The sequence below is a fragment of the Tursiops truncatus genome, chromosome 10 (assembly GCF_011762595.2).
Source record: "Tursiops truncatus isolate mTurTru1 chromosome 10, mTurTru1.mat.Y, whole genome shotgun sequence".
NCBI lineage: Eukaryota > Metazoa > Chordata > Mammalia > Artiodactyla > Delphinidae > Tursiops > Tursiops truncatus.
In genome coordinates, this window is record NC_047043.1 from 21,185,006 (window position 1) to 21,326,384 (window position 141,379).

Genomic DNA, 141,379 nt, shown 5'->3' on the forward strand with positions numbered 1-141,379 from the left:
TGAGTTTTCTCTAAGAATTCCCCTAATTTCATATTTTCTTGTTTGTTTTGTTTTTGACCATCTGGGTCTTTTTTGACCCCTTCCAGACCCAGGAAGCTCAGACCTCACACCCACAAATTCTTTTGTACATCTTGTCTCTCTAGGTGTCCCTCAACATCCTTCCCTCTTCTCCCAGGTCAATAGACCCCATAAATGTCAATTACAAATAGTGGAAAGACCTTCTTTTCACCAGGATCTCTCTGTTTGGAAAACAGGGGTGGGAGGTCCACCCTCCCACTAGCCCAAAACCATGAATGTTGAGATGGAAAGGCCAGCACAGTCCAGTACAGATCATGTTCACTCCCTCCACAGCAGGTTTTCCTTCCTTGTTGTAATACAATGACAAAGAGTATTGGTCAAAGACTGAGTCTGTGCTGTCTTCTGTGTGAAATATAAACGTATAAATTGTCATTTTTAAAGGCAATCCAATATTTCCTGGAGTTGGGTTCAGGGGAGAAGCTCTGAGGACTCAGGTGCCTGTGGAGAAGGAATGAAGGAGCAAAACTGGGGAAGATAGAATATCTTTCTCACTAGCTCCCAGTGCCACGAAGGCTTTGTAACATTCAACCTAATTCCCATGCTCTAACCCTCTTGTTGACCTGGGGTCATTCTAGACATGTGCCCTAACCAGTTGTATGGGTCTAACCTGCTGCCACAAGGTTATTTCATTGCCACCAAAGAGGACCTGAGAGAAAATATGACTTCAGCAAAAGCACAATGAAAAACTACTGTTTCTATTAAGGAGTGGGGTGGGGGGAGTGAGATCTATAGTATTTCATCATGGGAATGATCTAGCTCTGAAACCATTTCACTCTTTTGAATTGCCAGAAAGCAAGTGAAGGTCCCAGCTGGGTAGGGTGCCCAGCTGGAATTGCGGGGCTGTCTCACATGTCATGTATTTCTCTATAAAACAGAGTTGTGATTGTTAGAGATTTTGGAAATATGGCCACCTAGGAGGAGGAGAGGAGGGGTGGCTTCTGCAGTCCTCTCACCTGCACAATTAAGCCCTCCCAACGTGGCCCAGGTTGCTGGGTAGGGCTTCATCCCTCCTCTGTCTTCCAGAGAAAGATAGGATTGGCATAGTAAGACACTAGGATCCTGGACAAGGATGAGGTAGCAGAGGGAAGAGGAAGAATTTTCAAGAGAACATTGGAAACTGGAAATCAGGGCTTTTACTCAGTCTTTAATTTGAAAGAAATGAAGGAATGGTCAGGAAATATCAACACAAAATCAAGAAAAAACTGCTCAAACAAGAAAAGTTCAACAAAAAACATGGATGCTCCACAGGTCAGAATCCCTTCTCATCCTAAATATCTGTCAGATATTTTGAGTTTTCCAGTGACAATTTTAGTCAGATATAATGGTAAAGATTTTGGGGTTTGATTTTGTTTTTTTTTCATCGTGAAAGAAACAAAGTTTCTTTTGTTTGTTTCATTCCTAAGGTCAGTAGACAACAGGTCTGTTGCATTTGCCTTTCAAATTGCGGATATGAAACCAAGATTGTTTCTCTCCACCGTGGACATTCTGCTCAGATCGGCTGCTTAAGTATCCGGACATCCTGAGCCGTCACCAGTATGCTGAGACCCAGCTTGTGATCAGACTGAAAAGCATCCTGCTTTTCCCAGGGAACATTCATTTTTTCAAACTCATTTAGGGCTCTTTCCTTACCCAGGGACTAAGGGAAACCTTAGCCTGTTCTTTCCAAGAAGAGAACATTAGTGGGTTTTAATCTCAATCTGCAAATCCATTCTTCAAGCCTCTAATGAGCGCCCATAGTACAAACTCAGTGAGTAAGGACAGCACTCCACAGGCAAAAGCGGTAGCTAACGCTTGCTAATCATTTCCTATTGTTCTGACCCTGCACCAGTTGCTGTGAACCACCTAGAGAATTCTGGAGGTCTCATTTTCCACGTGAAGAAACATGTGAAGGATGTATCAGGTACCACTATTTATCCAGCGAAGTCCACCTGCCTTATGTGCAAAAAGCTCTTGTAACCCCCGCTTGCCTGGACAGGTAAAACTGACTCTACTGACAGGGTTAGAAAAATTGGGGCACAAGGATTTCAGCAAGCAAGAAGGAAGAAGAGGCTAAAACGTATCTCAAGGTGACAACTTTCCTGAAAGCTGAACCTCCACTCTCCCAGCCCCCTGATGGCCTAATGATTACCCCGCAGCAGACATCTTCTCACCTAGCTTATTATGCAGTTTTCTTATTTGCGTCTTGTCTGTGTCTCCTACGCCTCTTAACTGGGATGTAGCTCTATAAGGGAGGCAAGTTTGAGGTTTTATTCACTCTTGAATCACTGCACCTAGAGGGGTCCACTAATAAGAAATATTTGTTGCATGATTAAGAGAATAAATGATTTTACACCTCCCCATTCCTTAACTGCCAATGGCTGACCTTCCAGGCCCAAATTTGGAAGAGAACTCTCCCCTGCTTCTTCCATCAGATGGAGAGGAAGATCAAAAGTGTGATATAACTTGTGTTTTCTGGTATAATCGAAGTGTTTTCACCAATGATTTTACTGAAGTTACTGGGAAGTGCAACAAACTTGAAATCTAATTTCACCCTTTTAAGCAAAGGTTGGCTCATTTTTCAAACGACTGTGGAAAGATAACGACCTGCCTGCCCTCTCTGAGGCTCGAACTCAGGACCTTCAGATTATGAGACTGATGTGAGGGCAGATAGCTCGAGTTTTACTCATTGAGAATAAAATAGGAGACAGTACTTTCCAACCACCACTATTTTATCAGCTGCTAGCTTTTAATAAATACAATCAATGGTGCTTGAAAATCATTCCAATAAGCCAATGCCCCAAATCAGGAATGATGCAGTCTATGCCTTTCCGGTTTTCACCTACAGATAAGATCATCTGGGTTTCTTGACTGGAGACAATGTACCGTCTTTTGTTAGTCTTGTGTTCCAGTTATGCGCTTTTTCCTGCCCTCAGAGATCTCAGTCAATCTTACACCTTTCATCACCTCCTTTGTTGAAAGAAACATAGGAGCTGCCCAGTTAATATTATTTCACTGAGTGAATCACTAGTCCTCAAATTTGTCTACAGTCTGTACTTCTTTGTCTTACTCTACATCTCCATTTGTAGCTATATGACTGGAGACATTCTCCCTACAAAAACCACAAACTGAACTTAACAAAAAGCCACCTTGTTGTTTCAACCTTATGTGCTAAATCGTACTAAGAGATTTATGGAGATTATTTCATGTAGTCCAGTTGAATTTTGGCAACAAAACTCTGTACCGTATTTTGCACTTTCCAGATAAAATGGAGGCTCAGAGAAGTTAGGTAGTTTTTCTAAGGTCCCAGAGCTGCTAAACAGCAAAGTATGAATGGAGAAAAATTATTAGATTCCAAACTGTGAGCTCTTTCTCAGCTCCAGCTCACGATCTCTCTGTCTGTTCTTCTCCACGGTAGCCCATTCATCCACACACCACCTGTCTAATTCCCAATCTCTGTGCTGGACTTCTGGGCTTAGACTTCCAAGTCAACTTTGGCTTATTCTCCTCCTTCAAAACCTACATCAAATGACTTGCCAAATACTGAACATTATTCTTGTGCAGCTTTTTTGACTCCATCACCTCCTTTCCATTCATTCAGTGCATATTCGTTGGGAAGCTGCTCTGTGCCAGGCACTGCAGTAGGCTCAAGCCACTGAGAATGAATCTGACCACCCATACCTCAGGAGCAGGGAGGATAAATATGGACAAGGAATGATCCACTTCCAGTTTCACCACTTTCAGTCTCCCTGGCCTTGGTAGCTAAGTAACTCTTTCTGAAATACTAGTTTTCTGCTTCACACTGACCATTTTTGATTTCCTAATTTGGATATGATTTTGCTTTTCTCTCAACTTCTTCTACCCACATTGCAATTTTACTTAATAAGGTGATTTAGATCCAGTGGTGGTTAGTGTTTTGTCCCTTGATGTATTCCCTGATTTGTTATCTACTAGGCCCATCAGTGAAAGAGACAGGATTGTTGACATCTGCAGCAATAATTGTGGATTTTTCTACTTTTCTTTTCAGTTTCATTAGCTATTGTTTATGGGTTTTGAAGCTCTGTGGTCAGAGGCATACACTTTTAGGATAGTTATTTTGTTAGTGAGCTGACATCTTATAATTGCATACCTTCTCAAGTAATACCTGGCAATTTTCTTTGCTTTCAAAATCCACTTTGTCTTATATTAATATATCCACTTTATCTTTTTTGATTAATGCTTGTGTGGGGTCTCTTTTCCCATTCTTTTCTTTTAATCTCCTATATCTTCTTTACTCTTGAATATAGCTTTTAATCTCACATTTAACTATATTTGAAATGGGTTTCTTATAATCAGCATATTTATTTTTAATACACTGACAAACTGTGATTTTTAATTGATATATCTGGATTGCCAGAATATATTAAAAATAAATATGCTGACTATAAGAAACTCACATCATATTATTACTAATAAGTTTGCATTTACTATTTAATAATTTATTAATGGTTTGTTCCCTTTGTTTTTCATATTTCTTTGTTCCTCTTCCTTCCTACCTTCACTTGACTTATTTAAACATTGTGAGTAGCTGGTCTAGTGATTACCATACACATCCTTAATATTTCACAGTATACTTAGAATCAATAAATTACCATTCAAGTTGAGTATAGAAACCTCACCACCATTTAGTCCCTTTACCATAACCCCTTTATGTTATGTATATAATACATATAGATACAATGAAAACTCCACCAGATAATGTAATAATTTTCACTTTCAAGCATCAAATATACTTTAAGGAACTGAAGAGTAACATAAGAGTCTATTATATTTACCCAGTTATTTGCTTCTTTGTTATGGTTCTGATGACAAACTGAAATCATAATGGAGTAATCATAGTTCAGGCATATAAAAATAGGGTGATGGCCACTGAGGATGTGGTCTTAGACCAGTCCCTACATCACCGAGAATTTGAACTTTGAACTGTACCAAACCCAAGGACACCAGCAGCCATATCTGGAGCAACTTCCACAAGCTGCAAACTTATAGTCTCAAGGTCCACTTGTAACTATGTAACCATTGTAGACCCTAACCAATTCTTGCTTAATAAGCAGTCTTGCTTCTTGCCAGTTCCAATTATAATTATGGACAAACAACTTAGGTAACTAACTGTGTGGCCTCGCAGTTTTTCCCTTTAATAAGCTTCCTTCATTTTGTAGTCCAGTGGAACACGACTCATGTGCTTCTTGAATCTGTGTCTCCCAGGCTGCAGTCCCAATAAACATCATTTTATTTCAAACAGGTTTCTGTTTCTGAAATTTTGGTTAACGTTTTCCTTCATTTATGCTCTTCTGTTTCCTTCTGGTATCATTTTTTTCTTGTCTCACGACATTACTCTTTTCTAGCACTTCTGTTAGCAATGAATTCTCTCAGTTTACCTCAAATGAGAATGTGTTTCTTTCAACTTTATGTCTGAAGGGTATTTTTGTTATATTTAGCTACTGGAGTGACAGGTCTTTTCTTTCAGCATTTAATAAAAGTCATGTCATTTCTTTACGGTTCTTATGGTTTCTGATGAGAAATCCACAATCATTCAGATTGCAGTTTCCCTTTCATTTTCTTCTGGTGCTTTCAAGCATTTTTTTCCTCTTTTGTTTCCAGCAGTTTAATTGTCATATGTCTGGGTGTAGATTTATTTGGTTTTATGCTGCTATAGCGTTGCTGAATGTTTTTATTCTGGTTTATATCTTTTGCCAAATTTGGGGAGTTTTCAACCATTAATATTTCCAGTGTTCCCCCCACCGCCTCTTTTCAAAGACCTCTTTCCCTTCCTCTGTTGGGTTTCCAATGATGTGAATGTAAGAACTTTGCTATTTTCCTATTTGTCCCTAAGGCTCCGTCCATCTTTTAAAATACACTTTTCTCTATGTCATTTTGATTGAGTAGTTACTATTGTTCTATGTATACATTCACTGACTTTTTCCAGTCATCTCCTTCTCCTATTGAGACAATCCAGTGAGATGTTCTTTATAATTTTGGTTAATATATTTTTTCAGTTCTGAAGTTGCAATTTGGATGTATATCTTCCTATCTTTTGCTAAGACTTCCTAACATTACATTCATTTCAAAGAGTTCTCACCCCTAGTTCTCACAGCATTGAAAATATTTGTCAGAGGATTCCAATATTTGTGTCATCTCAGTATTGGTATCTGTTGATTCTCTTTTCAAGCGAATTAAGATTTTTCTTGGTTCTTCATATGCTGAATAATTTTGGATTATAACTTGGCCATTTTTGTATTACATTATAAGGCTTTATGTCTTGTTCAAAGCTTATGGGGAATACTGCCGATCTTGCTTTTGCAGGCACCTGACTGCCTTGTGCTCAAATTCCAGGTACCGAACAGCCTTCTGTGTGTTGTGGTTTCATAGTCCAATCCATTCCCAAAGCCTTTCTGATGCTATTTGGAGATCTCTGGAGTGTGTGCAATCCAGTGACCAGTGTGGACTTGGGCAGTGCGCTATCACTTCAGTTCTCAAAGTCCATGGTAGGTTGTTTAGGATCAGAGCCACTTAGTCACAGCTCGCAGGTGCAACCAGAAGTTCACTAATAACTTCACGTGTTTGCTTTCTACGGTGTCTTTCCTGATATTTTCTGGTTACTTGGGGTACTCGGTTTCAGTCCCTGACAAGAAAGCTGGGGCTTTATTGACCCAGCTCTGCCCTGTGCTTCTCAGGACTGTGCCACCTTGCAGCTAAGTAGCAGGAAGAAACAGGAATAAAAAGGAATTGGGCATATCCCTTGAGATGACCAGCTATTCTGAAAAAACAGAGAATAAATTATAGGCTGATAGTAAAGGTACATACCAAAGGCCAGTGAGCCAGCGCTGCTCTGTCATGTCCTTGCCCAGAGCTGGGTGCAAAGTGTCTAATTTTCTCATTTCTTTCTACAGGTTAGAAGATCTGCAGTTATCAGTCAGAGCTCCTCGACTGAGAGCAAAAGCTGGAGAATGTGGGCATCGATCCCACTACCTCTCACATGCTATGCGAGCGCTCTACCACTTGAGCTAATCCCCCACACTTCACTTTCCTTTTTCTCCGAGTTTTTCAGAGTCCCATCCCCATCATTCACTTGAAACCCTGACTCTGCTAAGGACAAGTCTTCTCAAAGATGCCCTGAGGCAAGAGCACGGTTGGTACCCATTCCTCTTCTAAGGAAAAGGAGGCGGGGAGTAGCCATGGGAAAAGCTTGGCGTCCCCAAATTTCACTTTTCAGATTTTCCGAGATAGAAGGGAAAACTTCCCAGTTGGGAGGAGTCACCCAGAACGGCCGGCTAACTCAACAGGTCTATCTCAGGATGTTTATCTGTTTCTTAAAAACGAAATGAAAACGACAAACCAACAGGAGTGGGATGACCACTGGTTCCCTTTAAGGGAGGCGGAGGGCTGATTTTCCCCGCATGATGGAAGGCAAAAAAAGCATCAGTTGTTTCCGCTCGGTTTCGAACCGAGGACCTCTCGCGTGTTAGGCGAGTGTGATGACCACTACACTACGGAAACTCACATTTCATGCCGTCTTAAGATATTTCTCTGGTGTTACTGAGGCAGGTCATGAGGATTTACATATCTACACAGTAGGATAAAACAATAAAAAAAACAAGATATTACAGACAAGAGCCATCGGAAATAAGACGCGAGAGCATATCATAGTGAAGGAAAAAATACGGACATTTAGGGGTGAAGATGGAGGGAACAGCGTGCACAGGGTGGAAGGAACAGGCTTGGAGGAATTCCTGTGTTCAGAAATATACCTGTTCAATTGGAGTGCTTGTGTGTGTGTGTGTGTAAAATAGACATGGAGGGAAAGTGATTGAAAAGCCTGTACACATGAAGATACACTGGGGAGAAAACCGTGGATGGTTAAAAACCTTTGAAAAATATCCAGGCACAAGGCTTACATAATCAAGGTAACATTTTATGAAGGGTGGGGGAAACCAGAATTGAAGAGAACGAAAAAGAAGTTATAAAATATTAAGGGATTGAGGTTTATTCTTTCAGCTCCTGGGATTAGCAGTAGCATGAGTCTTTCTGCATCTCCAGCCCAGTACACTGTCTGGTACAGAATACATTTTCCATAAACATAGAACGGATAAAGGCATAGATGCATGGGTTAGCTGCAATGCTAAATCAAACAAGTTGCATAAATTAATAAAATTTTAGTACAATTTCTAGCACATGGTTCTGAAAGAGGATTTATTTCATTCCTTTTTAATCTTTCTTCACCTGTATCCCAAGTTCCCATTCCCTAAGAGAAAAACACGGAGAAATAGTTGGGATCCTACAAACTATAATCATATATGTCATCATTTTGTCATTGGTCCCACAAAAAATAAACTGTTTTCAAGACACTTGATTACCCTGAAAAGTCTGCTACACTGTCTACATTGTCATCATTCTGAACATGACTACCGTCTCCTCTTCTTCCCTGCAGCCTCTAAGCTGCGCAATGTCAAAGATTTGTGGTCTACCTGTATAAGAATTCTCAGAAGCCTCCAAATCCTCAAGCTCTCTTCATCCTGACACCTAGAAGAAGAGATGAGGGAACATTTTTGGGCTTCACTGTTGAAGAGAGAAAGAAAGTGGAAATTAAGAACCTGTGTAGAAGAAAATGTTTGGAGGAAATACATGCAAAAGGAAATAGGCTTTAAATTCGGTTCTAGTTTTCACCCAACTTCAAGCTGTTATCAGTTGTGACTGTTTTATAACAGGAGTCTTAAACATCTGTGGTCCCTTACACCTTTATTTGTTATTCACTAATTAGAAGGTAGAAAATTCTGTCCGGGAAAAATTAAAATTATGCATTATAAATAAACTGCCATTCATCAATAAAATTCAAAACATCAAATAAGTCATAAAGAAAGAGCAAAATGAATTGAAAGATGCAGGGATTAACATTTTGGAAGTTAATAAAATGATTTATTAAATTATTAACTTGTATTTGATCTGCCTATTAACTCCATTTACCTATTACTTCCATTTCAAGACAGATGCCATATTTATGCCTTAACTCCAGGCACTGAGGACACAGTGATTTGAGCCTAAAGATCCTTATATTCTAGAGGAGAGACAAGAAATTTAAAAAGAAAAATTTCATAAGACACTTTCTAAAACTTCATAAGACACTTTCTAAAGCACTTCATAAGACACTTTGTGAGGAAGGTGGCATAAGTTGATATAATAGATTGAAATCACAATAAGAGTCATTAGCTATGGGGGGTGCTGTCAGTAGTAAAGTGACATGTGATTCAGGGACTGAGTACCTAGAAGTAGATACCTTATTACTAAGTCTGATTCAAAATGAGAAGATGTATTAGTCAGGAGCTGAGAGGTGAAGCAAGGTCCTCTGTGGGCAACTGGGAAACTAGCCCAGACAGAGCCTGGTTACCAAATACCTACAACAGAGTCAAAATGTAAGACATTTTCTATCTTATTGCAAGACTGTGTGCCACTGACTTAAGCAAAAGTTGGGTTTGCTGAAGGCCCACCTATTCACAGAAGTTCTCGAAGAACTTCACCCAAAGGATTCTTTGTGTCTGAAGAAGCTTAAGCTCAAGTTGAGGGAAAGGGAAGTCTCTCAGTGAAAAGCAAGTGCAAGGGCTGTTCACAGCTCAGCATGGCAGAATCATGATCCTCTCTTTTCTCAGTTTTTTTGGACCTCATCAGGATCTGATCACTAATGCTGATTAATATATTTCCTGCATTACCTCCTGGGATCCGCCCCCCCTCACACACACACATTTTAAACCATACTTAAGCTGCCTGTGCAAAGAGGAAAAATTCTATCTGGGGTTGTTTTTGTGGAAATTAAATACAACCTGATTGTTTCATTTTTTTTTTGGAGATATTTCTGAAGGTGTTGATTTGGACTGTGATGGTTGGGTTGGGACAGATGGGTAAGAAACCTTCTTAAGGAAGAGCTATCCAAAGATCCTACTCCTATTCTTCTTTCATGAGTTTTCCCAAGAATTCCTCTGGTTTCACAATTTTTTTTTTTTCTTGTTGTTGCTGTTTTTGTTGTTTGACCGTCTGGGTCTTTCTGATTCTCTCGCAGACCCAGGCTACTCAGACTTCAGAAGGACAAATTCTGCCGTATGCCTTGTCTCTCTAGGTGCCCCTCAACAGCCTTCCTTCTTTCCTCAGGCCAACTGCCCCATAAAATTCAAGTACAAAATAGTGTAAAGACCTTGTTTTCACCAGAATCTCTCTGTTCGGAAACAGAGGTGAGAGGTCCACCCTCCGCTAGCCAAAAACCATGAATGTTGAGATGGAAAGGCCAGCACTGTCCAGTACAGACCATGTTCACCCCCTCACAGCTTTTTTCAGGTTTTCCTTCCTTGTCTATAAACCAATGACACGGAGGATTCATTCCCTGAAGACTGAAACTGAGCTGAATTAGAAAAACTTCGGGCACAAGGATTTCAGCAAGCATGAAAGGAGAGACAAAAATGCATCTTCAACACAATATCTTTCCCGACTCTTCCGCTGAAAGCTGAACGTGCCACCTCCATAATCCCGAGCCCATTTACTGCCTAATGATTGCACCCCAGCACACATTTCCTCATGTGCTTATGATGCATTTTTTCTTACTTACTTCTTGTTCAGTTTTTCCCACTCCTCCCGACTGGGGTGTAGCTCCAGAGGAAGGGACTATAAGGAGATATTTGTTGTTGTTGCTTGGTAAAAGATGAAAACACCTGCCCTCTCTGAGGCTCGAACTCAGGACCTTCAGATTATGAGACTGACGCGCTGCCTACTGCGCTAAGAGGGCAGACATCTCTTGTTTTTTCCTTTGAAAATAAAATATGAAATTTTATTTTCCAGGTATGTCCATCAGTTTCCAGCATTTGAAGAATGTAATCAATGTTACTTGTAAATCGTTCCATTTAAACCAAAGCTGCACCCGAAGTGTTCCACATCCAGGAATTGTGGAGTCCACACCTTTCCAGTATACACCCAGCAATTGGACACTCTGGCTTGCTGTACCCAAGAATTGTACAGGTCTTTTGCAGCTCTTTTTCCCTCTTGGGTTCCAGTGATCTGCCTCTTCCCACCTTCAGAGATCTCAGTCACTCTTATACTTTCCTTGGTACCTTATGTTCAAAAGAAACTTTTGAACAGTGCCCAGTTAATATTAGTTCACTGACTGATTGAGTGAATGAATACTCCTCACATTTGTCTACAGTCCATATTTCTCTGTCTCACTCTAAATCTCCACTTGCATATACATGACTGGAGACATTATCCTTACAAAAAACACAAACTGAACTTAATAAAAAACCTTCTTGTTGGGCTTCCCTGGTGGCGCAGTGGTTGAGAGTCCGCCTGCCGATGCAGGGGACATGGAATCGTGCCCCGGTCCGGGAGGATCCCACATGCCACAAAAAAATCTCCTCGTTTGTTTCAGCCTTACAATTATACTAAGAAATTTATGGAGATGAGTTCATATATTCAAATTGAATTTTGGTAACAAAAGTATGTATCATGATTTGCATTTTTCAGATATAATGGAGGCTCAGAAAAGTTAAGTAATGTTTCAAAGGTCCCAGAGCTGCTAAGCAGCAAAGTATGAATTGAGAAACAGACTTTTAGATTCCAAATTGGGATCTTTTTTCCTGCTCTAGCTCGTGATCTCACTGTCTGTTCTTCTCCACAATAGCTCATTCATCCACACTCTATCTAATTCCCAACCTCCTCTGTGCTGGCCTTTTGGGCTTAGACTTGCAAGTCAATTTTGGCTCATCCTCCTCCTTCAAAGTCCACATCCACTGCCCTGCCAAATACTGAACATTATTCTTGTGACGCTCTCTTGAATTTATCCCTTCCTTTCCATTCAGTCAGTACATATTCATTGGGGAGCTGCTCTGTGCTGGGCAGTAGGCTCAGGTGATTCAGAACGAATCTGACCACACAGATCTCTGGAGCCAGAAGGATAAATATGGACAAGGAATGATCCTCTTCCAGTTTCACTACTTTCAGTCTCGCTGGCATTTGCAGCTAAATAATGCTTTTGAAAATATTTGTTTTCATAATGTCCCTCTGCTTCACTCTGACCATTTTTGATTTCTTAAGTTTTGATATGATCTTGCTTTTCTTTCAACTCTTTGGTAGAACCTCATTGTGATTTTCCTTTATAAGGTCAATTCCACCCATTGGTGCATGGTGTTACATTTTCAATGTGTTTTTTGATTTTTTTAATCTACTTGATTTATCATTAATGAGACATGTACATACCAAAGGCCAGCAGAGCCAGCATTGCCCCGTTTTGTCCTTGCCCAGAGAAGGGTCCAAAGTGTATCGTTTTTTCATTTCTTTCTGTTCTTTGGAAGATTTGCTGTTATCAACAAGAGCTCCTCAGTTGAGGCGATAAAAGGCTGGAGAATGTGGGCATCGATCCCACTACCTCTCACATGCTAAGCGAGCGCTCTACCACTTGAGCTAATTCCCCACCTCTGATGGTCTCCCTTTCCTCCCATTTTTCAGGGAACCATCTCCATCCACGTCATTCCTTCTTTTGGGGCCGGCCAGAAGGTCAGGAAAAGTCAAGGCCATTAGGCTGGAGTAAGGGCACATCCTCTCAAAGATACTCTGAGGCAAGCGCGCGGTTGGTACCTATTCCTCTGGTAAGGAAGGGAGAAAGTCGCCTTGGGAAAAGTCTGGCGGCAAAAGTACAGGTTTCAGATTTTCCGGGACGGAAGAGATCACGTCCCAGTTGAGAGGACTCACGCAGAACACCAGGCTAATGCGGGAGGAGTATCTCAGGTTGATTACCTGTCTCTTAAGCACGAAACTAAAGCAGCAAAGGAACATAAGTGGGAGGATCACTGGTTCCTTTTAGGGGAGGCGGTGGGCTGAATTTTCCCGATGGTGGAAAGCAAAAGGCAGCACTTGTTTCCGCTCGCTTTCGAGCCAAGGACTTCTCGCGTGTCAGGCGAGCGTGATAACCACTACACCACGGAAACCTCCACCTAGCATTGTTTCTGAGATAGTTATTGGATTCTTGCTGAGTTGGGTCTTGAGAAGTTACATACTTACACTATATGCAAGAACAAAAATACATACTCTTACATACAAGAGCCGTAGGAATTTAGAGGCGAGGCGTATCAGAGCGAAGGAAAAATATATGGACATTGAAGTGTACAGATGAAGAGTGAACACAGGATGGAAGGAACAGGCATGGAGGTAGGGATCCTGTGTTCAGAAATATACCAGTTCAGTTGGAGGGGGTGTATGTGCGTGTGCGTGTGTGTAAAATAGACATGGAGGGAAACAATGATTGAAAAGCCTGGACACATGAAGATACATTGGAGAAAACATTGTGGAGGCTTAAGAACCCTTGAAAAAATTCCACGCAGATGGCTTACATGATCAAGGTAACATTTTATGAAAGGTTTTTAATTTTGAATGCCAAATAGGTAGGAAATAGGGAAACCAGAACTGAAGAGAATGACAAAGGAGTTATAAGATATTAAGGGATTGAGTGAGGTTTATTTTTTTAGCTCCTGAGATTAGCAATAGCATGAGTCTTTCTGCATCTCCAGCCCAGTACACTGTCTGGCACAGAATACATTCTCCATAAACATTATAGAATGGATGAAGGCATAGATGAATGAGAAGAAAGAGAAAGACTCTGGAGAGGTTTTGCAGGAAAGATCTACAGTATTTGACAATGTCTCAAGACACTGGATGTAGAGATTTGAGGGAGAAGAAGGAGTCAAGGACAATTAGAAGTCTTGAACCTGGGTGTCAGATACAGAAGTGATTTTGAATTAATGGAAAAATGATGAATGGAAAAATGAATCCACTCATTTAAAAATATTTGTTCTATGAATGTATGAAGGAAGAAAGGAAGTGGTATGGAGAAAAACTGCTTATGAGACTATACCTTAAATTAAAAGAGAACCTCACATATTTTCATACAGAAAAAAACAACTTTTCATGTCTGGTTTTGCTCCTTGGGGCTATTAGACCTGAGAAAAATGGTTCAACTCCTCTGAAATTCAATTTCATCTTTCAAATAGAAATAATGATATTTGGGTTAGCTGCAAGGCTAAATCAAATGATTTGCATAAAATTAATAAACTTTTAGTACAATTTCTAGAATGTGTTGCAGATGTGAGGTCTACAGAAGTTACCCCACTTCCTCCTCCTATGTGTCATATTTCCAAAATCTCGTAACAACCACAGCTGTTTTTATAGAGAAATACACGATGTGTGGAAGAGCTCCAAATTTCTAACTGCACCCAGAACAGTGCATTAACAAGAAATATTTGTTACATAATTAAAAGAATAAATGATTTGTGGTTGGATGACATTTAGAGCACGAATTTAGGAAAGAAAATTCCCCTGCTTCTTCCATCGGGTGGAGAGGAAGACCAAAAATATGGTATAGATTTTGTCTTCTGGTGTAATCTAAATTTCTTATCTATTTCACTCAAACCACTGAGAGGTGCAACAAACCAGAAAGCTGATTTCATCCTCTTGAGCAAATATAGAATATTGAAACATTTATCAAATGCTTATCTGGCAGCATTTGCAAATTTTCTTTTGTGTTGATTTCTTTAAGCACAGATGACACATGCTTTGCCAGGCGGACTGTGAAAACACTTAACGCTGCCCTCTCTGAGGCTTGAACTCAGGACCTTCAGATTATGAGACTGACGCGCTGCCCACTGCGCTAAGAGGGCAGGTACCCCACGGTTTTCGCTTTGAAAGTAAAATATGAAATAGTATTTCCCAAGAACATCTGCTTTATCTGTTTCCAGCTTTTAAAGAGTGTATGTACTCAATGTTACTTGAAAATCACTCCGTTTAAACCAATGTTACCAGGGTAAGATTCCACACCTATGAAAGGTGGAGTCCATGTCTTTCCGATATTCACCCTAAGATAGGACCATCTGGACCTCAGCACTAGGGACACTTCATTGTGTCTGTCTTTTGCTGGTCTTGTGTTGGAATGACATCGTATTTCCTGCCCTCAGAGATCTCAGTAGATCTTACACCTTTCATGATCTCCTTTGTTGAAACAAAAGTAGGAGGTGCCCAGTTAACATTAGTTCACTGACTGAATGAATCAATAGCCCTCAAATTTGTCTACAGTCCATACTTCTCTGTCTTAGTCTACATCTCCACTTGCATCTACATGACTGGAGACATTCTTCCCTACAAAAACTTAAACTGAACTTAATGAAAAGTCTCCCTGCTTTTTTTTTTTTTTCAGCCGTATGTGCCATTCATCACGCTAAGAGATTTATGGAGATTATTTCATGTAGTCTAATTGAATTTTGGAAACAAAACTATTATCATAATGTTACCAAACCAAACTTGGGGCCAATGGCCCCAGTGCAGCACAGCCAGTGTGCTGACATCAGGTTGTGGTGAAGGAAAGTACAGCATTTATTGCACGGTGCCAAGCAAGCAGAACTGGCTCAAAAGACGCAAACGCCCCAAAAGCTTTCAGAGAAGGGTTTTTAAACACAGTCTGAGGGAGACATTCACAGGATATATAATCAGCCAATGCGAAATTCCCTGATTAACTGATGGTGAGGTAACAGGGTGGTATTTCGGGAAACTCAATTATCAATTTTCTGGCTCCGACAAGTCTGGGATCTACACACTACTGGTCAGCATGCAGTCAACTTTTTCCATCTGGTGGGAGTTTTAGTATCTGCAAAATAACTGAAGGATATGGCTCAGAATATTATCCATAGCCCTTAAGGAGGAACTAAATGCTCTTGAGTTTGTTTTATGGCTAAACTATCAAGATTATTATTTGTCTTGTTTGACTGCTTTTCTTTGTGTCTTCATTTTCTCACTTCTCTGATTAAATTTGCTCTTTGAACTGGGGGAAGGCCTAGGATGCTAAAGCTTTTCTACAAACAAGAGGCAGGCAGGGGATACGGGGGATGGGGGTGGGGGGAAATCTGTCCCCGGGAAGACCCTGCAGGGTCCTGTTCGGTTTCAATAATTTGCACTTTCCAGATATAATGGAAGCTCAGAGAAGTTATGTTCTTAAGGTTCTAGAGCTGCTAAATGGCAAAGCCTGAATTGAGAACCAGATTATTAGATTGCAAAACATGAGCTCTTTCTCTACTCCAGCTCACGATATCTCTGTCCGTTCTTCTCCACAGTAGTCCATTCATCCACACACCAGCTATTCAATTCCCAATCTCCTCTGTACTGGCCTTTTGGGCTTAGGCTTCCAAGTCAACTTTGACTCATTCTCCTCCTTCAAACCCATATCCAATGACTTGCCAAATATTGAATGTTATTCTTGTGCAGCTCTTTTGAACCTGGCACTTCCTTTCCATTCATTTGGTACATAATTCACTGCGGAGCTGCACTTTGTCAGACACTGCAGTAGATTCTGGGGTTCTGAAGGGATCATACTACCCTGACCTCAAGAGATAGCAGAAAAAAAAACGTGGATGTGGGATGCTCAACTTCCAGATTCTCCAATTGAATCTCCAGGTATTTACAGCTAAGAAACTCTTTCTAAAATATGAGTTTCATGATACCATTCTTTTATTCTCTAACCATTCTTGATTCCTTAATTCTAATATGATCTTGTCTCTCTCTCAATCACTGATCCTTCTTTCTACGTGCATTGTGATCTTGATCAATTAGATCCATTGGTTGATGGCATTGTTCAGTTCTTCAATCTCTTTGATGATTTTTTTTGTCTACTAGATCTATTAATTATTGAAAGAGAATGGTTTTGAAGCTCTATGGCCAGGAATTTTTAGGATTGTTGTGTCTTCTTGGTCAATTGACCCTTTATAATTGTGTAACATTCTTCATTACTGCTGGTAAATTTCTTTGCTTTGAAGTCTACTTTGGCTGATACCAATACATTCACTTAAGCTTTCTTTTGATTAGTGATTTCATGTTGTATCTTTTCCTATTCTCTCATTTTAAACCTACCTCTATCATTACATTTGAAGTGAGTTTCTTATGGCCACTGTTTATATTTAATCCATTCTGACAATTTGTGATTTTTAGTTGATGTATTTAGACCATTTACCTTTAAGGTAATTATTGCGATTTTTGAATAGAGGTCTACCATTTTATAATTTGTTTTCTGTTTGTTTCCTCTCTTTTCATTCTTCTATTTTCCTCCTCCTTCAATTCTGTACCCTGTTGGAATGGTACTGAAATGCAAATTTAGTTACCGCCCAGCCTAAATTCATTTGCCAGCAAACTTTGCTTGCAGAAAGTGTCCAAATACTTGCTCTAGGGATTTCCATATAAACACTTAAATTTTCACAGTGTATTTAGAATAAATGTTTTATAATTCAAGTGAAATGTGGAAACCTTATCATCATTTAGGCTCTTTTACCCTAACCCCTGCTCATCACACTGAGCAGATGACATCTGAACTTTCCAGCTGTAAAGTTTCATAGTGACCAAGGTTTCAAGTTGATAATAAAAAGATGATAAAGTCTTCCAATATTCCTAATGAATTTGAAGGGGGGAAAATACTGGAACGTGGTTTATTATTCACTTTTCTGGGAAACACTTGAGAGATCTGATTAGGGTGTTCGTTTACTTATGGTTCTGTTGGTTACAAGCCTGCGGTTAACAGCCATTACCTTGTCAGTAATCTGGATAACCTAAATAGCCATTACCTTGTTAGAAATCCCCGAAACAGAGTGAAGCATAACTACAAGGTGTGTGTGTGGGGGGGGGGGGGGTGTCAGTACCAATGAGTTTGAAAGTAGGAAGGGAATGAGAATGCAAATTCGTAAAGACTTGTCTCCTACACGGCACACACAATTGCTATTAATAGTTGTTGTCATTGGCTCAGCAACCCGGGCAGTGGTATTTGTGGCGTCTGCCTTTTGACTCCAGAATTGTATCTCCTATTCCAAGCTTTTAAAGAAAAGGTTTGAGCTGGATTATCCTAAAAGGCCACAACTCAGCAGGGATGAAAGGAGCTGCTCTCCTTCTTTTCTCTTCTTTCTTTTCTTTGCTTGTCGCCCGAATTCCATCAGCCGCCTCCCGCGCTCTTTCAACGTGGGTCTCAGTAGACAAGGATGGAAAAACTCTTCCATTTACTGCCCTTCTTCTGTCAGCGGACCCGGATGCTGTGCATCCTTGACCTTCACGAGAAGGTTCTTCTCGAGGGAAGAGACCACAGGGACTCCTCACCTTTGAGCCGCGAAGCTTGGGCTGCGCTTGATGCACGCTATGCGTGGCATTGGATTGATGCTCTGCAGATACCTGCGGGGCAGGTAAACTTGCTGCTAGCTCTTCCCAGCAGATCCCAAACCCATCTCAGTCACTTCATAGACACAAGATCCACATCGTTCTCGTTTACTCTGTGAAGGTCTCATCTCTTACGAGCTGCTTCTCCTCACTCGTGGTTCCTTTAACACCTGACTGCTGATTCCCTCCTTACTTAACGTTTCTCTCTGTTGTTTATGACTGTATCGCTGTAGTTTGTTTCGGTGTGAACTTGGACAGCTGAACACTGGAGAAACTTTAGCAGGATTCGTGGAGGATTCTATTCACACTAACTCTCAAGAGAGTACTGTGTTCTCAAGAGGCAAGTGTTCTGAAAAGGGAGAGTTTTTCATGCAAGACGGGTGGGTACAGAAGATTTGTGCAAGATTCTTGTCCTATTCTTTTGTATATCTTTTCTAGTCCTGCCCCGCCACAGTCCCATCTTCCCTCCATTCTTCTCGGTTGTGTGGTGATCGAAGAATAACATCACAGGTTTTATAAGGACCTCCTCATAATAAAACAGCCTGAAGTGGTTTGTAAATAACTCAGTTCACACCTTCCCCGAGAACAGGGAACAATAGCACCGAGCCAGCCAGGAGTCGAACCTGGAACCTTCTGATCCGTAGTCAGACGCGTTATCCATTGCGCCACTGGCCCTGCTTTCGCCAGTTTTCTTTAAACCATTATTAATTAGCCTTTACGAGGTTTTTTGCATTTTCATACCATCGAATTTCTGGATGTGGCTTGATGTGCACTGTCCTTCTGATTTGTCTGCCCTCTTCTCTCCCAGATGATAGAATATAAAGATTCGCGGTCTACTTTGAAGCCTCATTATAGCAATAACCTGCCAGCCTCATGTCCTTGACCTCGTGGTGAGGGACCTGGAAGTAGCAAATGATGGAGTTTTTAGGGCTTTACTAATGAAGGAAGGAAACCAGGAAACAGGGACCAGAGTAAACAAACGGAATAGGGGAAATACTCGCAAACCTAATCGAGTTATTAATTCTTCCCCAGTTTAGATGGTGTTCTTTCCTGTACTCCTAGGGTGCAGAACACACCCCTCATTTTGGCATTTATCACAGTGTTGTGAACAGCTGTTTGCTCAGCGGTCCTCCCCACTCTATTTTATATTCCTTAAGGGCAGCACGCTCGGTATCTACAATGACTAATCTTACATTAAAAGTCTGCATGCGAGAATGAAGAGTTGAGTGAGAAAAATGCCAGTGAGCAACAGGAAAACAATTTAATTTATGGTACACGTAGGCATCACGAGTCTGTGATTCCATGTTATCTCAACCCGGTGTTTAATTGGAAGAGCAGTGGAGTGCCGTATACAGCAGCAGAATCCTAGTTTCCCGAATATAGGTTTGTGGCTCACAGTGTCTGTTTATGTGCTCAGGGACTGAGGCTGGGCATGTGTCCATTAAGTCTAAAGCCAGCTACAATCAGATGGTAGGGCTGGGCTGGAGCTAGTGGCTGAGATGTAGGCTTTCTAAGTGAAGAGAATGTCTAGTCTGCTGATATAAAAGAAACAGCTTAGTGAACCAAGTGCGCACCAGACTGATATATTTAATACCACTTAGTGGTTGGCTTCGAGTTTTTCATGATACCAGTCATCAGGAGGACTTACAACACAATGCTTATAAAACTATAAGACACCTAGCCCAAAGATCCCTCCCCAATCAAGGAAACTTTCAGTAATAGCTCTACAACAATTCAAACAACAGCATGCAATTGGCTTAAACAAAGTGGATTTATTATCGCACTTAACAAGTCTGGAAGGTAGAGAGGCTACGTGCCTCGTTAACTCGGTGGCTCCATGATGTCATCAGGACCCAGTTTTTTTGAATCTTTGTGTTCTGTCATTCTCAATATATGGATCTCATACTCCAGCTGGTTTCCTCGCAGTACCTCAAACTCTCACAATATCAAGGTAAAGTCCAGAAAAAAAAACAGACTTCTTTACTGTATCTCTTATTGAGAACAATTTCTCTGATATGCTCCCCAGTGGATTTCCCCCACATTGGCTAAATTTGTGTCATATATTCTCACCTAATCCAAGTACTGCCAAGAATGTGACCGCTGTGATTAATTAGATCAATCATAATTCTGCCTCAGGAGCTGAGAATTGGGCCCACCTCCTGCAAAGCCAAGGCAGTAGAGAGAAGGTTATGTGAATAAAATCATGTTTCTGTTGGAAAGGAGGAATGGGGGCGCTGGTGTTGGTGACTGGTGGTGGAATAGGCAAGCAGTATTAGCTGCTATACCCTACACCATCCCCATGTTTGGAATAAAATGAAATACTTTTAAAAAGCATTTTTAAGAGCTCCATTCCTTACATTATTAACTCACATTAGACATATATAAATTTCCAGATCTAACCACCATAAAAGGCATTTGATATACAGCTTATATTCAGTATTTGTATTCAGAGCAAGTACATCAATTGTACATGATGACATATTGACTTATAAATCAGAACTGTGTTAAGTTTGGCCATTAATAATGCCATACATCACCTATCTTCATGACTGCATAGTAAAATGACACTACAGTTTCTGAATTTGGAGTGTCAGAGGCTAATACATGTATAATAGTGTAAATATCTGAAGCTCAACCTTAAATAGTTCCAGGACAGGGCAGGAATCTTAAGTTCCTAACTCTGGAAATCAGTAGTTTATGCTACCTAAACTTGTCTGTAAAGTATATAACACTCACTGGTCCCAGGCTTATTTTTGCTTTTTAAATAACAGTTGGCAGTTTAAGTTTATTTCTTCATCACAATCTGTTCATTTCCAGGATAAGCATAGTTTAACATTTTCTGTCTTAATGTTTACTCTCTATTCGTATCACTGTTCACGTAGAAGAAACTTGATATGGAAAAAAAAAGAGCAGACTTAGAGAGAGACTCTGCCTTTTGCTGGAATATGTGAATTTGGACAAATCACTTTACTTTTTAGTCACCCCACTACCTTATCTGCAAAATGGGATGATACTTACTTTGCAGGTTTGTGGTGAGATTAAATTACACAAAGCAGGTAAAGTCCTGGCAACTATTTAGGCTGTCAATAAAAAGTAGCCATCATTGATAGCAATGTCCAACTGCTTCCCAATCTCTTCTAAAGCTTAATCTTGATAACTCAAAAAGCATATATTGAATATTCATTTACCAAGCAAAATGTGAAAATCTAAGGATTCACAGGTAAAGCTTAATCCAAATTCCTCAAAAAACTAACATCAAGTCAGAGAGACAAATGTAAATTCATCATTACAATACAACAAGAGAAATGCTACTCCAGAAATAAGTGTGCCAGCAGCATGGAAGTACAGCAATTAATTCTGGAAGGGAAGTCAGGGGAAGCTCTTCATGACATCGCATTTCAACTTAATCTTGAAGGAGAAACAAATTTGACTTTGTGAAGAAGGAGGAAATAAAGGGCCAGAGGGTCCCGTACTTGTATGACTAAAAGTCACAAAAGAGGAGGTCGGAGTCTCCCGAGTGTCTGCACTTTTCGCGGTCGTCTTGAAAGTATCCGCCCCCGTTTCCGCAGAGCACCCTCCGCGTCTTCAGGATTGGTGGGGTCTGCAGCTGACCACAGTCCGCCTTTGTGCGCAAGATGCAGTTGCGGGACTCCGGGAAGGATGGAGGCACTTGTACCTTTGCGACCGGAGAAAAACTGAATATTCCTGCATAGGCGATGTAATGGGTGACCGAAAAGAAATATAGGAGCTCCAGTGGCGCAATTGGACAGCGCGCGGTACTTATATGGCAGTATGTGTGCGAGTGATGCCGAGGTTGTGAGTTCAATCCTCACCTGGAGCAGTATTTTCCAATCGGAGATTAGCATCCCTTGAAGAGACCCTTTCCCCTTTGCTTTCCTGTCTACTATACCATCTTCGATGTGTTTCTTTGAATTTGTCCTATAGCATTTATTCTTACCGCTCCCTTAGCGCCAATGAGCGTCAAGCAATTACCGACTGAATGAATCTTTTGTGCTGCAGTGGGTTAGCTTCTCTAATTCTTTATCCCCACCTTGTCTTGCAAGCTGATCTCAAATAAAGAACATTTCCTGACACCTCCTCCACCACCCCGTCTCACTTTGCTCTTATGACTATCATTCCTCAGGGATCCCCTGGTGCGTACTTAGAAATCGCTAAGTAACTTCCCCGAGGTGATAAGCATTGAACTCCATTAGAGGGAATCAAAAGTGGGAACTTGCATGGAGTTCCTGCTTGATTAAAGCTCTGGTTTGGGGGGAAAATAAAATACTGTTTTCTGAAAAGAGAGTCACCTGTAGTATTTTTCCCACATTTAATTTCACCCTGATGAACTAACCACCATGCAGCTTTTATCAACTGAGAAACAAAACCTGGCATCCTCAAATGATCCAACTGTCTGGGCCTGGAAAAGGACTAGTGATAATGAGGCCCAGAAACCAGAAATCTGTAGAACAACATTACAGGAAAAAGCATATTGTTGTGAGTGGTGTAGGTAGGAAGTAGGTAGTGATTTTAACTTAAAAATATGCTCCCCCTTCCACAATGACACAAGGAGTATGCCTGGTCATACGTCGTATCACATGCCTCCCTACTTCACCCCAAGAGGGTGATTTGAACTAAATAATTTAGAGTACTTTTCCTAGCTGCAAATATTATCCCATACTTGAAAGCATGTATGTCCCACCCAGGACAGGTCACAGAAGGTGCATGTAATAAAGCTGGGTCCAGAGAACTCTCTCTTGAGGTCTGGATTCCTAAATATGTCCTGCATGTACCAGGACATTGTCCAGTCACAGAGTCATCTCCCTGGGAAAGGTAGGGAGGTCCCATCCAGAAAAGCACCAGATAATAAAGTGGATACCTTATCACTTCATAGCTCCTGCTAAGCCACAAGAGTATCTTGGAAGCTGTCAAAGTATATATTTAGGTTATATGCAGTATTTTGTATCATACTAGACATTTTGTTTTATTTAATATGATTTTAATTCCTTAGATTTAAAAACTTAACCATTGCACCCATTGAAACATAAACTGAAGCACATTAAAATTTATAAGGGTTTATTTGAGCAAGCAGCCATTCAAATTAGGGAGTGCCAAACAAAAAGTGGTTAGGAGGCTCTGCAGGCAGAAGCTAGAGGCAAGACTTTTGTAGAGATGTCAGAAGCAAAGCAAAGCAATTATTTGATTGGCTATAGCTTAAGACTGCTTTATGTGGGAAAGCCTAGCTGGCTCATTGTGATAAGCTGTTCTTAAATTTCATTTTCTCAGATTCCAGTCTTGGTTTGCTTACCTAAGCTACCAAGGCATTTAGAGCCACCTCAGTCTAATGGTCCCCTTGTTTAATTACTTTAACAAAGCCCTACCAAATTGTGCTTTCCTTTTACAGAATAGTATAAAAACATACAGTAAACATACATTGTAAACTTAGTAAGATAAAATTGGGCTTTATAAAATTAGAAACTTTCATGAAAAGAGTAAATATGGTGTCTCAGTTGGTTTGGGCTGCTATAACAGAAATACATAGACTGGGTGGCTTGTAAAAAAAAACAACATTTATTTCTCACAGTGCTGGAGACTGGAAAGACCAAGATTAATACACCAGCTGATCAGGTGTCTGGTGAGAGCCTTCTGGTTTTGCTGACTTCCTACATAGTGGAAGGGGCAAGCAAGCTCTCTGGGGCCTTTAAAAAATTTTTTTTATTGGGGTGTAGTTGATTTACAGTGTTGTGTTAGTTTCTGCTGTACAGTGAAATGAATCAGTTATACTCTGGGGCCTTGTAAATGAAGGCACAAATACCATGCATGAAGGCTCTGCCCTCATTAGCTAATCATCTCCCAAAGGCCTCACCTCCTAATACCATCACCCTGACCATTAGATTTTCAAAATATAAATTTTAGGGGGGCACAAATATTCAGACTGTAGCACCTAGAAAACAAAGTAGTTCTACTAATATATATTTTCAAATGCTTTTTTTTTTGAGAAAAAAGAAAAATGTAGTCAGAGCGTAATATAGTCATAAAATAATGAAAATGAGATATCTTAAAGTTTATATGATTCTGTCAAGGCTCCACTTATGTTTCAATTCTAATCCTTAAAAGCTTCTATAATTACAGAGAATAAAATAAATATATGCACCACGGCCTTCTTTTTTTCCTCATTAAGTGCCATCACTTGCTCTGGATTTGTTCCCCACAACTGTGCCCTTGTCTTGGGTGTTGTAGAATGGTAAACAACCTCATAGAGAAAAAACATGAATGTTTTAACTACTTCCCTTTAACACATCCAATTATTCCTGGCTTTGAATCTGCCTCATAAGCCCCTGACCCAAAAACTGGAGAATGGGGGTATCGATCCCACTACCCCTCGCACGCAAAGCAAGTGCTCTTCCACTTGAGCTAATTTCCCTTCCCCTGTGAGTTGACGTCATCGATGTCATCACTATATCCATATGTCTTTCGGGCCCTCTAGGATCCATTGGTAATTTTATGCCCACCAAGGCCAAACTGTACGGAATGGAGTTGAGACAACTCATAAGCAGCCTCGTGCAGGAATCCCCGACCACCGAGCAAAGGAGAGTGAAAAACAGCTAGACCTGGAAGGTCGCTCTAGGAAAGCTCTAGCTTCGCCCTATTTTAACTTCCTGGACCTCTCCGCAGAGGAAGAGGAAGCCCTGAGCAGGACCACCAACTCATCACTTAGCTCTCTCCAAATGCTCTGCTTTCCTCTTTTGTAATAAAGGGAGGGCTATCACTGAATAGAGAAGTTTAGAGACTTCTGCAGGTGTAAAGAAGAGAAAAGCTCCAGCACAGCCTCACAGTCCAGGCTTTTCCATATGTGGCTTCCGAAAAAACATGAGCTACTCTCACACATTTTCCCCACAGAAGGTATTTTGATTTTCCCCAAATACATCGCTACCAAATACAGAATGCAGCCAGAGTGTGAGTGGAAGAGTGCAGGGGAGGCTGGTGAGAGAGGGCAGAGGTCTATCGCCAGGGTGTAGGTCATCGATAGTTATTAAAGGGTTTTAATCAGGCTTATAGTATGCTCAAGGTGCCAGTTTACTGTCTTGATGTCTGGGTAGACAGTGGGCTGGAGCTGGCATTCTGATTACTTAACCAGGAGACCGCTGACATCCACAGAGCATGGCCAGAGAGTGAGATAACTCAGTCAGGTTTTGAGAGTCAAGTCACCATGAGAATAGTTGGACTGGATGCCTAAAGAGGGGAGAGATGGATGAAGGCAATGAGTAGCAACTTTAGTCTTGATTTTAAAATGCAGGAGTGGAAGCGAGCGGCAGGGCAGACTATTAGGAAGGTAGTAGTCTTGAACTTGCAAGCTTATGTTACTCAGGCCTTGCACTTTTGTAGAAATCTACTGAGAATAATTTTGCTTCTTGTTTTACACATAGACCATCTCATTTTAAACAGTGAAATCCAGAAGCATTCCTACTTTGTAGACTCTTAATGGCAATAGAAAATAAATGGAAACACAAGTAATAGACAATAGCATCATAAACAAACAAAAACTGTTGTTCTCTCCACAGCTGTTCCTGAAAATAGTGGCAGAATTGGCTGATTGAAAACTATTTATTCAACAAATTATACTGATAACTTCTAGAATTTTGAAGATGAATGAACGCCCTCTTTATCTATTAAAGATTCTTATTGAACAGATGAAAGGAAACACAAAATAATATAATGCCTGAGATTAACCTCACAATAATATGGAAAACCAGTTTGGCAAAATGTTGATGATTGTTGAAGCATATGTGATGCGTACTTGGAGATACTTGACTCTTTCCTATTCTCGCAACAATTTCTTTTGGGACTATGATTAGATATATGGTAGAACTTCTCTCCTAGCCTTCATTTTTCCTATTCCTCTTTCCTAATTTCCAACTACCTGTATCAGTGGATAGTATTTTACATAGTTCCCTCAAATCTAACTTCCAGTTTCCTAATTCTCCCTTCTGCTCTATCTAATCTGCCATCTAATAAATCTGTTTAAGTATATGTTTTCAGTGTTTTAATTTTCAAATTCCTCTTTAATAATTTCAAATACATGAGAGTTAGTGTATTACTTTCCCAATGATTCACCGTCCCTTCCTGTGAAAGGCCTATTTTTGACAATTTTCCTGTTAATTATACTGTCCTTCCTTGTGAAAGTAATATAATTCCTTTACCCTTTGCTATCAGAACTGACAACAGAATGATTCATATGATTGCTTTGTATGCCTCCTTGCCTTTGCTCAGGCCCTTTCCTCAGTCTGGGACAAACTCATTCTTCACCACCCCTAGAAAACTTGCTCGTCAAGACTCACCTTCAATGTTACCCTCTTTTCCTGGGCATTTATTATCAAACTGATTAGTCAGAATTAGTTCCTATTCTTGTTCGTTCATCTGTTCGTTGTGTTCATGCTTATGAAACAACGAGATGGAGCTGAACACTCTTTTTTCCCCTCTTTCTTCCTTCGAATTATTTTCTCGCTGGTGTTGAGTTTCTTGACGTTTTCAGTACCAGAAGGCTTGGAAAACCTAGTGAAAGTTGGACAAACTCTCCCTAGAAAACACACAGGTATCTGGTGGAGCGCGGGGGCCGTGGAGGAATCAGAATTCGTGGTTCCTCCGATGCGGATCACCCGGGAGGAGAGCCCCACGAAGTTAAAGATTCTTCTCTATGTAATGTCACCCGAAAGTATTGTAGAAGCGGCAATAACACGGAATAGAAATTGAGCCCTATTCAGATCCGTCGTCTAATTTTCCAGACTGTCTTATTAACCACGAATTAGGAGTCCACATTCGCCAGCTCCCCTGACAGCGACTCCAGTGGAACCGGCTCTGGGAACCTCTGCCCGGCTGCGCTCTCGGGCCGTGGGCCCAGGCTCCCCTGACGAGGGACGGTGACAGCAAACTGGCTCAGCCCAGGTTGGCCGCGTCACGCCCACCGCCTGCCAGGACTTGACGCTGAGGCGTCTCCTGCCGTGGACCAGGCAGCCCGAGAAAGGGGAGTGAAAGCCCAGGCAGATGTGTTTCTACCACGTCTCAACCAATTTTATGACTCCTGGGAAAGCTAAGCCCGTTTTTTGCCCCCGTCGCAGCTTTTCCATCCCAGTTCTTTGTCCATTCGTGTGGAAGCTAGCCACCTCCACGTCTCCCAGACGTCTCTAAGCCGTCTCCTAAGCGTCTTTCTCTCCGGGATAGCCAGCGAGTTCCCTAATATAAACTCTGAAATAAAGCACGCCAAAAGGTCACTGTAAGTGGACGAGGTGGCCGAGTGGTTAAGGCGATGGATTGCTAATCCATTGTGCTCTGCACGCGTGGGTTCAAATCCCATCCTCGTCGGGTGTGTGCTTTTGGTGTGAAGAATTGGGGTGCGAGTGTTTTCGAAACTTTACTAGCATTTCCAGTTATGCTCTCTTTAAGTATTTGGTCAGTATTCTGAGTTTGGCCCAATGAGGTCTGCCTTCCTCTCCACTTTCTATGAGCTCTGTCATGTTTTCCTCCTCTCTGTAAGTGTGCACGCTCTTGCATTTAAGGTGCTGACTTCTTATAACAGGTTTTGCAGATTATTCTTCAACTCTACCATGACATATTGTTCTCTTGATATTTAACAGACTTCTTGAAGGAGCTTTTGTTTTCAAGCAACTCGTATCTAGGAGAATTAATTGTTAAGGGCTTTGAACTCTATGGATCTTTTTAACAATCGACCAATTTTGTTTCCAAATTTTTTGTTTCTTTTTCCAACACCTCCACTTATACTTGAGTAAGCCAGATTCTTCAGTACAAAGGACAATCTAGTTTCACAATGATTTTAGTATTTTATATTTATATAACAATAGAGTATAGGTTATGTATGTATAAATGTCTGAGGTCTATCCAATTAGGAGAATGACTGGAGGATTTTTTCCCTCCTCAAATTTCAATTACATTATCTTACGTAGTTTTTCCAATTACCTTATCTTCTCTTTTAAAATTATTATCTTAAAGATTATTTAGTAAAAATATTTTTCCAAACTCTTCCTTTTTGAAAAAAAAAAGTAAAAACATTTTATTTTGACAATTTTAAAACATATTGAAAATTAGACATAATGTAAAAAGTATCTGCAAACTCATCTCAGAGCTTCAGTTATCCCCTCTATTGCCTGGACTCGCCTATGAGTCTCATCCTGGTCTGCTTTTCCCAATTCCTCTCTTTGGGAAATTAACCTCTCATCAGGAAACTGAAACTTGGCAGCCCCTCTTCCACATCCCCTAGAGCAGTTACCACCTACAAACTTCATTAGGCTTGCTTGCAAACCTACTTAGAGTCTTTGGTAATTTATGAAGAAGAGAAAAAGAAACTGCATTAATGGGAAAGGAAATCTGAATATATGACTCTTTGATGAAACACTTGGCTTCACAGAAGCAAGTGCTCTATGGAAAGCCCATTTGAAGCAAACCTTTTTCTTTTAAATAAAAGTACTCCAGTGTATAGTATCATTTTTGGTGAAAATCATATCCAGGTTGTGGTTTATAGCAGTGCAATAAGGCAGTGTGTTTTTATACTTAAAGATGGTGGTTTCTGGCTGACTGCAATGCACCTTTCCAAACTTCTCATTTTTTTTTTAATCTTTCCTCCCTCATCTTCATACCCCAAATGATTCTTTATCCTTGTCATTTCTCTCTACAAACATTTTTAATGCTTGTCCCAAAGAGTAACTGGAAGAGAACTTTATCTTACATTACTTAGCAACCCTGTATGATATATATTTTAACTCATTCACTCATTCTCACATTCACTCAATAATTACTTCTTCAAGGTGGAGGATTGGGCCCTGGTGATGATGGGATGAACCAAGTGCTCCTGCCCTCACCAATCTCAAGGGCTCTAAATCTAAACCTAAAACAAATCATTGGAAGTGTTAAGGGAAAAAAAAAAAGAAAGAAAGACAAAGTGTTAGGAGGGTTTACAGAGGCATTGGAAGAGCAGAGGGATGGATAATATTGGAAAGTATCCAAGGAGAGAACAAGTTGGCTTCTTTAAGGTAAGGAGAGCAAGGGAGGAAGGGGTGGAAGTAAGATTTGCTGAAGGTCATTTGAACCCTGAGAGGAAAATATCCAACACATACGGGCTTTCTGAACATGGACCTACTGCTACCTCAGTGTCTTCCTTTACGACTCATAGACATTAATTTGAAGAACTGATTAAAACCCTCATCTTCCTGTGTTCTACATTGACCTGAGAAAAACCAGAAGCTTATAAAATATTCCCCTCTCTACAAGCCACTCGTGGTTCCTGCTTTTCACACTGCCTACACACTACGTTCTGTAACAGGAGGAGGTCAGTGTCCAACTCAGGTTCTGCTACTCACTGCTAGAAAGGCTAATATTGGAGAGACAAGTGTTGGTGGAAAAGGAAAATTTGCTTTATTCAGGAGGCCAGCAACCTGGGGAGATTGTGGACTCATGTCCTGAGACCATCTCAGGACAAAGGTTAGAGGACAAAGGTTTTAGAAGGGAGTGTCAGGGGTGCACAGGTGGGGGAACTAGGTGCCGAAGAGCACAGTCAGCTCTGATAATCATCTCGAAACTGGTCATGGGGTGGTCTGATCAGCATCCTCTGATGGTTTTATGTGCAATTAATCTTCTATTCCAAGTTCGGCCATCTTCCACCTCTTTAAGGCCAGTCCCTGGAATTCTTAAACAAGCAAGATTAATTCTCACCTAGTTAACTAGTCATTATCTAAGACATGTCAGGGTCAGCAAGAAAGGAAAACATATGTAAGTTAAAAAAATCCGTGCTGCTCAAGATAGAGCATCTTACGCTATGGCTACAGTTCTATAAAGAACCCACAACGCACCTACAAGAAGAGAAACTTTGGGGAACATGGGTATTGATCCTACTGTTTCGTGCCTGCTGGCGTCTACCATTTGAACTATTCCTCCTGAGTACCAGTTGTATCCCTTAATTTCAGAGCATTAGATGCCACGTCCCACCAGAACTTTCCAGGCAAACTCCTTCCCTTGGAAGCCTTTGCCTGACGTGGGTTCAGTCTCAGTACCATACAAACCCATCTGGACTTAAGGGGGCTTTAAATCTTTAAAAAGGAGGGCTCGGCAGGCCAAGGCGACCCTTCATTGCTCAGCACTTAGCAAAGTGAAGGTGGCGGCGAGGAAAGCTCTGATTCGCTAGTTTCAAGATCCTGAATTGTAAGGAGGAGCAGAGAGCAAACAGGTTCCAGCTACGGAAGACCTTGCTGGTTACTTCCGGGCTAAATAGTGCTGCAGACCCCAAAGGCTCTATTTACAATTTACAATAATATTTATAATATTATAATATTTACACTTGTAGTTGTAGTGTGATTATGGCCAATGTGTCCGGAGGGTGGAGGCGGTGGCTCTGTGGCTTCCTCTCGCTTCTTCTTCCAGATCCTCAGTCTCCAGGAGACTCTGCTCCCCTGCCAGGTCAGACCCAAACTCCCCTGCCAGGTCCCGGCAGGCTTGGGAGAGCTGTAGAGCCCCCTCAATCCTCAGCCTTCCAGAATGTGGCCCTTGAGCCTTTATATTTAATATAAAAAATGTGAAACATACACTCAAATACAGAAGAATGTAATGACTTACGACGACCATGGGCCCATCCCTCAGCAACCATCAGTAACATAATGGCAGTCCTTTTCAAGTATCCTGTCTCTTTTTTCCCTACCATGCTAGAATATTTTAAAGTAAATTCAGGATATTATTTTATTCCAGAGTAAACACTTCAGGATACATTGCTAATACATACTACAAAATAATACAATGCCAATATCACACCCAACAATTATACTAATTCTTTAATAACACCTAATATGAAGCAGACCTTCAGTAATCTTTGTAACTATATTGTTGTTATTAGTAGCAGTAGTCATATGATTTATTTGAAACAAGACTCCAGAAAGATCCAACACTGTGTTCTTTTCAATTGTCTCTTAAGTCTCTTCAACAAGTGTCTGTAAAATTTTCACTCCTCTTTTTAAATTTCATATCATTTACTTTTTTCTGAAACCAGGACTGTTGTGCAACAGAACTTTTGACATCTGAATATTATTCATTCCCATGGTGTCATTACATATGTTGTCATCCCCCATATTTCCTGTAACTTCAAAACTAGATGTATAAATGTGATTGGATTCAGTGTGATGTTTTGGTTTGGGTCAGGCCCAGACATGAAGGAGGCAGATTTTCCATTAGCGGCTTATGAAATAGGTGATCTAGTTATGATCAACATGACTATGGCAGTTCAGGATGCTCTTTGGAAACATGAAAATCCTGGAACAGGTTTTAGAGCAAAGCCATCTGCAATGCAGAAACTAATTCAGAAACAGTTCCCAGATTGCTCGTGATTCCAGCTAGAGATATGCACGTGGGAATGGATGTTAAGGGTGCAGGATCAAGCTGAAGGTAATATAAAGTTAGATCAGGTAAAATGTGTTGATATGGGACTACTGAGCAGAGATTATGAATTCAAAATTTTAACTTGAGGGCCTAGGAATGACTCTAAAAGTTGTCTATGTTTGTTGATTAAAAAACAGACCCACATATGGCCTACATTAAATGAAGCTGAAATCTCAGGACCTTCTTACTATACTGTAGAGGGAAGTACCCAAAGTCTTAGGGATGCTGGAGACAATGTTTGTGTTGGTTCTGTTCATCCAAACCAAGGGGTTCCAGAGGAATGCCTTTCACCATGGCTGTGACTAGTAAATTCATGAGGATAGCCCCAGCATAAAAGAAGAGCTTTATCGTGGGTCTTCCCTATTGTACTGGAATCCCTAAACATAAGGGTGATGACTGGAGCTCAAGGTGACAGGGGCCAGTGGTAGCACTTAATCATCGAAGACAAAGTGGGTACAATTACAGATGTTAATCAGAATAGGCTGACTGACATAAATCTTTGGTAATGACTGGTTGATCATGGTGTCTGTAGAGCTGAAGCATATGAGAGGTCTACTGAAGTCTTACTTGAACTGTATAAGGAGAAAAGCCTCAGATCTGGTGAACAGAAATCTGACATGTATCACTAAAACAGATCATCAATCAATTCCCAGACTTGAGCCAATTCACAGATCTGGAACGCCTGGGATGAAGAAGACTGGAACCCATCCCTGCTACACTGCCAAAATTGTATACTGTTAATCTACCTCTCAGCCTTCCCCAGAAGCACCTGCAGTCATTACTAGAGCACTATGTAATGGGAAAGGAAATGTAATCAGTATTTTCAGAGATTAATAGACACTGGCTCTGAATTGACAATAATTCCTGAAGATCCATAGTGTCATTGTGGACCACCAGTTAGAGTAAGGGATTTTATAGGATCAGGTGATCAATGGAGTTTTGTCTCAGGTCCATCATTTCTTGTAAGAAATTCACTGTCATTTGAGAATTTTTGTTCCCTTATGGGTAAAAGTATTGCTTCTCTTGGGCCATTTACAAGATTTTTTCTATGTTTTAATTTTTACAAACTTGATTATGATTGGCCTGAGTATAAACAGTTTTGAGTTCTCTGAGATTTTTTATATCTGGAGCTTTATGTCTTTCACCAAATTTGAGATTTTTCAGCCATTATTTCCTTTGATTTCATGTGCGATTTCACAGGAAAAATTGATGCAGAGTTCATCGTCTTACTTCTTTCCTACTGGTAACAAAAATTAAAAATACATGAAAGGTAAGAGGCAGTTGACATGTCCACCAGCCATAGCTGTGCGTTCTAAAATTATTATCAGTTTCTGCCTCCTACCTGACACTCCTTTAGATATGTAACAATTTACTCATGTGTTCTTCTATTTTAAATTATTTTCTTTTTAAGATTCTAGAGTTAATTTAAATTTCTAAATTCAATTTGAATTTTTAAGAGATAAGCACAGAATAGCACTTATTTGGAGAATTCAAATTTCAATTTACCATTAACCATTTTGTGCCAGCAATCACACAACATCTCCTTATTTATATAGATACTTCCTGTCTGTTCTTAGTGCTCAATAATCTTTTCTTCATGATTAAATTTTAAAATGATGCTCTTAATTTCTTCCAGGCTCTTATATCCCTTGCTTTTCCGACAATTACCAATGACCAAGTTGGAGAGTGTTTTTTCTTGTTCTCCATGCTAGATATTAGGAAAAGGTTGTGAAACTTTCACAGGAAAGCTATGAAACTAAGGTAAATAACATAGCCCTTGCCTTCAAGCAAGCCACAGTAATGTGAGGAAAATAAGCTCGTAAACAAATTTACTATAACATAATAATATAGCTGAGTTATTCAAAAACTGTGTGGACATGTTATAATGAAGGCAAAAAGTAGGCACTTACCATTGTTTAGAACAGGGATAAAAAATCTTAGTGTACAAGGACAATAATGGAATACGGTAGAGTCTTCAAAATGGAGTAAAGCCTGCTTAATTCAATTCTAAGATTTTGTACCATAAATATGTGTAACAAATTTGAAAGCATCAAATATTTTTTCCAAATGGATTCATCAGATATCTTAATGCCAGAACTATGCATTGTACCAAATACCTATATTTAATGGTTCCAATTTAAGAAATCCTTCAGTTAAATTAAGGTAGAACCGGATTACTTTGTAGCTCTTTGATAACAAAAAGGCTGATTGTATTGTAGGGAGTACCAGGGAACTATCAAATGATGTCTAAAAACCCCCCACTATGTTCAATTTATTTATTCATTAAAACAAGATACAATCATTCTCTTCAACAAGTGGTGTTGGGAAAGATGGAGAGCTGCATGTAAATCAATGAAATTAGAACACTCCCTCACACCATACACAAAAATAAACTCAAAATGATTTAAATACCTAAATATAAGACATGACACCATTGGACTCCTAGAAGAGAACATAGGCAAAATATTCTTGGACATAAATCATAGAGATATTTTCTTAAATCAGTCTCCAAAGGCAAAATAAAATAAAGGCAAAAATAAACAAATGCGACCTAATCAGACTTAAAAGCTTTTACACAGCAAAGGAAACCGTGAACAAAATGAAAAGACAACCTATGGAATGGGTGAAAATATTTGCAACCAATGTGACTGACAAGGGGTTAATATCCAAAAATATACAAACAGCTCACACAGCTCAACATCTAAAAAACAAACAACCCCGTCAAAAACTGGGCAGAAGACCTAAATAGACACTTCTCCAAAGAAGACATACAGATGGCCAACAGGCACATGAAAAAATGCTTCCTATTAATTTTGCAGCCTGCTTTATCTGTGTATGTTCTCCCAGCTGGGTGAATGGCAGTGTTTGGGTTTTTTTTTTCCTTTTTCAGTATGAGCTGAGTTTTTACTCTTTCAATCCAGACAAGCTTTACTCTTTCAAACATCAAACATTTATACAATGCTTCCTATATATTAAAATTTTAATTTCACTATCATCAATTTACTGGTGAGAAAGCACAAAGTAATTTTCCCAAGGTCTCAGAGCTAGGAATTAGTGGCATCAAACTCAGGAAAGGTAATTCTAGAGGCCATAGATCAAACCATTATTCTTTTCTGCCTGTGAATATTATATTATATCATATCATATCGTATTATATTATATTATATAAAACTAGATATTAAGTGCTTCTATTTTCCATTTTCAAGAGACCTATCCAACACATAATGAGAGATTAGATTGACAATAAAATTATGGAATAAGATATCTTGACTAATACCAAACAATAAGAATGTTGGAGAACCCATATTAATACAAGGCAAAGTAGTTAAGATAAAAGAGCATTATTGTGATCAGAGAGGGTTTCTATATAACGGCAGTAAACTTTTAATAGAAATAAACATACAAGGAAGTACATAAATCATAAGTGAACATCTCAATTAGTTGTGTGAACTGATTCATATGCATATATCCAGCACCCAGATCAAGAACCCAGCATTCCAGAAGTTTCCTCTTTTGCTGTCTTCTAGATACTACCTATCATGGGTATCCAGTATCCTTCTTCTAACACTGGATGATTTTTCATTATCAATGAAGAGGATAGTTATAAATTTTTTTTAAATGACCACTTCTGACTCTCAGATGTTTCTTCCAGATTGTTCCTGAGCTTTGGTGGTGAGTGGAGGGCATGGCAGGAGGCTGCAGTAAAGTCTAGGAAACCTGAATCTCTCAGGGAGCTGTGCAGTGGTAACTACTCATCCTCACAGTGCCTCCTACTCATTACTGTCCACTGACTATAACTGGCTTTGGAATGTTTCTGGGCTCAGCAAATTATGGAGCATTAAGGAGAAGATAGAGATGTGCCCCAGGGATCAACACTGTGCAGAAGCTCTTTACCCCTTGTGAAGGCAAAACTTATGATGTTGACATCTTGACAACAGTGAGAGTTAGGCATGAGTACTGGGACTTTGGGAAATATAAACAGGGCCTGGCTGGCGCTGCTCTGCCAGGACACCACCCAGTGCTGCACAGAGCCTCCAAGGTGAGTACACCTGACACCCGTGGATTGGGACAGCCTTTGGCTTTGGAAGAGAGACCATTGGAGCAGGGCTGGTGAGGGGCAGGCTGTAAGAGAGAAGACTCTGAGCTCTTTTGTCACTTATGGAAGAAGAAGCTGCCAGGATCCAGAGCAAAAACAGCTGATCATTTCCCAGCTGCCATCCAGAAACATCTGGGTTTTCTTTAGTCCATAAGGGAGCTGATCCATTATGTACTTCGGGATAGTATCTGAGTCTAACCCATTTTGAAAGTCTCAAATCAGAAAAATGCTTACTAGCGAGATAGATAGATAGATAGAGATATATAGATGATGATAAATGAAGACTTTAGGTCAGAATCAGAAGATAAGTTGGGGTTTATATGTACCATGGTTAAATGTTTAAAACTTCTGGAAATTCTCCTTCTTGATACTGGACCCATGTTCCTTAATTATAGGCTTGAAAAATAATCTCACTAGTGAAGCTACATCGGCAGAGATTTAAACATCACTAGGCCTCATGGCCAGATAACTCTTCATGGTTATGCTGGTCCTCACGTAGAAAGGCTCTGCCAAAAAACTCCAGGAGGAGTATACCGTGTTTGCAGATTGCCTTTAGTTGATCCTTAAATGCTGGCTGTAAATGCCTTGCAAAGGTTTTTTAGAAATTTATGTAACCTCTCACCCCTTCCAGCAGCCAGAGTAGATATAAAAGTAACACCTGCTCAGTCCATTTTTCATCCTCTTCTGAATAGCGAAGAAAAAATTCTCATTCCAAAAACTGCTCTGGGTGTCTTAGAGTGGTGTGTCTGTCAAGTAACAACTATTTAATCAGAAGCAGTGAAAGGCTAAGTGATAATTTGTCAGATTTTACTGTCCCTTGAAAGATGGCACGTGTGTCTTACTGGAGCTGATAACATTAATGGGAGCCTTGAAGTTCAAACCCACCTATTTATCTGAGGAGACACTGAGGTTCCCAATAAATGTGTCACCCAACATAGATTGACTTGAGTTCTCCAGGTCATCGACTTTTTAGATTCATAAAGAAAAAGAATCTCCTCAAGTCCCTCTCCTAATTGGCCCCTAAATTCATCTGTCATTAACATGTACTTTTACAACCATAACTCCATGCCTCATTTTGATTGTTGATTTTTTAACTGTTTATTTAATATTATTTTGCAGATACGGAGCCTGGTAATTTAGATACTAGGTGGAGAGTAAGTTAACCGTGTAGCTTAGAAGTGGAGGAAGAAAAAAGAAGCAACAGCATCGCAGTTCAATGAATTTAGTGAGGGCTTATTAGGCAAGGGAAGTCTAAGCTGGTGTCTTAGTCTGCTCAGGCTGCTATAACAAAATACTGGAGGCTGGATGGTTTAAACAATAGAAATTTATTTACCACAGTTCTGGAGGCTGGGAAGTCCAAGATCAAGGTCCAGTTGATTCAGTGTTTGGTGAAGTCCACTTCCTGGTTTGTAGGCATCATATTGCTGTTGCTCACATGATTTCTTCTTTGGGGGTGTGGGAGAGAGAGGGGGCTATGGTCTCTTCTTATAAGGGCACTAATCCCATCATGAAGGTTCCACCTTCATGACTTCATTTAGACTTAATTACCTCCCAAAGGCCCCACCTCCTAATACCATCACATTAGGGGTTAGGATTTCAACATATGAATCTGGAGGGACACAAACATTCATAATGGCTGGTTTATGATGAACGAACAGGAGTTAGCTATGAGGTTTAGGCTATGATTATGAGGTGTCATAAGGATGTGACATAAACAGGGAAAAAGAACCATCTTTCAAAGGAGCTGGCATTTCAGATTCCTCTCTCAATCCTTACTGAAAAGCCAAAACCTTCTACTAAAGCTAAAGAGATATACAAGAGGGAGCCAAACTAAGCATTCATCTGCCAGCATTGCCAGTTTTCAGAGAAGTCTTATGAGAAACTCAGCAAGCAGGGATGCCAATCTATAAAGAATTTGAAGACAACTGCTTGCCCTGAAGAGAAGGTCTTTGCAAGCTGTTTTCTAAAGTGTTAAATCTTTGAAGGATTCTGTTCTCAGTCCTAGCAGAATATAGAGACTTCAAAGTCATAAAACAGATGCAATAATAATGACCTGTACTTGGGGTACAATCCTGTTTTAGGGGACCACATGTTGAAATAATATCTTGACAAAAATGCTTACTTATGAAAAAGCAAGTTTTAGGGGACTTGTCAAAGAAAATGTCAGACAATTTCCGCTATGAAAGTAAAGTATAGAAAACTAACATGAATGTCACTCAAATTATTTGTCACACCACGAAGTATCAATACATAATGAAATTGGGAATATGTACTTCTTTAGATAAAAATATGGATCAAGCCTGAAACTAACATAATATTGTATTCAACTATATTTCAATTTAAAAATAAGGATGAAAAATAGAGTACTGCCCTAATGTAACTTTTATTATGTAATCTTGTCAATTAAATCACAGATTAGTCTACTGATGGAATTCACTTAGGAGTGGTTATTACACAACTGACCGGAGGAAGGATGAAAAATTTAGTAACTTGAGCCTAAGTTAAGAGGTCATCATAAGGTCCCAAAATGTATATTAGTTGCAATTTAAATACAGTTATATTGATTAAATAGTCAGGAAAATTGGGGCTCATCTTTCTGACTCAAAGTGTGGAAAAAGAAATCTGATTCTAATTCTCTTTATATTAAGTATGGGCGTGCTTTTTGTTTTGCAGAGGTGGCTCGTTGGTCTAGGGGTATGATTCTCGCTTCGGGTGCGAGAGGTCCCGGGTTCAAATCCCGGACGAGCCCACCTCCTTTTCGACCAATTGGAATAAGGAATCAGAAAAAGTATTTTCTCTAATACTATTGCCAGAAAGATGGGCTTTCATTACATTGACAGCAGCATTGCCTTCGGAGAAGCTGGGTGCTTAATTCCAGATCTCCTTGACTGGGAGGTATCAGGAGTGTTGATGCGAGTTTGCTGGCGCCGGCCCAGTTCCAGTTCTCCAGTGGATCCCTTGCCGAAAGTCAAGAAGGAAGGCCTTGGGCATCTAGTCTGTGCGTACGTGTGTACGTGCATACGTACGTGCGTGTGCGTACTTGACTGAGTAGGGCGGGGAAGCGTGAATTATGGTCAACCTGTACCTTCCTTCGTCTCGTAGAGACGTGAATATTCATTTCCACTGCTACGTCCAACTTGAGTGATCATTTTCGGAATCGCAGCATTTACTGCTACCGCACTGACTAAAGTAAGTCACCCCAGCTGCTGCTGCCGCGGCTCCCACTGTAATCGACCGTTTACATTTAATCCCACTGTAATCTACCTCTTTCTTTTCCTGCGTTGCGCCACGGATCTGCATTCCCTGGTCAAAGTTCATTCACTTTTTCACTCAACGAATCGATATTCAGTGAATACTGCGTGTCAGCCTCTGCTGCATGCCAGGAATGCGATGGAGGACCAGGAATTAAAAATTATAATAAAAGGTTTTGTTTCAATGGAATTTAATATCACAAGTAACTAAATGTTTACAATTATCATGCGTCCTATGAAGAAGTGTAGAATTCTCACAGAAGCACATAGCACCAGAGCCTACCTGTAGATTCCGGGGAATATTGCCGGCCAGAGTTTTTCCCCCCGGAGAGAAAAACCACGAGGAGCAATCGCTATTACTGGAAGTTCAAGGTCTTCCCCACCCCAAACGTGGAAACTTACCAGTAGCCTTATCCTTGGCCCCAGGAAAAGCTCTCACTTTGGAATTGTTGAAAACGCTCAGGTGAACTGATTAGTATGGAAATTTGGAAGATGAAAAATAGATGGACAGGAAGGTATTAATCCAGTTACTTTGCTCATGCTAGCTAAATTATTTCCTCAGAATAACCGTGTGGTTATGTGGCCCAAACTGAAAGTGGACACACACACATACACACACGCACACACACACCACCGCAGTTTCTTCCTTGCTTTATGACACCACAGAGGCTCACCTGGCCCTGCTCATCTTGGTGTTCTGAAATAGCATGGATCTTTTTACCTTTCCTTGTTCTGTTTTATCTTTCCCTGATCAGCTTTGGGAACCCATTAAGTATGAAGACACAGGTCCTTATTCAGAAGTGGTGTGTAATATATTGTCTCTTTGTATATACAAATATAAATTTATAATTTATTTGTAATTTAACTTTATAATTTGGAGTAGATGGTGTCATTCATTAAGCTTGAGATTCAAAAAGAATTTCCTCCAACTCCTGTCCTTTAAGAATTTTCTCAGAATTCAAGAAGTCAGTTTTATGCCATCTAAGCAGATTGAATGAATGATCCTTCTTCAAGGGATTTTACTATCCCAAGAAGGATGAGTTAAACATATTGTCTGATAGTAAATGGCACAGGCAGATCACTTCGTCATATAGCCCACAATCAATAAACTGGACTCATAATCTCATTTTCAGTTATTTGTAGGGCCTAATTATATCTATAGATCAGGAACCAAAGATCACTAGACATCTAAAGTTAATGTCTAATGTGAAAGACAGAGATAAAAGTGAACTAAAAAAATAGAGGAAAATATAATGCAGAGAGGAGAAAACATCTCAGGAAAGTTATTATAACTATTCTTGTTTTTTAAAGAGAATGTTGGGTAACTCTTAAGTACAGATGTCTCTTAAAATTGAAGTTGTGAGAGTAGATATGAAAAACGTAATGGAGTAATTGGAATAAAATGTAAAAGACATCCTCAAGAATGTGGAGTAAAAATATAAAGGCAACTCCAGCAGTCATGCTCCTTGGTATATACCCAAATGAGTTGAAAACTTATGTCCACAAAAAAACCTGCACATGAATATTTATAGCAGCTTTATTGATAACTGTCAATACTTGGAAACAACCAAAATGTCCTTCAGTAAATGAATGGCTAAACCGTGGTACATCGTACAATGGACTATTATTCAGTAATAAGAAGAAATTAGCTATCAAGCCACAAAAGGACATGAAGGAAACTTAAAAGCATATTACTAAGTGAAAGAAGCCAATTTGAAAGGCTCCATATTGTATGATTCCAACTATACGACATTCTGGAAAAAGTAAAAGTATAGAAACAAAATGTCAGGAGTTCTCAGGGTTATGGGGGCTGTAGGGATGAAGACGTGGAGCACAGGACAGTGTAACTATTCTGTACGATGCAGTAATGATGGGTACGTGTCATTATACATTTGTCAAAATGCATAGACTGTCTGAAGGGAAGAGTAAACCCTAACATGAATCATGTTAATAATAATATATTAATATTGGTTCATCAGTTGTAACAAATGTACCAAAATAATATAAGATGTAAATAATAGGAGAAGCTGAGAGGGATGGGAGGAGGTATGTGTGAACTCTGTACTTTTTTGAACTCTGTACTTTTGAATTAATTTTTCTGTAAACCTAAAACTACCAAAAAAAAATAGAGTCTATTTAAAAAGTATAAACAGAATGTAACTAGGAGAGAATAATAATTTTTTTTAAAAAGTAGAGGAGACATCCTGGAGGTTTAAAATCCAAGAATAAGAAACTCCAGAAAAAAGGTAAAGCAAGAAAATAGAGAACACATAAATGAGAAAATTAGAAACAAAAAATTCAAGCTAATTTCTCAAACTGAAATACATGATTTTCCAAATTTAATGACGTAATGGAGGTCCCAGAACAGTGAATGAAAATAGAAACATACAAAGGCATATCTTTCAGACATTTCAGAGCATTGAGGACAAAGAAATCATCCTGAAAGAGAGAAAAACTAATTGCAAATGAAGCATAGTAATTAGAATGACTTTGTAATTCTCAAAAGCAATACTGGAAGCTAGAAGAAAGAAAATATTCCCCAGCCTAGCATTCCATACCCAATCAAGTATTCAATCAAGTGTTAGAGAAACTTGAAAGATATTCTCCAATACCCAAATATTCCAAAGTCTTATCTCCAATAAACTCTTTCTCAGGAAGCTACTTACTTGGGAAATGGGGTCTCCAGGGGAAGAAAGTATGCAGATGATGGTGAAGAAAGACCTCAGGATGAAAACCGTATAGCAAGTATAAAAAACACCCAATTTCTTTTGTCAAAAATTTATGGTTATTTGTGGTAATTTGAGAAAAAAACTAATGTTCAGGAAACAAAACATCGTGAGAGATCAGTGAATGATATTTGCCAATCATAATATATGAACAGTGATACTAATTCAATACACATTATGATATAATTATATTTGGAAGAAACTTTGATAGGAAGAGTATCTGTATCTGTATATGGTGGTGTTTAAGGTGAGAAAAGAGAAGTGAATCTTCTTTTTGTATAAGGGGTAATCAATAGAAAATACTAAACTTAACTTAAAAAATCAAAAAGTAGAAATAAAAGCATCAGTATTAATTAGAATACAGTTTTGTCTTTGTAACAAAGACCCCAATGAACAGTAGCTTAAAGGAAGCAGAAGTTTACTGATCTCTCATGTAATAGTTTGAAGGTATAATCAAGAGCAGGGTGATACTTTGGCTCCAGGATGTTGGTTCCATTCTTCTATCTCATGGATCCCTCCTTTCTATGGGTTGCTGGGTCCAATCTCTTTATATTTCAGGACACCTTCATTCCTATGATGTTGCCTTTTCCAGCAAGCAGATACAGTAGGAAGAGAGAAATGAATGGTATTTCTTTCCTCTTCTGGACATAACCTGGAAGTTTTACATCCACTTTCTCTCTAATGCCCTAGTTTAGAAATTGGCCACATGACCATACATCAAGGAAAGTTGTGCATTGTAATCTTCCCATGGGTGGCTATGAACTCTACTAAATTTCCATTTCTTGGAAGGAAAGCACAAATATTGATGGCAACTAGCCATCTCTGCCATAGCATGATATTTGGAGACATGTTGGTAAAAACAGAAACAACAACACAAACAAAAAGCCAAATGGCTGAAAATCTTTGCCTCTACCAAAGAGGGAGAGGAACACTTTTTTACATACACATATTTCTGAATTACTTGATATTTTTAAACATGTGTGGTTAACTTTGGTTTTAAATTTTTAATTAAAAAAATAAGCTTTAGGGGCTTCCCTGGTGGCGCAGTGGTTGGGAGTCCGCCTGCTGATGCAGGGGACGCGGGTTCGTGCCCCGGTCCGGGAGGATCCCACATGCTGCGGAGCAGCTGGGCCCGTGAGCCATGGCCACTGAGCCTGCGCATCCGGAGCCTGTGCTCTGCAATGGGGGAGGCCACTGCATTGAGGGGCCCTCGTAACAAAAAAAAAAAAAAAAAAAAAAAAAAAAAAAGCTTTAAACTGAGAACCAGGTATGGATAAAAAAATTTATCCAGGTTAAAATGAAAAAGGTCGAGAGCACCCCGTGAGGGAAATAGGCTTGTCAGAAGAGACAGGAAATAAATTCTTCTTGATACAAAATCATAAATTGGACTAAGCATGGAAAGCAAGGTGGAGGGAAGTGGGTTAAATTGAGGTTGAAGATCCAGGCAGGACAATGCAACAAACACTAAAATATAAGGACTTTTCCAGGTTAAGAAGAGAGATTAATTCTTTGGGACAAGCAAAGGGTGGTCTTCACTCAAGAAGATGTTAGAGCAACCTAAGGTAGTGTCCCCACGCTTAGAGTGTGAAAATGCCGCAGGGATCCGTTCCTACAGGATTTCCCCTGTGTTTCCTGTTGTTCATCCTGTTGTGGTTGATTTGCTTGGGCTTCAAAAGAAAAATCTTCATGACCACCTTCCATTCTCAGATTTAGTGATGTTTCCTGATCAGCCACTCACGTGCTTCAACGCTCCAGCCACAGTGATTTCCAACAGTTTTCTAGATACTACTCACCTTTGATCACGTGCTTTCCTCAGTCTGGGACACCCTCATTTTTTGCACCTCTAGAAAATTTGCTCTTCAAGACTCACCTTCGATATTACCTTCTTTTGTCAGGCATTTATGATTCATTATGATTAGTCAGAATTAGTCCCTACTCCTCGTTCCTTCGTGTGCATTTTATTCATTCCATGAAACAAACCAATCAAAAACCAAAAAAAAAAAAGCAGCTAAAATAGCTTTTTTCACCCTTTCCCAGAATCATTTTCTCACTAGAAGTGAGTCTCAACATTTTTAGCATCTCATCCCTTGGAATATAGAATGAAAGTTGGGAAACATTTCCCCTAGAAAGCCACTCAATAACACATAGGAATTTGGAAGGAAAAGAGAATTCATGGTTCCTCAGATGCGGATGACCCGGGAGGAGAGCCCCACGAAGTTAAAGATTCTTCTCTATGCAATGTCACCCGAAAGTATTGTAGAAGCGGCAACAACACGGAATAGAAATTGAGCCCTATTCAGATCCGTCGTCTAATTTTCCAGACTGTCTCATTAACCACGAATTAGGAATCCACATTCGTCAGTTCCCCTGACAGCGACTCCAGTGGAACCGGCTCTGGGAACCTCTGCCCCTGCGGACAGCCGGCCGCGCTCTCGGGCCGCGGGCCCAGGCTCCCCTGACGAGGGTTGGTGACAGCAAACTGGCCCAGCCCAGGTTGGGAGTGAAAGCCCAGGCAGATGTGTTTCTACCACGTCTCAACCAATTTTATGACTCCTGGGAAAGCTAAGCCCGTTTTTTGCCCCCGTCGCAGCTTTTCCATCCCAGTTCTTTGTCCATTCGTGTGGAAGCTAGCCACCTCCACGTCTCCCAGACGTCTCTAAGCCGTCTCCTAAGCGTCTTTCTCTCCGGGATAGCCAGCGAGTTCCCTAGTATAAACTCTGAAATAAGGCACGCCAAGAGGTCACTGTCAGAGGACGAGGTGGCCGAGTGGTTAAGGCGATGGATTGCTAATCCATTGTGCTCTGCACGCGTGGGTTCGAATCCTACCCTCGTCGGCTTGGCACTTTGTTGAGGAGAAAAGAAACCCGTCTGTCCAGATCTGAACTTTGAATCCACCTAGGAGAAACGTGTCCTCCCTTCCCTACTCCCAGCTGTTATATGTGTGGATTTTCCCATTGATGGTTCCCAGTGGTAGCTGATTGGCTTCTGATATTTGATAAAATTTCTTTATGTAGGTGGAGGAGGAGAAGAAAGTGAAAGACAGATGAAGCTGGTAGAAACTGGAGTCTGATCTCTCTAGTCCCTCATTTTAGAAGTCATTACTACAATTAGCATTAAAATAAATTCATCAAAAAGATATTCAACAGGACAAACACACCAAGGTAGAATTTCAATTACTTAGATTCTCAAGAACAAATCTACTGACCAAAATTGAAGAAATGTATAGCACTGAAGAGATGAGTACACGAGTTTTTTAAACATTAAGAAATTCAGAGGTAAGTTAGTTTCAAGTGACAACCACACAAACCTCTTTCCAAGAGGCCACAGGCAGGATGCAGCTTAAGGATGGAACCAAGAACCTGTTGCTGAAGATTGATTGGGTTGGACATTCCCAGACTGTACCCCTGAGGACTTGAAAATGAAGATGCCCCATGTAATGGCCACATGGAAAGGAGAAGCATGGTTTAGAGAGATTCAGAGGAACACAGTGTCCCAGGATTTGGTAGGGGAGATGATCGGAAAGTCTGGGAAGAGTGACTTGTAGGACCCTATCTGAGCCCAACTTTAAATGAATTGAAGGTTGAATCAATAGGAAACAATAAAGCAATATTTTACCCCATTCTGAGATTAATATTTGTTCTTTTGGGTAATAGATGCTACATACATGCCCTTCACTCTACCACATTGCCACTAAAGTACCCCAAACTGAAAGAAAGGGTGTCCTCTTTCCCTGAGGTACACATATTTAATGTTCTTAGCCTGCTAGGAAGTGACATCCTTGACTATACAAAGGGTGGGACTCTCACAAGCCACCAAGTGGACACCAGACAAATTTTCCTGCGAGCACTTCGCAGGTTCTAACGCATTTCCACTTGTGAACTAGAGTTCTTGTTCCTTACTTGTAGGCTTTTCATAACTAATTTTAAGAAAGTATATTGCAAATTTTCCTTTTCCTATTATATTTTAAGTTGACCAAAGAATTGAGTTTTTGCTTTTATTTTAAAAAACAGCTTTATTAAAGTAAAATTGGCATATGATGAACTGCATATATTTAAAGAGGTCATTTTAATGAATTTTGACATATGTATACACATGAAACCATGATCCCAATCAAGATAGTGAACTTATCTATCAGCCCTAAAATCTCATTGCCCCTTTTTTTTTTTTGCGGTACATGGGCCTCTCACTGTTGTGGCCTCTCCCGTTGTGGCTCCGGACGTGCAGGCTCAGCAGCCATGGCTCACGGGCCCAGCCGCTCCGTGGCATGTGGTATCCTCCCGGACCAGGGCACAAACCCGTGTCCCCTGCATTGGCAGGTGGACTCTCAACCACTGCGCCATTGTCCCCTTCTGTAATTCTTTTCTCCTGCTCCCTCTGTCCCCAATCCCCACAGGACAACTGATCTGCATTTTGTCACTATAGATTAACTCGCTTTTTCTAAAGTTTTGTATAAATATAGTTCAGTATGTACTTTACTTTGATTGACTCCTTTCATTCAGCCTAATTATTCTGAGATTTATCCATTTTATGTGTGTGGTGGACAGACCCCTCCCATGAGCCCCACATCCAGGTGTTTGGGCTTTTGTCTATGTCCTCCCCTTGAGTGTGACTTGGACCTGGGACTTACTTTAACTAATAGAATATGGCAAAGATGATTGGATCATTCCTGTGATTATACTGAGCTATATAAGACTCATTCTTGCTAGCTGATTCACTCTAGAGAGTATCCTTGCTGGCTTCATGATGTAAATGGTCAAGGAGGGAAAGCCTACTTGGCAAGGAGCTTCAGGCACCTCTCGGAAGTGCAGGTAGCCCCTGAGAACTGAAAGATACTTCCAGCTAACAACCGGCAAGAAGTCTGTGCCCTCAGTCCTAAAGCTGCAAGGAAATAAATTCTGCCAACAACCTGAGGGGGCTTGGAAGCAGATTCTTCCCTAGCCAATTGAAGGGCAGCAGAATACGCCACCCCAAAATATGCCTCTTTGGCATAAGGATTATTTTGAGCTGATTATTTTTGAGAAGAAAACAAACACAGGAGATGCACTAAAAAACAGTAGACTTTACCCTTTTAAAAGGGAACTTAACATTTATAAGGGAAGTCTCCACTTGTAAGGGTGAATCCCTACCAGGAAGAGAAACTCTTATCAATGGAGAAAGTACCCGACTTAAACGTGCATAAGGACATTACCCTCGCGCACTGTGTTTTTCCTGATAACCTCCTGTAACTGACGTCCCCAGCCACCACCACCTTTCTTTTGTCTTTAGCTGAAGATGGCACTTAATGTAGTGGCTCGGGGCATTTCAGGGAGTAGTACTCAGTTTTCCTGGATATCTCCCATGCATATACAAGGTAAACATGCTGTAGGGGAGCCAAATTTGCCAGCCCAAGTGCATCCCTTTGGCATGAGGATTCATTTAGGCTGATTATTTTTAAGACACAAGACTCCAGGAGTTTTCCTTGTTGCCTCCTCCTTAACTGCCTAAAATAATTTAGATAAAAGGGCTGTTGCAGACTAGAGCTATCACCAGAGGTATCTACAAAAAAATCTGGGCTAGTTGTGGCAGTGGGAAACTTGGCAGGGCATAGAGATCAGAGCTTACTCTATTTCCCATTGTCTCTGCCTGGCCTAGGAACATTTGTTTACTAAGCATATGTTTTCCCACCTCCATGTTAACTGCCTCCCTCCCCGCTGAATTGCCAAACCACTACCCCAACATCCTCTTTTGTCTTTAGCTGAGAATGGTATTTAAGATGAGGATTTTGACCATTTTGTCAAGTTACTCAGTTTTCCTGGGTCTCTCCCACATATATGTGTTATTAAAGTTTGGTTTGATCTTCTCTTGTTAAGCTGTCTCAAGTCCATTTAATCCTCACACCAGCCAGAATGTTACTGACTGGAGCCGGAACAGAACTCATATTTGGCTGCTCATCGCTAAAAAGTCAATGTTCAAGACACAAGCATTGGTGGAAAAAGAAAGATGCTTTATTTAGGAAGCCGGCAACCTGGGGAGATGGCAGACTTGCCTCGCAAAAAACCATCTCCAAGTCGCCAGTTAGAGGAAAAGCGTTCTATGGGGAAAAACTGGAAAGTTTCAGGGGTGGACTTCCTTTCCGATTTAGATGACTCTTTCTCTTTCCCATTCTCTCTCTCTTCTCCTCCCTTTCCCTCTCTCTCTCTCTCTCTCTGTCTCTCTCCCCTAAATAAAACAAATGAGACAATCCAGGGCAACAGTTTTGTGGAAAGAAATGAGTATCAGGCAGTACTAGACAATGAAAAACAAAATCCTGTACAGATTCGAAGCCAACACCTTTTGCTTACCAGTAGAATGCACAAAAAACAATCCCTATATTGTATTAAAATTAATTTATTTGATATGCGTCATATGGACAACTTTTAAGAGCATGCCAGTAGAATTTTAGAATTTGTCATTAAGTCACATATTGTTTGGAGCAGGAAACATATCAAGACAAAGTTCCTTGGTAGGAAACACTGTCAAGGCCTGAACACAGGAAACTGTCAATTGTGGAAAAGGAAAGATACAAATTGTCTGTTTTTCATTTCCTATCTTGACATCTATAAAAAGTTGTTCTAAAACAACAACAAAAACAACAACAACAAAAAAAACCACAGATCTTTCCACTCTCCAGAACAAATCAACAAATACTGAAGTTTACAAGCTAGGTGTTGAAAATGTGCTAGGTTACAGTGTGATAGTTACTGCTCTTGGGGAGATGGAGATGTTCAGAAAAGAAGCCACACGCACCCCCTAAAAATATATGGTGGGAAAGTAAAAACACAAAACAAGTATAAATAAAAAAGCTGTGGGAGTTTAGAGAAAAACAATATATCAGATCAAAGGAATCAAGAATGGGCATTAAAGAATAAAACTGAGGCAAGGAAAGAGTGTAGAGGCCACAGGCATGGAAATGGGAACTTCTCTCTGAGGAAAGAAGAACTTGTTTAATTGGGTATAAAACATTCATTCCGGATAGAAATGAATTTTTAGTGAGCTCGAAAATTGTACATAATGTTGAGTAATGGTTTGAAATTCAGATTAAGGGGATGGAAGATCTTTTGAAGAACTTTGAGCAGAGGAGTTACATTTCAAACTGAGTTTTGAAGTACACTTCTTTAGCTGTGTCAAAGATTACAAGATGATGTGACTAGAGGTGAAGAAACCAGAAGCTATTCAAACACGGAAGGGCCCCAGATGCTGGGCCATGTTCCTTCCATCAGCCTCTGAAGTAAGAGGTGGCCTATATGTGACACAGCATTTCCCCTACAGTACTATGTACCACGAATGGCTGAAGGAATGAGTGAAAAGAAAAAGAATGTGCAGGAATAATCTGCAAGATCTGGGAAGCCCTCGGAGGTGGGGATATCTCTTTAACTGGTGAAGGAATCCTCAAACCTGTAAATATGTTTTAAGAGAACTTGCAAGGACACATGGAGAAGGAACATGGAGAGAACATGAGCTGAGATGGAAGAAAGAACACACATTTTAGAGTCAAAAAAATTTGCTTTCCAGTACTGGCTTTGCCACTTACCAGCCATGTGACTTGAATTAATTTTCCCCTGAGCCTCGGCTTCACGTCTAAGAAGGGGGTAATGATATATGTTCATGAATAAATTAAATTAGAATAAATAAAACAATGTGAGTAATTCGATTTTTATCTTTCTGTGGTACACAGCACTGAATAGATAGTGGCGATTATTGCTATGAGGTCCTTTTGATGGTATTTTGAAGAGGATCTCAGGCCACGTGGTTCCAAGTGCAGATTTAAAGGCGTTTAGGCTGGAGGCAAGTTTGGCAGTAATTCGTCCCTTCATTGGTTGGACTAGATAGAATACTCCATCTACTATGGCCAGAGAGGAGACGATGGGCAGTGAAACTGATTGAAATTTCGGAAGGCAAGGGAGTTTGAGAAAATCGGAGCAGGTGAAGAAAAAAGACTAGCCAAATGCGAACACAACTGTCTCCACTCAGAAGTCCACAGGCTCCTACCGCTGGATGAGCAGCGAATGGCATCGACAGCACCGCCCTCTAGTGCTCGGTCCCTCTAACTGCAGGGGTGAAATGGGAGCCTTGGTCCATGTGGAGAAGTCCTTAGACACCAGTGTTTCTCTACTGGGAGAAATGTTAATTCAGAAAACAGTACTTTGAGGGGAGGGAGATTTGTCATTTCCTGTTAACCGCTACCCCTGAAACCAACCAGGCTGCATGTCTTTCCTGACAGAATGACGCTAAGTTTGAAATTCAGAGAGGGCAGACTATCTTGATGTGACACAATGAGTCACTTGCCTTATTTGGCATATAAAAATAAAATAAAATAATGTATGTACCAATAATCATTAATGAAAAAAATTTATGAAGAAGCAGCAATCCGAGTTTTAACAAAAGCAAAGGTTTTTACAGGGGAGAGAAAACTGGGAGTCACCAGAAGGAGCCCTCAGAGAATGGCAGGAAGTGAAGACAATTTGTCTTTGATCTGCTGAATCCCAAGGAAGGATTTCTTTTTTTTTCAGCAGGTGAAACAATTTTATTTCACAGTTGTCTTTAAAACCACAAAGACAATATGTTCTTCATATAAAAACGTTAGTTCAGATAACTATACTTTCTAGAAAATGATTATAGAGACGCTCTTAAAGAAAATGCACCCCAGGGCTTTCCTGTTGGCGCAGTGTTTGAGAGTCCGCCTGCTGAGGCAGGAGACATGGGTTCGTGCCCCGGTCCGGGAATATACCACATGCCGCGGAGCGGCTGGGCTCGTGAGCCATGGCCGCTGAGCCTGCGCGTCCGGAGCCTGTGCTCCGCAACGGGAGAGGCCACAACAGTGAGAGGCCTGCGTACAGAAAAAAAAAAATGCACCCCATTATATGGTTTTGGTGAAGTTGCTTGGAAAAAACTCACATCTGGACTGATTCCTAAAACATACCATTCCACCATTCTGCATCTTTTGGTTCAAAGTATATGTTATTGTCATCAATACATGTTCCTGCATTCTTACATGTATGATAATACATATATATACTGGTTTTTCTTTACTTTCTTTACACCCAAGGAAGTAAAGAAAATTCTTTGAGGGTCTCCCATAACAGCAGTGGAGCCAAGGAATATTACTTTATCCAGATATACTTTGTGCCAGGCACCGTTCTAGAAGCTTGGGGAAACAGTAGTGATCAAAGTAGACCGAAGCAGAAAAATACATCTCTCAAGGGACTTACATTCTGGTGAAGAGGGCAGTATGGTGAAGATTATAAGCAAAAGAATAAGTAGAGTATATAGCATGCCAGATCTTGATACGTATTATGAAGAAAAATATAGTAATACGGATAGGAAATTTGCATGGGGCGGCTTAATTATTAAAGATGACAGTCAAAGAAGGCCTCACTGACAAGATGAATACTTGCATCAGGACCTCAATGTCCCTTATTACAAAGCATGGAAGTCCTATCTCAGGAAGAGAACAGGAATTCAGCCACCCCAGAGCTTTCTGTACCAGCTTCATCGAAGAGTCCCAGGCTTCCTCTCAAATAAGCATCAGGCTTATTTTCAGGGAAGATGCAGCCAGTGTAGGAAAAGGTTTGGCCTCAGGTTACCCTCCTAGCGTCACTGGCTCAGGTGCACTTGCTGAGAAGTTTCAGCCACTCTACTTACTAATAGGAAAGAGCTCCAAGCTAGATAATGAGAAAAGCAAGGGGCAGAACCGTGAGAGGAATATAGCCATTGGCCATTTATGTTAATGGGGACAGAATAGAATCCACGCTTACATATATGTGTTTGTATAAAGAAATTCCAGATGGGTACACAGGAAACTAATAAACGTGGTTCTTTGTTATTGATGGGGGAACTGGGCAGATGAGGACTGTGTTTGAAATAGGATTGTTTATTGTATTATTTATATATGCAATTATTAAACCCTAGCAATGGACTGCCTAGTAGAAACCACAAAACAATATTAGCTACATTTTCTTAAAGGGCCACAAGATGGCAATAGCGTTTCTTGTTTGTCGAGCCTGGGAGATGGGAGGAGGGGACCGCTGCTGCTATGAGCTCCTCCCTTGTGCAAATGGCCTTCTTGTTCCCTTAGTTCAGTTGCCGGAATTTCTCTTTGCCAGCACTTGATTCCTCTCATTGTCACCCCTTGTTGACTGAAAGAGAATTATCTTCGTTAATTGGGCCAGCTTTTTTGAAAACTTTTTTTTGGGGGGGGGGTAAGGGGGAGGGAAGCGGGGAAAGGATTATGGACGTCTTGAAGTATACCCCAAAGTACACGAAAACATACCTCCAGGTGTCCATCAGACATGCTTCAACAATTACCAACATCTGCTTTGTTTCATTATCCAGGTGTACATTGTGGGAGAGGGTAGCAGTGTAAAGAAATCATAAACATATTTTTTTCAATCATGAATATTTTCACAAACATCCTAACGGATACAGAGTTAAATAAAATACAAGATTTTCTCACCTAAGAAAAATTTTAAATGATTTTTAACATCATCCAATATCTAGTACTAAAAAAAAAATCCTCAATGGCCTCAAATATTTTTTTACAATGATTTTGTCTGAATGGTATTCCATTAGATCTACAAATGGTATTTGGTTACTGTGTCTTTTAAATCTATTTTAATTCATGACGTTTAACCAAATCTGAGTTTGCTATTTGGAAAAGGAGTTGAGAAACTATAATCTGGGTGATGGGAATGCTCATTGTCCATGGGTGGTCATTGCTTGCAGACCTTTTCTCTGAAAAGTGATGGGGGAAATAAGGGTTTTCTTAAAAGGAAAAAAAAAAAAGATCCTACTGATGTTTTCCATTCAAATTTAAGTCAAAAGCGTTTTTTACTTAACACTTTTAAATAGATTTTTATTAGAGTATAATTGCTTCACAATACTGTGTTAGTTACTGTTGTACAACAAACTGAATCAGCCATATGCATACACATATCCCCATATCCCCTCCCTCTTGAGCCTCCCACCCACCCTCCCTATCTCACCCCTCTAGGTCATCGCAAAGCACCGAGCTGATCTCCCTGTGCTATGCTGCCGCTTTCCACTAGCTCACTATTTTACATTTTTTAATGTATATATGTCAATGCTACTCTCACTTCGCCCCAACTTCCCCCTCCCCACTGTGTCCTCAAGTCCATTCTCTATGTCTACGTCTTTATTCCTGCCCTGCCACTAGGTTCATCAGTACCATTTTTTTTAACTTAACATCTTTAAGGTTATAATTGAAATTCTTTTATTCTGAAAATCTTAGTTTCTTATATGATAAAAAAAATGACTTGTTTTCTCTATAGACAAAATAAGAAAAGACATCTTAACACTTTAATTATTCTGAATTAGAAAGTAGAATGAAGAGAAGAAAGGTTTGAACCTACTAAAATCTGACCTTGAGTGAGGTCAAGGTCAGATTTTAGTAGAAATAGACTTTTCAACTCTTTCCTCATTTAAAATTGATATTCACTAATATTCTGTCCTTCCCAAATTAAGAAAGAACATAGAAGTCTTGATGCTGCAAAATAATTTAAAAAGAAAATGCCTCCTCTAATGAAGTGTAACATAACACTCTTATCTTCATGGTTAGAACTTTTGTTTCTTGTTTAAGAAATCCTTTGGTACTGTGAGATATTTTCTTAGCTTACCTTCTAAAAAGGCTTAATGGTTTTCCTTTTACATTTAAGGGTCTTTTTTCCTCTGTGGGTAACCAATTGTCCTGATAAATTTTTGAACAGCTTATCTTTTCCTCACTTACCTCACCATTTTCATTTCTAAAGATTCAACAAAAAATTAGATACGATCTTTGCCTCTCTATCTAATTCAGCTGGTAAATGTGTCCATTTCTGTGCAATACCACCCAGTATTATAGCTATATGACTCTTTTTTTATCACTAAATCATATTCTACCTCCTCAGGAGTTTCTTGGATTTTTTTTTACCCTTTTGATCCTCAGATAAATGTTAGAATTAACTTCCAAATTCCAAAACTAGGATTTTGACTGAAATTACCTGATTTTGTCAGTCCTCCTTTGGATACTAAAACTTCTTAAAAAAAAAAAAGTAAAATAAACACAGCAGAGATGCAAGGATGGAAAGTGAAACTTTTTCAAGTTGGTAATTAAGTAAGTGTAATAGCAGTGGTACCACTCCATTTCTACCTCTTAGTTTTGTTTTGTTTTGTTTTAAAGAAGATGTTGGGGGTAGGAGTTAATTAATTAATTAATTAAATTTGCTGTATTGCGTCTTCATTTCTGTGCGAGGGCTTTCTCTAGTTGTGGCAAGCAGGGGCCACTCTTCATCGCGGTGCGCGGGCCTCTCACTATCGCGGCCTTTTGTTGCGGAGCACAGGCTCCAGACACGCAGGCTCAGTAGTTGTGGCTCACGGGCCTAGTTGCTCCACGGCATGTGGGATCTTCCCAGACCAGGGCTCGAACCCATGTTCCCTGCATTGGCAGGCAGATTCTCGACCACTGTGCCACCAGGGAAGCCCTACCTCTTAGTTCTTTAACAAATGTGTTTTGACAAGGGGAGAAATTACACCAATTCTTTGTCACTATTCAGCACACATACAGTATCCAGTTGAACAGGACTCCAGTAAAACTGCTAGGTGCCACTTTGAGTCTCCCAATAATTGATAAGGCTGCTTCTTTATCAACGAAGGATGTGGTACACATTAAGACTGCAGTAAAATAGGAACATACATATCGATAATTACCTTAAAGGTAACTGGATTAAATGCTCCAACCAAAAGACATAGATTGGCTGAATGGATACAAAAACAAGAGCTGTATATATGCTGTCTACAAGAGACCAACTTCAGACCTAAGGACACATACAGATTGAAAGTGGGGAGATGGAAAAAGATATTCCATGCAAATGGAAATCAAAAGAAAGCTGGAGTAGCAATTCTCATATCAGACAAAATAGACTTTAAAACAAAGACTATTACAAGAGACAAAGAAGGACACTACATAATGATCAATGGATCGATCCAAGAAGGAGATATAACAATTGTAAATATTTATGGACCCAACATAAGAGCACCTCAATACATAAGGCAAATACTAACAGCCATAAAATGGGAAATCGACAGTAACACAATCATAGTAGGGGACTTTAACACCCCACTTTCACCAATGGAAAGATCATCCAAAACGAAAATAAATAAGGAAACACAAGCTTTAAATGATACATTAAACAAGATGGACTTAATTGATATTTATAGGACATTCCATCCAAAAGCAACAGAATACACATTCTTCTCAAGTGCTCATGGAACATTCTCCAGGATAGACCATACCTTGGGTCACAAATCAAGCCTTGGTAAATTTAAGAAAATTGAAATCGTATCAAGTATCTTTTCTGGCCACAACGCTATGAGACTAGACATCAATTACAGGAAAAAATCTGTAAGAAATACAAATACATGGAGGCTAAACAACACACTACTTAATAACCAACAGATCACTGAAGAAATCAAAGAGGAAATAAAAAAATACCTAGAAACAAATGACAATGAAAACACGACGACCCAAAACCTATGGGATGCAGCAAAAGCATTTTGAAGAGGGAAGTTTATAGCAATACAATCCTACCTTAACAAGAAACACCTCAAATAAACAACCTACCTTGCACCTAAAGCAATTAGAGAAAGAAGAACAAAAAAACCCCAAAGTTAGCAGAAGGAAAGAAATCATAAAGATCAGATCAGAAATAAATGAAAAAGAAATGAAGGAAATGATAGCAAAGATCAATAAAACTAAAAGCTGGTTCTTTGAGAAGATAAACAAAATTGATAAACCATTAGCCAGAGTTATCAAGAAAAAAAGGGAGAAGACTCAAATCAATAGAATTAGAAATGAAAAAGGAGAAGTAACAACTGCCACGACAGAAATACAAAGGATCATGAGAGATTACTACAAGCAAATATATGCCAATAAAATGGACAATCTGGAAGAAATGGACCAATTCTTAGAAAAGCACAACATTCCAAGACTGAACCAGGAAGAAATAGAAAATATGAACAGACCAATCACAAGCACTGAAATTGAAACTGTGATTTAAAATCTTCCAACAAACAAAAGCCCCGGACCAGATGGCTTCACAGGCGAATTCTATCAAACATTTAGAGAACAGCTAACACCTATCCTTCTCAAACTCTTCCAAAATATAGCAGAGGGAGTACCACTCCCAAACTCATTCTATGAGGCCACCATCACTCTGATATCAAAACCAGACAAAGATGTCACAAAGAAAGAAAACTACAGGCCAATATCACTGATGAACATAGATGCAAAAATCCTCAACAAAATACTAGCAAACAGAACCCAACAGCACATTAAAAGGATCATACACTATGATCAAGTGGGGTTTATCCCAGGAATGCAAGGATACTTCAATATGCACAAATCAATCAATGTGATACACCATATTAACAAACTGAAGAAGAAAAACCATATGATCATCTCAGTAGATGCAGGGAAAACTTTCGACAAAATTCAACACCTATTTATAATAAAAACTCTCCAGAAAGTAGGCACAGAGGGAAATTACCTCAACATAATAAAGGCCATATATGACAAACCCACAGCCAACATCGTCCTCAATGGTGAAAAACTGAAACCATTTCCACTAAGATCAGGAACAAGACAAGGTTGCCCACCATCACCACTATTATTCAACATAGTTTTGGAAGTTTTAGCCACAGCAATCAGAGAAGAAAAAGAAATAAAAGGAATCCAAATTGGAAAAGAAGTATAGCTGTCTCTGTTTGCAGATGACATGATACTATACATAGAGAATCCTAAAGATGCTACCAGAAAACTACTAGAGCTAATCAATGAACTTGGTAAAGTAGCAGGATACAAAATTAATGCACAGAAATCTCTTGCATTCCTATACACTAATGATGAAAAATCTGAAAGTGAAATTAAGAAAACATTCCCATTTACCATTGCAACAAAAATAATAAAATATCTAGGAATAAACCTACCTAAGGAGACAAAAGACCTGTATGCAGAAAATTATAAGACACTGATGAAAGAAATTAAAGATGATACAAATAGATGGAGAGATATACCATGTTCTTGGATTGGAAGGATCAAGACAGTATGGTACTGGCACAGAAATAGAAATATAGATCAATGGAACAGGATAGAAAGCCCAGAGATAAGCCCACGCACATATGGTCACCTTATCTGTGATAAAGGAGGCAAGAATATACAGTGGAGAAAAGACAGCCTCTTCAATAAGTGGTGCTGGGAAAACTGGACAGCTACATGTGATAGAATGAAATTAGAACACTCCCTAACACCATACACAAAAATAAACTCAAAATGGATTAAAGACCTAAATGTAAGGCCAGACACCATCAAACTCTTAGAGGAAAACATAGGCAGAACACTGTATGACATAAATCACAGCAAGATCCTTTTTGATGCACCTCCTAGAGAAATAGAAATAAAAATAAAAATAAACAAATGGGACCTAATGAAACTTAAAAGCTTTTGCACAGCAAAGGAAACCATAAACAAGCCGAAAAGACAACCTTCAGAATGGAAGAAAATATTTGCAAATGAAGCAACTGACAAAGGATTAATCTCCAAAATTTACAAGCAGCTCATGCAGCTCAACATTAAACAAACAAACAAACAAAAAAACCCAACCCAATCCAAAAATGGGCAGAAGACCTAAATAGACATTTCTCCAAAGAAGATATACAGATTGCCAACAGACACATGAAAGAATGTTCAACATCATTAATCATTAGAGATTTGCAAATCAAAAGTACAATGAGATACCATTTCATAACGGTCAGAATGGCCATCATCAAAAACTCTACAAACAATAAATGCTAGAGAGGGTGTGGAGAAAAGGGAACCCTCTTGCACTGTTGGTGAGAATGTAAATTGATACAGCCACTATGGAGAACAGTATGGACATTCCTTAAAAAACTAAAAATAGAACTACGATATGACCCAGCAATCCCACTACTGGGCATATACCCTGAGAAAACCATAATTCAAAAGAAGTCATGTACCAAAATGTTTATTACTGCTCTATTTACAATAGCCAGGACATGGAAGCAACAGAAGTGTCCATCAACAGATGAATGGATAAAGGTGATGTGGAACATATATAAAATAGAATATTACTCAGCCATAAAAAAGAACGAAACTGAGTTATTTGTAGTGAGGTGGATGGACCTAGAGACTGCCATACAGAGTGAAGTAAGTCAGAAAGAGAAAAACAAATACCGTATGCTAACACATATATATGAAATCTAAAAAAAAAAAAAAAAAAAAAGGTCATGAAGAACCTAGGGGCAAGATGGGAATAAAGATGCAGACCTACTAGAGAATGGACTTGAGGATATAAGGAGGGGGAAGTTGGGACAAAGTGAGAGTGGCATGGACATATATACACTATCAAACATAAAATAGATAGCTAGTGGGAAGCAGCCGCATAGCACAGGGAGATCAGCTGGGTGCTTTGTGACCACCTAGAGGGGTGGGATAGGGAGGGTGGGAGGGAGGGAGATGCAAGAGGGAAGAGATATGGGGACATATGTATATGTATAACTGATTCACTTTGTTATAAAGCAGAAACTAACACACCATTGTAAATCAATTATATTCCAATAAAGATGTTAAAAAAAAAAAAAAAGCCTGCAGTAAGTCTCATTGCCATTTGTACATTGCCTTACTTTTTCTCTATAATGTATTGAGATCAGTTAAAAAAATTCTGTGAGATGTGAGGTATAAAGTATTCATTAAGTCCACAGATAGTCTTGCTAGCAACAACATAAGAGAAAGTGAAGCACATCCAAATCTAGAATAAGTGTCTACCTCATTGAAGACAAATCCCTGCCTCATCCAGGACAAAATTTATTGAAATTAATGGATAGTTTGTAAATGTAGTTATTACTAATTGAGTATTTTCCATATATCATCAACAATTGAAAATAAAATTAACAGAAATTTGTATTATAATGAAATTAACTTTAACATAACAAAGATAAAGTTATAATTGAAGAACAGATATCTGCATGGCATCTACATATACAGCCACTAATCTTTTGACAGACTCTGTCAGTGTGTCTCTATTAACTTCTGAGGGAATGGGTGCCTTGATTTCAATAAGCGTTGTAGATTAGTTTAGAAAGAAATATGTGTACAGTAGAAAAGGAAATATAATCATTTAATGTACCTTGAAAAAAAGTCCTTTACAGCCAGCTGGTTCATCTAAGGCAATAGTCAAGGCGTCATCCTGATTTGTGACCTCTGGGGAAGACCTGGCAGTTAGTTCTAAGTATTGTGAGCAACAAATGTCTATTTCTTTTGTGATAAGATACACCACAACGTACATTTTTTCAAATGACATACTGTGTTAGTTTAGCCTTGAACGATGAGATAAACTGATAGCATTTGGTTTTTCAAGCAAAGGAGTAAATCCTCCCCTTACTCATAAGGGAATTCCATCAAGGTGCAAACAGGCCCAAAGATGAAGATTTGATTTATTTACCTGGTTTATATATCTCTTAGGCAGTTTAATTTTCTGCGTAATAGGAGAATTGGCTGGGACTTTTCAACTTGATAGTTTTCAAAAATTTAGTCTTTATGAATTTTCATCTGGGGATAAAGGATGACTCACCTTTTATTCCAATCCCTCTCCTTCTTCCACAGATTTTATTCTGATTGCTATATACTAAAAGACAAAGAAACAACCGAAAAAGTATTTAGCTTGGAAATTATCATCTAATTATTTGGATTAATGGAGAAGATGGGAGGCTCACGTGACACATGACACAACAAGAAACAAAAATCATTTATGTTCTGTTTATTTACAGGACTCGGTTACCATTAGTGTGGGATGGAGATGGTGAAAGAAAATAACTTTTTTTCGTTCTTCCTTTCTTTATTTTTCATGTCATGATGAGTGTACATTCTCTATATGGAAACACACAACAAGCCAGTTAGTAGCAACTCAAATAGATATATGAGACACTATGGAGGCAGTTTCCAAATTCTGGACAAGCTGTTAGAAAAAGCTCAAAAAAGGGAAGAAATTTCAGAGGGCAGGCAAGGCTGAAGTGGGCGTTGAAACATGGGTAGGCTTTGGGTCAACAAAGGGGAAGAGTACATTTGACAGTGGATTTAACAAATATTAATTGCTTTTAGACATTATTACTATGCTAAATTTAGATCCATTTTAGATAAATTAGGTAACTTATTTACGTAAATTAAATTCATTGAAAATCACAACCTAAATAAAAAATCAGCCATAGTGGAAGCTTCCAAACTTTATAGATAATGGCTTTTGACCTAAAAGAGACACGTAAGCATTGTTGAGTGCCTGGTTCTCATTTATGACAACCTGAACGACGCGGAATTTGGTTTTCTTCACTGGTTCCAGGCAAAGTTAAAATAGCATTAAAAATACCAACCAAAGCAACTTTAAAATAGAAACGGATTTTTTTTCAGAAAAAAGTTTGAGATAAACGCCCTCAAGCTTCTCGCCTTCATCGGACCCCAAATAGTCATGTTTAGTCTTGCAATGTTTCCAATTATATGGATATAGGGCAAAACGAAAGCAATATTCTAATTAGAAATAAAGCGCTGGTATTTCTCAGGCTGAAAATCACATCCACCAAGTTCCCTTCTTTCTAAAGAAAATTTTGATTTTTAATTAAATCTCATTCTCGAAAGGGAAAAAGCACTAAGAAAAAGACAAAAATGAAAAAAGCAGGAACTACCCGAAAATGTTTATTAAAGAGCTTCTGTGTGCTAGACTGAGAAGCAGGAAGTGGATTCCTCCCGCGCACCGAAAGCCCCGGCCTCTTCCTGGATGCCGGCAACCAATCAGGCCGTGGAGGGAAAGAGCACCCGGGCAAATTTAAACTGCCCGCGCAATCTCTGCACCCCGCAGGAATCCAATTCTTTGTCCCAGAGCCATGAGTATTTGGATTTACTACGAATTTAAAAATTAACTCCTCCCTCGTTACTTAACCCTAAATGGTAACAGAATTGGTATCTGAACCCTTTTAAATATACGAAGTACCTAAACGACAATGAAAAGGCCAGGGCAGGGTTACAAGGAGTTCCAGAGCTTTGCCAAGGTCAGGTAACATTTTTGAGTTTAGCGTATCTCAAGCTTACCGTGACAGTAAAGTCCTAAAGGACTGTTCAGTAATTGCTGTACTTCGCAGACTAAATACTGTAATGAGCTACGAAGGCCCAGCGCAGAAACAAAACCAGCACCAGCTCTCTCTATTGAGCATATGGTGGCTCTTAAAAGAGCCGTTAAATTATTCGCAGCCAACTCACTGTTTACTTGGCGCTGGTGTACTTGGTGACAGCCTTGGTGCCCTCGGACACGGCGTGCTTGGCCAGCTCCCCGGGCAGAAGCAAGCGCACGGCCGTCTGGATCTCCCTGGACGTGATGGTCGAACGCTTGTTGTAATGCGCCAGGCGCGACGCCTCGCCCGCGATGCGCTCGAAAATGTCGTTGACAAACGAGTTCATGATGCCCATGGCCTTAGACGAGATACCGGTGTCCGGGTGGACCTGCTTCAGCACCTTGTACACATAGATGGAATAACTCTCCTTGCGGCTGCGTTTGCGCTTCTTACCATCTTTCTTCTGCGCCTTAGTTACCGCCTTCTTGGAGCCCTTTTTCGGAGCAGGAGCAGATTTAGCTGCTTCCGGCATGATGAAAAGCAACTCTAAAGAGTTTAAGAAAAAGAGAAATAGCGTGGTAAAAGACACGATGTGTCCCTTTTATATAGAAACTCTTATGCAAATAAGGTGATAAGTTAACGTCTTGTGTCTGATTGGTGGCTGTTTAAGAAGCCGTAAGAAATTAGTTCTACCCAATCACAACGCAAGAATCCTAATGCCGCCTTTCCATTGGTTAAAATGAAGCCACAATCCTAACCAATGACATACCTCTTTTATCGCGCCCAATAAGGGTTATAAGAAGTGCTGCCCCTACGCTTTCGTTCTGAAAGACTTCTGAGGTGTTGTTGTTGGCTTCATGATGTCTGGACGAGGCAAGCAAGGCGGGAAAGCTCGCGCCAAGGCCAAGACCCGCTCTTCACGGGCGGGGCTGCAGTTTCCCGTGGGCCGAGTGCACCGCCTGCTCCGCAAGGGTAACTACGCCGAGCGTGTCGGGGCCGGCGCGCCGGTGTACCTGGCGGCAGTGCTGGAGTACCTGACCGCGGAGATCCTGGAGCTGGCGGGCAACGCGGCTCGCGACAACAAGAAGACGCGTATCATCCCGCGCCACTTGCAGCTGGCCATCCGCAACGACGAGGAGCTCAACAAGCTGCTCGGCAAAGTCACCATCGCTCAGGGTGGCGTACTGCCCAACATCCAGGCCGTGCTGCTGCCCAAAAAGACCGAGAGCCACCACAAGGCCAAGGGCAAGTAATTGCCTAGATTATAGCAGCTCGGATAAATTCAAACCAAAGGCTCTTCTCAGGGCCACCCATATTTTCTGTAAAAGAGTTTTAACATTTGTTACGTTGGACGATGAAAAGGGGTAGTGAGATTTAATAAAAGCCTGAGTCACTTTCCCATCCTCTGCTTTGTTGAAAGCAAAGTAAGAAAAACATTTTATCACGTTTTAAAGAAAGTTCGCTGCAGTGATTATCTACGGATTTAGGATTTTATCGCTAATCCTTAATAGGTGTGCGTCCACGGGTAACCATTAGCATCAGTTTCTGAGATATTTTGGTACAAAAGAAGCACCACCCTGACTCGAATTTAGCAGACGGTGCAGCAAGGGCCTGACCAGGCGGCCTGCGGCAGCGCGCCGGCCACGGGCGGCGTGAAGAAGCCGCACCGCTACCGGCCCGGCACGGTGGCCCTGCGCGAGATCCGCCGCTACCAGAAGTCCACGGAGCTGCTGATCCGCAAGCTGCCGTTCCAGCGCCTGGTGCGCGAGATCGCGCAGGACTTCAAGACCGACATGCGCTTCCAGAGCTCGGCCGTGATGGCGCTGCAGGAGGCGTGCGAGGCCTACCTGGTGGGGCTCTTCGAGGACACCAACCTGTGTGCTATCCACGCCAAGCGCGTCACCATCATGCCCAAGGACATCCAGTTCCCCTACAGATCAACGGAGAGCTTCGTGGCACGATAGTCTCCTTCACCCAAATACTGTCAGCCACATACGTTTTCCCTAACAGTACATGTGCCACGAGGCAATGTTGCTACGTTAAAATATTGGGATTACATCTGTAGATGTGACACCACTCTGGAGCACGAGAAAGGTTTCTCATATTTGGGTTGCGGCCTAAATCTCAAATGCTGTTGCCTCAGGAGAACTTGACAGGTTAGTTATTTCTAACCAACTTTAAACCTATCAAGACATTTGAGGAAATGTTTTCCATAACTATTGCTATTGAAATGTAAAGTGTTGCCAATCACGCAGACTTAAACTTCTGCCTCGTAGACTTAAAGTAAGTGTGGGGTAAGGAAAATAATATAGAGGATTATGATATGGTTCGACAAAGTAGTTGGTAAGTAGTGGAGAAATGTAGTGTGTTGTGGGCTCCTGACAGAAACCAAGTCAGCAAAGCTGATAGGGTTACCTTTGAAAGAGTTACTTGATGTGACATGACAAGTAACTTCTGTTGCTGTAACCAAATAAGGAATACCCCTGCCAATGGTTTTTACTGCCTAGGTCGCAGAATCTAGCCTCTTACTCTCCACTCACTGAACTCTTTGAATTGATGTCATCTCAAAATAAAAGACGTTAACTTTTTTTTTCTTGAATATCATGAACACCTTTGGCTGTGTGGTGACTAAGTGGAAACTTCTCAGAATAATGTTTTAAGTGTACAAAATGCAAAAGTTGAAAAAAAATTTATTACATTACAGTTATCAAAGTATTTTTAAAAGTAAATTTGATAGAGTGACATATGCACTTATATAATTAACACAGTACATAACACAATCTTTTGGGGAGCCTAACTGCCATCAGTAATAAGATAAGTATAAAAGATGGTTTAAGATAACGCAGCAATTGTTATGAAAAATGAAACATCTGTGATTTCCACTGGGTAACAAAGTAACAGGTACTGAGGTTTGAGGCCTAAATTCATAATAAAGTGAAATGCCAATGTTCAGTTAAAGGTTAATTAAAATATATATTTTTCTCCTTCTAAACTCATGGACTTCCCCCCTCACCACTACCGCCACCGCCCCATCCACATTCTGCTGATTTTTATCCTCAGAGGCATTGTGGCATATATGGATCCCAGGTGAAAAACCGTTGCTGTAAGATTTGGTCAATCTAACCCATTCTTTTGCAACTTAATTATGATTTTTCACTGAAACTGCCTCTTCATAGCTGGAATTTCTTTAGCACTTAAGTCTTCTAATATCTCATATAATTATTCATACCCTTTTATTGTCTTTGTTTTTTGTACTTAAAATAGAACTTCTTCCAATCCTAGTATAAATAAGACTTCTTGAAATAAAAAGAAATGCCAACAACAATATCTAACAATGCTAGACACTCAAATGACCCATCAAAAAACAGTAAAGTATTTGACTTTTCATAGGCTTTTTAGAAGTTATGTAACCCAAATGATTTCATTCATTATTCAATTGTTCTGTCTTTAAATATGTCTTCCAATTGTAGGGAAAAAACATACTTTTTCCTCCACCCTTCCGAGTTTTTGGCTGAGAGCCTGTAAGCAGATAGATTAGGGGGTCCCCGCACCTGACCAGGGATTGAACCCGGGCTCTTGGCAGTGAAAGCGTGGAATCCTAACCACTGGACCACCGGGTAATTCCCAGGAATGGCTTTATTTACATAAGAGAAGCCATTTTGGCCTAAGCCATTTTGTGATCTAAGCGTGATCTAATGCTTGCCCTTGAACGTGTCTCAGTAATCAATGATCTTAAGGAAAGTAAGGGAGTGCAGGAACAAAGGAAAAGCAGTCAAGAAACAATAGTTCAACAATAAAAGCCCTAGTTCCTCCTCAAGGGATATAGATAAAAATCTGATACAGTCTTTGAGTTCTGCAGGAACTAAGGCCCCCACCTAGGTGGAGAATGGAATGATAATTTTGCCCCTTAGTGACTTCAGATCAACTAAAGCTTGGACTCCGTCAACCTTTGCCCCAATTCTGTGCTGAATTATCTGCTCGAGCCCCTTCATGAATATGCATGTACCCTTAGCTTAAAACTTCCCCAGTTTTGCTGTTCAGGGAGACACTGCTTTGGGAAGATCCCCGGTGTTCTCCTTACTTGCTGCAAGTAGTAATAAATTCTTTCTTCCTTCTCCTGATCGTTGGCTTGGTTCTGTCTTTTGGTGCGACACCCACCAAGAGGCGAACCCAGTTTTCGGGTAACAAGCCCTGTAATAAAAGCCAAATTCGAAAGAGAAAAACAAGTTTCTTAACAACTATACCTCATCTATACATGGGAGAAACCCAGGGAAAAATGAGTACCTCTAGAGGTGCCTTAGAATTCCAGGGAATTCCCTGGTGGCTTTCACTGCCAAGGTCTCGAGTTCAATCCCTAGTCAGGGAATTAAGATCCCGCAAGCTGTGAGGTGCAGCCAAAAAACAAAACAAAACAAATAAAAAGAACTCCAGCTTACATACCATCTGCCGCTAAAGATGGAGATGTAGGGAGGTCAGGTACGGGGGACGTTACCAGGGAAACAAGGGTAAACTTTGTTAGGCATATTTAATTTGATGCCTTCTCCATTGATAAGGGTCTAAAGTTGTTTACTAGGATTAACCTTTGTTCTTCCTGGGAAAGAGAGGAGGAGGGACATCTCTGTAAATCTGTGTCCTGCTTTTAGGGAAACAGAAGGAAAGCAAGAAGATTTTCTTGGATCTGCTTCATCTCAAACGCCTCAGTTCAGCGAAATAATCCTTATGCTAAATGGTGTATTTTGGGGTGGCCTAGTCTGCTCCCCTTCAACACCAAATACTAATATTTTGTTGATGTATACTGTTGTCTGTATTAATATAAAAAATCTGAACTCATGCATTATATTTTAAATGATACACAGAGAATATTTCTAAACAAAAGTTTTAAAGCAAATTAAAACTCTCGCATTACAATTCTTTTAAGGGTTTTTTTTTTTTAAATTTAAATCCAATGTTGTGGGTTAATAATGTAATTGAACATTTTTTTCTTATATTTGTAGACATTTGTATATCCATTACAGTCAGTTTGGGCATCTATTCTGCCCAAACTATTTGGGCATTTGCCCATCTATTTGGGCATTTTGAGATAGAAAGTTAAAGATCAAGTTTAAGATCAAGAATATTTAAGGAAGATCAAGAGCAGAGAAAGCAAGGGTAGAAAGTGAGTTCACAGAGATAGGCAGAGGTCAGATCATGTAGGGCTTTATGATCATGTAGGGTTTTATATGCCATGCTGTAAGTTTCTGCAAATCATTCTAAGAGTTTTGAACAGAGGAATGGCATAACCTGATTTACATTTCTTGTGAAAGTTCACTAAGGCAACTGTATGGTGAATACAAAGTTTAGAAGTAATGAGATAAATTAGGAAGCTATTGCAGTGGTCTTTTTGAGAGATAATGGTGGTTTGGCTTAAATTGGGGTAATAGACAATGGTTAGGTATAGGCTATATTTCACAAGTGTAACCAATAGTTTGCTGCTGGATTTGATTTGTACTGTGTAGGAAAAAGAAATTTCCTTTTGAATTCTTGGCTGAGACTACCTAGAATAAAAGACAAATTAAAAAGAGAAAAACCACCAAAATTATATTAACATGTAAACCTCATGTATACAGGAGAGACACAGGAAAAATGAGTAAACTCCTCAAGATGGCCCAAGCCACCACCTTACACACCATCTTTAGCTAAAGACAAAAGAAAGTTGTGTAGGGGAGGGGGGACACATTATCAGAAAAACGCATAATAAACAAGGGTTTGTTATGCAGGTTAAAGTGGGTACCTTCTCCCACAAGATCTTTTTCATGATTTCGGATCATCCTTCTCTTCATAGTATACAGAGGGAGACACAAATGTAGCTTTCTTCTATAAATATGTGTCTCTAACAAAAAGGTAACTTCTGTTTTCAGAGATTCACCTGTCTATGCTGTTTCTCAAAAATAATTAGTTCAAAATAACCCTTATGACAAAGAGGCATACTTTGGGGTGACATATTCAGCTGCCCTTCAACAGTGAAAGAACATAAAGCCACAAAGAAAATATTTGATTTGAACTGTTCATCTCGACATATTAAGTCAGTTACTATGTTAGAAAACGGCCCGAAGAGCATTGTATTTTTATAAAATAATATATTGTATGTTTATAGAACAATAAACCTTTGCTTATCAATTTCAGAAATTATAAACAATCTGACAAACTTTTCAGATATCCATCCATTGCTAGTCTTATAATCACTAGTTGTTATGCAAAAACTCATGAAATCAGATAGGAAGGGAGGCTAGTAGTTGGTGGGCATTTTACCCATTTTTAAAGTAGAGAAGGGGGCCTCCCCTGTTGGTCCAGTGGTTAAGACTCCACGCTCACAATGCAAAGGGCCTGGGTTCCAGCCCTGCATGCCGCAGCTAAAGACCCCGCAGGCTGCAACGAAGGTCCGCATAAGACCTGGCTCAGCCAAATAAATAAACAAATATTTTTTTTAAAAAGTAGAGAAGGGTTTGTAAAATATATTCCAGTTAACTAATGTTGGGGAAATATAATGTAAAACAAAAGAAGAGAAAGTTTATTATTGAATAAGCTTAATGCTTATTCAAAATATTATGCTCTACACGGGCAATCTTTTAAAGAGATTGCAAAGATAGAGAAAAAAATCTCACTCTTTTATATAGGTAAGTAGATACTACCCATTACATTAGGTAGGTTTTGCAATCTGGAGTCAGGAAACTGGGAAAAAGAGTACTATTTTCCTTGATGATTAAAGAGAGGACTCTAAGCTCCTTGAGGAAACTTTCCTGAGTTAAGAGGCTGGCAAAGGACTTTTTTAGCCATTTTACGTACATTTGGAAAGGACAGAGAAAGAAATTTTGAAAGAGAAAAAGGAAAGGAAAGGGACCCTCGAGGAGAATTAAGCCTCTTATTTTCAACTTGTATTTGCCCTTAAATTAACTTGTTAAATTATGCTGGATATATACCCATCTCTGTAACATATACTGAATTTTGTTCCTGTTGGTTGAATCAGTTTCGTTTTTGCAAAGGTTTTTATTTATTTTATGAAATTTATAGTTTATAGGAGTACTTTGAAAATACTGTATTGCAACCTTGCTAAAAGTAACTCTCATTGAAATAAAGGAAAGTGAAAGAAAATCATTGAATAACAATGGGATTATATGCTAATGCTGAAAGAAGGGATTAAAATTTCTCAGAATTTAAGCAATAGTAAAATAGTATATATTTTTTAAATTAAGTATATACATCCAAGAATGTTTGAAATATATAATCATTCGTTTAATAAAGGCTTTCTTAGAAAGACAAAGATAGACTTTCTTTTCTCTGCATTTGAATTTTCTACTTGTTCACTAATGACAAATTAACTGCTCTTCTAATTAATGAAAGTTAAAAAAAATTTTAATTATATGTTACCTAGAAAAAAAATCTACTGAGACATTTAAAGACCCAGATTCAGTATTTTGCAGGTTAGGAGGACACAGTACTTCAAAAATAACAAATTTACCCTAATAAATTGTATAGATTTAATACAGTTAAGAGTACTAAAATAACTACTTTGTTGCAGCTAGATAAAATGATTTATTTTTCTATAATAGTAGAAATTAATTTGAAATAAATAATTATGAGGTATGAATTCACTGGCAAATACTTATTTTTCAACATTACAAATAATTAAATGCTAGAGCACTATACATAGACTGATCAGCAGAATAAAAACTCAAGAAATAATTTTAAGTGAAATATTCAATAAACGATCAATTAAGTTCCTCAAATAAGTGGAGAAAATATTTACTATGTTATACTGATGAGCCAGCTGGTTAATTTTTTAAAAGTTAATTCTCTATACAAGAAACCAAATCTGGATTATTATAGAGTTAAATTTTTTTAATGATTCTACCCATTATCAGTAAAATAATAATAGGAATTTATATTAAAAATGGAAATTGACACACATTTGGTGGAAGAGAATTTAGCAATATACCTGGAAGATCTTGAAATTCTCTATTTTATTAGCCCATCTTGCTCTATTTCTAGGTAGTATATTTCCCCCATATATTAGGAGAAAAACTTCACAAAATGGTATTAACCGTATGCAAATACTGGTAGAGAAAGAAGACACATGTATATAGGTAGAGATAAAAGCAGAATATTTTCTTCTCTGTGCTATTTTATGTATCATCTACAATGTTAAAGTTTTGTTGCTTAACGAGGATGAGGAGCGAAACAAATTAAATGAGAAAAGGGGAGAAAAATAGCCTAGGTCTTGAGGAATCAAAAGAATTGACTGAAAGAGAACAAACGGGAGTAGTACGGCCGGCTTGTTCCTATAGGTGTTTAGGTCCCCTCCCCCAACCCAGAGGGATTCCCGCCACAGCTCGTTTGGTTTTCACTCTGGTCCGCAGAGGTTACTTTTTAAAAGGAGCTGCGACAAGTTGAGTGCAGTTTTCTGTTCATTTCCTGAGAATGTCCGGACGTGGTAAGGGGGGGAAAGGTTTGGGGAAAGGGGGCGCCAAGCGCCACCGCAAAGTTCTGCGCGATAATATCCAGGGCATCACCAAGCCCGCCATCCGCCGCCTGGCCCGGCGTGGAGGTGTCAAGCGCATCTCTGGTCTCATCTACGAGGAGACCCGTGGGGTGCTGAAGGTGTTCTTGGAGAACGTGATCCGGGACGCCGTCACCTACACCGAGCACGCCAAGCGCAAGACGGTCACGGCCATGGACGTAGTGTACGCGCTCAAGCGCCAAGGACGCACCCTCTACGGCTTCGGCGGCTAAAAGAAAAAAGTTTGATCCTGTTTGTTTATTAAAAAGGCCCTTTTTAGGGCCCCCACGTTTTCAAGGAAAGGGCTAAAGTAATCCGTCTGTACGCTGGTGTCTTAAACCATTTAAAGTGGATCGCTCAAGGCAGTTCACATAGTTAACTCTAGGGTGTGGGAAATGGACTGAGCACAGTAGTGATCGCGGGGCAAGATTCCCCCGGGCACGGGTGGGGCCTCCAACTAGCTTCTCGGCTGCGGGTTGGATTTGTCTGGAGGCCTGAGTTTTATGAGACCAGAGGCCTGGACTCAGGCTCAACTCTAAAATCTCCCTCCAGTCCTTTATATTTCTTAATGTCGGGTGAGGGATATGACCTTATTTTTCCCCATTTTACCACCCATCTGTTACTTGTTTCTCTAGCCGTATGTTTTTTAAAAACTAGTAAATTGGCCACATAAGATCTTTTTTGTGAGCCCTCATATTACATACCTTTACTCTGAAGACAGGTTTCTCTTTGCCTTGCAGACTTTGTTCCTCCTGGCTGGGGGTGAGGGTGGGGGATGCGGGGGGGCGGGGAGGGCGGCGCAGAGTTCTAGCATTGTCCTGACCCCAAATGCGCTGGACGAGATAACTGCTGAGTTAAAAGGCTGCATTTTAGGAGGTCATTGGAGACCAAGTTTACTAACACATAAATGCACATTAGAACACTAGTGGTGGAGAAAAAAAGGACACGTGACAGAGGCTGTTAAGACTTAAACAGGAAGCCACTGCACTTCACACAGAAGACCCTCGAAACAAGAATGATTCTCTTTGTGTTCACGTGTTAACTTACCAGATCTAAGGGCCGTGTTACTGAAGCACTTGGTAGTATAATTGGTTTCCTTCTATTCAGAGACAATTTACGACCACAGTACGTGTGATTCAGTACAATGGAATTCTCAATACCTCACGTTATCGCTATAACTTTATAAATTCAGAGTTCGTATTTTCAGCTCTAATACTGACAACTTAGTGGCTCTTAAAAGAGCCTTTGGGGTTAATCTAAAAATAACTTGACAAATTTACTTGGCGCTGGTGTACTTGGTGACAGCCTTGGTACCCTCGGACACGGCGTGCTTGGCCAACTCCCCGGGCAGCAGCAGGCGCACGGCCGTCTGGATCTCCCTGGACGTGATGGTCGAGCGCTTGTTGTAGTGCGCCAGGCGCGACGCCTCGCCCGCAATGCGCTCGAAAATGTCGTTGACGAAGGAGTTCATGATGCCCATAGCCTTGGACGAGATGCCAGTGTCCGGGTGGACCTGCTTCAGCACCTTGTACACGTACACGGAGTAGCTCTCCTTGCGGCTGCGCTTCCGTTTCTTGCCATCCTTCTTCTGCGCTTTGGTCACCGCCTTCTTAGAGCCTTTCTTCGGGGCTAGAGCGGACTTCGCCAGCTCAGGCATGATCTGCAAAAACAAGCAACGTACAGCGACAAAAAATACTAAATGCGTAAAGTACCTCATTTATATAGAAACTCTTATGCAAATAAGGTAAGTCGAAGTCCTATGTCTGATTGGTGGCTGTTCAAGAAACCTTCAGAAATTAGTTCTGCCCAATCAGAACGCAAGAATCCCAATTTCACCTTTCCATTGGTTAAAATGAAGCCACATCCTAACCAATGACATACCTTCTTTTTCGCGCCCAATAAGGGTTATAAAAAGCGCTGTCCTTGCATTTTCCCTTTAGTAGCTACTTGAGGTGACATTGCTGAGGTCGTTATGTCTGGACGAGGCAAGCAAGGAGGTAAGGCTCGAGCTAAGGCTAAGACTCGCTCTTCGCGGGCCGGGCTTCAGTTCCCCGTGGGCCGAGTGCACCGCCTGCTTCGTAAGGGTAACTACGCCGAGCGGGTCGGGGCCGGCGCGCCGGTGTACCTGGCGGCGGTGCTGGAGTACCTAACGGCCGAGATCCTGGAGCTGGCAGGCAACGCGGCCCGCGACAACAAGAAGACGCGTATCATCCCGCGCCACTTGCAGTTGGCCATCCGCAACGACGAGGAGCTCAACAAGCTGCTCGGCAAAGTCACCATCGCGCAGGGCGGCGTCCTGCCCAACATCCAGGCCGTGCTGCTGCCTAAGAAGACCGAGAGCCATCATAAGACCAAATAAGTAACAAGGTGAGAAAAGCTGAAATACAAAGGCTCTTTTCAGAGCCACCTACACTGTCAAAGAGAAAGCTTGTACACACAATCTTGTGTTTTGAGTGATAAGATTATAAAGTGTTTCTGTCCTCTTGAGGGGGTGGAGCGCAACTCCCAATAGCAATTCGGCACGTGGTCTGAACTGAAAGGACTACTTGCAGATTCACATGGACTAGTATGTGCAGGAGAGGCTTGTTCAGAAGTTGGGAGATGAATCCGATAGGCAAGTACCTGAAGTCCAGTTAATAAAAACTAATGTTATCTAGAAGCAGTGTCCTTAGGCAGCCAAAATACGGATGCACTGATTACTTTTAGGAAACAGCAATTCTGAATGTACTGTATAGAAAAGTCCTTTGAAAGAGCATCCTGGTTAAGTGACCTAACTAAAGGATAGTTTCATCAGATGATGAAATTCTTAAAATTCCACTCAGCAGCCGTTTACATTTTCTTTAGGATTTAATTCTAATGGGAACTAGAGTTTGTCGATTAAAAATATTCAGAACTTATTTAATCCCATATTAGTAAATCCTTGGTCCTATTTCTTTGGGACTCATGTATTCATTTAACGCACTCTTGTAGTGACTCAGGATACAGCAGTCAATTCAAACCTAGAAAATCTACCTCCCTGGAATTTACTCTAGGTGAGGGAGCCATAAATAAACATGTGAATATATAATATGTAAGATGATACACATCCTGTGAAAAACATAGGGAGGAGATAAGCCATGGAGCATTATGGGGACTCATTTTAGATAGGGGGTAAATGGAGATTACCTCTTAAAAGTATTACTTGCTCAGAGACCTACATAAATTAAAAAAACGAGACAGTCAGATACTAGAGGAAGAGTATTTCAAGTAGAGGGAACTGAAAATGCAAAAGCCTTAGGACAGAAAATGTGTTTTTCTTGGGCACAGCCAGGAGGCCCATTAGGCGTTGAACTTAAAGGGGGGTGGGGAGGAGGACACCATAATATAGGACTTCAGGTGTGTAAATTAATGTGTATAAGTAATCAAAAGCAATAGCAACCCTGATCTCTGAGATAATAAATTTGATAATACAGATTAGCTAGATAGAAAAAGCTGTGGAATCCAACCCACTTTTTAAAAAAGACACCATAAAAACAGTATTGACTGGGTGGGGGGGTCATGAATTGGGAGATTAGGATTGACATATATACACTATTGATACTACGTATAAAATAGATAACTAATGAGAACCTACAGTATAGCTCAGGGAACTCTACTCAATGCTCTGGTGACCTAAATGGGAAGGAAATGCAAAAAAGAGTGGATATACGTATACGTACAGATGATTCACTTTGCTGTACAGTAGAAACTAACACAACATTGTAAAGCAACTACACTCCAATAAAAATTAATTTAAAAAATAATATCGAGTTTATTATGAAAGATCGAGAACATAGTTTATAATTCAATACAGGATTTATTTGCTACTCCTAGTCTTTGCTTGCAGAAGCCCTGTCGAATGAAGTGAAAATAAAATGCAAGACACCCAGGAAAAAAATTATGGTGATATAGTGATGTAGGTTGAGTTCTCTGGAAGCAGATGCTGAGATGGAGTTTGGGGTGCAAGATGTTTATTAGGAACCAACATCTGTGAAGGGAGGAAGGAACTAGGATTAGACAGAGAATGTCAAACTGTGATACAGGCCAGACAAACATGTGGGGAGCATTGGAGCCTGTATTGCCTGTCAGGGTTGCCCCACACTGGGTGAAAATGTCTCTGGATCAGGCTTTACTTCTGCCACTGATGACTGCCCTGAGGAAGGGCGTGCCTTGAGTTGGGTGGAGATCTGCAACTCTGGGGAACCCTGGAGATAAGAGCTGCTGCCTATCTACTAAGCGCACTCTGCAGTTGGGCAGCAACTCTTTCCTTGGTGGGGGATCTGGATACTGCATTTCCATGTCTATGACATACACTAACATGAATATAAATATCAGTGTTGAGTAATGTCTATGATGGTATTTGTAAAACTGACTTAGCATACATAGTTTCTTTACCTTCATCGGGGAATTTAAAAGGGATGTGTTTTCTTTTTAGAGAAATGAGAAAACTTACTTTCTAAAAACCTTTACTAATTTCATATACTCCTGTAAGAATTTTAGACGCCACAATCATTGCAAATGGAAGGTGATATAAAACAATAAGGAATAAGAGAGAATCTTCCACTGGCCTTTTCTCCGTCCTCCAGATCCAGTAATCACTTCACTTATCCAGTCCTGGGTTCCAGTTTTGTACCATAATGTGAAGGCTTCAAAGTGAATAGTTGAGGCCCCAAAAGAGAAGAGAATGAGGCTTTAAAGAAAACATGGAAGAGATATTCAGTACAGACCATTTATGGGCTACATATGTAACATGAATGCACTTGAGGTGGGTATCGTTCCAGTTACAATTTAGAAAAGAAATGCTATGGGACTGAATGTTTGAGCCCCCTGCCCCCCTTTCATATATTGAAATCCTAACCCCGCAATGTGATGGTATTTGTTGGTGGGGGCTTGGGAGGTAAATGGCTTTAGATGAGGTCATGAAGGTAGAATCCTCATGGTGGGATTAGCACTCTTGTAAGAAGAAGAAGAGACCAGAGCTCCCCACCCACTCCTAGAGCCCACAAAGAAGAAATCACATGAGCACACAAAGAGGTGGCAGCACCTGCAAACCAGGAAGCAGGTCTTCACCAGACATGGAATCTGTTGGCACCTTGCTCTTGGACTTCCCAGATTCCAGAACTATGAGAAATAAATGTTTGTTGTTTAAGCCACCCATCTTATAATATTTGTCATAGCGGCCCCAACTGAGTAAGACAAGAAAGCACAATGTAATTTATTCAATCAGATTCTCAATTTGTAAGAGATAAAGCTATAAATCAAGATATTAGCTACCTCAACACAGAACCCACACATAACTGCCTTCTCTTAACTATCTGGTCTTATACACTTTGGTCTAAGGTATGAGTAGGAATGTTAAAGAGAGATGTTGAAAAATTTGTACATGGACAATTTTGCAATCATTGATTGGTTGGGGAAAGAGATTGACTGATATCCACAGTATAGATCATCATTTCTACCCCATTCTTAAGAGCCTCCTTCATGGTGGAAGCCCTCTGGTGGTCATTTTGGGGTAACTCATATACTGACTGTGTCCTTGTACATTACACTCCACAAGACCTTCATGATAATAATTTTCTAGTCATGTTTTCCATGTCCTTGATTAGCTGGATAACTCACCAGTCACTGTCTATAAATTAGTAAAGATACATATAGACTCGCTTTTCCTGCATCAGGCCAGATTCCCTACCATAAGAAGTGGACAACCAGATGTACCACCCAATATTCTGCTGACAGGGGGATTTCTTTTCACTACTCTCTCTCAAGACCTCCCATCTCTAAGTGGAAGCATAACTTGTAGCGCACAGCTATCCAATTCTACTAGTGCTAAAATGCTCTGCAAAGCCGCTCTAACAGGGCCATGTTGTTAATCCTTTGTTAACTGGTCATGGGGGTTTACCAAGAGGTTATAAAAAAGAGTTGAAGGAGAGGTAGCAAAGCAATAGAAACAGCACAGGAGTCTGAGCATTATACATCTTGCTCAGACCATCACAGATCTGGTCTTGTCTATAGAATTTCATTTTAAAATGAAATGCTACTGTGATATCCATCTTTATAATTTGGTAGATCATAGGACACCCAGTTCCTGGTGAATATTTTGGGGCGCATATTTGCTTTATGTCCCACTGTCAGGCATTCAGTAATTAAAATGGCTCAGTAGATGCTAGAAGCTACTTTTCAAATAAATGATAGTTGCCATCAGAGTAAGACTTGGCCTTATTCTAAATCCCCAGGTGTGATACTCTTCATGTTTTGCAAGAGTCTCCTTAGAGCGTTTCTGTCTGCCATGCATAACTCCAGACCAATGACTCTTATGCATCATAAAGCCTAAGTGGCAGGAAATGGGGCCTACTGAAAACCAGCAGGCTTACAAACTATCTGATAGCTGGTGAGGGGAGCATATCCAGATACGGTACATGTCACTTTGGGGAAATAATAATGTTAGTAGCTCAAAGGGTAGCAAGAGAACATTTCAGATGAAAGAAATAAAAGCTGGTAGGAAAGATCCTACAGAGGTTATTATTATTATTACTATTACTATTATTATTTGGCCACACCACATGGCATCTTAGTTCCCCAACCAGGGATTGAACCTGGGCCCAAGGCAGTGAAAGCATGGAGTCCTAACCATTGAACCATCAGGGAACTCCCCCTACAGAGATTTTTTAAAAATAATATAGGAAAGAGAAGAAAGGGTTGCTGGAGCTATGCCCCTGAGTAAGAGAGAATTTTAAATTTATTTTTAATAGAAAATTTAGGAAAGTCGGAAGTAGAAAAGTCCATGGCATTGATAAACATAGAGCTAGCAGGTTGGATTAGGCCACCCTGTCTCTTATCCTACTCAGAATCACTGTAGTAAAAGTGTCAGGCAAAATCCGCAGAAAGGCTTTCAAAAATAAAAAGCACAAGAAGAGAGGCCATTTTCTAGGCCTGTGCCACACCGAGGACTAACACACAGGATTGGCTTTTCTCTCTTCTTATAGAGAAGCACATGCAAATCAGTCCAATTGCCAAAACACCCCAGCAGAAAATGCAGAAAAGCACTTGTGTCCATAAATAGGGTGCTTTCTAAATAGGGTGAGAGGAAGTCCCTGAGGGAAAGAAAGGAAGGAGAAGTCCAACTCAAACAGGCCTGAGACAAAAGCAGCCTGCATTCCCTGCACAGGCAGCATTTCCTCTCCTTCAGCTAGACTGAGCTCATTTCCTCGAGACAGAAAATCCCTAGCTCTCTTCCCTGATCAAATTAATACTGGGAAGCAGGTAATTCTTCAGCAAACCTGCCAGTAATTAGGGTGGCTTTGTGTGATCTAGAAGAAAGGAGATAAAGAAAACCTCAGAAAATTAAAGACATCATTTTGGCTCTGCTGAGAAGCTTTATATGGTCAGCTGCTGAGGTAATTCTGAACTCCTTTGCCTTCATTTTCTAATGATATTTCCTACCCACAGCCTCTGCACACAATAAAGCCATTTGCCTGGCCACATACTGTTGGGAGAAGTTGCCTCCATAAAGGATTGGACTGGAATCTCTGTGCATTCATTCATTCATTGTGCGCCCGAGCAATATTCATAAAGAGCTTACTAAATGTGGAAGCCTGGCGATAGACTATTGAACACAACAGTTATCTCCTCTTGGAGCACAGTTGGGGAGGGGACGGAGGGAGGGAGGAGACTGACATTAATTTAAAATAACTCCAGTAACTAATACATCATAAGAAACTGATATGGGGACACTGACAGAAAAATTAAAACAGGGTCATGGAACAGAGAAAATAAATTTGACTTAGACGGAGAGGAATGTGTTGTGTGGAGAGGGGAGCTCAGGAAAAGCTTCCCCAGTGAATTCAGTGGAGAGCTGAAGCATGAATGGAATTTAACCAGGTAAAGAGAAGAAAGGAAATCATTCTGTACCAAGGAAAGAGCATGTCCAGGACCCTGACTCTACAGTGCGCAGGCAGAGTTGTCTGTGACGGGGTGCGGGCGGCCCGTAGAGCTTCCAGGCCATACAAGAAGTACTGTTCCTTCTCCCCCTCGGGCAACTGGCAAAACTGGGAGAAACAAGTTTCAGTGAGATGTAAGCACTCTGAGACACTGAACATTTTCTCAGTTGGGCAGGCTGAGTCCAGGGGCGTGCCAGATTCACAGGCGTATGGGTCAGGATGGAGCCATATCCCTTCCTTTGAACTCACTCTTGGAACCTGATATGATGCCAGATTCTATGCCAAGCACCTGGAGATTCTGACCAGTTTGGCCAAAAATGGGACCCAGTAAGGTTCAATTCGAAGCAACACCCTCTCCATTCTATCGCTGGAGGTCTGAGGACCACGCTTTTTAAAACTAAGCAAGAGACCTGCATGGGCTGGAAGTGGAAGTGAGAATAGTCAGTCCGCAAGTGTTAGCAACCCCAGAGAGGAGCCATCATGTTTGGAAAATTCCATGTAGTGAAACTTAATTTTATTCCTTTTGGTTTGTTTGCCAGGAGCAACATACTGTATTAGCAAGTGGAGGAGCAGAATAGGGCAATAAGCTGAGAAGGCATTTCTAAATAAAGACGGAAAACAAAGTGTATGTTTCTTTAGATGACAGAAATAGACGTTCCTGAGGAAAGAGCAGAGGTAGAGCTCTAAAGCAGATGCTTCCTGGTGCTGTGCTGTGATCATATAGTGGTTAGTTCTCTGCGTTGTGGCTGCAGGAAGCTCGGTTCGAATCTGAGTCACAGCAGGATCTTTATTCCTCATATGTGCATCACCGATGTTTTTCAACACTGCCATGGAGACAGCCTCTCTAAAACCTTTGCAAAATTGAAGACAAATGTTCAGCATCCTGCCCCCACTGGCCAGCCAAACAGAAAGTATCCATGGTTTTGGGGGGTTTTTATGTTTTTTGTTTTTTGTTTTTTTTCTCCAATTCTTCTCTTCCCAACCATACCCATGTCCAACACTCCTGTTGTCATTGGCTGGAAGTCCCAATGAAGAAGTTGAGGTAATAACAATAAAAATAGAAAACTATTCCTTTTAAACACGATGAAATGACTGTTTAAATGCAGATCCGGTTTATTGTGGCAATCTTTTCTTGCACACAAAGGACTGATTATGAATCACACATTTCTATTTTTCTTCTTTTGGATGCATTTTATTGTTTTTTGATTTTTATTTTAGCATAGTTGATTTACAATGTTGTGTTAGTTTCTCCTGTACAGCAAAGTGAATCAGTTATACATATACATATATCCACTCTTTTTAAGATTCTTTTCCCATATAGGTCATTACAGAGTATTGAGTAGAGTTCCCTGTGCTGTATATACAGTAGGTCCTTATTAGTTATCTATTTTATATATGGTAGGGTGTATAAGTATCGTGGTTAGGTCAGTGCTGAGAAACTAAACTTTGATAATCTGGGAAAAATTAGAGGAACTTTTAGGGGGTGGGACCATGACTCAGAAGAATAGCCACTATCTCTAGCCTCTTCAGTTTCTTGAGTGAGTTAGAAAGAGGCAAGTGGACTGGGTAAGGTGGGAGTGGAAGAGCGTTGGTCTGAAGTGGGGAGGTGGCTGGAAAGCAGAAGCAGTAGATGCTACCTGGGGACCACAGTGAGACGACTGAAAAGAAGCAGCTCCCCAGAGGAGCGGGGACTTCACTTCTCATAGCACAGCGCTCTGAGATACACATGGCGCCTCATCTCCCTGGGCCTTATAAATTTTCAGTGCCCAAAAAAATACTGTCTTCTTTCTCATATTTTTAGCAGCTTATTAGAAGTTTCAGCATGAAGGTATCTTCTTCGATTTCCTAAAGCCTTCCCTTCATAGGGCTAAAATAGCCCCCACTTCTTACCCAAGTGTCCACCTGACACGGATTGTGAAACTCGACCCAATAAAGCTTCAGAGATATTGTAATTAAGCTGAAATGTCTTATATTTTCAGTGTCATCCCTTCAGCAGCCCAGGTTTGAGGCTGCTTCCCAGTAGTCTAACAATATTCACAATGACCATCCATGTTCATCTGGATCACATCTACTTCAATTTTCTCTTTTGTGTGTGTTATTTCTACTCAATTTTATAAGGGTGAGTTCAGGGATCAAGTATGTATTAACCCAGACTGGCTCCTATCAATTTTTTTTCCCACCAGTGAGTGAGGAAACTCAGATTTAGAACAGAGACAAACATCTTGATCTTTCAATTCTCTAGAACATACTCTCTCCAGCAGTTATTGGCCTGAGTAGCGGAAATGCATGTACTACGGCCCAGAGGCTACTTCTTGGTAAGAGGGTTAGGGTCCTAAATCTGGCACAGAATTAACTTGTAGTGCCAGGCTAGTAATGGGTTAAAGAAGACCTACACTTGGTGATTTGCTCAGAAAGTAGAGAGCTTGCTTGGCATCCACCACATGATACTTAGTGCCAATACATTTCTGCTAGACATGTCAGTTTCTCTGGTTCACAGTTATATTGTGTAGCTTTGCATGACATCACTAGCAAATCGGATATAAACTGACCAGGGGAATTATAAGATTAAAAATTTGTATTTTCCAGGTGTCCTTTTATGATTGCTTGAATATTGGTTGGGAACATCATTCACAACCTGCCAATCACATCTGCAGAGGGAAAACTGCCCTCCTCTACCTATGGCACTCCTGGTCTGCTTTTTAATTTCTCTGTGCCTCATCCTCATCTTTCAATGGAACTTAATGAGAGTTACCACTTTCTACAATTGTTCTAAAGATTTAAGGACATAATATGCATGGGGCACTAGCTCAGTGAGGTACAAACCAAAAACATGACAAAATAAGCCATTGTTGTTATTGTTAAATAAGTAAATAAATAGGATTGCTATCTGTGCCTTTGTAGTAGTAATGTAAACACTGATACTGAACTCGGCATCTACTTAAAGTGACTACAGTCCTGCTATTTTGATGGTGATAAGCTAATTCCAGCCATGGCTGGAGGAGTTTTGTCTGTCCTCAGAATTAAGGTTCACTTCAAGATTTCAGCTAGGCTATTTATTAGCCCCATGCCTGCCAAAATGTTTGCCATAGGGCTTCCCTGGTGGCGCAGTGGTTGAGAGTCCGCCTGCTGATGCAGGGGACACGGGTTCGTGTCCCGGTCCGGGAGAATCCCACATGCCGCGGAGGGGCTGGGCCCGTGAGCCATGGCTGCTGAGCCTACGCGTCCGGAGCCTGTGCTCCGCCACGCGAGAGGCCGCAACAGTGAGAGGCCCGCGTACCGCAAAAAAAAAAAAAAAAAAAAAAAAAAGTTTGCCATAGTGTTACCAAGGCTGTTTCCCCAGAATCATACCCCTGCCCCCTCCCTCGAATAGAAACCAACTACTCTTATCTAAGTTTCAGGAGGAAGCTGCAAAGAGAAAAAAATACAAGAACTGGTTAGAACCAACTACACGCAAGATGGCGGAAGATTTGACTTCCAGTAGACCTTGAGCCTCATTATATGTTTATTAGAATACATTAGTATGCTAAATGACACACCCACCAGCACCTTGACAGTTGACAGTTACCATGACAACAATGGGACAAGCTCGTACAAGCACTGAAAAGGAGGATTGCATCAGTTCTGGGCCTAAACCACACCGGTGTTCTCAGATGAGTCATGAATATTCCACCCACTCTTTCCAATTCCCTCCCTTCTACTTCCATTCTCCTATATAAGTATTTGTTTCATTATTTGCCTTGTTCTACATTGTGCTATCTATTCTGTCCCATTGGTTTATTTATCTATCTCTGCAAAAATACCACACATATTAATTACTATCCTTTAAAATACATCTGACGTTAGAAAAGAAAGCACCACTAACATTCTTTTCTTCTCTTTTAAATTAATTTAGTTTGCTAAAGCTCTCTAGTTCTTCCAAGTATTAGAATCTGTTGGAATTTTGATTGAAATCTCATTGTATATATACAATTTTAAAGAAATTTTGTATTTTTATTTTATAGAACTTTTGCTCTCATTAATATGTTGTATCACTGCATTTATTTAGGTAGTTTTTTATCTTTCCATAATATTTTATAACTTTCCCTGTGAAAGTACTGTACATAATTTGTCAGATTTATGCTTAGGTATAATTTTTAAAACCTTATTTTCTATGTATTTCTGAATTAAAATTATGACAGTTATCTAGCAAATGTGCTAAACTCATTTATTGATTTTAAACATTTATTGATTCTCCAGTTTTCTCTGTAGATATCATCTGCAACTAATGATTACTTATTTATTCCTTTTCACTCCTTATACATATTTTCTAATTTTAAACCAGCCTAATGAACTATTATTACTCCTCCCACATGGAATAAGTAATCATATTTTTATTTGCACAATTTTCAATAGGTCTTATTATTTCAGCCCCAAATCCATCCACCAGTTATTTAAATCTCTTTTCAGGGTGTTTATCCACATCCAGGTTTCTCTCAACTTCATCTCCTTGAAGAATTCTTCCCCAAACGTTTCTGAACTCTTACAGTCTGGTCTTGCTTCCCTTAACACTCCACATATATGATATTCCCATCATCCTGGACTATTCCTTCACTTATCTCCTATGTTGCACTTGCATCTCATACTTTCTGTATCCCAAGTCTTCCTACTTCTTAACCCACACTTTCATTTTGGTAGAACGTATCCTCCCATGGATCCCAAGAAAGGAAGTACTGAAGGTAAATTATACAAGGCAGTGTATATTTGAAAATATACAAATATATTTGTATATATATCTCTTTTACACTCATACTTGATGGATACTTGGGTTTCATATCGGATTCTAGGGTGGATTTCATTTTCTTTCAGATTTGAATCCATTGCTTTATTGTCATCTAGCTTCCGGTGCCAATTTTGAAAAGTCAACTACTCTGTTAATTTATCCTTTCTGTGACTTTTCAAAAATCCTTTTTACTGACTACTCAGTGATCCCTGCCTGTCTAGATTTTTTTTAGTGTTGTGATATGTACCTAATTTTTTGAGGTTTATCATCCTTGCATTTTCCCTATTCTTTATATCAGGAAGTAATACTACTTAGATATTGCACATCCTAGAATTTTCCTCTAATAAACTTATTATTTTCTCTGTATCACTAACTTTTTTGCTTGATATTCCAGGATATTATCACACTTTATGATCTATTTATTAAATTTTCATTTCTGATAATACATTTTTATCTTACAAAAGCCTCTTTCCTTGTGTAAATACACTTATCTTTATTTCAGTATTCAGTGTTGTCTCCCATCTCTCTGAGTATATTAATATTGGTTTATTCTCAGCATTGTTCTACCTATGTAGCCTTTGTCCATAAGTTGCTTTTTGTTTCTGTTTTTGTTATATTTCTTTAATACATTCTTCAGAAATATCATGATTCTGACTTTCTATTCATGGTTTAGAGCAGGATATGTGAAAGTCTATTGCCAGCTCTGACCCGTTGGACAGTGCTTGCTTATTTTGAGTGGAAGTGGAGTCAAAGAGGGTTGGGAAGATCACTGGGTAAGGTCAAGGTTTTCATAGATGTCTCTTGTCTTTAGTCTGGAACCTCAGCCATCAAACACATCAAATGCCTCTCAGGACAGCGATCTCTGTTTTATCCTTTTAGGAGCATAAATCTGGAGCCTTCTTCCTGAGACTTCCAGGCAGGAGCTAGGAGAGCTTGACTTTCTAGGAGAGAAAACCTGAGTCCTCTGAGGAATTGAGAAATGCTGGAGGGGTCAGCGTCTGTTGAGCCCCGTCCACACATTTCTCTGGCACTGTTCCCAATCTGAGGCCCAGGTTACACCCTTTTGACCTAAAATCGGATCCTCGCCCCTCCGCCCAGTTTTACAATTTTAGAAATTCTTGCTGATTAGGCTCTCTCACTCTTGAGGTGAGAAAATGTTTATTGTCCCCAGCGCTCAGGCCTCATTGAAATCTATTTCTGCTTGATTTTTATGATGACTGGAGATAACAGAAGTAACAAGACTATTTTTTGGTGACAACCCGATGCTCCACACTGCCTCAGAGAGCTAAGCAGTGTATGAAAGTGGAGCTCCCAAAGAAAAGTCGGGAGAGAATCTGCAATTCTGTTTCATAAACAGCTCTCAGAAGCCTAATCTACAAAAACAAAAACGAAAGCGAAAAGCCCACTGTGTTAGCCTTGGAGTGAGAGAAGGAAAAGGAAGAAAAAAAAAAAAAAAAAAGATGTTTACAAGTTGGTTCCACTGGGGATCGAACCCAGGACCTTCTGCGTGTAAAGCAGACGTGCTAACCACTACACTATGGAACCACAAGTGTGCAGACTTCCTGTCCCCAGACACAAAAGTTTCTAGAAAAATACATCAGAAAATATAGCTATTTGATTCAAAGATAGATGACTTGGAACACAGGAACTTTTGGAGCTTAATTACATTTCTAGTGCATCTCACTCACACACAAGCTTGAAATATGTCCTCAAGTTGCATCATCTGTGAACACATGATTCTTGATTTGTGCCCCTTTGAACACTTCTAAACTAATCTATATTTATCCAGTCACTCAAAGAGTATTTATTTTGAGCTATGTGCCAAGCACTTGTCGAAGTGCTGCAGATAGAGAAGTGTAACAATTAAAACCCCTGTGTGTACGCATCTTTTGCTGTAGTTCCTAGCAAATAACCGGGGCTGAATAAACATATCTTTATTTCAAGGGAATTATAAAAGAAGTTAGCAGCACTCACACGACCTCCCTTTTTTTGCAGCTGGGTTAGAGCTGGCCAGTTGGGGACTGCTCACTAAGTTAAACTTGGGATATTTGTGCATTAAGATGGGATGCAAAAAAAATGTTTTCAATTGTAGGGGTTCAGAGCATGCCACCCCAAAATATGCCTCTCTGGTATGTTGATTATCTTAAGCTAAAGACACTTGAAAAACAGCAGATGCAAGAAGGGCACTCTTACCTTCCTTTTTCTTTCCAAAAGCAGGAGATAAAATACCCATATGCCCTCTCTGTACCAGAGGAAGGAAGCATTCTTATCACCAGAGACTGGGGAGTCCAAGCAGAGAGAAATCTGTACCAAGAAACCTCCTTAAACTAACCCTTATCTTCCTAGTCCCTTTTCCACATAATTGCCCTAGTCCAAACCCTTTCGTCTTGGCACGTTTTCACAACGTTTGTCCAACCCAGTCCATAAGCGTTGGGCTCTGATTGCTGTTTTGAGTCTTCATTTTTCTTGTGAGGGCTCCCACGTACATGTAAAACTTACTTAATAAAATTTGTATGTTTTTCTCCTATTAATCTGTTTTATGCTACTTTACTTCTCAGGCCCAGCCAGAAACCCTAAGAATAGAGGAGAAATTTTACTTCCCGTTCACAATCTCTCTCTCTTCCCTCCCTCCTTCCTTGTGATATAATATTGGTCCAACACGTCTCCTTCAAACTCTGGGCCCTGATTTCCAGAGCTTTGTTGAAGAGTTGGGAGCCTTTTGGAAATCGAGTCACTGGTGAGGGCCACCAGACTGAGGAGGTTGTTTGCAGGTCACATAATCCTAGTTGTTCAAGGTCTTCTCAGTTTTCATTTCTCTTTAGAATCAATTTACTTAAAAACTGATGGGCTTGGAGTGGTTATACCAAACTGATGGTAGGCAAGGACCACAGTGGAAAGATTCAACCATGTAACTATTAAACACTGCCTACTTGGATTTTTTTTCTATGCTCTGGAGGTAAGGGGTAGGATTATAGGAGAGCGAAAAATAACCAAATAGCCTGAGCACAAAACAGAAACAAACGTGAGGGGTTTCCAGTTCTTATCGAAAAGGACAAATTAGAAAATAAGTTCATGTGCCAGAAGCAAGGATTGAACCCAAGCAGATATGCAATTTATAAACTTTAAGTTCAAAACTTTCCCACTCACCAATCACAGCAACATAAGATTCTTGTTCTCATATCTTTTCTTATAAGAAACCAAAAAGTATTTGTTTACAATCTGGGGAGTCTAGGATTGACCTCATAGGTCCATGAAACATTGGCCCAGGCTTACAAGAATATAAACAAAAAACAAATCTTTGGAAAGTTCTTTGATGGGAAATTCATAAAACATAATTCAAACAATTATTTTCATAAAATTTACTATTTATGTGCTATGACTTGTGCTGGGTTGTTAGACTCTCCCTGACCTTGCAGACATATATTTTAACAGAAAAAGCACACAATTTTACTAAATACATAATTTCATGAAAATGTGAGGAGGCTAAGTAAAGGAAGTGTAGGATGCTACATGACCACCAACACATCCTGGAGACCCTTACTAAACCAAAACTTAGGACACTAGAAGACACAACCCCAATAGACTATCATAGAAAAACCCAGTACACTTCTCTAGATATTTAGACAGATCATGTCTCAAACATAAAAAAGAAACTCTATACTTTTTAAAAGAGAGAATATTTTTTAACCTAGTAGCAGAGAAAGACCCTTTAAGCATAACCTCAAAAGTACAAACCAGTAGGGGAAAAAACGATAACTCCTTAATAAAATCAAGGCTCTGCCATGAAGTTCTGTCAAAGTCAACAGACAGGAAACATAACAGTAGACAATACTCCAAGGTCTAAAATTCACAATAGACTAATGACTACAATATACAATGTACCCCAGGTATATCAACATGGAAAATACACCAACCTCTATACGAATATGGACAAATGATAAGAAAAGTATCAGTGTACATAAGATGCAATTCGAATGACTAACAAACATATAGACAGATGCTCAAAATCTTTAGAAAACATAAATAAAATTTTAAAGAAAACAATGATGAGATTTATCACTCTACACATATTAGATTACAGAGTAGAAAGCTGAATAATGTTAAGCCTGGGCAGGGATAAAGGGATATGCAGTGCTGGTGGGAGTGTAGACTGACAAAAATAAGCTGGGATTAATTAGTATACATATATATATATATACACTAATCAGTGTGTATATATATATATATATATATATATACACACACAAACACATATATATACACACTCGCACAAGTACATAAAGGGAGATGGATGAGGAAGTGATGTTATATGGAGTGGGGGGACAATGGAGGCAACCTGTGAGCGCATCACTGGGACAGAAGAGAGGAAATACAGTGCCCATTATGGGATCTTACATAGCAATTAGAAGCAATGATTTAAGTGCACACAGAGCAACTTTGATGGATCTTAAAGTCATAATAATATATATCATTTATATAAATTTATAATATATGTGCACAAAACAAAAATGTCAATTTTGCAAATATATATATATGATCAAAGTGATACACAATAAACAAATTAGAAAAGTTGTTTATGTAAGGAGAGGAATGGCAGCAGGACATAGGGACAAAGGGAATGAATAAATCTTGTTGTAAGAAAGGGCAAGTAGATTAGGCACAGGCTAGACAGGCAGGGAAGAGCTGAGGGGTGCCTAGAGGAAATCGGGTGTGTAGATCTGTCACAGGATCTCCTAAGTGATTTCTGTTTTCTCCAAGGTCTTGCATTTTGTGGATGTTCAGTGAATACATAAGCCCTCGTCCTTTCCCATAAAGCACAAGGCACAAGGCGGTTATTTAAACATTTCAGAATGGTGGTCTCATCTATTCTTCCCCCACGCTAAGCTGTATTCGGCCAACATGCCACAACCCCTTCTGCAATCATCAACCTGACCTGGAAACTGAGAAGAGAGGTCATGTGACTCTGCTAAGACGCGCCCTGCATCTTGCCCAAGTTAGAGGCTCCCACGGCATCCTGCGGGAGTTATTTACCACATTGTACCCTAATTTTCTCTTTAATTCTCTGCATCCTCCACTCATTTTTACAACCTATGAAGACAAGAATCAAGTCAGTTTTAACTCAACGGTGCAATGAGCAGAATCTCCTGTGCATCAGGCTGTCCTTATCTTTGCTTGCTTTCTTATGCCAGGTTAGATAAAATAGAAGGAAGCATGATAGTCTTGCTCATGTGCAGTGAATTAGCTCAGAAAGTAGCACCGTGGGCTCTTTAACCTTGCGGTAGCGGAATTACTGCTTACATCTCTCGTTGTTTGCGGGGGGGAGGGTTGGAGGGAGAAAATTTTAAAACTTGCTTTATTTCCCTGCTTCTAGAATACAAATCCTATAGATGAAGAAGTTTTCGTTTGGTTGGTTCTCTGCTTTATCTCCAGTACCTAGAAAACTACCTGAAATACAGTAGTGACCACATTTGTTGACAAAATGAATTAACGGAGAAAAATTTTAAATGTGTTGCAATATCCAATATTTCCTCTAGAGGGCGATAGTCACCATGAAATAGGAATTTCACTCCAATTTAAAATAATTTTTAAAACCTCGCGCTGAAGAATGCATTTTTATTTTTTAATGTTGAAGTTTCTGCTTTAGTGTAGAAATATAGTTCAGAAATACAGGTGCGTTCTCTTTGTCACAAAATCAAGTACGTTTCTGGCAAAATGCTACATTTCACAGAAAATGTTACAAATGTGATATAACCGAAGCATAGTTCGAGAGGGGGCCCTGTGGCTTAGCTGGTCAAAGCGCCTGTCTAGTAAACAGGAGATCCTGGGTTCGAATCCCAGCGGGGCCTTTCCCTTTCCCTTTCCCTTTCGGTTTTTGTATTTCAACAGTGTAGTTGCCACTAAACATGCTGGAGATGCATTGAGGAATTTATATTACTGGTAAAGTCTGTATTGAATTGTTATTCCAATTGTGGAGAGTCTTCTTCCAGATAATACCTTCACAATAAGAAGAGTTGTGATGAAGGGAAAAGTGAATAAGTTTCCTGTAATTGATAGAAAGTGATGGATTTGCTAATGATTGGTATATGAATTGAGCACAAATTATCTTCCAGTACCTGATAGAGAGTAAGATTTCAAATTCTGTCTTGGAAGTTCAGTCTCAGCTCTCTTAAACTGTGACATCCAACATAGTCAGCTAAATGATGGAGTTTGGTTATCAGTGTCAGGCAAAGAATTAATAAGCCACGACATTTAGTTGGAATCAGACTCATTTTTATTTTTGAGAACAAGAGAGCAATGTCAAATGTAGACCCTCATCATTTTGGTTTTGTGCAGCCCTAGGAACTGTATTTGTTTGTGCATCAGGAGAACTTACTGAGTGCACAGGGGGAAAATTGGAGCTCAATAACATTTTGAGGAAATAAATCACAAGTAGATTACCACTTTCTTGAATCTTAAGTGACATTGTAGTTTATAGCTAAAATGTACACTGTGTAGCACTGGCCTATACATTGGGCTTTTCCCTTTTATCTAGAGAAATTTCAAAGATTATGACTGGAGTTCCACCAGAGTCACTGTCTTTTCACTTTAGTAGAAATAGTCCTGCACTATGCCTGAAATCCTGTTTATACTTCACTGGAAACCTGGTTTCATTTTCCTCAGTTTATCCATAGAGTTCTTCCCCATCTATTTCCCAAGGAATGTGAGCAAAAAAGGTAGTCATGAAGGGTAGCAGACTATGCCACCCCAAAATATACCACTTTGGCATAAGGACTATTGTGAGCTGAAGACAAAAGAGAAGAAGCAGATACAAGAAAAGCTCATTTCACTTTCCCTATTTGCCTATAAAGCGGGACATACAAAGGACATAATACATTTTAAAAGTCCCCCCCCCCACCAGGAAGGGCAAAGATTAATCCCCAGAGACAACTTTAGACCCTATCAGCCTGGAATCTAAATAACAAATTTTACTAACTAGCCTTTCTGGAGTGAAAGATCTGATGAGAGTTTATAACAAGACTAATGCCACTAACAAGGAATTTTGGAAAAAGAATAGCAAGGAATAACAGAGCCATTCCAAAATAAATTTTAGGCAAAAATCTCTGTAGACATAACAATCAACCATATTTTCAAAGAAGACAGAAAACAGTGCATCTAATTTATAAATGTGAATGAACATAATCTTTACAGAGAAAAAAATCTTGATACATAACATATAATAATTCTGAGACACAATATGCCATGAATATCCAAACCATGTAATAAGAATATATAAACAATATATCAACGATATCAAGCAGAGAGATTCAATAAGTCTGGAGTAGGTCCTACACATTTATATATTAATAAGTTTTCACAGGTAAGTAATGTAAATCCTCAACTGAAAGCCAGTTGCCTGGATGTTAGATTCAAAGTGTACCAAGTTAACATTTAGAAAGATAACTGAAATTATGGCTCATTGTATTCTACTGATGTTGTCTAATATCAGGCAAAACAACACCAGGACTCTGACAAATAGAAATATGTTATGAACAGTGGGTACTGATAAATCTCTAGGAACTTCCCATTCCTTGAAGGCTGTCAGCTAGCGGTCATTCTCAGTTTCTAGTGAATGTCCACATTCCATGGCTGGTGGCTGCCTTCATCTTCAAAGTTAGCAATAACCTGTCGAGGCCTTCTCATACTTAAAATCTGTAAGTATATTATTTAATATGCAATGAAACAGTGGATGCCCTTTATTAATTAAAAACATTTTTTCAGGCGCTGGGTTTGAGCCAGTCACAGTACTTGACATGAAGGATGCAGCACTGACCAAAGCACAGCAAGGCCTTACCTTCTTGGATTTATTGAGCACTCACTATGTCCCTGGCACTGTGCTTGAGACATTACTTATGTCATTATTTAATCAATATCGTGTATGTCATTTTCAAAGTAACCCCATACATTTAAACGAGAGAAAGAGTAAAAATATGCTGGGAGTCTGAGGGACAGTGCAAGGGTCGAGGGGAGAAACAGGAGGAGGCTCGTGCTGGGCACACGGAGACCCAGGCGCCAGACTTGAAGAAAAGGACAGACAGGGAGAGTGAGGTGCTTAGACTGACAGCAGCCCCAGGGGCTCTTGCCCTCCTATCCCCCACTGCGCACCCCGTTTTCATTTTGGATTCAAATCTTAAATCCAACGCTTTTATGATAAACGTTCGAAAAAAATTTAGACGAGTTGTAAATGGCTTCTTAACTGGCAGCACCGAGGTAACGGTCAAATATAACCCAAAGTCTCACCATTGCTCCATTTTACCGCAGAGCATTCGCGGTTGCTGGTCTGAGGCTACGCCACAAGCCTGAGATATTCCCACATTGAGAAGAAGAAAACCGAAATACCACGAGGCATATACTTCAAGAGGAATCGAATCAGCGACCTTGACATTATAAAAACAATAAATACCCTAACCAAGTGAGCAACTTGCCATGAAGAGGAATGATGTTTTTACATTTCAGAAGTATAAACTATATCAAAGCATTATTGCCTGAAGTTTTTTCCAGAATGATGCAAGACATTTCCTCATTCTCCCAGTTTCCTCTTCCCCTAAATACATCCACCTTACCTCATTCAATTTTCTTTAAAAGCTCTCCATCCTGACTCTGGTACTTTATTTCTTTAAAAAGAAATACACACAATCAAATCTTTCAGTGGTAGTGATATTAGGACTGTCTGTAATTGGATGTACGGGTGCAATTTCCACCGGTCATGTGGCCTATAGGTAGGACGGGGACGAGAAAATGAACGTGAAGGGTATTGGCCCGTACGGGGATCGAACCCGCGACCTTGGCGTTATTAGCACCACGCTCTAACCAACTGAGCTAACCGGCCGCCCCGAGGCCCAGGTCTTTACTTACATGGTTTAAAGTTATACCTAATTAAAGTCGGCGGTCTTTGTAAAATGTTTTTAAAAATGTTCTTTTTTCTATCAAAAAGGAAAAGACAAATCCCAGTTGCCTGCACGGATGAACCGTGCTTCTCCCCAGGAAAACTCAGTCTCTCAAACCGACCGAGGAAGACTCATATCAATGTCCGGGAGCAACTACCTCCTTGAAACTATTCCCAGAAGGCCTCGGGAAACGCGAAGCCCCTGCAAGCCTGAGATGGTGGCGGGCGGATCACGGAGCACAGAGCAGGGCTTGGTGGACTCGGCTTCCGCGCACGGGGTGCGGATTCTCGGCTCTTGGAGGTCATACCGGGCGGGTCATCTCTTCCCAGAGGCCTTTAGCCGCTTGGCTTCAGGGTGGTTCCGCAGTCGCCTTTAAGCTAAATCTGTAGCCGTTCGTCCGGAGCGGAGTAAGACAGGGACCTTACGCTGCAATGTCAGCCATAGGCCACTTGGTGCCGCCCGAGTGCAGGGCTGAGGACTGAGGCAAAAGGACTGTGAAGACCGCCCCCCTCCTGAACCTCTGACCCCTCCCCATGCCCCCCAAATCACCAAATCTATGACAAGGGAAGTCGAGACCACAGCGAGTCCGGAGTCAGGGCCTTGTTCCGGACCAGGGAGAAACACCGGAATCTGAGAGGAGTAGGGGAACTGAAGCCAAGGTCAGGCAACTCAGAGGAAGGAGTTGGGAAACCTTTGCCCTTTTGAGCCTGGCCTGATCTACCTGCAAGCGGGCGTCAACGATGTCAGGGACCAGTAGAGCAGCGAATTTCTGCTTGCTTTCTTTTCTCTGTTGGACCCTACAACCCTCTCTCTCTCTCTCTTTTTTTTTTTTTTTTTTGTATCTGAAGTTAATTGACTCGTTTTATATATATATAGTATATCGAGTAAGATTTGAAAGACTATTCGAAAGAGAGCTATTTCTTTTAATGAGGCAAGTTAACTATTCATTTACTTGTTTTACATTATGCAATTTATAAATTTTGTTTTTAATTGTTTAAAAAGCTGTAAGATGGTATTTCTTATCTTTAGTACATTTCTTTTACTTTGTATCAGCATCCACCATATGAACTAGTAGCTGTCTTCATTTTCTTTGTCCTCTAGTAAAAATTCGGTGGAAAGTGTGTAGAAAAACCAATTTTTAAAATTTAATTGTATGTATTTATTTATTTTTATTAAAAAATTTTTTTACTACAGTACTTTATCTGTAGTCTTTTCCCCTCCCTTTGTGTTTTACTGCCACTCTCCCGGATTTCCAAACCTTGAGAAACCTCTCTCTGCTTAACAGCCAGAATGTCAGCTGTTTGGATGACTGGGCATTCTCTTTTCTCTCCTGTCCTCCCCCAGTTTTCTTTGGCTGTGAGATCTCTCTCCATTCAGTAAGCCTTGGAGAGATTTCTCTCAGCTCTCCAGTCCTGGCTGTTGGCAGCTAAAACACAAAGTGCTGTTTGCTCTTCGTTTTCCTGCCGTGCTCCCCAACTTCAGAATGTTTTGAACTTGAGAGTGCCTCAGTGGGTATTTCCACTTTCTAGCCTTTTCCCTCACCCCCTTTTGACTTACTCTCCTCATCAGAGACAATCAGAACTGGTTTTGGCTACTTGAAATTCTGTTTGGGTCAAGCAAGCCCACAAGCAAACCTTAAAAATGTCTAAGTTTCTTCTGGTTTCTCCTAATCTGGTCTTCACAGGATTTTCCTCCTCTGTGCCGCTGCCACCTGCCAGGAATAAGGACAGCCAGAGGCTTCTTTTCTCCTATGAAGGCCTCTTTCTAGAATTTAGTTTATGTTGATTCTTTAGTATCCTCAGCTCCTGATGGGTTCAGAAAATCTACTCCCCTTAAGCTGATGGCTTTGCTTTAGTTAGTAGGTTGAGAGGGACACACACTTGCAACTTCCTACAACTTAACCAAAATGGAACTCAGTGCTTTGTATTTTTAAAATATTTCCAAATGTCTGTGCCAAAAGTACTTTTGTCATTCCTTGAAACTATTTCCTTTAAAATATATAACAACAGACTAATCTCTCTCAATAAGGAAATTAACCATGTTGCCAGTTGCTTTTCATATTGTTTCAGGTAATCCTTATATCACATGTCATTTATTCAACTGATATTTTAAAATAGCCAGTTTTGTTCTTATATTGAAGTTGGAAGAAGTGAGATATAATATCCATACGATACCATGAAAACTTCAAGAAGTGAAACGAGTGACCACCTGCAGGTATGTTGCCAGATTTTACTTAGACTTCCAGGTGATACTGCTGGGCACGTGCAGGGCAAAAGAATGTCACATGGAATTTGGATACATTTCAGAAAGCTACCTCGAATATTGTCCCCTGATTTGACAAATGTTTATTGAGAACTACCAATATAATGGTCCCAAAGCCACACATGATACCTTCCTCATCTTCCCAGAGCTTAAAATCCAATACCACCATGACTTCTGATTAGTTGTCTAACAGTGGAGATGGTCTTCTCCACAGAAGCGGTATCTTCATTTTACTTTAAGAAAGATCTTCTTCAGTCTTTTGCATCTGATGCAGGTGTATTTTCTACACAAATGATCAGGACAGATTAGCAACATTATCCAGTGAAAGCACTTATACTATGCGCCATGGAAAACTTCCATATATGGGCACGTATCTTCCATATGTCAGCACATCTGCTTAAACAGAATATCCTGTTTGGAATCCTATCTCTTGCTTTTTGTGATTTTGGAGAATAATATCACCAGCAATGTTGAAGACAGCTTGATAAAGCAGAGATTTTTAGAAGTTAAATGATGGAGAAAATTGTGAGCCTGTTGTCAGCTAGGAAATGAGGATCTTGAGGTCAGGAGATGACAGTGGGGTGTTTTGTATAGAAATGCTGAGGTGGAAGGATTCGTTCATATAAAAGACTGCATGAAAAATCACTCCCAGTGGGGCCTCAAAAGGGTACCTTAAATTCTGTCTTGGAAACTGTAGGCTGCAGAATTCTCATTCCGTAACACCAGCATATTATGGAGAGAAGTGGAGTCTGAATGCAAGCATCAGAGCTTTAAAAAACAAACAAAAAAAAGTAAAATAAATCAAACAAACAACAACAAACTCATATCCTTAATTCACCAAAAAAAAAAAAAAATTCTCCAGGATGCTGCCTTAGCTTTCCAAGCCTGAAATTTATTCAAGAATTGGGATTATGAAAGGTTTTTGTTTTTGTTTTCATAAATGGAGGAAAGGGGAGAGAAATGTTTTGCAACAATGAATATTTCTTCAAAAGGCATGAAGTGAGTAAACCCGGGCTATACAGGCAAAATCTACTCAGTTATGTATAAGGGCTGGAGCAACAGTTAGCAGGTGTTTCCGTAGTGTAGTGGTTATCACGTTCGCCTCACACGCGAGAAGTCCCCGGTTCAAAACCGACCGGAAACAAGTTTTTTTCCTGATTATCTTATGTACTTCTACTTGATTTCAACTTGCTTATATTAAAAAATAACAAACCCCACAAATCTTCGCACTTACCCTTTGTTTGAAGGAAGAAATTATCCTGAGAGTCCCGCGCCGATGCATGGTTTCGCTGTTCACACGGGGCAGTTTTTCCCTTTCTCCCTTCTCTCCTCTGCTGGGTTCCGACGAGGCCTGTGAGGGTCCCTGGGAAAATATCAGAGGAGATGAGCCGGCGCCGCGGAAATGGTTGCTCTCTTCGGAATTTGGATTTCTACGAAAAGAGGCTTCTCCAGGAACTGACCCTGACGGCAGCTTGATCTTGGACCTGATCTGTAGCAGAAAAGTCTCCCAGACTCAAGCCAGTTTTGAATGCAGAGAATTCTGTTTCCCCTTGAGAAAGTCCACCGGCACATTGCCAAAAACGTATAATGTTATTCTTCCTCCTAGCCTTTCCTAAAGGGACCTGCGCTCATGTACCAAAGTGATTGTGCATTAGGGAAAAGGAAAAAATCAGACTTTTCAGGAATTACTAGACAATGGCTCGGAACCGGCATTACTTGCTAGAGATAAAAAACATCATTGCTGTCCACCAGGCAGTAGGTACTCATGAAGGTCAGGCAACCAATGAAGTTTTGCCTCCTGTCCATTTCACTGTGGACACAGTGGATCCCTGAGCCCACCCTGTGGTTACTTTCCCAATTCCAGAGAGAATCTCTACATCATTTCCATGACTAATGGAGTGAAGGCCAATTAGAGGCCACCAGAAATTCCTCTGTGAAAATAATTACACAAAACACAATACTGTTATTCCTGGACCGATTTTAGAGGTTAGTGCCAACATCGAAAACTTGAAAGATACAGGGACAGAGATTCACCAAATTTCTATTCAACTCACTTACTCAACTGTAGAAGGTAAATGGGTTGTGGAAAATGACAGTTATTGTAGATCTAGTCAAGTGATTATTTCCATTGCATCTGCTATTCCAGATGTTCTTTTATTAATGGAGAAAATTAACACATGCCCTGGCCCTGGTATGCAGCTCCTGATATGGTTAGTGCTATTTTCTCTGTACCCAGTCAGAAAGACCATCAGAAGCAGTGAGCCTTCAGCTGGCTGATCCAACAGTACATCTTACCTACCCTACCTCAGGGGTATATCAGCTTTTCAATCATATGTTATAAATTAGTCTACAGAGACCTTCACCACCTTACCATATGTTCTAAAGTTGAAAGCTGATTTTTGTTGTTTTAAATATGAACACTGTAGGCAAATGTATATTGTGCAAACTGATCACAAGTGAATGGGCCTACCTTTCCAGAACTGGCTCAGTCCTGTGCGCCTCATTTGCATCTCTATCCCAGTTTTAGTCTATATGGGCTGCTGTAACAAAAATACCATAGACCAGGTGGCTTAAAGGACAAACATTTATTTCTCACGGTTCCGGAGACTAGTGTCGATTCTCAGTCTGGTGAAAGTTTGCTTCCTGGCTCCCTGTCTCATAGACAACAGTCTTCTCACTGTCCTCAGATGAAGGAAAGGGTGAAAGAGCTCTCTGACATCTCTTTTATGAGGACCTAATCCCACTCATGAGGACTCCATCCTCATGACCTAAAGCCCCCACCTCCAAATACCATCTCATTGGGGACTGAGATGGTCTCAATGTAATTTGGGGGAGAGAGGCATGTTCAGTCTATAGCAATCACCAAAACATCCATTTCCTTTTCTGACTTCAACTATGTTTAGTCAAGTATAAGTTGATATTGACTTTTTGTGCAGGGAGGCCAGTGGCCAATGGGTGATGTTGAAACCAATTATTAAAACATTTTGAAAGGAAATTATCCTGAACTGATCCTTCACATCCAGAAGTGCTGCCCCACCATACAGTCCTGACTGTCAGTTGAGTCTGAAAGAGTCTTCGTAGCCATCAAAGGAGGCATTTTCTAAGATATCTTTTTACCTCCCATTTCTTCCTGAAATTGAGAAAGGAAGTTGACTGAGAAAGACGCTTGGACAAATTTTAAAATCAAAGATGCTTTAAAGAAAATACCAGTCCGCAGGCGTCAATCCAGGAGGAAAGAGAAAGAACATCTCCTGGGGGAATGTTGATGTGTAGAAGAATGTGGTACCATTTAGAACTGAAAAGAATCCCTGACAAAAGTTAAACTCCCAAGGTGGACACAGGGAGGACGGGATGAACAGTGACTGCTTTTGGACGACGTTATTTTAAACAACCTCCTTTTTCTGTCCCCACCTCTACTTGGGGGTGAATTCCTTAGTAGTGTAGAAGTACTAGGAAGAAAATCAAGATCTAGCTGAGAAAAAAACACAAAAATTTCAAAAGAGCTTTTTCATTTGTAAGTGGATTTCACAGTCTTCACCCCAAGATTATTTAATTCTCCAAAGTGTTCTGTTGGAAGAGCTATAAAACCTCCAGAACTGTGCACTGTTTACATGACAAAACTGGGGACAGGAAACTGGAGATTTATAGAGTCACTTCACTCACTTATGAAGTGAGTGAAGGATTTCCCGTGAAAACAACTCCTGGGCACTGTCTGCTGTAAGAACTACACTCTGGTCAAGACAGAAAATAAAAAGAGAGCTATGCTCTTTTCTCTGCAAAAAACAAATCAACAAAACAAGACACACACAAAAACAACTTTTAAAGTTGTATTTCTAGACCCAAAGGAGGAAGTTTAAGCTATTTAAATTCTGCTAATTCTTCCACTTCCTTCAGAACATCCTAGAGCAAATCAAGGGCTTTGAAGTCAGGGTGTGAAGATGGTGGGTCTGACCTACTGAGCTGGTCCTGGTTGCTCACAAATGGAAGATCCAATTCAGTGTCTGAAGAACATTCCAGAATCGTTTGATCTTGGATCAGGTGATTCTCCTAGAGACTCCCAGGTCTCCCGTGCCCTGTGTGTCCAGGGCTAGACTTGGACAGCATTCCAGAACCTTCTTGCCTTTTTGCCTCAGGCTTCCTGAGTGGCTTCAAATCTTATTTGTGTGATTAGCTCCTTCTGAGGCTCGAAGTGAGGCCTCCTTCAGAGTGCTGACTATTGCTGAGTTCCAGAAAGGAAGGGCTAGTCACCATTCCAGAGGAGAACTCTGGTAAGAAAACTTTTCTCCTCCACTTCCTCATTTATACTGTTTTCTTGAGCCTTTATTTGATTTTTTAAATAGGTAACATCTAAAGTCTAATGTGACATGCAGTAAATTTCTTCCTCCTGCTTCCAAAGAATTCCACCTCCTTAGTCTCCAGCCCCTCAACTGGGAACTTTGTTGTGAGTTTACTGATTATCCTTGAGAGTTTTTTTTTTTTTTTTTTTTTTGCTTTGTTTTGTTTTTGTAAAATGCATATACAATCTAACACAAATATATCTCCAATAGTATCATTCTATAGAGATTGCTCTGAACCTTGCTTCTACTTTATAGCATATGTATGTACATAGTGATCTTTATCAATTTGTTTTAAATATGCACAGCATTTCACTGTGTAGTTGTGCCATAATTTATCTAATTAATAGTTCTGACTAACTAGGTTTTTCTCAATCTTACCATTACAGTTAATGCTGCAGAGAATAAGTTAGAACACAATATAATTTCTCATGTGTTCAAGTCTATGTTTTACATTTGTGGAAATGCTGTATCAAAGAGTATATGCATTTGAAATATTGGTAGATCCTGCCACATTGTCCTCCTAGCAGTAAGGCATAGTGTATTTGTGGAGAACCCAAATGAGCAGAATCGTAGACACACTTAATACAACTCTTACTTCATTCAATGCCAAGTATGAAGCTAAACCAGGCAATCCATGAAGACTGTAGAAAATTTTAGAAAATCAAGGATTCTTGTGTTGCTGGAATATTGCCTTCTCTCAAGGAGGTGAGATTTCGCAGCCTGGAGCCTGGCAGGATGGGGACAAGTTGGATGAGGCTGAGCGGAGAGATCTGATGAGGGGACTTGAGAAGTGATCTCCTTTCACGTACTGCTTAAAGTAAACATGCCAAATAAGCAAGGATGGCCAGAATTGGTAAGCAGGATTATAAATCAGGAACCTGTATGGCCGTTTTAGATTCCTAAATAGGGGCTGGGGATTTAAGCTGTGATGGCCGAGTGGTTAAGGCGTTGGACTCGAAATCCAATGGGGTTTCCCCGCGCAGGTTCAAATCCTGCTCACAGCGTTTCTCAGTGCTTTTCCGCTCAAATTACAAAATGACTTTCTCAGTGTGGTTCTCAATCTTCGTCTTATTACATAAAGAAACTGAGGAGTAAGAAGGCAGCTTTCCGTCCCGTCCCTAGTACACTCTCAGTATTTTGGCTCTTCCATCCTCCCCCAAACTGGGCGGGCACCTGTGAATCACTTGAGCGCGGGGGCGGGGCTTCCTTCAGCCCAACTATCTGCAGCTACCCCTCAGTACCCGGGAAGCCTGAGACTTAGTGAATGCTCAAAACAGCTGCTTGTTTTGTATCCATTCTGTTAAATCTAAAAGTAGCAGCAGGTCCCAAAGGCAAAGAGAAACAAGAAATTCTGTTTTAAAAAATCTGTAATAAAATTCCCCGCTCTGTTAATGGCGATGCAGGTAGCTTCCTTAAAGAGTTCTCTGGTATTTAAACAAAACAAAACAGTCTAGTGAGAACCATGAAGGTCTAGGATCATAAATATCTCTGTGTGTGTGTGTGTGTGTGTGTGTGTGTGAGCGCTCTTTAAAACATTGTACTATAGAAATGAGGAAACCGAGGCAAAGAGAAGATACACAACTTGCGCCAACGCAATAAATCTAACGAGGGAAGAGTACGGATAAAGGCTGTGGGCACCGTGACTGCACTCGGACCCAAACTATTGTACTTCTCGCTCAAAGAACTGCCCTCACTTATTAACACTTTTGTATCTCCACATACCTATTTCGCCTACATTGAGCCCTTAAATATAGCTAGCCAATTTATGTAATGATACTGGTATTCTCTAATTTTATAATTATATTAACTCTGAACTTCTAAGTTCCTATATGAATTTGGTTCTTAAAGTGTTTACCTTTATTAAATTATTACCCCCATTTCGCCTAATTTGGGAGGGTGGGTGCTTCGGAATGTTTTTCTGCTGCTTAGAGTCTGAAATTATTTCCTGTGTAAAGAGTTTCAGCTCTTTGGAGAGTGAGATTGAAAAATATGATTAATACCTCAAGAATGTGTTTTATTCCACTTTCTCTTTCACTATATCAAAATTGAAAATTAAATGGATCACTAATTTTTGACCCATACTCAACATCAGTAAGTGCCAAAGGAAAATGAAATGACTTGATGAATGGACAGATGAACCGACTGTTAAAGAAGCGTTGATAAGTAGAAACAATACAGACAATCACGCACATAAATGGGGGGAAAATGCTAACCATAGTCGTTCTATCACATACATGATGCTCCAAGGCAGAAAATTCTTTCATAATTATAAATATTTTAAGTGAATGTAACTTATACAAATTGACCCCGAGGATAACCAATCAGTTTTAGTAGAATCCATAGGTCTTTCTTGTACAACTAACTTCCATCTGTGTCATGAATCAACCGTTTTCTCAATGAGTCTAGTGAATAATGAGTAATAGACAAGGTTTATAGCAAGGGGGGCCAGTGGCGCAATGGATAACGCGTCTGACTACGGATCAGAAGATTCTAGGTTCGACTCCTGGCTGGCTCGACTTGCCCTTGTCTTTTAGGAAAAAATATGTCTCTGTGTACATTTTTCAAATTGATAACAAATTCTTAACGTCCTTCGATCTGGTTCTTCGCCTTGCATGGGGCCCGCCACACAGTGCAATTTTGGCTGTCCGTTAAGTCTGAATGGATGCGTAGGTTGTCTCTCTTCTGAAATGTCCTTTTAATCTCGTTTCTTTTAATGATACTGAGAAGGGGAGTTGACAGAAAGGTCTTTAGAAAGACAACTTTAAAAAATTAAATACGGAATATTATTTGACCATAAAAAGGAATGAATTTCTGATACATGCTACAACATGAATGAAACTTGAAGACTTCATGTTAAATGAAAGAAGCCAGACACAAAAAGCCTTATGTTGTATGATTCCATTTATATGCAATGTCCGGAATAGGCAAATCCATAGCGGCAGTAGTAGTTGCCAAGGGCTGGGGAAAGGGTACAGAGTTGGTTTGCGGGTGATGGAAATGTTTTGAAACTCGATAATGGCGATGGTTGCACAACTCTGGGAATATACTCAAAAACACTGAATTGTACACTTTTATGTGAATATTATAGACTGTGAAGTATATCTTAGTTTTTAAAGATCAAAGAAGTGTCAAAGAAAAGAAACAAAGTCTGACCAGTATTTTCTTCATTAATTTTTCCCCCGTTGGGCAGGGCTCTCACTCTTCAGGCTCTTCCCCTGCACACTTTCTGTCTCTGAGCATCGGTCCTAGAGGAAAAAGAAGGGACATCAGCTGGAGAAACTGAAGCAGGAAAGCCACTTCTGTGGACAAACGAAATCATAGCGTCCCCCTTAGGCCCTCAATTCAGCGATCTTGGCAAAGATCTGCCCTGACACCCGAGAAAGCTATTCAGACTCTTATCTCATCGCCCAGCTCCGGATCTCAACTAGAAGAGCGCGGCAGCCTCACCGCCGAAGACAGAGACTAAGAAAGTGTTCCGAGTTGTAAGCGATCCTAGACAAAAGTTAAACAGACAAGAAGAGGGCGACGGTGTCAAAGGAGAAGAGGAAAGTGGCAGTTTGGGGGTGGTGTCTCTTTCAACAGCTGGATCTCCTTGTAAGGTCTTCCTGGGGCGTGACTTCAGACGTTTGGGGCCGAGTGGAGGAGCCTGGGAAGGAAATCAAGGTGAAGCTGGGAAAGGAACAAAAACATGCAAAGGAGACTTTCATTTGTTGGTATTGATGTATTTATCTTACAAAAGTTGATTGACTCTGGACAATGTGCGTTGTGAGGGGTGCCGGCAACCGAAAGAATGAACCTGCCACGCGTCTAGACCTCGTTTGATACCTCATCTGTTGGGCTGTTACCGAATTAAAAGGGGAGCGGGGTGGGGAGAGAAGAAAGGTCCAAAGGATTTGGAACTTCCTGATGTAAATACTTCTCAAATCTTAGCGCGGAGAAGAATCGCTAAGAAAAAGTATTAAGCCCAGTTTTCTAGGCTTCACGGCCCTCCCTCCCAGAGATTCTATATTGGTACTAGGATGCAGCCCATGAATTTTTAGCAAGGTGATGCTTCTGCTGCTATTCCGCCGACCATACTTTAAGCAGTACTGGACTAGTGCGTTGTATTTTATTACTCACTTTTTCCAGCTAACATCAACAGGGAACTTCCACGGTAGAAGAAAAAAAAAATAGAACATCTATATGGAGACGCTCACAACTTTAGTATTATTCCACTAGGCTTTACCCAACAAAGATAACCGACTTTTCTACTCTCAAGATTTTTGGTTTGTTTTTCTCTTTTATAAACGTGTTTCATTGAATACTTTTTTTTTTTGGTGGTGGTGGTGGAGGCTTGTTTTAGAAAGAAGTCCGTTTCAACCTCCGTCTCAAATAAACAAAAAGACCTTTCTTTGATATAATAATCAAATCACTCTTGAACTTAAAGGAGATAAGCTAGGTTTTTTCAAAACTCTGCATATTGCGAACATTCCTGCCCCCCCAAAAAAATCTACAGAGATTATACTGTGAAGTGAGTATTTTTTCCTTTCCCCCAGAATGTTGTGGAAGTGCCCTGTCCAAAACAATAGCCATTAACACATGTTTCTAAAATTTAGTTTTTTAAAAAAAGAATGTACAATATCTCATTAATTTTTTATTGATTGCATGTTGAAATGATAATATTAGGAGTTAAAACATTAAAATTAATTCCACTTGTTTACTTCTTAAAATGTGACTACTAGAAAAATTAAACTTACTTATTATGTGATATTATTTGTTAACTCTCACACCTTCTTGCGGTTATTGATGTAGCAACATCAGTAAAGTGTAATCAGTTTGCCAAGGATGTGGTTCTTTGAAGCAGACGCCATGGCAGTGTCATATTCCAAAGAATTTGTTTGTTCTTTACTTCAAAAAATATCTGTATTCTTCTCCAAACGCAATTCTTAGTATGTGAAAATGAAAACTTTCTCACACTATATTTCTTTACTGTTTTTCTTTTTCTGTTCAAGAGGGTTCTGTGGGTTGGCTGGTTGAAGAGCGTGCTTAGTAAACAAAAGATCCTGGATTGCAATTTGGTGGAGCTGTCTCCATAGGTTTCATAATTTTGAAAAGTGTTAGCCCTCATTTTGTTGAACACAGTTTGGGGAATTGATCCTTGATCAAACCCGAGTTGTTCAATTGCTGTATTTTGTGGAGAACTAAGAGCCTGATGTTTACTTTATAGATGTGGTTTCTGAAGGTGGCAGGCACTGGAAGTTTTCAAAGAAAAGAGGGAAAGACTGGATGGAGTATGTAAAAAGTTGCATGAAAAATCATTCCACACATGGCATGAATGAAGCACTGTAAATTATTATTTGGACACCAAACAGTTCAGAATTCTCATCAGATGACAATGCCCCTCTCATATGCAATGAGATTAACAGTGATTTGCTTTGCACATCATTGAATATTTTGTCTTTAATCAATGACTTTACCATCTGAGAGTTTGCAATGAGAGCTACAGCAGTTACTGGAAACCACTGTTTTTTATTTTGTATGATCCCCACAAACAGCGTTAATTCTTTTTTGCATCCTGGAATATTTACCACACATGATGTGGTCAATAAATATTTGTGAATGGATTTGTGAATATCCAGTTTCTTTTCTCTACTATTTTGGAAGTCAGTAGAATGGAGCTGGATGCTGGAGATGCTGACGGCTGCAGGAGCTCCTGGAACCAGAAAGCAAAACTCTTTCCTCCTACTGTGTCTCTCCTGCACCCCCTACTGACAAAATTTCGGTGCCAGCTGGCACAAGAAAATAAATGTTTAAAAGGCCCAGAACCCTTTTCAAACAGTAGTCTAAAAGGGTGAATGTGTGGCTGAGAAGTGCATTAGAAAAAAAACCTGTTTTTCCTCCTGTGTGTCTCCTTCACTACTCACACAAGAACACTTTGCTTCTGACACTTCTGGCCACCAACTACATGGGAGTTTTCCCCCCACCAAGCAATTCTACAGCACTAGCTGAGTGTCCTACAGTTTAACTCAATTCTGACACTATTTATCTGGAGATAGCATCAGATCCCACAGGTTACGGGCTTAGTCCCTCAAGACCGCACCCATTTCAGATGCCAATGGAAAGTAGTAGGTCCCCACGTTACCCCAACACATAAACAGATGACATATTTCAGTAGATTGTTGCAAACTAAAAGTCCAATAAATATGTTAAATTTAAACACACACACACAGTAAGACTAACTAGTCTACTAGTTAGTCTATCAAATGCCTTTGATAGACTAACTAGTAGACTCTATAGAGCTGAGAAAAGAAGTGATAAACTTGAAGGTAGGCCTAAAAACTACCCAAGCTGAAACACCAAGAAAAAAAAGAAAAAAAGAGCATTGAAGAATTATTGATTAATATATTTGTAATCAGAATCCCAGGAGGTGAAGAGAAAAGAACAGAAAAAATATTTGAAGAGTTAATGGCCGAGTATTTTCCCAAGATAATGAAATACAGATATCCCTCACTTTTCAAAAGTTCACTTTTCTGCCACTTCATTTTTAGGAAAGACCTACGTTTGTACCTGTTTTGTAGAAAGCCATTATAGAGGCAGCGTGCATCAGGAGCAGCAAGGGTGGGACCACCAAGCTCCTCCCCCAGGAACTACAGTCAGCATCTCAGCATCAAGCCGCTATAGCTTTGAACTGTGTCTGTGAGCATCTGTGCTTTACCTACATTTATTTTGTGCATCCATGTGCAAGAAGTGTCCTAAGGTAACTGCTTCTTCACTTCACACCAATTCAGCTTGTGAAAGGTTTTATAGGAATGCTCTACTTTCCGATAGCAGAGGAAACCTGTACATCAAACCTCAGCTCCAAGGTCAGAGAATTCCAATCTATCTATCTATCTATCTATCTATCTATCTATCACCTATCTATCTATCAATCAATCTATCTATCTAAAACAGCAGACTTATCAGAAATTAGGTATACCAGAAGATAACGGAATGACATTTTAAAGTGATGAGAGGCTAAAAAAAAAAGAAATTAAAAAAAAATCTGTTAACCCAAGCAAAAAATATTTTCCAAAAGTGAAGAAATAAAGGTCTTTCCAGACAAACAAAAACTGAAGAGTGCATTACTATCAGACCTGAAAAATAGGAAATGTTATAAGATGGACTTCAGGAAAAAGGAATACAAAAGAATGAATATCCATTTCTGTACATATAATGGAGGTACATATAAGGAATACTTTTTCCCAATTTTCACTCTAAAAATGATAGACTGTATTAAGCAAAAGTAGTAGTGACGTATTGTACAGTTACAGCATATATGAAAGCAAAATCTATGACAGTAACACACACTATAGGAGGGAGTATATTATTACAAGCTTCTTACACTGCACTGGAAGCAGCATAACATTATTTGAAGGTGGACTTTGATTAATTGTAGCTGTATATAGAAAACCCTAGGGAAACAACTAATGATTTTTTTAGACATACAAATGATAAGGCAATGCTGGAGATATCATCAAATCATGTAAAATACTCATATATTTCAAAGACAGGAAGAAGATAAAAGAAAGGAACAAAGGACAAAAGGAACACATAGAAAACAACTAAGTTAGCGGATTTTGATACAAACATGTCAATATTTGCGTTATATCTAAACTATCTAAATCACCCAATTATAGATAGATCCTATCAGATTGGATAAAAGAAGTTCAGCGACATCTACATGCTGGACTATTTTCCAACTTATACAAGGAATTTTCATTTTCAGGTAAGACATCCGCTAAAACGGAGTTACCGGGAGTGGGGTTCGAACCCACGCGGACACACGTCCATTGGATCTTAAGTCCAACGCCTTAACCACTCGGCCATCCCGGTGCCCTGAGCCAAGCCTAACATGTCAAGTATTACTGGGTTAAAATTAATTAGACTTCCTAGTCCCTGGATTATGAATAATTTTACACACGTGAAATCTGGGACCAAGCTTTAAAGAGAGAAAACAAATCCTTGTAATGTTTCTTGGAAAAAACTAATGAAAACGTTTATTTTCACTAGTTTATTAGTTTATCTAATCACAAGTTTGTGCCACACTTTAACCAGCGTTAGGGAAACACTGAACCACCCCTGATCTTATGGACTTACATTAAGATGAGGAATATTATGACAAAAAAAAAAAAAAAAAAGCACATGATGCTGCAGGAATACATACTTTTCCAGACCCAACTCACTATGCTCAAGAGAAGACACTTCTTTTAGTGGATCTGGAAAGAAAAACCAAAGAGGAAAGGAAGTGGTATAACAGAGGTGGTGAGAATGCAGCCTCATGAACCATGTCTCAAGACTCTACAAAGGTGGAACGTACATGTTTTATTACTCACTACAGAACACTGTTTTGCCCCATTCCAAACCCACTGAATCTAATTGTCCAGGTAAGGGCTTCAGGTTTGGAATCAGAGGACAGTTAATATCGAAACAAGTTCCTCTTGGAGTACATTTGGAAAACCCTAGTGCAAGCATATGGAATTTGGAATTTGAATACAGGACATTGGTTTTAATAAGGAAGTATTTTAAACAGAAGTTCTAACTCTCCACTAATGAAATTTCTTTCCTGAGTACTTACTATGTGCTAAGTGCTGAGCCAGGTGTACATAATCTACCAGGTCAGTAAGACGCTGCCAGACACTTCGGGGTTGGGGTACTGGGTTGTTTAAGAACTCATTAAAACAGGTTTCAGATGGGTATTTGGGGAGTTGTGTTGAAAGTCTGTGAAGGATTCTGGAACCAGAGATGAAATTAAATCCTGAAGTAGGGTTTGGAATAGAAGTAATTTATAAACATCATAAAACATCTATTGCAAGCCACAAAAATAAATAAATACAGTCACCACTTGGTATCTGCATCTGAAGGGATTGGTGCCTGAAACCCCCTCAGATACCAAAATTTGTGGCTGATTAAGTTCCTTACAGTCGGCCCTCCCTATCTATGGGTTCTGCATCCCATACAATAATATGAGATAATATGTATATTATCTCATATATATATAATATGAGATAATATGATAATAGGATTGTGTCAGCTGTAACATACAAGCACAAAAGGTCCAAGGGCAACTCTCCTCAAGCTTAAAACCATTGATGCAGAAGGAGTCCATCCCTTGTTGGCAATGCACAATGCTTACTGAGTTCAAAAACCTATGTCCTCCATTGCTTTATAAAACCAGGAGAAACGAATATGTCACTCATTTCATTGGTCCATCCAGTGCCAGGTTCTGTCTCTGGCCTTTTAGATACTATGTGTTAATGAGCAAAGACATGGCCTGAGAGATTCTTGCCTTTGCATATTGGGAGAAATCCAGGCCTGTCAATGTCTGGGTCAGAGCTGAATTGGGAGGGGTGAGTAGTGGGTGCAAGAAAGGGCATATCAGAGAAAGGAGTCCCCATACATAGACATACACAAGAGTTTTTCTATTGTTCTGTTATTGTAATTCTTTTTTGGTCAGTATTTTTATTGAGGTATAATTGACATAAACCTTATATTAATTTCAGGTATAAAATGTAATGATTTGATATTTGTATGTACTACAAAATGATCACCACAATAAGTCTAGTTAACATCCATCACTATACATTGTTACATATTTCTTTGTGTGATGAAAACTTTTAGGATTTATTCTCTTAGCAACTTTCAAATATTCAACACAGTGCTATTAACTATTTTACCGTAGTGTACCTTACATCCCCATAACTTATTTTATAACTGGAAATTTGTACCTTTTGGCCCCTTTCATTCATTTAGCCCATCCCCCAACCCCTGCCTCTGGCAACCGCCAAACTCTTCTCTGTGTCTGTGAACTTGATTTTGATTTTGTTTTTTAGATTCCACATGTAAGTGAGATCATGCAGAATTTGTCTGTTTCTGTCTCACTTATTTTCTCTTAGCATAATGCCCTCAAGGTCATTAAAAATTAATGAAAAGTCATTAATAATAAAAATCAGTGTTTTTATTATACATTACTTGGATATTTAAACAACTAACTTTGCTTTATGCCAAAGTAAAATATTGAGAACACATACTAATCACAAACTTAGGAAAATACTGATTGTCCTGTAGCAGTGGTGACAAGTAGCCACCAGACCTGAATTTAAACCAATTCAATCTACCCATGACAATTGTTTTGTGAACATACTTTTGCATGACAACCAATCACTGTCAACCCCTGCTTTCTGAAAGTGAGCCAGTCAGGGATGCACTCACTCCAATAAACATACCTTTGAGTGCCAACCAAACAACAGCAGTTCCTCCCAATAACCATGCTTCCATAGAATATGTCAACCCGCTTAGCCTCCGAAAGCCTATCTTAAGCCCCTTCCCAGAAAACATCAGCCATAAGCTCTTTCAAAGGGACTGTGCCTTACCAACATCGCTCCCTCCTTAAATGAACTTTGGTTTTGTATTTCAAGTATTGAGTGATGAAAATGCACCTTTGTCAAACCTGAAACATCTAAATTTCACTTCTTGCTGGGACTATGTTTGCCGGGGGGGGGGGTGGGGAGGCGGGGAAAGCAGGGGGTGGTGACAAGGAAGGTAGGTGCCATTGCTGAAGAACAAATTAAGTCAACATTTAATCCCAATTTTATGTCTGCGAGGTTATTTCCAATTTGATAAGTGCCTGCAGGAAGATTATTTAGTAACTGAAGAGCCAAAAACAGGGGTTGGCCCGTACGGGGATCGAACCCGCGACCTTGGCGTTATTAGCACCACGCTCTAACCGACTGAGCTAACCGGCCATGCGGCATAGCGTGGTCGCTTTTCACATAAAATAACAGGTTTCACATTCTTGTGCCCACCTAGAACTAAATGATATGTCCACAAATTGGACAACCTAGAAGAAATAGATTCCTAGAAATATACAACCTACCGACACTGAATCGTGATGAAACAGAAAATCTGAACAGTCCTATTACTAACAAGGAGATTGAATCAGTAACCAAAAACCTCCCAACAAACAAATGTCTAGGACCAGACGGCTTCGCTGGTAAAGTCTACCAAACATTCAAAGAAGAATTAAGACCAGTCCTTCTCAAACTCGTCCAAAAAGTAGAAGAGGGGGAGGCTCTTCCAAACACATTTTACCAGGCAAGCATTACCCTGAAACCAAAGCCAGACAAGGTTGCCACCTCACATATTGCAATATGGGGAAGTCATTGTGACTTATACATGATTTGGTGTGAACTTTATGCTAACTAGAACAGCCTGTCTTGTGACCCATCAAACATACCTTGTACCTCTGCTTTAACCATTGAAAAGGGTGCATTGTCCAGAAGTAAAATATGTCCATTTTGAAGATAGAGATAAAGCTAAGAGGATTGTTGATAGTCCAAGTCAGAGATGATGGTGGCTAGAAGAAAGTGAGAGCGCTGGAGGTGGGGAGAAGTTGTTGGATTCTGGATAAATTTTTAGAGTAGAACCAGCAACATTAGTTGATGGATTAGTCATTCACTCAACAAACATTTATTGATTGCCCACTATGTACACTGTAGTAAGGACCCAACATTTAGCAATGGACAAAAGGGATGAAAATCCATAGCCCCATGGAGCTTACCTTCTAGTCTGGGAGACAGATGATGAACCATATAAATAAATAAAATATGTATACTTCTGATAGTGATGTTGCTATGAAGAAGAGTAAAGAATAAAGGAGACCTACAGGTTTGACAGTTTGTAAAGAGCTGACCATGGAAGACCTATCTGACCTTTGAATAGAGATCTGGCTGAGGTGAGGGAGCACGACATGAGGGTTTATGGAGAAAGAGGAATCCACAGTGAGAACAGCAGGAGCAAGCCTGAGATACTCAAAGTGTTCTAAGGACTCTAAGGAACGTGGTGAGATTGTGGGTCAGAGGGTTGGTGGGGGGGTTGATGATGGGCAGAAAAAGGGGGACACTGGAAAATAGACATGGCGAGACTAAACGAGAGAGAGACTGAAATAGAGAGAAGACTGAAAGAGAAGCGAGAAACAAAGAGAGGGACAGACTGAGTGTTGGGGCAACTGAGGGGGACTGAAAGTGTGCTGAGGGCAGAGAGAGGAAGAGGGGGTCCTGAGGTAGAAAGAAGTGGTGACTGAAGGAAAGAAGAGACTGAGGCACAGGCAGGGAGACTGAGGGCCTGTGGGGAGGGAGATCAGGGGGCAAGAGAGGAGAAAATCGGGAGCAGAGAGAGAAGTAATTGGATATCCAGGGGCCACACCAGCAGGTCTCTATATACAGACTCTGGCGTCCCTGCCTCGCTTTAGTGGTTCCAACAGAAGCTTGAACTGTCCCAGGACAGGAGTCTGGAAAGAAACCTGAGCTCCTGATCAAAGACTATAAATTTAAAGGCCAGCCCTGGGAACGTTAGATGAAGTCGAGTGAGCGGGGAGAACACAGCACCTAGAGCTCTTGCACAGAGGACTGGACACCATGGCCATTGGGCCTGTCCCGTGGCTGGGCCCTCTGCTCCTGGTTTTCCTCTGGGGGTCCTCAGCTCCAGGTAGGAGGATCCTGAGTGTCAGGCAGGGGGTCCTAAGGGGGCCTGGCCTGACTCTTTCCCCTCCATGTCCCACAGCTTCCCTCCTTAGGCGCCTAGGTGAGCACATTCAGCGGTTTCAGGAGAGCTCTGGCCTGGGCCTGAGCCTGGACACAGGAGGTGTGGCCCTCCCAAAAGAGGGGTGGCTGGAGCAACCACTGGACCCCTTCAATGCCTCTGACAGACGATCCTTCCTGCAGGTGAGGCCCGGAGAGGGGGAAACCACTGTGTCCCCTGCCCCCCTCCTTAGTCTCCCTACCCTGCCCCTCGGTCTCTGCTTTCCGTTCCTATCTCTACACCTCTGTCTCCCCATCCCTCTCCCCCTCAGTCTTATCCAATGCCTGCTGTCAGAATCCCTTATGACCCTTTAGTCTAGCCCCTCTGTTTTTTTGATTTGCCCTCTAACCCCTAATCTCCCCTTCTTTTCTTCAGCCTCCCACTTTTTTTGTCCCTCAGGTCCTGTCCTTCAGTCTTTCCTTTTCCCTGTCATTCACTCTCACTCCCCCACTGCCCCTCAACACTGCCCCCGCATCCTTCAGATTACACACTAAACCCACCACCAAGTCTCAGTATGGAGCAAAAATCTGGACCATCTTTGGAACCAGACCTGGCTAACAATAGGCACTTGAAGGTATCTACTGAATGAATGAACAGATTCACCATTTTTCACACCTACTCTATCCACAGTCTCCAGAGGTCATCTCACGTAGACCCTATTCCTAAATCCATCTGCATTCATTACTTATTCTACAATTATTATTTCAATATATTGCAAGTGCCTACCAAGTGCTAGCCACTATTCTTGACCCTGGGGATATAAGAGTGAAAAAGCTGACAAAAATATCTGCTCTTGTAGATCTTACATTCTAGATGAGGAGACAAAGAGGAGAGAAATGAACACGTAAATAAACAAGCCTATTTCAGATACTATAGGTATACAGAGATCCATTAGGGAGAGAGACTGGAGCGAACAGGGAATAAAGAACAGGTCAGAACTCTCACAATCCCATTTCTTCTTCCCCATCCTACCTCTTAGCGGTATTGGGTAAATGACCAACATTGGACCAGCCAGAATGGGCCTGTATTCCTGCATCTGGGGGGCGAAGGCAGCCTTGGGCCTGGCTCAGTGATGAGAGGTAAGATGCAAGGGTGAGGAAAGACATAGATGAGTAGCTGGTGGAGGCCAGGAAGGGGAGTTGCATATTGCAGTGCTATGAGGTCTGAGGGTTGCAGGAGTTGACACCCACTTCACACACACCCCCTCTGGACTCTTCACAGGGCACCCTGCAACCCTGGCCCCAGTCTGGGGGGCCCTGGTGATAGGTCTGGAACATAGATTTTATGGCCTGAGTATACCCGCTGAGGGGCTCGACGTGGCCCAGCTCCGCTTCTTGTCCAGCCGCCATGCGTGAGTAGGGGTAGAGAAAGTGTTTGGGGTCATGGGACTGAGGATGTCTGTGTTTTGGCATCTCTGCATCTGTGTCTCTCTCCTCCACTGCCCGAAGTTGACCTCTGAGTCTCTGGTCCCATGTTTTTGTCTCTGTCTTTCAGTGTCCTGTTCTTTCTTTCCCCATCTCTGGGTCTCTCTCCTTCCCTTTCCCCCAACCCCCCTTTCCACTGTATTCTTACGTTTTGCTGTCTCACTATGGCCTGTTGGTCCAGACCACCAGCATCTCTTACCTGGATGACAGAGCCTCCTCACTGGTCTCCTTGTTTCTGCCCTTGATCCCTCCAGTCTATTCTCCAGATGAAGCAGAGTGCTCATTAGAGCATAAACCAGATCACCTCTCTCCCAGCTCAAATCCTTCACATATCTCTCATCACACTCAGAGTAAAGACAAAAGCTTTGCAATGGCCACAAGGTCTGATTGGCTCTGGCTCCCCAATTAACTCTCTGATCTCTCCTACAGGCTAGATTTTCACCCAAACTGCCTTGGAGATTTTCCCTCTCCCACCTAGTCTGGAAGAGAATGGTGGAGGCTTTCCAGATGGGTCTCCCCTGACCTAGGCACTCATGAAGAAATGAGTTTGTGGGCATGCGGAGTCCTCAGAAATACCTCATGAGAAAAGAGCCCTAGCTTCTGGCCAGACTCCCTCCATTCTCCATTCCCGCCTATACAATGGGGGAATCTTCAGGGATTCCCGGTGTTGGGGACTGACCGAGCCTCCCCTCTGACCCTAGGCTGGCCGATGTGGTCTCTGCCCGCCTCGCACTCTCCCGCCTCTTCAACGTCTCCTTCTCCAGCCCCTGGCTCTGCTTCGGAGGCTCCTATGCCGGCTCCCTGGCTGCCTGGGCCAGGCTGAAGGTCCCGGGACTCCTCTGGGAGGACTGGGGGGAGGGAACTTGGACTCCGGGGTCCCCAACTCAGATAATAGAATACCTGCCCACCACACTCCCTCCTCCCACACTCTCCTTTCCGCCCAGAAGAGCTTCCTACAATCTGCCTTCACGGGAGTCCCGTGTATAGAAGGTAGGGACTTGCCTAAGATCACACAACGAGTGAGTGACACAGGGGCTGGAAGATATGGGATCCCAGTCCCTAAGCCCCCAGGCTGACAACTTCTCCTCCCTCAGTTTCCCCATCTCATTTTCGCCTCCGTCGCCTCTTCCGCTCCGGTGCGGGCCATACTGGATTTCTCCGAGTATAATGACGTAAGGATGGCAGGCGGTGGGTCCGGGTGGGGAGGAGGGCCTCAGTGGTCGGAGTCACCTGATACTCTCCGGCGGTCGGACTTTAGGTGGTGTCTAGAAGCCTAATGAACACTGCGATTGGCGGATCCCTGGAGGTAGGATGTGGGGCCCAGTCCAAGGGGGATAGGGAGAGAGAAGAGGCCTTGAGGATGGGGGCCAAAAGAAAAGGTTGAAGCTTGCAAGGTGTCGGGGTCTGAGGGACTTGGGAGCCCCGAGAGGTGGGTGGATTTGGGAAGAAGGCGGGAGCTGAAGATGGGTCCGGGTACCAAGAAAGGAGGAGACCCAACAGAGGCGGGGCCTGGGGACAGAAGACCCTATCAGGAGGCTGTTCCACTGTGGGGCGGGGCCTGGGGGGACGACCCGGAGGAGGAGCCGGAAGAGGGTGGGGCTTCGAGTCTGAGTGGCGTTCCACAGACCCCGGGATGAATCTGGCGCCGGGAAAGTGGGGAGCCCAGGGAGGATGCAGGTCGTGGAAAGGGAAAGGCCGGGGCTCGGGTCCGAGTCTTCGCCAACGCTGCCTTTCGTTCCCAACAGTGCCGGGCTGCTGCGTCCGCAGCCTTTGCGGAGGTGGAGCGACGGCTGCGCGCGGGCCGCTCGGCTCAGGCAGCGCTGCGAGCGGAGCTGGGCGCATGTGGGTCCCTGGGGCGCGCTGCGGACCAGGCAGAGCTGCTGGGGGCGCTGCAGGCACTCGTGGGAGGGGCAGTGCAGTACGACGGGCAAGCGGGAGCGCCGCTGAGTGTGCGACAGCTCTGCGGACTCCTCCTCGGGGACCGGGGCAACTGCAGCAGCCCTGCGCCCTACCGCGGGCTTCGTCGGGCAGTGCAGGTGAGCACCCCTGAGCACCGCCAGGCGTCGGCAGACAAGGGTTCCTGCTCCACCTCCGCTGTGTGATCTTCGTCAAGCGTAAAGCCTTCTGCACCTTAGTTTCCTCGTCTGTAAAATGGGTATGACATCTCATAGGGACCTCGGAGGTGAAATGAAGTAGGGGCATGGAAAACACTCAACAGGGAGCCTGGCACACCCTATGCAAATGTTAACGACTATGCTTACTATCTAGCTTGCCTACCTTGTTCTGGCCTCTTCCTGGAGCCTGCAACAGCGTCTAGCACACAGCAAGCTCTCAATTAGTATTTATAGAATGAAAAACGGTAGCCCTGGGGACACAGTTCTCCTAGAGACCGGGCTCCCAGCCTCGGAATCCACAGCTACAATCCAGCTGTCACTTTTCCAGCGTTTTCTGCACCAAGTACTGCGCAGTGTGCTTCACATTTATTATTTCATTGAATTCTCACAATAATTCGAGGTAGGCACAGCTGAGGAAACTGAGATCTAAGATATTCTCACATGTCCAAGATCTCACAGGTAAGACGTTCTTGGTCATCTAGTACCTTAATCTCTAACCCATAGGGACCTAGGTCCCCACCACCTCTGACGACTGAATCCCAGGAGAACTCAGGGACTCACTCTTCTGACTGCTGACTTTTGACTTGTAGGGATCTATGGCTCCATGCCCTGGCTTGATGGGGGGAAGGGAGGAATGTATGTATGTATGTATGTATGTATATATGTATATTGTCCCCTAGGTTGTCACACACAGCCTGGGTCAGAAGTGTTTAAGCTTTTCTCGAGCAGAGACAGTGGCACAGCTGAAGGTCACAGAAACCCAAGTGGCCGGCGTTGGCGACCGGCAGTGGTTGTACCAGACCTGTACCGAGTTTGGCTACTGTGAGTGACTGGCCTAACCCTCACCCCCAAAACATACATTCTGTGCTATGCCCAGACAAGCCATCTAACAGGTAGTCTGGACTCGTTTTCATTTCCATAGGACAACTAGCCGGACTGCTGGGCCTCGTTTAACCTGCAGGTGTGGGGTGTGGGGTGAACAGCCGTACTAGAGTGTGCACGTGTGCTTGGCCCTCACGCACCTTCTCACTCACACACTTAGCCCTCAACATGAGTGATCGTCCCTTCAATCTTCTCTTCATCTGTGTGCCTGTCCCAGGAATGGCCCTACCCTCTCCAGTTTCCAGGCTAGAAACCCTAACAGTGCTTTGCATGCCTCCTTCCCATCATCCCCATAGCTTGTCATCACTGAGTCTTGCCCACTCTTTATCCTGGACAACTCTGCAGTTCACCCAACCCCTTTCTCTTCCCACCTCTGCTGTCCTGGTAGGGACCCCCATGCTCTCCTGCCTGGATCCCGGACCCAGCCTCTTCTCTGGTCTCTAGGACTTCCCTTCACCCATACAATGCAACTTCCTCACAGGGCTTTGCATATTTTGACACCCACCCCCCCACACCTCCACCCGGCCCGATACACCAATCTTCCTAATCCTCAGACATTTTCTTGGATTACTTATCTTTCCCTCTTCACACAGTTTACTCGTTTTCAAGTCTCAACACAAGATGTCCCCTCCTCAGAAAGGGAGGCAGATCTCTCAAGATAAGTCTGCCTCCCTGCGCCCCACCCCATTAGCTCCTTGTTCTTCTCCTTAGCACTTTCCACAGTCTTACCATACATTCTTTATTGCCTATCTCCCCTCTGGACTGTGAGTCCTGTGACAGCAAAGCCTGGGGCTGTTGTGTTGTCACTGTGTTCCCAATATATTGTTCAACATATATCTGACTACATGGTAGGTGCTCAAATAAATGGTGAAGGAAGGAATGAATTAATGTGAGGCTGAGAAGTTAGATTTACCCTGAAAGCACAGAGGAGCTATGGATATTAAGCAGGGGTCCAATTTGTGCTTTCAGCACTGCAGGCTCCTTCCCACCTCTAGACCTTCGCACATGCGGTTTCCTCTTTTCTTTCTTTGTTTGCCTCACTCCGGCTAATTCCTTAAGGTCTTATCCCTTGCAGGATGCTGTCCCTGAGCCCACTGTGCTCCCTCTGAGACGGCCCCACCCCTACCCCAGGCCTTTGTCCATAACAGCCCTGATCGTTCTGGGCCATCACTGTCTGGGGCTGAGTATGTCTCTGACAGGAACCATGAACTTATTGAAAGGAGGGTCTGGAGCTGTCTTGATCATCAGTGGGGAGAGCTCTGTAAATGATTATTAAAGAGGTAGGGGGCTGGCTATGTACTCCACACTTATGGATACCTCTCTCCACAGATGTCACCTGTGAGGTCCCTGGATGCCCTTTCTCCCAGCTCCCAGCTCTGCCCTCCCAACTAGAGCTATGTGAGCAGGTGTTCGGGTTTTCAGCCTCATCCATAGCCCAGGCTGTGTCGCAGACGAACTCCTACTATGGTGGCCAGACCCCAGGGGCCACCCAAGTGCTGTTTGTTAATGGTGAGCGTGCTATCAGAACCTGACTCCTTAGTGTCTACCTGGCCCCAGCTCAACACACCATTCTCTCCTTTCTTTCCAGGGGATATAGACCCCTGGCATGTGCTAAGTGTAACACAGCCTTTGGGACCCTCAGAATCAGCCCTTCTCATCCCTAATGCTTCTCATTGCTTGGACATGGCACCTGAGAGACCCTCAGACTCCCCCAGCCTCCGCCTAGCACGCCAGGTAAGCGAGAAAAAGCTCTGGGTGATTTGCACTGTCACTTGCATACTAATTTGCATGTTCCTGCTCTCTACTAGTGCTGGAGTCTGACTGTCCAAATTCTCTCCACCTCGCCACAGAACATCTTCCAGCAGCTGCAGACCTGGCTTGGTCCAGCAAAGAAGAGCCAGGTTAGGGGTGGGGTCTGAGCCCCACATCCTCACCATTCCCCGTGTGGCCACCTCAGTCCTGGATGTATACACTTATTGGACAAGAAAAAGCTTGTTTTGAAAGAGGAAATTCCCAGGAATTCGGATTTAGCACCTGTTCTGCATAAAACTGACTTGTGTCTGCAAACGTCCTCACTCCCAACTAAAAGTGCTTTGTTACAAAGAGTTATGTGAATATAAGTGATTCTCCTCATCGTGAATATTGTTATTTTAAATGTCAAAGAAATATGGCTCTTTATGCTCATCTCCTCCCCCTGCAAATCAGCTTCTGTCTCAAATTCTGCTCAGCTCCTGGACTGGGCACCTTGCTTCATGTCTCTCTCTGGACCTCAGACCCTGACCTGTCTCTGCTTCTCACTGTTTGTCTCACTGTGCCCTCCTCCCTCAGTCTCTTCCTGTCTAACTTGTCTCTGTCTCTAATTGTCTCTCAACCTCCTCCTGTTTCTCTGGATATCTTTCTTTCTGTCTCTCTCTGTGTCTTAGTCTGTTTCTGTTTATTTCTCTGTGTCTGTGTCTCTGTCCCTGTCTCCCAGTCAGCATCTCCTCTACTCTCCTCTCTTGCTTGCTCGGTCCTTAGTTATCTCCACTGCTCTACTCCTGTCTCTCATTTCTGGTGCCTGTGTCCCTTTAGTCACTTTCTCTCTCACTCTCTCTCTGCCTCTATTTCCCTCTCTTCAGACTTTCCGTCTCTCCTTCGTTATCTTCTCAACATCTCTCTCCCTCAGGCTCTGTTTCTGCCCTTATGCTCTTCCCCACTGTCTCTATTTCTCTCCCTGTCACTTAATCTTTGTCTTTCTCTGTCTGTCTTTCAGTTTTCCATCTTTTTCACTCACCATCTTTTTCCATAATTAAATGTCACTCTCGGGCATTTCCAGCTTCCAGCCCTGGGGATTTAGGGTTCTGGTCAAACCTTCTTGATGGGGACATCCCCAAGTTCTAAGAGGTTGGGCCCAGTACCAAGGGGTCCGACCCCAGTCCTAAGGGTCCCGCTTAGCCTGCTTTAGCACTGCCAACAGTGCCCTGTTCAGCACCCAGAGCCGCAGCCACCAGGAGCAGGAATTAGCAAGTCAGGGCAACTGAGTGCCTCTGCGAAGCTGGGAAGTGGAGGAGAAGTAAAGACAGGTCAGGACAAGGGTTTGGGGGCTGGGATGGTAACAGAAGCCATGAAGCCCATTCTGTGAGGAAGTCACTCCCTGCCTTTCTTGACTCCAAACCCTGAGGAGTAATTTTTTTTTTTTCTTCTGAGGATTAATCCCAGCTCACCGGGTGCTACCCTGTACCACTTACTGCTCTTTAACCACAGCCCCTCATGCTGAGGTCTAGCCTCAGTGTCTCCCTTTATATATTTAGCATGTGCACCATGGTCTGATACATCGTGGGTACTCAGTACCTATTGAGAAATGAGAGAATGAGGTCAACCCTCAACTCTTCACATACTTTTGTTTTTCCTCTTACTTTGCTGGATGCAACTTCTTTCATTCTCCTTTGCAAACTTCTTCTCCATGTATTATTCGAATGGGTTTGGGTTTGGTGCTGGGCTACCTTCCCTTAAGTATTCTCAGAGCTTCCCTACCAATGTGTCTGTGGTACCAGGGCTAGCTCTCAGGTATTCCAGAATATTGATTACCTCAGCCTTTGAGGGTTTTCTCTGGAGGCCCTTCGGCCAGTGAAAAAAGCCGGGGCTGCTCCGCACCTGACAGGTGCAGGTGTTTCTGCCTCTTTCCTCTGAAGTTGCTCAATTTGAGTCTCGACGCTGCCACCCTTCTCAGATCTAGATGTTTCTCTTCCGGTCCAGATAAAGTCCCCTGATTCTGGGGGCGTAGTTCTGCTCCGGGTCAGGGCCAACCACACAGTGCGCGGGGCGGGTGGCATTTCAGGATCACTCCGAGGCCGAGGCCGGCGGCAAGAGAGTGCAAGTTCGCAGGTCTCATGTCCTGGGATCTGTCCGAAAGGGTCTCCAGGAGCGCAGTATACCCGCAAGAGGCGCGCGCAGGGGCCGAGTCCTCGGAGCCCTGCTCCGTGGCCGCTCCGTGGTCAGTTCCGTGATCTGCCCGCCGCCAAATCTGGCTTGGAGCATCTTCTCGTTGGCCCCCGGTCTTCCCTGGGTAGGAGGAAGGACACCTCACTCCGGGGCTCTGATCGTTTGGGGTCAGAACTGTAAGTTTGAGAGGGGCCCCAAGAAGTAGAGTTCATTCAGGCCAAATGTTAAGTTTTTCTCTTTTTCTTTTTCCTAACTCCGCGATAGGGGAGAGTGAAATAGGAAGAATGTGATTTTTTTGATGTTAATTTTGGGTTGTTTTGGTTCTTTATGTTCCCTTTTCCCCACCCCCAGAAGAATTAGAAGAAACCGTTTTATTTCGTTTTCATTTAATTATCTAAGGAGGAATGCTCTTGCTATCCAGCGGCCAGTTAGCTCAGTTGGTTAGAGCGTGGTGCTAATAACGCCAAGGTCGCGGGTTCGATTCCCGTACGGACTAAGCTGTATATAATGAGGTCACTTTCTTGCATTTATACACAGACGAGAGTTCTGCCAGTTTCAGGTGCACCGCGATGTCACAATTAATGTGTGGAAGACAAACCTCTCGCTGAGAACTTTAAAAAACTTGAACACACGCCTTTGATGTCCCGCAAGGTTGCGGTCCTGTTTTGACTCCCATCTGCAGGGCGAAAGGTTAGCAGGGAGGGACCCAGCAAGGGAAATAGAGCTGATTTGGGCATATTATTTTTCCACTGGGTAACTGATTCTTGCAAAGAAACTGACCCTATTGGATTATTTTCGTCCAAAAAAACCCTGGGAAACCATCCACACTTTCTACACTTCCACACTTGGGTCTTAACTAGTTCTGCGAAAGATGAAACAAGATTTTTTATATGACCTGTGAAAAAATGTATTAATATCAACACTAAGAAAGAAACAGCTTTGCCAATTGCCTCTTTCTAACAGGGAAAAGAGCTCCCAATGACCAAACCTGGAACAGTCTGAACAACAAAGAGTGTGGTTTTGGATTATAGAAGTTACCTTTTTGTAAAGACACTTATATTTATACTTTGGGATAGGAGAGGGTTTCTAAAGGAATAAGACACAACCGCGCTAAACATAAGGGGAAATTTGATAAATTTAAGTGAAATGAAGAACTCTGTTAATCCAAAAAAAAAAAAAAACAACTATAAAGTAATGAAACACAGAATGGGAGAAGATATTTCCAATATAAATAACGAACAGGACTAACATAAAAATATGCTTTAAAGAACTTTTATGAGTCCATGACTCTATGAAGTCTATGACTTCTTGAGAGAGTGAGCCAAGCAGAAGATGTTTGTCTTTTATTTAGCTTAAGACGTCAAACACAGCGTCACCTCGGCTTCATTCTTTCTTAGAAGCGAATCACTAAGCCCAGCCCATAGTCAAGGAGAAGGCAATCAGACTCCACCTTTTGATAAGAGGAGTGCCAAAGAATTTGTGGAAATATATTTCTTTAAAACTACAGCAACCAGCTTTATTAGAAATTAGGAAAATGCAAGTTATCCTATAATTAAATACTACTGATCTTCCACCAGAATTACTAAAATTAATACAACAAGAAGTACTATTTGGCAAGGATGTGACAATAAGAACTTTCATCACCACTATTGTCTAAAATGATACAACTACTTTAGAAAACAGTTGGACTCTGTCTACTAAGTTGAAGATACACATACCCTATTCTCCTAGAAATATACACAAAGGAAATATGTGCACAAGGAGATTCGTATAAGAATGTTCATAGTAGTATTGTTTGTATAGCCAAGAACTGGAAACAACCTGAATGAACCTTTACAGTAAATTGGATACATAATGTTGAAAACTATTCAACAATTGACAATGAACAGATCAGAGCTACACACAAAAATATGGGTGAATCTTACAAGCATAATTTTGTGAAAAGAAGACAAAGGAAACATTTAGTATGATTATACTTATATAAATTTAAAAACCACAAAATTATGATACATTGTTTAGGGGTGTATGTGTAGATGGTAAAATGTATTAAGAATGTAAAAAATGATTACCATAAAAGTCAGGATTGTGGGGGGGATAAGAAGAGTGTGGAAGGCAGGGTGAGTGGAAGGGACATACTGAGGGCTTCTGGAGTGCAGCAATGATCTTTTTGTTTTTGCTCCTGAGTAATGGTTAAATGGGTGTTCAATTTATAATTAATTGTTAAGTTGTAGAAATAAGGTTTTATTTACTTCTCTGTATGTTTATTTTGCAACAAAATGTAAAACTAAGCAAAGACAAACAAGGAAGCTTTCTATGTCATCAATGTGTAAAGATTTCCAAAATATATTGTGAGGTACCAAAAGCAAGACCCAGAACATATGAATCTATATATTTACATGCAAGTGGATAAAGAAACTCCAGAAGGTTAAGTAACAAATTAATAATAGTAGAAACCTGTGGAAGGTGGAGAAAAGAGAAGCAACCAGGTAGGTGAGTACCAGGGATGGGAAGGAAACTTTTAACTGTTTAACTATTTATACATTTTTGAACTCTATGAGTGTATTACCTTTTCAAAATACAAAACAACCAAATAAATAAAATTTCTTAAAAGCACTATTCAGAAGCCCTATAGGAAAATGTGTCCTCTTTAGAACAGATTCCCACTCCCTCGCAGCCTCATGTATTATCTTCATCCAGCCTTAGCTCCAGTAGCTCGGGAGTCAGGGTTTATTCCTGGACAGTTGAAGGTCTGGAAAGTGGAACAACTAGTGATTACACAGATCAACATCTGCAGCTCTCCAGACGGGATTAGAAGTATTAGGTGCTTAGTCCTAACTGCAGGGTCAAGCTTTAAGTCCTTGCACAAGCACTGACTAGCAATGGTGGGTCACATAATTAAACAGAAGACCCACGGTTAGCAACTCACTCAGGTTTGTACACACACCCACAACAGGGAGCCATATGAATGGAATTCAGAACCTTTACCTATGAACAGACCATTCCTGTCCCCTTTCAGGGTTAAACACTTGAAATTTGCTTGTACGTCCACCTGTGGAAAAACTCATTTATTGTACCCTGGTAGACCATCCATTCAACATGTATTCAACAAATTGTTAATGAGTAGCTGCAATTTAACATGTACTCCTCGAGATACTGGGACTAAACCTGTGAACAAAATGGGTAAAACTCTATTCTCATGGAGTTTGCATTGTAATGGGAAATGCAGACCAATGAATAAGTAAAATGTATAGTGCGGTAGATGGTGATAAGTATGAATGAAAAAATATAGCAAAAAGATAATAGGGATGGTTTTTTTCTTTTTAATGTCTTGTAATTTTAAATATGTTGAACGGGTAAGCCTGCACTGAGAGAGTGATATCTGAGCAGACCTGAAGGATATGAGGAAATGAGTTAGGCACGTATTTGGGAAAGGGTGTTTCCAGGCAGAGGAAGCAGCCTGTGCTAAGGACTGAGGCAGGAGTATGTCTGACTTGTCTGAGGAAGAGCAAGGAACTAGAGAGGACGGTGGAGGGGAGGATGGGAGGGCTCTTGCAGGCCAGGAGAAGCACTTTGGTTTCTTTACTGAACAGGAGGGAAACTCTTGGAGAGTTTCAAACCCTTGGGGAATTTTGCACTACTTCTGTGTGTAGAATAGACAGGAAAGGGGCAAGGTTAATACAAACCGGGGGACCAATGACGGGTCTATTGCAAAAATTGAGGTGATGGACCCGAGAAACGCCTGAGGATCTACATACTGGAAATGTTCCCACTAGCCAGCTGTGGTCACAACCACTATTGGCCACAGGGCAGGCTAAGACTCTGTTCTTTCTTCAAAAATGAGGACTGTTTGGACTTCACCTCAAATTGTGTCTTGTTGCCAGGTAGAACTGGCCTGGAGGAAAAGACAGAAGCAAAATTCCAGAGTAAAGAACTCCCTCTTTATTCACAACAGGAGCAAATTCACGTAAAACCTGACGTGCTCAATCAGTAAAATGCTTTAAAATGGTTTTGCAGAAAGGAAACAAAAATTAATGAAAAATTGTGTCAAAGGAAAAAAAGGAGAAGGGAGGAGGTTGGGATTACCATATACACGCTACTATATATAAAAAAAAAATCAACAAGGACCTACTCTATAGCACAGGGATCTCTACTCAGTACTCTGTAATAACCTATATGGGAAAAGAATCTGAAAGAAGAATAGATATATGTATATGTATAACTGAACCACTTTGCTGTATACCTGAAACTAACACATTGTAAATAAACTATACTCTAATATAAAATAAAAATTTCTTTAAAATTAGGTGAGAGATTGATAGGCCTTTTAGTATGATAGCAAAGTAAATAGTAAAAGCTGGTTGAATTATGGATATATTTTGAAGGTGGAGCTGATAGATGAAATGTAAGATCTGAGCAAAAGCAAAGATTCACAGATAACTGCACAGATGGAGTAGTTGTTTACTGAGATGTGGGGAGATTGGGGAGGGGAAAGTTTGGGGGGAAGATTAGGAATTCAGTCTTTGGCAATGTTAAGTATAAAATACTTGTCAAGAAGGCAGCTGTATATGTGAATTTGGAGTTTGAAGGAGCAGTCCAAGGTGGAAAGACATTTGCATATACGTGGTATTTAAGGACTGAGCCCTGAGTGTGCAAATGTAAGATTCATACAAGAGGTAGTTATAATACAACGTGTAATAAGGACTATTAATAGGATTGAAATAACTTCAGGGATCCTAGGTGTATTCTAGGAGTTTCTAAACCAGTCTTGAGGAGTCAGCAAAAGCTTCAGGGAAGAGATAGTGGGTAAGGTCTGAACTGAGATCCAAAGGACAAGTAGAAACTGGCAAATGGGAAAGGGAGAAGGAATTCCAGGGGAAATGCAACCTCGACGTCCAAAAGCAAGAGAGGACACGAAACAGTCAGGAATTCCCCTGCGCCTTTCCACTCCAACTTCTCTGTCACATTTACCCTCCTGCCAGAGGAGGAACTATAGACGTTTGGAGGGAAGTTAAATTGGAGAGATTTAACATTTGGATTTGGTGGGCAATATTTTTGTGGCTTCTAGTTACTTCTGTGTGGAGTGAAGTTCTTATTCGGCACCTAGCAGTGCAGTTTCTGGAAGGTAGGACGCAGAGGCAGCCGCGAACAGGAGCCTTGGTGTGCAGAGGCTTCCAAAAGCCCTATTCCGAGACCAACTCCGAAAACAAAAATCCTGTTTTCAGACACAGGAATTCCTGTGCCCTGTCGAAACGGATCCAAACGTTATCCAATCGGAAATGGAATTCTGAAAATCTGCCTCCCTTGCAGGCAAAGAAAAACCTCTTGAGATTTTTGAGTTTCTTCTCAAGCGAGGGTTTCCGCAAGGCTTTGCCCTGCCGGCTCCTCCTAGGTTCCCCCTGCAGCTCCTCCTGTGAGCCCAGACAAGCTTCTGAAGAAGCGGGTTCAGAGACTGAATATTTGGCGGATTGGAAACGGGCAGACTTGGAGGCGCTGCTGGAACCCTGTGGTTCTCAAGGGGACCGAAAAGAGGCCTAGTAAAGGGAGGAGTGAGCTGAGCTAGGGGGGAGGAAGAAAAAGACGGGGAAAAAACGAAAAGAGAAGAAGCCATTCTTGTGTTTGAAAACCCAGTTGTGATAACGGAGTTGAATATCGACGAGGGAACATCCGTTTATAAGCAGAGTGGACCAGCTGAAGTGTGTTGGACAGGAAACCCAGAGATCGATGCATCGGAACCAACCTTGGCTACAAGTTTTGTAGCAACTCCATTGTTAAGCTGTATTCAAACAGTTGAACTAAATCTACTTCTAGATCTTACATCATATTTCACCTTTCCTAAGGTATTTACCTTTCAAAAGTCACCTCTCAGAGGATCAGCCTGCCATAGAAGTGTGGCACGTAAGTCCCACGTTCTCACCTTTCATGGAAAAGTCTCGCCCTTCTGCTTGATAAATTAAGACATTTCTGATAAATTAAGACTCATTTGGCTGTGGCACAGTGCCCCGGGGTGTAAACATGCTCTCCTCTCGGACTCCCATCACGGGAACAATGGGAAGGACTGAATCCTTCAGTAGACGTAGTCTTGTACACGATTTCATGGAGGAGGGAGGAGGACAAATTCCACATTTATTTGCATTATGTGCTCCATTAAAGGGTGTTTAAATTATTATCTGTTTATCATCTCTGATTAATTATGTGCAAGTAGATGCAGATATAGCACAATCCACAAGAAGTATTTTTAATACAGATTTGGGTTCAAAAGAAAAACATCAGATCTCAACGTTTATACCTGGACTTGGTAGAGAGAAGCATCGTAGGAAAATCAAGAAGACACTAAATATAAAAAGATGTGGTATTGGAATAAAATTCTATGGGAGACACGGGCTGGAAATAACGAATTCAAGGAAATAAAAGATCAAAGGAAAATCTTTTACAGAAGTTTAACAAGGGCTTTCTCTTCTCTCTCTTTCTCAAAAGATGTTGGTAAGTATTAAATTACTATGGTTTTAAGATTCCTTTGATATAAGTTACTCTATCATTCAGAAAGATTGAACCTTATGAAGAAGAATGTTACATGTCCACTGAAAAAACATGTGAGGGGGAATATCGAATTTATCAAAATTCTGTTGGGGGTTAAGAATGCCCCCAAAGCAATTGAACTGTGCAAAGGAGACGTAGTAAAGAGGCCCACAGAGAGCCTGGGTAGCTCAGTTGGTAGAGCATCAGACTTTTAATCTGAGGGTCCAGGGTTCAAGTCCCTGTCCAGGCATGATGGACCTCTGTTTCCTTGGGCTACTAGTATTTAAGCTTTTTTCCCAAGGAAAATTTGGGTTAAACTTCGATGACTTTTACCAACCTACAGTGAGAAAAAGCCCAGAAGTCAGCTACCTTCAGCCTTAACTAGTAGTTGAGGTTTGATATTCTGTTCCAAACAAAAGATGATTTTAGCAGTTTATAATAATAGAGACTTCCTGAGGAATGCAGTACAAAACCCTTACAGCCCATGAAATATAAGAAGGCTATCTCTCTAGACTAGGGTGCTTTAGAAAAGGAACTGGAAACTATATTTGTTGGGTAAAGTATTCTCTGGGTCAGGACCTTTAGATTTTCAGTTCTTCACTCTCACAACTGACCTACTTGGCAGATGGGAAAGCCCTCCACTAAACCGTGATAATGTCATATTCTAATGATAAACCCAAAAGGTAGGGAGTTATTTCACAAATACTGCAGTACGATCTTTAGGTGAAATGCTCACCCTACCCAGAAATATTGGCATACTTTACCATACGTTTCTGCAATTTTGTCCTGTTGTGTGTTGGTGGTGCAATTTCTTGCTCAGTGGATTGTATTTCTCTTTAGAAATATACATTTCCCCCCTCCCTCTCTGTGGAAGGATTGTACTTCCCATGCCATTTGAAGATTATGTGATGGTCTGCATAGAAAATGCTAAGGAACCTAAAAACAAACAAACAAACAAAATTCCTCCTGGAACTAATAAGTATGTTCAGCAAAGTCACAGAATACGAGATCAAAATAGAAAAATCAATTGTATTTCTATATACTAGCAATAAACATGTGAACACCAGAATTAAAATACAGTACTTTTTGTAAAAAAGGAAAAGAACACTTAGATGAAAATCTATCCAGACATGTGAACATGTACATGCTGGAAACAACAAAACTATAAAATTCTGATGAAATAAATCAAAGACCTAAATAAATGGAGAGAGATTCCGTGATTATAAAACTCAACATAGCTAAGATGTCAACTCTCCTGGAAATGATAAAGAGGTTTAACATAATTTAACATAATTCCTATCAAGATCCAGGTAAGATTTTTTGTAGCTATAGACATGACTATTCTAAAATTTATATGGGAAGAAAAATGAGTTAGAATAACTAGAATGATTCTTAAAAACAGGAATAAAATGGAAGAAAATATTCTTATTATTTCAAGACTTATTATACAGCCACAGTTATAAACAGTGTACATTTTTGGCAGAGGGATAGATATATGTCGATGAAACAGTATAGAGAATCCAGAAAGCACCACATGCAAGTACATCTAAATTAATTCTTACAGAAGTGCAGAGGCAATTCAGTAGAGGAATAAAAGTCTTTTCACAAGATTGTGGTGGAGCAATCCATAGGCAAAAGAAGACAACTGCCGCCTAAACCTCACACTTTATTTAAAAAGTAACTGAAAATGGTTCATAGATTTTAAAATAAAACATAAAACTATAAAACTTTTAGAAAAAATGTGAGAAAATTTGGGGGACCTGGGGCTTGGAGAAGAGTTCCTAGACATAACACCAAACACACAATCCATAAAAGACAAATTTGACTGACTGGGTTTCATCAAAATTAAAAACGTTTGCTCTGCAAAGGACTCGTTAAGAAAATAAACGAAGCAAGGTACAGACTGGGAGAAAATATTTGTAAATCACATATCTGGCAAAGACATATCTAGAATATACAAAGACCTCTCAAAACTCCACATTAAAACAACACTCAATCCAATTAGAAAATGGTCAAAAAACATGAAAAGACTTTTCACCAAAGAGGATATACAACTGGGAAATAAGCACATGAAAAGATGTTCAATATCACAAGTCATTTAGGAAATATATATTAAGACCATGGTGAGATATCACTACACACCTACTGCAAGAGATAGAATAACAAATGGTAACAACTGCCAAAGGTTGGTAAGAATACAGAGAAACTGGATCGTTATACATTGCTCATAGGAATGTAGAATGGTGTAGCCACTCTGAAAAATAGTTTGTCAGTTTCTTAAAGGGCTAAACACACACTTACCATACAACTCAGCAATTCCACTCCTAGGCATTTATCCCAGAACAATGAAAACTTATATCCACACAAATCCCTGTGCATTATTACTTATAGGAGCTTTATTTGTAATAGCTCAAACCTGAAAACAACCAGAATGTTCCTTAATAGGTGAATAGGTTAAACAAGCTGTGGTCCATCTATACTATGGAAGTATACATCCATACTCAACAGTAAAAAAAAAAAGAACTGTTGATACATGCAACCTTGATACATTATCTTTCCAACTTCATGTGAATTTATAACTATAAGTATAATTACTTCATGTGAATTTATAATTATTTATGATTATTTCATTGAAATAATATATTTATTATATAATATACACACTTCCTCTTCCTCATGGACTTGGCCATGTGACTTGATTTGACTAATGAAATGTCAGTGAAAATGTCCAGTCTGACATATCAGAGAAGTTAAGAACGATTATGTGGGGTTTAGGTAGAAGAGCCGTTGGTAATCAAATCACCTGGTTCATAGATAGGTGAGTTCTGTATGTTGCTGTGAGCTTTAAATGAACTGCTGTGACACAATCTCCCATTCAGATGTAACCCTGCAAGATAATGGTGAAAAGAAATCCTCCCAGTGGCTAGAGCTTTAGATGGTTCATTTGATGTTCCTCTTTACATGGAGAGAGAAGTGGCCTAAGATAAAGCTGTATATGGAATCCTAGGCAAAAGGGAATGGTTGGCTGGAAGGTCAGGAATCTGAAAAGCGTAAGATTTGAAGATTAGAGACCAGAGGTGTGGAGAAATGCATGTGGACTGACTTGTGGGAATTGTCACAAGGTTGAGGATCTTTTATCATATATTAATACCTTCCAGATAAAATCTACTTCAGAACAGCCACTGAACAATTAGCTGCACAGATCAACTCATCCAGTAGATGTCATCACCCTCAGGCATCAATAACAGGAATTTCATCTTTTAAAATATTATTAAAAGATTGAAGGAAGGTTGTTTTACCCTCTTTTTTTTTTTTTTTTTTCTTCTCCGTGTGGGGCTGAAGTTTGGTGAGTCATGTCTCCGGTATCTCAAATGATCCCAGATACTTTAAGGTTGAAATTTCCAGTATACAAACATCTAACTGATGCTAGAGAGCCATAAACCACAGCTAGCAAGAGTGAATGCTGAATGAATGCGGTAACATTGCAACCAGTGCACTGTGACAACACAGCAAAGGCAGGTGAGGATTATTCATCCTAGAAGAAATGTTAGGAGAAGTTAATAGACAAATCGTTTGAAGTAGTCACGGGAAATGGAGAGCAGACTGCATTTGTCCAAAACCTCTGGATCCATTGATCCCAACATTTGAACAAAAGCTTGAAGGAGGCCAGGGAGTAAATCTTATAGATATCTGAGGTAAGAATTCTCTACACAGAGGGAACAGCATCAGAACAATATGTTGGACACGATAAAATAGAGGAATAAAAGCAAAATATTCTCTAAGAGGTGAAGACAAATACCTACTTAGTCACACAGGCAAGAATCCTTCAGCAGATGAGGAGGAAAAGAATCCACATCACAACTGTGGAATAGAGGTGGGAAAAAAATGGAATCAGAGAGGACTGTTTAGAATAAGTGTGATTTCCCTTCACTAACTGCAGGAAAAATCACAGATGGGGCATGTGGAGTGTAGTCTCTGGGAGAGTTAACATTGTGTCCTGTTTGATACCAAAAAAAAGCTGGTGGCCTTAGAACCATTTCCTTAATTCTTTGACCACTGTGGAACGGTCACTGTCTTTCACATCTTCCTTATCTGACTCTAAAAGGAAGAGACATTTCGAATACCATTATATAAGTGACAGTGTTTTTCAAATCACTCAGAAGTGAATGGGTGTAAAATTAATATAAAAAAAGGTCATGAATGGTATTTTAACAAATGAAATAGAAGACATAGGAATAGAAATAGGAAATATCAGAATAAACCCGTGCAGTAAAATACTGTTTGGTAGAGTTTGGTCTCTCTGTCTTTCCAAATATCTATCATCTATCTATAGCTATATCGATATTGGTATAGATGATAGAGATAGATTCAGATAGTTATCTCTCTCATATATATATATAAATCTCTCTCTCATATGTATAAATGTATATATATATATACATATACATACATTTGTTTGCATATTGTACTGAGTTGTGACTTAAAATGTATTTCGACACTGAGTTGCAGTCAGAAAAGTTTTGAAAAAAGACTTTCTTGAGAGGGTATAATTTGAAGATGGCAGCATCTCCTTGAGATGACAAATATCTGGGGGTGGGGTGTCGGGGTAAGAGCCCCAAAGGAATAATGGAGTTTCGCTTTCCTTGGCTGGGGTAGCTGCATAGCTGGGCTCAGGTGAGCCTAGCTGCAGACCCGAGGAGCTGCATAGCTGGGCTCAGTGCGCGTGACTGCGGACCCGAGGAGGGTCCTCTGCTGGTGCGAGCTGCTAAGCTCGCCACTCCACCATCGCTCCTTAAGTTTTATTGTGGACGGGGACATGGAGTACAAGGAGAAAAAACAAACGAACAAAACAAAGAAAAACACACTAGCATACAAGCCTCGGCCTAGCCATGTGACTGAAGGAACACTCTGCGCTCACTGTCCAAAAGCTTCCAGTACTAAAGAGAAAAGATTTACAACCTTCCAGACGGACCCCTTCTAGCGTCATCGCAGAGGCAGCCGCAAATGAGAGCTGTGTTCGGGAACTTCCCAAAGGTTCTGCTCTCTAATATAAGCCTCGGGAAAAGGAAGGTCCTATCTTATTATAAAATGTATTTGTTTGTTTAGTCCAAACGGCCCCAAACGAGATACAGTCGAAATTGTGACCCCCGTGTAATAATTTGAGAAACAACCTGGGTGAACTCTATTTCAGGCGCACCGTACTGAAAATCTTGCGCCCTTGCGAGCAAGCAAAATGCCTCTCTTTTATTCAAAGTGTCATCTATAAGATTTTTCGACAGGTAACAGAGGAGACGGTTAACACGTTTCCTTTCCGGTGGCAGCAGAGTTGGCTCCACGACTTCCGATCTTCTCCCCGATAAGGGTTCACCCAGAGTTTTGCTCCGCGGGCTCTTCCTCCGCTCCGAGAGGCTAGCGGCTCGAGGGAGTGGGGAGGAGTGCTGGGGAGGGGGTTCAATGACGAGCTTTGGGCACTCTTGGGCAGGTTGGAAAACTGCAGACCCGAAGGTGATGACCCGAGGTCATCTGGTTGCGGAAGAGCTGATCTACGTGCCTCGAGAGAGAGGGGCGACAGAAAGAAAGGAAATCAGAAAGAAAGGAAATCGAAAAAAATGTTCAGCGCAGAAACGGTGACATAATCATTGAAGGGAATAACAGTGGCTTCTGTCAGGGGCTAAGCAGAGTGGCGAAGCGGTAGCGTGCGGGGCCCACAACTCCAGCGGTCGATAGATCGAAACCATCCTCTTCTAGAGAGTTTTTCCATCCCTTGCTATTAAAACTTTACTCCAACTCGGCTACAATCACGCATAAACACCGAATCAATTCCTACCTCTTCCATGTTCAACCAGTTAACATTCACGAGTTTGAGAATCCTCTAGTTTGGCTTCTTGCTTCCCAACTTACTTTGAAATCCCACCATTCTCTCACTAGGCAATTCCAAAACCCTTCTAGCTATCTGAAGTGACACACTGCCCCGAATTGTAAAATTCCTTCCATCCCTGGTGTCCAGTAGAGGAGCAATGGAAATATTCCTTCAGCGGAGGTGGTCTTATATCAATATATTGTATGCGACCTCTTGGAGAAAGAGGTGATAAATTCCATATTTACTTCTGTTACAACTTCCAGTAAAGGCCCTTTCAAATTTGTTATCTACTTACGATGTTTTCATTGATTGCATTCTATTAGTAAATGCAAATATAAATGAAACCAAAAGAATTAATTATAACAGATTTGTGGTTCTGTCACATATCAAAATTTCAGATTTCAGTGTTTATACCTATATTTGGTGCAGACTAGTATAGTAGGACGATCGAATAAAGACTTTAAGCGTAAGCACACATTATATTGGCATAAAATTCTGTGGAAATACAAATTCAAGGAGAAAGAGATCGGTGAAGTGGGAGATGTCTGGACCCAGTTTTGGACAGTGTGGGTTTTGAATGGAACTCATTCTCCGAGTTCCTTAACTTAACAACCTTAAAATGACCTTTCTTGAAAGAATCGTATTCAATCCGTGCCATTTTTATTGTTATTGGAAGGAATGGTGTTACAAATCTTAAAACGTTATTCGTTTTTCAATTTCTCAGAATGTTAGTGCCCTAGTTCACTCAGGCTAAGCCTGAATATTCAGCCGCAAATTAAATCTCCCACTTCTTTGCTCCCCTCCTGCAGCTCCGACCCCACCGGGCTTTGTGAGGATCGCGATTGGAGAGGGTGGCCGGGGCGGGGGGGCGTGGCTGAGCGAGGGACAAAGCCGGGTGCCTGCGGAGGCGCTCAGGCTCTCGGTCGGTAGACAAGAAATCCCTTTGGCCCCCTCCGGAGCCTCGCGAGCCCGCCAGAGTGCCATCGTACCCGCATACTCAAAGTGCGAACAATCGAGGGCGACACACATTCAGCCTCGGGGAGGCGGATGGAAAAGGAAGGAAGGAAAAGGCAAAGGCAAAGGAAAGGAAGAAGGACGGGAATCCCCAAGCAGCAAATCCGGCCTCCGTTATTCCCCGCTGCTGGCGCCACGAACGCCGTCTGGGCTGCCCAGGTCCACGCGCCCGGGTCTCCGGTCCCGCGCTCCCGCCAGCGCCCCGCCCCTCGCCCCCAACCTCCACCCACTCACCCTGAGGGGCTCGGACTGTTCTCCCTACTCCGACTCCGGGGGCGGGCGGGCGGACTCGGTGCCGGGGCCGGGAGCCGGAGTCTGGAGACCCAGCGCCTGCTCGACTCTAGCTCTGGGACTCTAGCTCTGGGACTCCGGCCGCGCGCTTCCTCTCCAATCCCTCTCCTCGTGCCGCGCGCTGCAACCCGGAGAGGAGAGAAGAGAGGCCAGAGCGCCCAGCTTAGGCCTCAAACTAGCAGAGCAGGCTACGGAGGCTGCTGAGGTCCCGCGTGTCCTCTGTTTCCACCGGCCGCTCACTTTCGGATGCAGGACCTGGAGGGTGAGGAACTCCCCGAGACCCTTTCACTTTCCTCGCGCAGGGATCCCAACCGACACCGCAAAACTTCGACTGCGGCTGAGTCACCAGGCGTCAGAAACCTCGGGAGCCCAAACCCGAAGTCAAAGTCACCGACCCCGCCTCACTGCTCCACATGGGCACTTACGTGGGCAAGCTGGGACTCTGGCCGTCATCCCCAGCAGGGGTGCGCACAGACTTGTCGGAGAGGCCCTTGAACCGCCGGCCAGCTCAGCCCCTTCATCAGGTCCCCCGGGTTCAGCACGTCCATCGTGCCCACCCTGCCCCTCGGCACAGACCTGCGAGGAGCCTGCCGAACTGGGATCCTACCAGTCCCAACGCGTGCGTGGTCAGTGAGGCTTGGAGGCCCTTTCCCAGGAACAGGTGCCGGAATTCCATCATGGGGCCTCTTCCCTCAGACTGGTGGGAAAGTTACTTAAAGGAGAGTATCTGGTCTCTTCGGCACCCCAGGGCAACAAGGAGCCCGGTGACCAGGAGGCTCGCTCCTCGTGAGCGGACAGCGCCCCCCTCCACTGCCCCAGCAGAGGTAACGAACTCTGCAGGGGTCTCACCTTCTGAGAAGCCCCAGACCCATGTGCGAAGGAGACAGTGCTGAGGGCCCTCAGAGAGTGCAAGAAGGGGAAAGTGAGATGGGAAGAACCACTTGTTCCATGAGAGCTTGGACAGTAAGAGAAGGATTCCAGAGACCAGACCATCTGTGTTTAAGCCTCTGACGAAAACTGGAGTCCTCACTTCTTTTGTGCGGAGGCCTGGGCCTCTGAAGAGAAGCCTCGACTGCTGGGGCTCAGATCACAGCTTGCATAACAGGCCCAGCTGCTCCTCCATGGACTCCTTGGCCAGCACACACACAGGTGGCCCCCTTAGCTCCCAAAGAAATGCTATTACAAGCTCTTACAGCTCTTCTAGAGATTTCTCTGAGCCTTGGAAGAGTATTCCCAGTACATCACTCCAGGTACCAGAGTGGCCAATGAAAAGGAAAGAACATTGGTCATCCGTCTCACTCTCCAGCCCCACTGGTATCAGATGAGTCCCCAGAAACATCTGGCAGCTCTGGGCAGCAAAATCAGATTCCCCTGCTTCTGTCAAACCCTGGGAGCCAGTTGTCCCTGACTCCACCTCCTCAGCTCAGTTATGCGGTCCCAAAAGACCTGGCCTTAGGGAAGAAAGCTGGACTCCAATGGAGCAACAAAACCAGAGAAGATACAACTGAGGTCACCACAGACTCTGTCCCTGACACTTGGTCTGCTATTCAGCCACCCCTGTCCCAGGGCACTGATCCTCAGCTGGAAAGCTTACATAAAATGCAGAAGTCTCCAAGTCCACTGGACTTCCCGCAACCTACCGGAGAGGCAATCAGTGTGGCTCACTCGCCTCTGAAGACAGCGAGCCTGCTGGCCTCACATGGGTGCTCCCAGTCAGAGCCCCTTTCAGGCACCTCTTCAGACTCAAAACCCACCACTACTTTCATCCTCCTGACCCTTGTTTCTGCCACATCACCAGTCACTGAGACTACGTGGCCACGTCAACCTCTCAGGCTGCCATACCCCGAGGCTCCCCTGCCATTAACCCTGCAGCACCCACCATGCAAAGCACTTTGTTTGGATTGATGAGCAGCCCAGCCCCCCATCTTCCTGCATCTGCACCTCCTGTTGCAACTTCTGCTGACCGCATGTCAAAACCCATCATGGGGCTCCCAGCCAATAGTGAGACAGGAGGCTCCTCATATTCCAGAATTTCAAGCACAGCTGCAGCATCTTCACCTCCGGGTATCTCAACTCCCACCTTCAAGCCTATCTTTGGCAGCATAAGACCACTTAAAACTATGCCCGTGAGAGCTCCTTTCTCTTTCAAGCAGACCACTCCTCCACCTACTCCTGCTTCTACCCATCTCTTCCATGGCCTGGTCAAGGCTACCTCTGTAGTCATGTCCACCACCTCAGCCAGCGCATCCAAAGGCTCCTTTAAGCCGCCTTTGGAATTTGGTGTAGTGAATGTTACCAGTACCATGGGCTGCACTTGCTCCAGCCCTTCCACTTGCCCCCCTTTTCCTCTCGGGGCTGCCTGTGCCTTCAGGGCCAGCTTCTCCCCAGATGCAGGATTCACTTTCCCACTGAGCCAGCGTCCAACCATTCCTACTGTGCACACAGTCACCATCTTTAGCCAGGTTCTTCCCAGTGCTGTCCAGATATCCCCTACCAGAAGCACTGCCGATTTTAGCGCTGCGGGTGGCCCTCCGGCAGCTTCAGCCCTAGTAACCACCAGCCAGCCTGCATCGTCATCCAGGATCTCCAGTTCGACGTCAGCATTCACAATTCCCTTGGAGTCAAGCTCAAGGCCACCTTCCCCACTAACCCTGGGAGCCACTCCCCAACCTGCATTTGGGGCTACATATGTGCAGAAGCAAGAAGCCCCCAGCCAGCCCTTGGCCCAAGCTTCTGTAGCTCTCCCATTTTTGGAAACTCAACAGTGGCCTCCTCAACCTCAACACCGACCCCAGCCCAGCCATCCTTCAGCGGTACCACGCAGTCAGCCTCTGGGGGTTTGGCACCACCAGCCTCCACCTTTCACATCCCTGCCAGCTTCCGGCCGGCCTTTGACAGCACTCCAGTAGGTTCCCTTTTGGTCTAATACGAATGGTTTGGGAGTTGTCACCCCAAGCCACCAGACTGGGGCTTGTGGCTCAGTGTTTGGCAGCACAGCCCCACGACCATTTGACTTTGGGGGATTAGTGAGCCCTGTGGACTGTGAGGAGACTGGGCTCAGCGTCACTGCCCCAGACGCGAGCTCCAGCTCCGGAGCACTCAGCCCTGGAGCAGTGCCGAGTGGGAGCACTAACGCCATCACACCCTTGGGGAAAGGCTGGGGCCCAGGCAGCCAGGGCCGGACCAGCCAGGGCACACCTTTGGCCCTGGGGAAGGCCAGCATTTCTGCTAGAGAAACTATGTTTGGGGACACATCCATGGCCCCCTTTGCTCAGAGCACCCCTGTCACTGGATCAGTTAAGGCAGGCAGCAGCCTTGGCTTTGGGATGCCCTCTCCACTGCCCCAGGGCTCTGTTGGGAGAAGATCTTTCAGACCGTCAGCCCCTTCGTTTTCCATTGGTGAAAAATCAAAAACCCTACAGAATAGGGAGCAAGGGCATTCCCGAAGGCATCATGCCCACAAGAAATAATTTGTGTTCCTTGCCACTCGTACTCTAATTTGGACCTCAGCATAGTAAAGTGCCTCAGTCACTTCTGATTCTCTACAGCGAAAATACCCCAGATCTAAGGTGAGAGCTTTGCACATTCACCTTGAGGTCCTAATCTACATTCTAGAGGAAAATGAAGGACTGAAGTATCTAGTGGTGATAGCAGAATGAAACTGAGTGGAACCAAAGCTTTGGAATTGAACAGAGCCTTGCCTTCCCCTCCCTACCCACTCCTTTCTGTGTCAACGGTGAGCTCAGTCAGGACACTGCCTCCTGCTTTTTTCTCTGGGAACAGACGTGCCAGGGAGGCAAAGAGTACAACCCATATTCTCTTGCATCTTTGGGAGGAGGATTAGATTCTCTCTAAATCTTAGCCTGCTTTTATTTGGCTCAAAGAAGTGGTTCCTTTATCTGGTCCCCTAGGGAGGCCGATTCCTCATTTCTTGCTATTTTGCTCCTCAGTTGGCTCTTGGAGAAGATTTTTTTTTAGTTTAATTTATTTATTTTGGAGAAGCTTTTAATGCAATTTGACCGTGAAGCCAACTTTTCCTTGAGGATCAATGGTCTACCCATGAGAGCATCCATGGGAGGGCCAGGGGAGGAAAAACACAGAGTGGAGCAACCTTGCTTCTTTTCTTTACACCATAGGTCATAATTCCTCCATAATTACGAATGAGAAATGCTCAAGTAGGGAACCAAAGCTTCTACTTTTCTTTTAATTTGTACCTTATAAAATCACCCTCTACCTCACATCTCTCCCAGATAGGGTGGGTAGGGCAGGAAGACTCTTGGGCCTGAGAACAAAGGGAGAAAGGGAGGAAGAGCAGATACCGAAGCTGACCTCTGTACTGTAACCAATGGGAGGTCTATGAGTAGCTACGACATATTCCATCCTGATGGAAAAAAAGAAAAGGCAAGAATGATTCCCTGAATGCATCTATCTCCTGTTGTACGGATACCTTGGAAGAGACCTAACTGGAAAAATAAGCAATCTTAAGTTGGTTGATAAAATAAAAATAAATTGTTGAAATGAGTTTATGATACAGGAATTGCTATAAAACTCATATCTATTCAGAGGCAGAAGGATATTAAGAAACTTGCCCAAGCTCAACCAGTCAGTAAAGGTTAGATTTGGGATTTCAACCCTATTGGCTCCAAAGTGTGTGTTCGCTTCTCCCTCACTACAGCAAATCACCAAAGTCAGAACTCTAACCCAGGTATATAGGACTGTAAATATCCATGCTGTTTCTACTTTGAAAGACATTCCACAGCCCAAGATTGCCATCTTACAGTGGGGGGGGGGGCAAGAGGAAAAGCATTAGACAATTCCTACAGCTCTTTACATGATAATTTAACATTTATACAGTGATGACTGTATACCTTGTATCGTGCTTTGCACCAGCCATTCAGAGGTGAAGGAAAACTTCTGCTTTGAAGATTACAATTTAGTGGGGAGACTGGTAAGTAAGCCAGAGATTCCATAACAAGCGACAGGTACTAAGGGAATGGAAGCAGGGCAGAAGGTCATCTTATCTAAGTCTTGAAACTTGAATTCTGTTTTACGGTGTGTGTTCTCCAGTTCTAGCATCTGGAGAAGGATATTTCAGGCCAAAGACAAAACACGTGCACAGGAGGGCCTGAAGACAGAACGCATCTATCTGGGTAACTTTCAAGGAGTCAGATATGGTTTGGGAGAAGAAGGGGCAGATCATGGGTATGTTTATAAACCATATCGTGCAGTGTGCACAGGTTCCAAATACAATGGAGAGTCATGGAAAGATTTTAAGTAGGAAAGAGACAAGCTTGGGTTTAGATTGCTCTAGCTGTCATGTGAGGGAGGAGTCAAACGGGGACAGGCTGGAGGCTTGGAAATGTGTGGGAGGCTGCGGAGACACCAACAAAGATGAAAGATACAATACATTCAAGCTAGGTAATTAATTACCTGGTTAACAGGGATTGTTAACCAGGTAGTTAACAGTGGGCGTGGGGAGGCAGCAGAGAGAGGAGGGATTAAGAAGCAGGACTTGGTGACCGATTGCACCGTGTGGGCGGAGGAGATGGGCAGAATAAGGGTAAGGGGGAGTTCGAGAGGACCGACCCTTAGCCATTTGACTTGGAGGATGGAAAATGTAATTTTGGCAGAATACATGGAATGTTTATAGACTTGAGTGTGAAATGACTATGGAATATGAAGGAAATATTTGTCATATTCAATCATTCATTCACTCAAAAAATACTGGGCATCTGATACTGGTTACTAGGCACTCTTCTAATATTTGGGATGTTCTCAGTGACAGATAAAATTCCTGTTCTTGTGGAGTTTATGTTCTAGTAGGGGGTGTGATTAAAAAATAAACAATAAACATAATAGGAAATAACTCCCATGTGAAAGAGATTGCAAACGGCCTGGCAAAAATATAGAGCAGGGTAGGTGGGTTAAGATGGCGCTACAGTTTCATCTGAGCTCTTATGAGAGGTTGACATCTGAGCAAAGACTTGAATTCACTGACAGACTCAGCCATGCCAGAGTATGAGGGAAGAGGATTCCAGGCAAAGAGAAAACCTGGTGGAAGTCCCCAGGAGTGAGATGTGGAACAAGCAGAGGCTTTGGAACAAATAAATGACATGACTTGACTCACTGTTAGGATTGTTCTGGCTGCTGGCTGAGCTGGGACGGTAGAGGAGTGAAAGCGGGGAGACTGGGAGGAGGGTTCTGCGGGAATCCAGGTGGGATTCAATGGTGGCCCAGACGAGGATGCTTACAATGCAAGTGGTGAGAAGTGGTCAGATATATATATAAATATATATATATATTTAACCGATTTGCTCTTAAAGGGGTTGTGAGGTGTGAGATGAAGAGAGGAATCCGGGATAAAGCAAAGGTTTTTGGTTAGAGCAAATGAATGTATGGAGTGTCTGGTGAGGGCTAGGGAAAGATTGGAGCGTTGTCAATGTACCTTAGAATATCGAAATCTTGGGAAAATGTGAGATCCCTTACGGGGAGGGTATAGAATATGAAAAAGAGGGCTAAATTCGTCGCTTTAGAACGGCAGGAAGTTAATGAACTTTTCAAGTGCAGTTGGTACAAGTAGAAAAACTCTTCAAAAAATAAAAAAAAAGCTGCTTCATCTCATACAATTAATAAAAATGAATTCCAGATGGATTAAGGACTCTGATAGTATGAAATAAAATTATTTTAAAAATAATTTATTTTTATAAATTATTTTAAATAGGTAGGAGGAAGGAAGCCTCCCTGGGTGAATCTGATCTTTTGGGGGGCTCAGAGTCGTCAGTTGGAGAGAGGTCCCCAAGAAGTAGAGTTCAATCAGGCCAAATGTTTTGTTCCCTTTTTCTTTTTCCTAACTCCGAGATGAGGCAGAGTGAAATAGGAAGAATGTGGAGATTTAAAAAATTAACCTTACTTTTCGGTTGTTTCAGTTCTCTGTGTTCCCTTTCCTTCTCCTCCCTCCCCGCCTCCCCCCGCCCCATCCCTCCGGACCCCCGGACCCCCGCCCCGAGAATTTGAAGAAACCATTTTGTTTCCCTTGTATTGAATTGCCTACAGAGAAACAGGCTACCGGTTAACTCAGTTGGTTAGAGCGTGGTGCTAATAACAGCAAGATCATGGGTTCGATCCCCGTACAGGCCAATTTGTATGACGACGCTTACCTCTTACACTTCTACACAGATGAGAGTTCTTCCAGTCTCAGGTCCACTGCGATATCACAATTAATGTCAGGGAGACAGACGAACCTCCCGCTGAGAACTTAAAAACTTTAAACACACATCTTTGATTTACCCCAAGGTTGAAGTCCTCCTTTGAATCCCATCTACAGGGTGAAAGGATAGTAGTCAGTGACTAGCAAGGGAAATAGAGCCGCTATGGGTATATTAATTTTCCACTGGGTAACTGATTCTTGCAAAGAAACTGACCCTACCGGATTATTTTCGTCCTAAAATAAACTGGGAAACCATCCACACTTTCTACACTTCCACACTCGGGTCTTAACTAGTTCAGCGAAAGGTGAAACAAGATTTTTTTAATATGATGTGTGAAAAAAATATTTATTAATATCAACACAGTAGGAAAGAAACAGCTTTGCCAATTGTCTCTTTATAACAGGGAAAGAGCTCCCAATGACCAAAGCTGGAACAGTTTGAACAACAGATGGTGTGGTTTTGGATTATAATCCAAAGTATAAAAATACATATTCATGAGTCCATACTGATATAAATAAATCAATCAATGAATACAGGAGAAGGGAAACATTTTCCTTACAGAAGCATTCCAACTAATATAAGTAAATACTCCCCCCACCCCCCCCCCAGGAGATGAAGCTTAATCCCCTCCCTTCCGGAATATGGGCCATACTGAGTGACTAATATCTAAATAGTACAGTAGGAAGTAGAAGAAAAATAGGAACTTCACAAGGGAGAAAAATGGCAAACACTACCTTAAAAATGATCAAGGTTGGCATCACCAATGGTAAGCTGTGCTCCTATCATGTACCATCCGATATGATGCGATGGGACAAGTACTTTATCTTTGTGGTCTCCCACAAAAACCTATAACCCCAAACCAATCATGCAAAAAACATCAGACAAACCCAGATTGGAAAACAGTCAAGTATGCTACAGAAATACTTCATCAACACTGAGAAACTGTCACAGACTAGAGGAGGCTGAATACAATGTAGGATCCTGGAAACAAAAGGGACATTAGTGTAAAACCTGGTGTGATATAGTCAAAGTCAGGAGTTTAGTTATTAGTAAAGTACCCACGTTGGCTTCTTAGTTTAAACAAAGGTACCATGATAATGGAAGAAGCTAATATTAAGGGAAACTAGGTAATGGGTATAAGGCAATTCTCTGTATTGTCCTTGCAACTTTCCTAAAATTATTCCAAAATAAAAAATTTAATTTTAAAAATTACAATAAGAAACATGTCTCTTTGCCACCACTGAAATCAGTGTTGAGGCAAATGCCTGGTTGACAGTACTTCCATGACAGGTCGTTGTTCAAGGCTGAAGGAATGTGATATTGATGTCTTATTTTGGTGAGGGACATGGCAGAGATATTTATATGGTTATCTGTGCTAGATGACGTATACTTGTCCTGCCAAATACTCTCCTAGAGTCCCATTCGCACACTGAAGTGCAAACCAGACCAATGAGATTTGTCTTTAGCGTGTAAAAGACATCTGAAATGGAGCCATCAGGTTTATGTTGAAACTTGAAGTTCGGTGGGTTTCTCTCAAAAAGTTTCACCTCACACCCAAAGGGTTTTCTTTCCTATCTTGGGCCTAAAATATTTCCATTTGGGCCAATAAACAACTGAACCACTTCTCTTTGTTACATCCTGCCCCACAAAACTGGGTTTATCTATCACACCAAGGTCCCATCATAGAATCCAAGTTTTTCAGAAAGAACAGTGGCCAGTTCAATGTTCTTTGGTGGGTTTTTCACAGAGCTCAGACTTCTCCCAGGTAGTATTAATCATGCCCTCTTTTTTGTTCTTAAAGACTT

The 141,379-nt window shown here is 41.3% G+C and overlaps 8 protein-coding genes, 1 long non-coding RNA gene and 20 other non-coding genes across 40 annotated transcripts; 17 read left to right on the top strand and 12 right to left on the bottom strand.

Moving 5' to 3' along the window:
- Window positions 1-7,517: 7,517 nt before the first annotated feature.
- TRNAV-AAC (transfer RNA valine (anticodon AAC)) lies at window positions 7,518-7,590 on the bottom strand. The gene has a single exon. It is a non-coding gene; the product is annotated as a tRNA-Val (tRNA).
- A 3,195-nt stretch (window positions 7,591-10,785) lies between these two features.
- TRNAM-CAU (transfer RNA methionine (anticodon CAU)) lies at window positions 10,786-10,858 on the bottom strand. Its single transcript has one exon. It is a non-coding gene; the product is annotated as a tRNA-Met (tRNA).
- A 1,604-nt stretch (window positions 10,859-12,462) lies between these two features.
- TRNAA-AGC (transfer RNA alanine (anticodon AGC)) lies at window positions 12,463-12,535 on the bottom strand. Its single transcript has one exon. It is a non-coding gene; the product is annotated as a tRNA-Ala (tRNA).
- A 441-nt stretch (window positions 12,536-12,976) lies between these two features.
- TRNAV-GAC (transfer RNA valine (anticodon GAC)) lies at window positions 12,977-13,049 on the bottom strand. The gene has a single exon. It is a non-coding gene; the product is annotated as a tRNA-Val (tRNA).
- Window positions 13,050-14,701: 1,652 nt separating this feature from the next.
- TRNAM-CAU (transfer RNA methionine (anticodon CAU)) lies at window positions 14,702-14,774 on the bottom strand. The gene has a single exon. It is a non-coding gene; the product is annotated as a tRNA-Met (tRNA).
- A 4,122-nt stretch (window positions 14,775-18,896) lies between these two features.
- On the bottom strand, window positions 18,897-18,969 carry TRNAR-ACG (transfer RNA arginine (anticodon ACG)). Its single transcript has one exon. It is a non-coding gene; the product is annotated as a tRNA-Arg (tRNA).
- Window positions 18,970-22,041: 3,072 nt separating this feature from the next.
- Window positions 22,042-22,135, top strand: TRNAI-UAU (transfer RNA isoleucine (anticodon UAU)). The gene is made up of 2 exons: window positions 22,042-22,079; window positions 22,100-22,135. It is a non-coding gene; the product is annotated as a tRNA-Ile (tRNA).
- A 5,437-nt stretch (window positions 22,136-27,572) lies between these two features.
- Window positions 27,573-27,654, top strand: TRNAS-GCU (transfer RNA serine (anticodon GCU)). Its single transcript has one exon. It is a non-coding gene; the product is annotated as a tRNA-Ser (tRNA).
- A 10,844-nt stretch (window positions 27,655-38,498) lies between these two features.
- On the top strand, window positions 38,499-38,570 carry TRNAP-CGG (transfer RNA proline (anticodon CGG)). Its single transcript has one exon. It is a non-coding gene; the product is annotated as a tRNA-Pro (tRNA).
- A 3,155-nt stretch (window positions 38,571-41,725) lies between these two features.
- On the top strand, window positions 41,726-44,940 carry LOC141279639 (uncharacterized). The gene is made up of 3 exons (XR_012334222.1): window positions 41,726-41,817; window positions 43,286-43,360; window positions 44,813-44,940. It is a non-coding gene; the product is annotated as an uncharacterized lncRNA (long non-coding RNA).
- On the top strand, window positions 44,551-44,632 carry TRNAS-GCU (transfer RNA serine (anticodon GCU)). The gene has a single exon. It is a non-coding gene; the product is annotated as a tRNA-Ser (tRNA).
- Window positions 44,941-48,148: 3,208 nt separating the features above from the next.
- On the bottom strand, window positions 48,149-61,526 carry LOC101319508 (histone H2B type 1-J-like). Of its 5 annotated transcripts, XM_073810476.1 has the most exons (5): window positions 61,129-61,526; window positions 59,456-59,509; window positions 59,012-59,085; window positions 52,087-52,127; window positions 48,149-51,952 (listed from the first exon to the last, which is right to left on the bottom strand). In XM_073810476.1, exon 1 carries the CDS (start codon window positions 61,510-61,512, stop codon window positions 61,132-61,134), a length of 381 nt encoding a protein of 126 aa, XP_073666577.1. In that variant the 5' UTR covers window positions 61,513-61,526; the 3' UTR covers window positions 48,149-51,952; window positions 52,087-52,127; window positions 59,012-59,085; window positions 59,456-59,509; window positions 61,129-61,131. The 5 variants fall into 5 exon arrangements, with proteins under 5 accessions (XP_073666577.1, XP_073666576.1, XP_073666575.1 ...); XM_073810475.1 differs by having other exon boundaries at window positions 59,012-59,509; XM_073810474.1 differs by having other exon boundaries at window positions 59,012-59,751.
- A 305-nt stretch (window positions 61,527-61,831) lies between these two features.
- LOC101331748 (histone H2A type 1-like) lies at window positions 61,832-62,700 on the top strand. Its single transcript, XM_004331909.4, has one exon. The coding sequence runs from the start codon at window positions 61,838-61,840 to the stop codon at window positions 62,231-62,233; it is 396 nt and encodes a 131-aa protein (XP_004331957.2). The 5' UTR covers window positions 61,832-61,837; the 3' UTR covers window positions 62,234-62,700.
- Window positions 62,335-66,175, top strand: LOC101320965 (histone H3.1-like). The gene is made up of 3 exons (XM_033863649.2): window positions 62,335-62,344; window positions 62,492-62,505; window positions 62,576-66,175. The coding sequence occupies exons 1-3, from the start codon at window positions 62,335-62,337 to the stop codon at window positions 62,942-62,944; spliced, it is 393 nt and encodes a 130-aa protein (XP_033719540.1). The 3' UTR covers window positions 62,945-66,175.
- A 3,046-nt stretch (window positions 66,176-69,221) lies between these two features.
- Window positions 69,222-69,792, top strand: LOC101320102 (histone H4). Its single transcript, XM_019944920.3, has one exon. The coding sequence runs from the start codon at window positions 69,435-69,437 to the stop codon at window positions 69,744-69,746; it is 312 nt and encodes a 103-aa protein (XP_019800479.1). The 5' UTR covers window positions 69,222-69,434; the 3' UTR covers window positions 69,747-69,792.
- Window positions 69,793-70,264: 472 nt separating this feature from the next.
- LOC101319223 (histone H2B type 1-K-like) lies at window positions 70,265-71,207 on the bottom strand. Its single transcript, XM_073810477.1, has 2 exons — window positions 70,561-71,207; window positions 70,265-70,362 (listed from the first exon to the last, which is right to left on the bottom strand). Exon 1 carries the CDS (start codon window positions 71,168-71,170, stop codon window positions 70,790-70,792), a length of 381 nt encoding a protein of 126 aa, XP_073666578.1. The 5' UTR covers window positions 71,171-71,207; the 3' UTR covers window positions 70,265-70,362; window positions 70,561-70,789.
- Window positions 71,208-71,472: 265 nt separating this feature from the next.
- On the top strand, window positions 71,473-93,599 carry LOC109551486 (histone H2A type 1-J). Of its 7 annotated transcripts, none has more exons than XR_012334368.1 (3): window positions 71,473-71,880; window positions 74,118-74,296; window positions 80,861-85,006. XR_012334368.1 is itself a non-coding variant. In XM_019944908.3 (2 exons), exon 1 carries the CDS (start codon window positions 71,486-71,488, stop codon window positions 71,870-71,872), a length of 387 nt encoding a protein of 128 aa, XP_019800467.1. In that variant the 5' UTR covers window positions 71,473-71,485; the 3' UTR covers window positions 71,873-71,880; window positions 90,526-93,599. The 7 variants fall into 7 exon arrangements, 4 of the variants coding, with proteins under 4 accessions (XP_019800467.1, XP_073666580.1, XP_073666581.1 ...); XR_012334369.1 differs by having other exon boundaries at window positions 80,867-85,006; XR_002178258.3 differs by lacking the exon at window positions 80,861-85,006 and adding an exon at window positions 76,978-77,054.
- On the bottom strand, window positions 83,700-83,772 carry TRNAV-UAC (transfer RNA valine (anticodon UAC)). The gene has a single exon. It is a non-coding gene; the product is annotated as a tRNA-Val (tRNA).
- TRNAT-AGU (transfer RNA threonine (anticodon AGU)) lies at window positions 88,000-88,073 on the top strand. The gene has a single exon. It is a non-coding gene; the product is annotated as a tRNA-Thr (tRNA).
- TRNAI-AAU (transfer RNA isoleucine (anticodon AAU)) lies at window positions 91,020-91,093 on the bottom strand. Its single transcript has one exon. It is a non-coding gene; the product is annotated as a tRNA-Ile (tRNA).
- Window positions 93,600-94,484: 885 nt separating the features above from the next.
- On the top strand, window positions 94,485-94,557 carry TRNAV-CAC (transfer RNA valine (anticodon CAC)). Its single transcript has one exon. It is a non-coding gene; the product is annotated as a tRNA-Val (tRNA).
- A 4,115-nt stretch (window positions 94,558-98,672) lies between these two features.
- TRNAS-CGA (transfer RNA serine (anticodon CGA)) lies at window positions 98,673-98,754 on the top strand. Its single transcript has one exon. It is a non-coding gene; the product is annotated as a tRNA-Ser (tRNA).
- A 1,438-nt stretch (window positions 98,755-100,192) lies between these two features.
- Window positions 100,193-100,265, top strand: TRNAR-ACG (transfer RNA arginine (anticodon ACG)). Its single transcript has one exon. It is a non-coding gene; the product is annotated as a tRNA-Arg (tRNA).
- Window positions 100,266-105,518: 5,253 nt separating this feature from the next.
- On the bottom strand, window positions 105,519-105,601 carry TRNAL-UAA (transfer RNA leucine (anticodon UAA)). Its single transcript has one exon. It is a non-coding gene; the product is annotated as a tRNA-Leu (tRNA).
- A 2,835-nt stretch (window positions 105,602-108,436) lies between these two features.
- On the bottom strand, window positions 108,437-108,510 carry TRNAI-AAU (transfer RNA isoleucine (anticodon AAU)). The gene has a single exon. It is a non-coding gene; the product is annotated as a tRNA-Ile (tRNA).
- Window positions 108,511-110,181: 1,671 nt separating this feature from the next.
- PRSS16 (serine protease 16) lies at window positions 110,182-116,683 on the top strand. Of its 2 annotated transcripts, XM_019944872.3 has the most exons (12): window positions 110,182-110,251; window positions 110,327-110,487; window positions 111,324-111,423; window positions 111,566-111,695; window positions 112,470-112,593; window positions 112,863-112,940; window positions 113,027-113,074; window positions 113,514-113,804; window positions 114,563-114,704; window positions 116,094-116,273; window positions 116,353-116,498; window positions 116,615-116,683. In XM_019944872.3, the coding sequence occupies exons 1-12, from the start codon at window positions 110,182-110,184 to the stop codon at window positions 116,681-116,683; spliced, it is 1,539 nt and encodes a 512-aa protein (XP_019800431.1). The 2 variants fall into 2 exon arrangements, with proteins under 2 accessions (XP_019800431.1, XP_073666296.1); XM_073810195.1 differs by lacking the exons at window positions 111,324-111,423; window positions 111,566-111,695; window positions 112,470-112,593; ... (1 more) ...; window positions 113,027-113,074; window positions 113,514-113,804.
- Window positions 116,684-119,107: 2,424 nt separating this feature from the next.
- On the top strand, window positions 119,108-119,181 carry TRNAI-AAU (transfer RNA isoleucine (anticodon AAU)). The gene has a single exon. It is a non-coding gene; the product is annotated as a tRNA-Ile (tRNA).
- A 6,197-nt stretch (window positions 119,182-125,378) lies between these two features.
- On the top strand, window positions 125,379-125,451 carry TRNAK-UUU (transfer RNA lysine (anticodon UUU)). The gene has a single exon. It is a non-coding gene; the product is annotated as a tRNA-Lys (tRNA).
- A 7,328-nt stretch (window positions 125,452-132,779) lies between these two features.
- Window positions 132,780-135,836, top strand: LOC101320677 (POM121-like protein 2). The gene is given in 7 exon segments (XM_033863583.1): window positions 132,780-133,224; window positions 133,227-133,315; window positions 133,317-133,652; window positions 133,654-134,182; window positions 134,185-135,066; window positions 135,069-135,285; window positions 135,287-135,836. Coding segments are annotated over 7 exon segments (3,048 nt in total).
- The last annotated feature ends 5,543 nt before the right edge of the window (window positions 135,837-141,379 follow it).

Excerpts from the sequence above, each read along its gene's own strand:
- LOC101331748 (XM_004331909.4), top strand. The coding sequence starts at position 61,838 with ATGATGTCTGGACGAGGCAAGCAAGGCGGGAAAGCTCGCGCCAAGGCC.
- LOC101320102 (XM_019944920.3), top strand. The coding sequence starts at position 69,435 with ATGTCCGGACGTGGTAAGGGGGGGAAAGGTTTGGGGAAAGGGGGCGCC.
- LOC101319508 (XM_073810476.1), bottom strand. The coding sequence starts at position 61,512 with ATGCCGGAAGCAGCTAAATCTGCTCCTGCTCCGAAAAAGGGCTCCAAG.
- PRSS16 (XM_019944872.3), top strand. The coding sequence starts at position 110,182 with ATGGCCATTGGGCCTGTCCCGTGGCTGGGCCCTCTGCTCCTGGTTTTC. Across the intron at positions 110,252-110,326 it reads CTGGGGGTCCTCAGCTCCAG|CTTCCCTCCTTAGGCGCCTA; the intron begins GTAGGAGGATCC and ends CATGTCCCACAG. Across the intron at positions 113,075-113,513 it reads CGATTGGCGGATCCCTGGAG|TGCCGGGCTGCTGCGTCCGC; the intron begins GTAGGATGTGGG and ends CGTTCCCAACAG.
- LOC109551486 (XM_019944908.3), top strand. The coding sequence starts at position 71,486 with ATGTCTGGACGAGGCAAGCAAGGAGGTAAGGCTCGAGCTAAGGCTAAG.
- LOC101319223 (XM_073810477.1), bottom strand. The coding sequence starts at position 71,170 with ATGCCTGAGCTGGCGAAGTCCGCTCTAGCCCCGAAGAAAGGCTCTAAG.